This window comes from Anarhichas minor, unplaced genomic scaffold (genome assembly GCF_050575085.1).
Source record: "Anarhichas minor isolate MPS153535 unplaced genomic scaffold, ASM5057508v1 ptg000012l, whole genome shotgun sequence".
Lineage (NCBI taxonomy): Eukaryota > Metazoa > Chordata > Actinopteri > Perciformes > Anarhichadidae > Anarhichas > Anarhichas minor.
This window is the reverse complement of record NW_027466458.1, coordinates 2,064,433-2,208,611: the sequence shown is the minus strand read 5'-3', so window position 1 is coordinate 2,208,611 and position 144,179 is coordinate 2,064,433. Positions and strand designations below refer to the sequence as shown.

Genomic DNA, 144,179 nt, shown 5'->3' with positions numbered 1-144,179 from the left:
ACATGAGAGGTGTGATGAACCTGGGATGTATATGTAGCCGCCCGCACGGCATCGATAGAGAGAGAGAGAGGGGAACACCTTCGAAGAGCACAGCGGACGGAGCCGCTCCGGAGACGCAAGCTTGGTGCCCTGCATGTGGCGCATGTGGACGGGGCGAGCCGACACACCGCAGGAATGTGTGCAGTTTACAGGCAAACACACACATGCTCGGACATTACTAAGCGCAGCGCTCCTTGGCCGTTTAAAAAAAAAAGAAAAAAAAGTCCTCTGACAGGAGAATTGGAAATAGGGGGGCACTACATCGCCGCGCTCCTCCGACGGAAACCTATAATTGGAGACGAGCCAGTGACGCGCTGAAAATAACCAGGTTACCACTTAGAGCGGTCCATTTTGGGGAGGGCCCAACACGAGGGCGCAGCACCATATATCTGCTCCCTTCCAGCTGTTCGGGAATATCCTGCTCATGATATCGAGGCTGCAGCATGGCCAGCGGGCTCCGCTCTCTCTCCCCCCCCCCGGCTGTCTCTTTCCAGGATGGATATATAGGGTGACTGGCTGGGTGCTTGGTGCGCGCGGGGATCTCTCAGTGGGAAACGCAGAAGCGTTCTTTTTTTTTTTTTTAAAGGAGAGGGGGTGGGCGGAGGGGGTATACTGGCACAAGGCGCTACACTGTTGCGTCTGCATGTTTACCCCCGGACAGAGGGGCAAAGATATATGCCTGGGGGGGGGGACTGTCCGACTTCTTCCAACACACTCCTCCCTTCCAACCCACAAAAGGATAATCTTGCTCCATCTGGGATGCGTGCCACACGGAGCGATCAGATATTACTGGGGCGGCGGTGGTGCCGGAGCTGCCAGTGGATGGACGCTGAAGTTCAACTTCTCTTAGCGATCTCCCTCCGAGCAGCCAGACGGCCGACGCTTTTTTTTTTAATTTTTTTTACGCGAAGTCCCCATACGGCCGCAGGGATGCTGACACCTGCGCGGTACGCAGGTATACGGGCTACACAACAAACCGTGATCAGCATCACGCATTCAGCAGGTCAATGGGTATGTATCGGCCACATCGCAGGGTTTCGAACCCTTCCTTTCGCATTCCTTCACCACTTCGTCTGGAAGTAAAACCGTGTGGTATGAAAGACACTTCCAGGATCCACTGGTGAGCCTTTTGTTGCTTCCTCCACACCGAGTCCCCGGCGATGGGACTGATGATGGTGATCATGATGATGATGGTGTGTGTTAGAGACTGGGTCTTTGCGGGCAAGGTGAGTCCTAAATTCGTTCAACTGGCCTACAAAGTCCCAGTTTCTGGCTCATGTGACCACCAAGTTAGAGTCAATGTAGTCCACACTTCTGCTGCATATTAGGAAAAGGAATAGGGAACAGATGGGAAGTCTTACAGAGAATATAAATAGTTTTTTTTTATTGAAGCACAGGAGATGAAGTCTCACTATGAAGCTCGATAAGTTCAGTAAACACACCATTTAATACCGCCGATACGTAATAGGATCCAATATATTTTTTGGGGGGGATATTGTGGCGATACTATCGAGACAAAACGCAGAGTAAAGTAAGCTACAAGGTCACCACAGAGTCACTAATACATAGCACACAACCCAATGTAGATCGCAAGTAATATTACACAAATATTACACAAAATGATTTTAATGTATGAGATGCAGGACTGCTTTTGCAAACAGCTGCAGGTACCCAGCCAAAGGAAATATGTCAAGTTAATTACCTAATAGCTCAATCAGTCAATCAGTGAATGTCTTTGCTTAATAATAAGCTAAAATCTTTTTGATTTGTCAAACTTGAACTTTGCAGCCTTGTGAAAGAGAAGCATGCTTCTTAAGAGAGTCAGAAAAGCAGAGCAGAGGGTGTTTCTGTCTGAAGCTTACAATGATGAACAACTTTCACATGCCACTTCTCCAGAAGAAAAAAAAAGAAGAGGCCTGGCCTCATTCTGCAGTCTTTGATTAATAGTTTTTCTAATCAAATCCTATTATTTTAGCCCAGTCAAAAATAGATTAGGAAAAATGAGAAAAGCTAAATTCTGGGAAGTGGAAATCTACTTTATTGAATTAATCTCTCTTTAAAGAGCACAAAACTTAAATTGGTTGCGTTACACGCAAATTACTCCTACCCTCCATGAGCTGAGACAGGTCATTTAGTTTAACAATTTCCGTAGAAGCCGACAGCTCAAACTCTACATAAACGCACTGAAATGAATAAAAATCCTAAAGTGCCAAACTCTATTATGTTGAACAAGAGTGTCAATTGGGGAAGAAGTTGTTTTGGAGGCCCGTGTCTATATCTGTCCTGACCCCTAGCATGCCGTAGATGCCTCGCTAATGAATTTAGCATCCTGACACGAGATGCTCTATGTAATTAATAGAGCGGAGGGCCAGGGTGGCATCTCCATGCTGCAAGTGACACATAGGTGAGACATTCGCTGAAGCATGGGATTTTTATTTTTAAAAACACGAGACCTCTGTGATTATTAAAATGCACCTAAAAACAGCCCTGCGAGGTGAAACGGACCCCCCCGGCATGTGGCGGTGGGTGGGACATGGTCACGTAAATCATTTACATCAGTTTTCTTTATTCAAAACTTAACGCTTGATCATACGTTACTTGCGGCCTGTTTATAACAGATCAGTGCCAGCTCATTTGTTTATACAAGCCTGCTGTTACTTGTTACGTCTGTGAGAAGTTGCTAGGAACTTCGTCAAACTCCTTAAGTTCTAATTATATTATTTGCGATTGTAGGCGATATCCCACTGCTAACTAACAATACACGTATAGGAAATATTTCATCCTCGTTATCAGATCATAAATCCCCCCCAACAAAAACTCAAATATAGAGAATAGACGACGATGTAGTTTTCACCTCAGATGCGCTCGACTATATCGTCACTGATTTCCCTCCAACGTGGCCCAGTAAAGCGCGGCGACACCTCACAAAAAGCAGCTAAAAGCGCTCCGGCCAAAAGCTCTCCATATATGCTGCAGGGGAGTACGAGCCAGCGCAAGTATGAGAGCTGAGGGCCTAGTAAGGGAGGAGGAATGAGCCTGCTTTGAATAAGCAGCATGGCTACGGCTGAGCTCCGGGAGAGTCACCAAGTGCGCTGATTAAAGTTGTGATGTTAAACAGCGTTGGCTGCTCCTGCCTGCCAAAGCCTCTCTCAGTGGCATTTCATATTGTTTAAAAAGGCCCAATCGGGCCCATCTCGCCACTTGCTGCGCAGCGTTGCTTACATCTTTTTCTTTCTTTTTTTTTTCCACCACGGCTGTCTCGTATTCTCTCCTCGCACCATTTGTTTCAGGGTTGTAAGCCTACTTTAAATAGAACTTTTTTTCCCCCTACAGGTTGTTTCTTGCGCTCCGGTCACTGGGTTCGCTCTGCCATATGTTATTGTGAGCGTTATATAGAAAAGCTCTGCGAGGGTTAGAGCTTCACATTGTGTTTACCCTTTCCGTGAAAGCTGAACTTCTAACGAACACACGGAGCTCTCCTTCTCGGAAACTCTGCTCTGAACTCATTCAACCCCCCCCCTCTTTAAAAAACGCCACTGTAAATCCCAATAAAACTCAGCCATTATAAATATATTCATAAATACTGGAAAGCGCGCTCGCTTTTTGCGGTCACTCCAGGTTGTTGCGTTTCTTCAGCCACGACTGGGTGAACAGATACCAAAGTTATGCACCAAATCGCGCTCGAGGAGCCAGCAAATGTTGCAGTTTGATCTCAAAAGTTTGGAATGAGAGAGAGAGAGATTAAGCTAGGGAGGGAGGAAGGGAGAGAGAAAAAGGCAGCAAGAAAAGTGAGGGACTTTTAGGGGCAGCTGTGTTTTATTAACCCAGTCATAATGCCCCTAAAAATCCTTATTGCTCTTGCAATGGTCAACAAATCTCCTGTTCCGACATGTATCTGTATCTGTGAACAACCTGTCGCACTGCACCGCCGGGGGGGGGGGGGAAACGGGTCAATGTATGCTGTATGTACTGGCTGCATGTGTTACTTTTAGAAAGTTTAACCTCAGTTACAGTAGAAGTGCTTATTGAATTGCAGAACACGTGGATGGAGGGATGCAGGCAGCAGCTGCAATCGAAACGGTAACGACAGCAACCTTCGCAGTGAGTTCCACAACACGTTTGCTGATGCAGATTAGCACAAAGTTGGAGAAACTCTGTCTGAACTGCACAGGCTGAATGAGCAACGCACTAACAATACCAATGTTTCCCTTTGGCAGACTCGTGAACTGCGCCGTCATTGGGTTACCGCCCAAGTATTTCGTAGTTTAACATGCAGACGGGGGAGTCAACGCTACTTATCCTTCGGTATTTTGACTTTGCAATCAAATGTCAAGGGACAGACAGACAGACAAAGAGAGAGAGACAAAGAGAGAGAGACACAGACAGAGAGAGCGAGACAGACAGAGAGAGAGACACAGACAGAGAGAGCGAGACAGAGAGCGAGACAGACAGACAGACAGACAGACAGACAGACAGACAGACAGACAGACAGACAGACAGACAGACAGACAGGCCACAAAGGCAGACTTATAGCATCAAGATACACAATGCAGGCCGGTAGAGAGGCAGGCGAGCAGATGGGCGCATACAGACAGGTAAACAATGAGATATCTTGATAAGACGGCAGCAGCACAGAGAGATATGGAAAATGGCAGACAGTAAGAAGAGAAAAAAAAAAAAAAAAAAAGACATGCAGCGATACAGGCAAACACAGGAACAGAGACAGACACATCAAGGCAACCGGGCTGCCTTGAGGGGGGCGGCGAGGCCGGAGAGCAGGCGGTGCGGGGTGGAGCGCTCGATGCCGGCGAGTGACTGAGTCATCGGTGGGAGGTTATTCCGTCAAGTTTCCCAGCGGGGGAACGGCCGCCGCTGAAGGGAGGAAGGAGGAGTCCTCCTCCTCAGGTCGAGGGAAAGAGGGAGACAAGACAAGGGAGTAAGGGAAAGTGTGGACGATGACTCAGGGCCACGAACCACATGGTGATGGAGGGAGGGAGGGAGGGAGGAATTACTCATCAGAGCATGTGGAATCTCATACGGCTATCACAGGACTGGCGGTGTGCTTCCCCCCACGGCTGCTACTCATCCGCCACCCAGCAGTCATCCCTCCCTGAGGCACCGACACCAGTCGGCCTCGCTTATACCAACCGAGAACTGAGTGAAGATGGCCATCAGTGTGAGCCTGTGGGTCAAATTCACACAGGAAGGTATTTTTTTTTATTTCGTCAAAGCCGATCCTTTCCAGTTTGGGCACCTCAGGGCGCCATGAGGCACAAACTGATATTAGATGAGTTTTTAAAACCCTTTTTTCCATCAAGTCCCAGAACTGTTTCCCACAAATGTCTCCGTCACCTGGCTTTCGATTGACTGTTGAGTGCATGTTGAAAAATTGGCATTACTATCTGACGAAGCCATTTGAATTTCAGCATTGGCTACAAGAGCCCTCCTGATAATCAAGGGTCATTCTGGGTGTAAGACGGGCCAAGTGGGTTAGCTGCTATAATTTTCTAGAAACCTGGCTCAGGTCCTGTTTTTAATCAAGACGGATAAGTATTATCATGTGTAAATGTTGAAACAGTTTCGCCGCAGTCCCTGTCTGCTTACATTTGGGTTTTAAATTACAGCAAGTCGGTGCAGGCCTCTCTGCTCTGTCTCCGAATTAGGCAATCCTGTCAAACTGTGTAATCAAAGGAATTTTTCAAAAGTACTGAAAATGGCTTTATGAACATGTATCTACAGTTCCCTTAGAACAGAAGGCGACATTTTAAGTCCAGCGGCTTCTTTTCTTCTCCGAGGGCTGGGCTCCCAGAACGTCTCTTTCACGGCTGCGTACATCCATCTTTACAGTGATAAATGTGCCACTACAGCGAGCCTGTGGATGACAAAGTTGTCTTGAGCGATGACAAGACAGAGAATAGAAACGGGTGAAAGGGCTACAGGCACGACATGCACCATGGCTTTCTCTTTATCTGCTCGAGATTCAGCAGCTGAAGCTGCAGATGTCCTTGAATGTGAGCGGTGGTGAATCAAGCTTTAAACCCCGGCTCAGTGGTGGAGGGGGATGCAGTCAGCAGTATAAAAACACACGTCTACTTTACTTGTGTCCTATACACCTATCACTAAGATTTTCCCAACTTTTAAAAACTTGAAAATATCTGCATATGCAGCAAAAATAAGATGCCGATGAGTACACCACGGTGGCATGACTCAACAGGTGAAAGGGGCTCGCCCATGAGACTAGTTTAGCCCCCTACCAGTCCAAGCAGCGAGGTTGCCATTAGGGTGTGGGCTGACGGTGCTCTGACACCAGGAGAACCACTCAAGTCCAGAGCAAACACTGCAGACAAAAGCGAGAGGGCGAGAAAAACTGCAGCAGACCTTCCCTGTGTCGATCCCGCCAGCAGCTCGCTGTAAAAGTGAGAATGAACCCTCCTGACCTGCTTTTAGCCAATAAGCTTGTGCCTGCTTTGGTATGACTCAAGCAAATTATAGCGAGGAGGGTAGTAATAAACCATCATTGCACTAACTAGTTCCTGCGTAGTTGTTACTTAATATGTAAACCCAATAACTGCCAGGTGTAACTGTTGCGTAACTAACTGAATTGACAAAGCTAACGTTAGCTTGCTGATATATTACCCGTTTAGACTGGATATGGAATATGGTCGCGACACTTGATAAAAAGCCGTTCGAAAATGATGTCCACTGGGAAGATTTTAATTTAGTTTCTCAAAATTAACATACACTACATTAAATTACAAGATGTTATTATGCACAGCCTGCTTAGCAAAAGCAGCACGTTAGCACAGCAGCTGCTTCAGTGCTCCGTTTGTGTCTATCATCTGTGTTCAGGGACAGTATTGAGTGAAGGTCAACTGCGTTTGGCAGCGGGCTCGGTCTCGGCGATGCACTCAGCCGTGTTATCGCTAGCGGCCCCTTAAGAGGAGTGCGTGAGGAGTCAGCAGGCAGTCGATGGCAATATAATACAGGCAATAAAAGGTGTTTTGAGAAAGTGTGAGTCACCGCAACCATGAGAGCTCCTCGACTATGTAGCAATAACTGGCCGCCCAAAAATAATATGTAGTTTGCTGCAGCAGAATGCGAAACTAGCCGTGGACAGACGCTAAGATGCACGCACCACGACCGATCGCATGCTCCTCCTGGCGGGAGATCAGAATAACGAGGCTGCTCTGCAGTAAGTTTAGGCAGCAGATATAAACACCACACAAGACTATAGGTGTAGAAGGCGTGTCTCTGTCTCGCACACATATCGAAATGAGATCTTTTAACTCGGGGATCAGCACTGTGTGCACACGAATGTGTACTCAGTCACACACTCACAAGGCCAGACACTTTAACCCTCAAACTCTCCTTTACTCACTGTTTGCTCTTCATGTGGAATGCTCGCAGGTATTTCTCTTTTCTGCGTCGGCCTGCGTTCAGTTCAGTTGGTGGCCGGGCCTCTTCCCCCACTAATTGCCTTTGCGATTATGTTTGCATTGTGTGAGTTTTTGCTACAAGTGTTCCACTGCCTTAGTTTGAGTTGGGCCTACATACTCCTGAAAAGTCATTCCTCCTCTCTTCTCCTCTATCACCTGCCAACCACAAACTGGGGCACGTCGCTTTCCAGTTGTTTTCTGGCTATTTGGGGTCAACGATGTATGCAGACCTCATCGCCACTTTCTCTTTTCATTGCAGAATTTGTTGGGAGGACGAACTCAGCTCAGTGTTTTCTGTGCTCCCGTATTGAGTAACAATGAGCTCTGCAGGGCGATTGGCAGATGTCTGTTCGATGCTGCAGATACAGTCACGCCGGTGTGCGGAGTCTGCAAGTCAGACCTGTGTGGTGTATGTGTACAAGGGGTGAGGAAAAGCGAGTATTTGTTTTGAAAAAGGAAAAAGTTGCCAAAGAAGCAGTTCAACTGCCAAAACTCACCAAACAAACCTGCGGCGGTGATCGTCTTATCTGTTCGACCTCCAACAGTCATAATGGAAAGGGTCGCCATTTTACTTTCCCTGCATCCACCTCCTTCACAACTCTTTTTGTGAGCTAAGATGGCTAATGGTGAGGCCTGTTTCAGTGTGGTGTTTCTTTAAAATAAAAAAGCATTGGAGGTTAGCGGCCGTTTGCCCAAATTTCTTTGTGACATTTGTAGCAAACAAGGGGGTGAAGTAAACATTTTCAGTTAATCAGGGGCACGACAGAGCCTCATGGTTGCTCTGATCTTTTCTTCTCCTCGCTGTGGCTCTCTTTAAGTCCCATCGTCTGGCTCGAGCCAACATCCTCCCCGTCCAGTGGGCCTCGGTGCCAAGCTTGGCTCTGAGGATCTTTTTCAAAAAGGGAAAACCCAACTTCCCCAAAACCTTCCATTACAGAAAAGAGGTTTTCCGCTTCTATCGAAACCCGTCAATGGAACTTGTTCAAGCCACTTGGGAAACATCAATTGCTGCTTTTCTTTTGGGAGGGGGGGAGGGGGCTTCGTGTTGGCAAAATCATCGGTCATGGGACGTGATTCAGCCATAGTTGGTTTTTCAGAAGAAAGGGCGACTGTGCGGACGTGTGCATGTGTTTTTGTATCGGGTTGTATGCAAGTATTGTTGCTCTGCAGAGCACATGTGCAGCTGGGTCTGTGAAATATCAGCATCTGCATTGCTTTTCTAACTGTAACCTTTGCAACTGATGTGGCCATGAATAAGTTGCCTCTGTGTGTGTGTGTGTGTGTGTCTGGTTAAGTGTTGAAAAAAGAGCGGTTTTATGTTTGCATCAGAGTGATGGGAGCCATGATGAGACAGGCGGGCTCGCGTCGACCTTAAGCCCAGTAATGTGCCTTCTTGGAACTTGACTCTCATTCCTCGGGCAGAATGACTCCAAAACTAAACAGTTTTCGGAAAATATCTTTTACATCTGCATCCCAAATATTCACATACAGTTAATGACTCACTTACTTGGGCTGACAGTGTTTTCTTTTCCTTCCTTTACGCCTCGTGTTTCCTTGTTATACTTGGCTACCTTTGTCTTGACTCATCTCCTCGGCATACCGGGTGGGTTTTATTGGGCAGTGTGGATGTGGGAATGTAAACAATATGTACGACGTACAGTTTGACTATAGTCTCGAGTATACATATATGTACACATGTAAACAGTGTGTACATATATGTTTTATGTCAGATGTCATGTCACCATTTTCCTATAAATGTTTTATATGTGGACACCACATGTGTATGTGTCTGTACAGACAGCGTTGCTGCTGCCAGCCCTTCTTTCTACAAATAGCCTTTGGTGATGGCCAGAATGTTTCATTTCCTTTTAAATGTAATTCATTTTAGACAGAAAAAGGTTAAGAAGCGTTTGCTTATTTGTAAATAATAATAACAATCCACAATTAAAGGCCGGTACTAATAATTTATGGAGCCGTGCAAGTCACTGCATCTGCAAATATTTTAGAACAAAAGCCTATGACTGCAGAGGGCTTTTATTTTGAAACGGAAAGTGTGGAGTTAAAAATAAATATAAATTTTTTAAATGTCTGTGACATGTTCTACACAACGACACATGTAGTAATGTTGCTGGTATGATTAGATGAGAAGATCCATTCCTCTCAGGTAAATATGGGGTATATGAAACTACCGCAAGCAGCCTGTTAGCTTAGCTTAGCATAAAGACTGGAAACAGCTAGCCTGGCTCTGCCCAAAAGTGACAAAATCCACCGACCAGCACCTCTAAAGCTCAGTAATTACCACTGTTCCACTTAGTTTGAAGCATACTGAGGCCTTTAACTGCAACTATAACACTGCGAGTTGCACGAATGCTTGTCTGTTCAGATTCTGACCACCTTCATCGTCTCATTCTCTCCGTTTGCTCGCATGTGGTAACATTCGAAACTCCCTGTGCACTTCATTGTCAAACGGCCTCTGGCTTTATTAAGCACGGGGAGGATAAAAACGTCTCAAGGCAACATCAGATGAAGAGACGGAGGATAACATTAAAGCAATGAGCAGAGAGTCCTTATCTAGCCAGCAGAGCCTTAGCAACAGCTACAGTCATTTTATATATCAACTTGTTATACAGGAACATGTGCTAAATAGAATAAACACTCCCCCTTTCCCAAGGCTGTATGGGAGGATGGGGGTCAGAGGGTGATGGAGTTTGGAGGATAAACTCCGCTCAACTCTGCCAGTCCCCATCCCTCCATCGTTCCCCCTGCGCACCATCCTCATTAACCTGCTCGGATACAAAGTGTTGCAAAGCAGACAAAGTCTGCATCTAAAGAGCTATTAAAAGAACCTGAGTGACTTGATTTCATTATTTAAAAATGTTACAAGCTTGAATAAGCAGCCCTTGTACAATAAGCTGTCCCTCCAGAAATAATGAACACAAATTCAACCATTCCTCAAAGTCTTTGTGCGAGTCTGCAGGCTTGTAGATTTTACCAGTGACCGCATCTTCTCACGTAAAATAATACGATTTAGGTAAAAACCACTACAAGAATGGCTCGAATAAAATCAAACCGAAATCGAACTGAACAAACTTAAGTTTTCCTTCCCCTGAAGTAGGGCTTCTCAAGCCGTGCTCACTTTGAGACTGGGCATCAACCTCAACAGGCGCACTGAAACATTATACCTGAAACTAACCACTTGATTAATGCAGCTTGTTGGGAGTTGCACTTGGCGTGCAGCGATGTTATATCTGATTTACTTTTGGTATAATATTGGATTATATTATAGTATTATCCTGTAGTCTAATCCCATCATCCATTTATACTTTTACTGGAACTTCGTACATACAGTTTGTATTAACAGCGAGCTCTCTCCTGCTCTCTTATACATTTTTTTTTAAAGATTAACTCAATTTATTGCAAAGTAACTCAAAAAAACGGTCATAAAATGCACGGTTGTCCCGAAGGATATAGCAGCCTCGGATTTACTCACTTCTGGCTGCAAAGATCGCAAAATAGTCTCTGCAAGATCTCGGTGGGACCAAATGAAGCCAGAGCATGAGGAGAATGAGCCATTTGAAAAACCGGTGGGGCTTTTTCCACGCGTTGTCTTCAATTGCCTGCTGAGGTGTTGCCAGCAGCCTGGCAGCGTCTCCCTCGTCGGCAGTCAGCGATCAGAATACAGAAAGAATTGTGGTGAAGCTTTGTGCGCGTTCTTTGTTTGGGAAATAGGAGCCGTTTACATGAAGGGCAGCGGACACATTTCCAGTGTGCCGTTTCTCAAAGCTGGTGACAGGCCTGGGATTACACTGATATACTTCATTTAGACAGGTGGAGCATCGTGCACCCAAAACAGTCCTCAACCAAAACAGCAACGCAAGTAAAGTTTTGGCAACATGGGTCACTCTCAGTCCTAGCTCATGTTGCAGGCAGTTTGGTAGGCAAACATCACATTTGTATGTTGGCTGCAAATCTAGAAGCAAACAGTATTTCATTCTGACTATGTTAAATTGCGACGACTTATTTGGGTGGACTTTGGCACGGCGCTGTAACGCTGCTACAGATACGTCATTTTGGGATTTCAACATCAGCGTGACCCACTCTCGGTTGTCAAAGCAAGCAGGGGGGGGGGGGGGGGTAAACATTTTTTTTTAACCCTCTTCAGCTGGTAAGCACCACGTTAACTGCCTTGTTCTTTGTGGCATCTGCCTGGCTCGGGCACAGAGGGATGCGTTGTGTTGCAGGCATCAAGATAATCAAGCGGTCACAGTCCAGAGTTCCTGGAAGTTGACTGTATTAGCGAGATTCTCTTCTCTATCTCTCACCTCTTTCATTTTTTTTTTTTTTCTGACTGGCAGCTTTTACACGGAACGCATCGGAGTGGGTGTAGATAAGAAGACATGCATGTTTAATGAGTAAAAATCTCCCTCCTGATCCGAATGTCAAGGCGATGGGTTTGCTAGTCTGTTGTTAAGATATTTGTAGTTGGTGAGCCAGATCATATCCATTTCATTCATAACTTTCTATGAACAAAAAAAAATAAAGGTCCAAAAACATCTGGGACCAGACATCCAGATTTCACCTTCGGAACTTTCTCATCAAACCGACTAAACATCCAACTATGACTTGCGAAAAGATGAGTCTATATTAAACACTGACAGTCACGTCTTGCGAGTGATATGTGCAGTGCCGGGAAAGTGAAAGGGAGAAAATGTAAAAAAACAGTAAGGACTGGTCTTGTACTGTCAGATTTACAGCCATGGGGTCACCAGTGGAAGCGGAGCTGGAGCGGAGTGGTGCGGAGCTCTCCTCCTCCTCCCTCCCTTCACCTCCCACCCGATTCTTTTGCTCTCTTGTTTCAGCATATGGGTCACTCTGCCACTGTGTGTATATGCGGGTAAATAAGTTCTCTTTTCCAGTGAGCGTATGGAAAGAAGTACTCAAACCTGTGCCTGTAACCAACAGTAGCAACAATGCTGCATTTAAAGTGAAAGGTCATGCTTATAACTTACCGTAAGCGCACGCACGTGTGACACCAAAATGGAGCTGAGAGTCTTGATGCCTTGATTCATTAACCAGTGGGACGTTTTTTCTAATGTGTTGACGCAGTTTAACTCTTTAGCTTGTTGTATTAAATCTTCTTTTCTGCAACTTCAAACCACAGACTTCCCGGTGTCACTGACACGCTCGTACAACTGATTCATACAGTTATATGAACTTGTGCATGCTCTTTGTCGGGCTCTTGCTCTTTCACATCTGTTATCCGTGGGCATGCTCGTGTGTGTGTGTGTGTGTCTCTGCATGAATAGCCTCAGCCCTATGTAACCATTCGCAGTATAGAATCCATACAGTGCACTTTGTTTGAGGAATTTGTGTGGTTCCTGAAGTATATTTCAAAGTAAGCAGGGGGGTGGGAGGCTGCAGGGGGAAAAGGAGTAGTGGTTGCAATGTTATAATTAAGTAAGATTAAGATTGTTAGTATTGCAACTGAATCACAGTGCGAGGGGATATTTAGAATAGCCAGTATGTGATGTTCATTTACTAGAAAATAAAACGGCGAAAACAAGGCAACTTTTCCACCTTTTCTCAGAGAAGCTATACCAAAACGCGTGTGTGTGTGTGTGCGTTTGTTGCCACTAGTTTACCTGCGCGCCCCCATGAGAGGTCGACTCGAGCTCGGTCCGAGCAGGAAGGCAGGATGTTTTTGATGAAGCAGTGGGCTTAATTTAGGACCAAGCATTCTCAGCATCCGTCACCTAACTCCCAACGATGTCAACACACAGTGCAGGAGGCGTTTTGAGTGTGTGTGTGTTTATCCAAGCAGGCGGGTTAAATATTCAAGAAACATACACCGACACTGTGTATGCTGCTAAAAAGACTCCCGAATGTTAAGACATGCCCATCCTCCTTTTGAGTTGTTGAAAAAATTGCAGCTGCAGCTTTACAACTGACTATTGTGACTTGGTGTCTCATTGATATGATTTCATTATGATTTATTAATACTGGCAATTAAAGAAAAATAATCCAAGTCAAACAGCCAAAATCTTGATTTCTTCTTGTGAAAGAATTGGCGTAGCTGTAGCTCCTGCTTGGCTGTGAAATAACCAAGCGGGCGTCCTCATTGCCAGCAAACGAATGCCAACAACCTCTGCCAAAGCCTTCAGCTTGCACCCAGTGTTCTCTTACTGCTACATAAGAGAGTTCTGCCTACTTCTTTGAATCGCACAATTTCTTTTTTCTTTTTGCCTGTATGAAAAAATGGTTTTATTCATAACACGAGAAGAAGAGCAAACCCTTTTTGCGAAGCGCTGTGTAATATAATTAGATGGATCTATATTTTCAAGCTCTCTTTCTGAGCCTGAGGCGTAATCCATGTATGATGAGCACATGCACACATGCTGAGAAAGGAGCGATGTGTTTTTGTTATTTAAAAACCCCGTGGCGCTCTGACCCCCCCCCCCCCCCCCCCCCGAGCTTGCCATCGCGTTAACGTTGCATCGACTCGTCGGGTGTCTGCAGAGACTGCCGAGAGAAGAGGCGTGTGGTCGTCACGCATCCGTAACGGATGGAAAGAGAGGAGGACCACACAGTGGCGCGGGTCAGATCAGGTTGTCGGGCGGCCATATTTTTTAAAAGTGGGTCAGAGTCCAAAGCCCTAAGCTCTCTCACTCACCGTTGCTCTTTTCCTTCATTTCATCCCGCTAACCTCTCCCTGTCTTTTCTACCTCTCCACACAGCTTAATCTCCTCACCCACCTAACAGATCCTGGTCTTTATTCCATTCACTCCTCGTCTCTCCGTATGCTGTGCTTGGCATGTGCTCCCCGAGTCCTCCTCAGCATCTTCAGATTAAAGGGGGAAAAAGGTCACTGCGGGTGAACGGGATAAACTTTCTCATGAATAGATATCACCATGAAACTTCTCCGGTTTCTATAATAGCATTAGGACAATTACTTTTTGGGATAATAAGTTTTCAGAACAGAAATCTAAGCATTGGATGAAGCCCGGTTCAAAATGATTGTTTCATTTTGTTGACATATTAAGAGTCAAAAGGTTTTTACAGAGGGAGTTTTAGATAAATCAGAAAATACTGTCAACAGCGATAAAAATATCTATATTTTAGTTTTTAGGAATAAAATGTGATATCGGGCTATGAATGATATATGAACAGTAAAAACCTTCAGAATATAGATCGTAATAAAACTGGAAGGTTTGGTGTATGTAAGTGCTACTGAAGTAAAGATTTATGGCTCTGAAGAAAAACTCATTTTGAGAAAATGGCCTTTGAAAGATATGGATTGTGAAATGACATTTTGAAGGCACTACAGGTGAATAGGGTAAATAACTTAAACTATTGGATATCACCATGAAACATCAAGACAATTATTTTTTGTATTACAAGTTTTCTGAAATGTTATGCTTAAATATGAGAACGAGGGATTATCTCGTGCCAACTTTTGGTGAATTTATATAGAAAAATAGACTAAGTAGTAAAATAGACACCTAATGTATTTTTTGGGTATTTTCTTTCCACTAGTCTGAAAGAAGACATGTTATGGAAGCAAAATAGCTCAAAATCTCAGAATTGCCTTCAGATAGTATTAAATGGATAAATGAATGAGAAGAAGAACGCTGCATCTAGAAATGTAGCGATATAAAAAGACGAATTTAAACTTCTGCTGAAAATTCAAAAGTGGATTTTTAACTATTGCTCTTCTCCCATGAGGAATTAAGAAATTTCAGGCGGGCGCAAGGAACAGCCATATGATTCATATGCAGGTCCAGTGGCAGCCAGATGAGCCATGAGTTGTTACAATAAGCCTATTCAGTTCATAACATTTAAAAAAGAAAAAGGCGCAGCTGTTGCTGCAGTACTTACGCAGGACTTAAAAATGCAGGTCCCCTTGATTAGATGGTAAACAAGTCGAAACAAAAGAAATGTGGAAAGTGAAGTAACGGGCTGTGTTTTTAAGAAATGCTCAAATGTTTTGGGAATTCATCTCGATTGGCTAGGAAAATGATGCCAGTTTTTTAAATCTCAGAGCAGCTACACACTGTACAGTCACTGGTCCCTAGTGGTTAGTAAATAGCTCCAACGCACAAGTCAACGGCCAGTTAAACCACATTGCCCTGCTCCCCCCCCCCCCCCCCGACATGTGTAAAATGTGCAGCATAGAATTTGTGCAGATCGATGCTAGTTGCTAACCCTTGCTTTTAGACTAAAATACAGAAGGCTGGACATACCAATCTCCGTATTATGAATATATTTTTTCTTTTAAAAAATGACCATCGTAACCAAATTCACAGACGGCCTTGTATATAATTTGTGAGAGGAGCGGAATTGTGCTTAAATGAACGTTACGGACCATTTTCATATCCCCTTATGTTATGTTGAATAGGTAAACCAGCCCCTTTGATAAGATATACGTTTGATAAATCACAAGTTCTATGCATGCGTTATTGAAAACATATACACATGTTAAATACTTTATAAATGAGACAAAATAAATGCCCTCAGGCGGAGTAAACAGGCTCCCGCTGTTACATCTCATCAGTTAAACAGAGGCTCCCACATATGGCTCATAAGTGCAGCTTGGAGACTTAAGGAGCCAGTGATGGAGTTTGAGCTAAGATTTAAGAGGTGCCACACCGATGCTTATTCTCCGAGGCAGACCTGGCAGGCCGGCAGCGACTGCAACAGAGGTCTTGCTGCCATTCATCACGGGGAAAATGGCAAATGCTGTGCAAATCGGCCGGTACGAATGCTAGGAACCTGTTGTGGAGCTAACACGGCTGCCAACAATAAGACACGATGACATTGTCCCGTTTTCCACGCTGGAGGCCTCCCAGAGAGGCGTTCTCTTGACTACCTCTTAAGTGCGGCACGGAGCCGCAGCCACCGGCGGAGCCGAGCTGAGCTGCTTTTGAGCCCCGCTGAGACCTGCCAGACCCCCGGCTTGCTGTCAGAGTGAGTTACAACCCATGTTACTGAGACACACGCTGCTAATCCCGAAACGCACAAACGGATGGCTTAATCATGCACGTATGGCGCACAGGTAAATGTATGCACACACATGTAAGTACAACCACAAACTCATACGTAATGATACCGCCAACAACAGCGAGCACAGCCCCCATTGGACCAGTCAATGCATAAAGCAAGGCCACTGCATGCACATGTTACTTATATACTGTAGATACGGAACACGCAAGCAAAGCAAATGTGTGCCAGGTGAGCATGTCCTCGTACAGGCGCTCCCATCTGTCAGGGTTAGTTTACGGTCAAGGTGCGGCAGCTCCTGGATCAGCTGGATTGATCCGTCTGGGTAAACATGCAGGGTGAAAATGAGCATGTTTTGTGATTAAGGGCTTAGCAGGAGGTTTGCGCGTGTGTGCGTGAGTGAGACACAGCATGTACTGTATATGTGACTGTATGCTGTGTAGAAGTGAGCAATGTGCAGATGTGTCAGTATGCACTTCTAAATCTTTTTTCATCACGGCTCAGACAGGATGGCGTCACCCAATCTTGTGCCAACAAATGTCCCCAAAGGCACGGCCGTGGGGTTCATCAACATCACCAACAACGTGACTAAACCTTTTTTTTTTTCCTGCCGTGGCAGCATCTCAACTTTCAATTGGTCTTTTCAACCAATATACTTGTCCAACACATACAAGTAGTGCAATAGATGTATGGTTTAATGTTGTTTAAGATTGTAGCCATGGTAAATACACTACATGCTGAGGGCGTGGTTAAGTTTGGGCGACTTTGTTAATGGCAAACTCCATAGATTGTACATATCAAAGTCTATTTACATGTGTTGGGGAGAATATGTGGAGAAAGTAGTATAAAGCCTTTTGTGGCTCCAGAGGGAGCTGCGCGATATCTTGCGTATTGACTGAAGTGATGTCACTTCAGTCAGCGACATTTGGGATTTCAATAGAAAAAGAAAGAATCTGTAGTTGCGGCATTGGAAAGAAGCGATCTTGCTAGACCTCTGTAGCCCGCTCCTCATCTCGGCTTGAGGCTAGCACCTTTAAGCTACATTCGGCTGTCACATCGGTTGCATTGTGGGCAATGTAGGTGCCAGGTTTTAGGTCAAATTTGGAGGTTCCAACTGAAATTGAATATTGCAAGGATCCACAAAGGGTCCATGAAGATGTGGATTCATGTGTGGCGTTTATGACGGCTTTTAGACAAAACAAACTGGAAGAAGGAACTTGAAAATGTTAGTGACATCAGTTTCATCATCTTGCCTTCAATGATAGAATAATTGTAATTTATAACGGAGCTGCATCTGCAGCTGTTGGAATGTATCTCACAGCAGTGTTATATTGTGTGTGTGTGTGTGTGTGTGTGTGTATGGGTAGCTATAGAGCTTGTGTCTACATCAATCTCAGGAATGAAGATGTGGTCCAGAGTTTAACAGAACGAGTCATGGGTGTGGAGCAAGAGTCCCCCGGAGCAGCGTAGAGGTCTTGAAGTACTAAAAAGCTTTGACCCGGACCCTACGCACCCACTCACCCACTCACATGGACACAGCACATGCTTTCATACTTAAGCTACGCACCCATGACAAACACGGAGAGAGAAAAGAAAGACAAGAAGGATGTGAGCTGAAACAAACAAACGTGCTCCCCTCACATGAGGACGAGCACAAGATGTACCCGGCCACAGATGTGTGTCCGTGTGTCTCGGCTCAACACCAACGCGCGCACACACACACACACATTCACACGGCAGAACACATCCCTGTTGTCTTGTGTTGCCCGCCAAGCGATGAGGAGCACATGACTTAAATCAGGTGTGGTGCGTGACCTCTTATCGGACAAAAGCGTCCCACAGAGGGAGCCGATGAGGGGCGGGGGTGAGGCCACGCCTCCCCGTTTGTCCTCCCCGTCGGCAGTCATGAGGTCTCCATCCCGTTTCGTGACGCCGTGTCTCGTGGTTCAAAGACCATAAGATGTTGGTGGCGTGTTCTCAATAATCAGCTGCTTGGCCTGAGGGGAGCGCCGCTAACCTGGGGGGGGGGGGGAGCGCAACAGACCTCTTTTTAAGGCATGATTTGCAAGAATGGCCTGAGATGCGGCCTTTGATTTTTTTGTTGTTGTTGCATCCTATAAATGCCTCACCTACAGGGCCTGATGTCTCTCAATGAGATTCTCTCAATGGTTGGTAAGTATTGTTTTCCGCAGTCATGAACATAAATGTCCCAAGTTGTGTCTTGTTTTGTGTCACTGACCTCTTTTCCAGCGTCTCGTCATTCAGGGATCTCAACAACTTTCCACCCGCACTGATGCTTTCACTGAAACTTCTGCGAACGATTTGCAGCCCAACAGCGCTAATGACATATATATTTTTATGTTGCATGGTAGGTTTCACAGGCAGGTAGTTAAAATGCTTCTGAAGGTGTTAAAACGGCTAATAAAACAAATGGTCCCACAACCAGGGCAAGGAGTCTGTGAAACGGAGGCCAGCAACAAGGAAGGTAGCCGGGATGAGGGTTATTAAAGTTTACTACCGAACATCCTCTCACAATGTGCCCTCTCTGACTTGGTTTGATAGCTGAAACCGGCTGGCAAAGTGTAACCAAACGGGTGAAATCAAATTGAGCAAAAATGTCTGAGGATGTGTGTGTGTAAGCCGGATGTCGCATCACAAGGTAGCGTCATTGAGAGGCAGCGCCCCCCCCCCCCAGGCAGCTGGCCACAGGCCACTTTAACTCAGAGTAGTGTTCACCGACACAAGTTTACTGGGTTCATCCGCCGACGTCACATGAAAAGGAGCGATTGTCTGCTGCAGCGCTGACGGCTGCGTGAAAATCAAGCGAGAAAGGCCTTGGAATCGCGGGCCCATGTGTGACCGTGGCCGACTGTGGAGTGCATTGAAGGATGAATGGAGGGCATGTCGAGGCAGATGCAAAGATGGCTGTCCCGATGAGTGACGGCTTCCTTCGGGAGCTAATGACTTTGACGGTGCAAATTGAGTGAACTAAGGTTTGTAAAATGTTTTATTCTTGGATTGTGCTCACTTATTATGTGCAACATGTTGAATAAAGATGCTGTTCAAAACCATTAGCTGTGTCGTCATTTTTGTGCATATTATAACTTTTAATTCATAACTCGAGAAAAAGGTCAGAATTATTAATATTATGTTCTGCTTTTTAAACATGTACATGACTCAGCTGGGTACTTTTATTTTGTAGTAGCAAACATTACTAAAACATGAGTAAACAGTACATTTGTTGGGGACTACTTTAGTTGATGTGTTTTTAACAGTTTTAGGACGGAGCTCAATGGAAAAGAGGAATAAACAGACAATACTTGATAGAAGGATGTTTAAATTCATGGCTAGTGTTGCTCTATTCATAAGGTTTGTTGACAATAGGTCTAGAATATCTGCAAACCATCTTTAAAAATCTTCCCAGAAGAAAGCACACCACCCGACCGGTCATGTGAGCAGCTCATTCGTGTAAATCCCGTCTAGTTTGCCTTACTTGTTGCGCAGGATAACTTCTCGGAAATACTTGTCCCCTGCTCCTAATAAATAAAGCAAGACAACAAGTATGATTCATTCAATTGATTTGAGTGCGAGTCACATGCAGCGTTGCATTCTTTTTTGTGCGTGTGTGCAATGAACAGCCACACAAAATAGATTCTTTCTGCTACAGTCGGAACACTGAACAACTCCGGATTGGTTTACAGTATAACTCACGCACAGACATATTTGAGGTAGAACCCAGGTAGCTTATCCAGTTCTTTGTCAGAGGAAACACGTTATCAGGCTTCAACTGCTATTTAAAATATAATAAAAACTAGTTGGGCCTTTATTCTTTATGCAAAATGACAGCTAAAGAGACGTGTAAATGATCTAACTAACTGCTTATATGAGGATGTGATGTGACACACACACACACACACACACACACACACACACACACACACACACACACACACACACACACACACACACACACACACACACACACACACACACACACACACACACACACACACACACACACACACACACACACACACACACACACACACACACACGTCAGACATTCCATGCATATAAAATACACTTCTCTCTCACACAAACGTTTGATAAGCTGGGTCATTGTGTTGGGAGCTTCTGTGGTATGTTACATGCCGCTGTTTGCCAGCGAGACACTTTCCCCCTTTTTTTCTCAGACAAAGAGTAGCGACAGAAATACTGCAACTTTAAAAACGGACGTCTCTTTAAGCGCAGCAGTTCTCCGTTCGTTACCTGGTATGCGTTGATGTCGGTGTTATTCACATCTAAAGAGTCTGTGGTGAGCGTTTTTGCTCCTGAGGCACAGTTTGGCAAACCAAGAAATTCCTACAAAACCCTCAACCAAATGATGAACTGCTTTGAACAAAGCAAATTGTAAACTGCTTGGAAATGTCACATGAAGCCAAGTTTGGATAAAAATAGAGAGCTGATGTACATATTTTTCTCATATTAAACTTTACTCAATTGTTATCAAACCTTATGAAACCCAAAGCACTGTGGGAAAACACCGATCGAATGAATTCAAAGAAAAAATATGGAGAAAAGAAAGCCACCGGTGATTTGCCCCGCCCAAAGACCTGCATCGTGTGGCCCGTTCATAAAGCCTATGAGCCCAACCCTGGAGCTGCATCCCAAGGCATACCCCATGAGCTCGACCGCGGAGCTGCACCAGGAGGCCCGGTCGTACAGCCTTGCGCTCCACACCCTGGAGCTGCGTCGGAGGAACAGCTTACGCGGTCCCTCAGGACTAGTCAAGCATTTGCAAACACGCGGACACACCTCATCCGCGCTGCATTTCTGCCAGACGCCGAGCAGACACACGCGGATAAAAACAGCAAAAGGCGCAGAGCCAGAAGAACCCACGCCTCCCAACTTTGAATACAGCCCCTCACATCCTATACTCAAAAACACCTGCTGTTAACAATAACCAAACGTGGCTGCAAAAGATAGAACGTCCGCAGTTAACTCGTGTGCGTATCATCGTAAAAGCACACAGCTGTTAGCGTCTAGTGTAGCTCGTGAACAATGCTGGCAGCTCCGCACCTCCAGCACAAGGGACACATTAAGAGAAATAGTAGGAGGAACTGGCCCACTCACTCTACAGACCAGTCTCTAGTGCGTGTGTGTGTGTGTTAAATGTAAAATGTTCTCATCCTTAAGAGCAGGATGAAAATCTTACAGCAAGTCACAATGGTTACAACATGCCTGCGAAGTCTAAAAGTAACAGTGCAAGATGAACTAATGCAGGAGTGTAATAAGATCCATTCAAAGACAATGAATTGAATTCACATTTACTTTTCAAACACCGCACATGAATCAGGAGCTTGAGAGCTTCTCAGAAAACGTCACACTCTTCGGTTCATGTTCAGTTCTGTATTCGTCTCACATTTAGGACACTTTAGAGCTATCAGCATATGCGCCTAATGGTGGTTTTCAACTCGCCGAGTTAACCCTGAAAGAGTCAAGCATGATGACTCATGCCTTTGACCGGCCACACGTTTCCTTGCTTGCATTAGTCAAGTCCCACAGAGGGAGATGATGTTTCAGATGCAAATAGAGAAGAGATGCCACGCTCACTCGCTGGCATGTTCCGCTGCCCAACCTGTTGATCAGGCTCTTTCCTCAAAGGGCCCGAATGCATGTTTCACTATGGGCCGTTTGTTAAAGGTGGCAGGCGGTTCGTCTGCCAACTGCCCCGAGCTAATGCGATACACATTTATCTAAAAAAAAAAAATCCAATAAGCCGGTATCAAACGTGCAGACTGCATGTGCAAGTTTATGCACATTTACTACCACAACAACATTAAAAAGTGAGCCGAGTGTTGATCCGCAGTGAGCAAAAACACCCTATTTTTGATTTATAGAAGCAAGATGTCGATAACGATGCGGGGGAAAGGCTGAACTGACAACGAGTGGTTGCCAGAGACTTCACTTCAGCTTCTGTCTGGGTTTTGCAAGAGTATGCAATCTCCAATTTCAACAGCAATACCTAAAGCCTACAGAGACGCATGACCCCAGCACCGCACTTGGTCACTGCTATGGTTGGCTGTGAACACACACACACACACACACACACACACACACACACACACACACACACACACACACACACACACACACACACACACACACACACACACACACACACACACACACACACACACACACACACACACACACACACACACACACACACACACACACACACACACACACGGCGAGCGCTCCCTCTTAGCGACCCCTCTATATATTTTTTTTCTTCCTCTGACGGCCGTCGCGAGTAGCAGACGGTTTTGCCATCCCTCTCCCAGAATAGCCACCCGTTAGCACAGCCAGGTCAGATGGTTTTGAAACATCCATGGCAAACGGCACTGGAGTGGAGGGGTGGAGGGGACAACAAGTGCGTGACCGACCTCCAGGAGAGCTCCGGAGAGGCGCTCACCGGTGGGCCCTCAAGTGGAGGTTTCTTTCACACTTGGGTGACAATGAGTGCTGGGGAACAAAGGAGGGGTGCGGAAGACAAAACTGGTGATGTGTGCACGTGTGTGCATGTTTATGCAAGCAACAGGTGGTGAGCGTTTGATTCATAACTTTTTAACATACGGATAGAGAGTGCTGAAAGTCATGACGCCACGTCCGGGTGAGCCTCTATTTCACTAGCTTCTGTAACTCAGTGTGATCGGTCATTGAGCGTTTCTTAACTTAAAAATGAAGCGCGTTCCCGGGGTTTACTTTCCAGAAGGCAAATCCCCACTTCAAAATTTAAAGAATGATTACTTCGTGAGGCATACAAAAAAAAAAGTTCACCTCCCATGCAGCATCGCAAACATTTTCATGAAGACCCTCAAGTCATTTTCCATGCTGTCAAAAAAAAACTCTGTCCTGCTGTTATTACAGACATGTCTGAACAGATCACGCCAGACATCGACTCGCCACTTTTGACGACTCGTGACGTTTAGCTCGAGGTGGTCTAGGGCTCATGGGAAGTAGTCTTAAAGGCAGTTGAAATATCGAATAAACAATAATATTGCATTTAGTTTTTCAAATCTCCACCCTTATTTAAACAGATGAATTGACACATGACTCCAGGGCTTGATATTTAGTAATTAGCATGGTTACAAGTGTCAATAGAAGTTTGTAGGATGTTTACTTACTTAAGTTCCAGTTTTACTGGAACTCTGTGAGTTGCAAGTGATCGGCACTGTGCGATTCTTTTGCACCTGACAATAAGACTTCCTCAAGAATGTTGGCGTAATTGTAAGTTATGGTTATTACTAAAGAAAATGTGAAATTGCTTACAGTACCCTAAAGGCCTTTACACAGCCGGGGCGCAACGGATGAACCCAAACACAAAAATGCAAAATAATCACGTGTGATTATATGTCTAGGGCTTTTACTGTGAAAGGCAAGAATGGAAGGAGTGGTTCTGGTCTGCGTTGTCTTTGTCAAGGTTGGAAGTAGTAAGAAAGTTTGCCGTCCTGGTTGGAACTTCCGAGCCTCTGTGTCGTTGTTGTTGTTTCATAAATATATGCTCAACTCAAGTCACTCCGCACAACGTGATTGGTTGGTGCCTTTATTCACGGTGCGAAAGCTCAGGAAAATCAACCTTGTTCTGAAGAAAATGTTCTTGCTTTTTCACCGCGTTATATTCATGTTCCGTGTGGAAGTATACTTGAAAAATATATATTAAACATATGAATTAATCACACACAAAAAAGTTAGAAAAAAATTGTAATAACGTGCAAACAATCGCAAATAGGGGCCTTAAGAGTCAGAATCTTATAAACAAACACAAGCAAACAGTGGTTTCTAAGAAACATCCAAGACTCCATTTGTGTTTTCTGAGTAATCAGAACCATGACTAACAGGTTTATGAACATCAACTCCATAAAATGCTGCTGACAAAATTGACAAGCAGTAGTGAGCGATCACATGCAGCATCTGGTTTGACTGATGGCGTATCGAAGGTACTTTTAGCCGTGCTAACACGCACACACGCACGCACGCACGCCCACGCACACACACACAATCTGTGGAGGAGTTGACCAACAGTTCAAATGATGTGGAGCCAGGCAAACCAGAAGATAGGTCTCGGTCTCTGTGTGTCTCTCCCACAGGCAGCCATTTTGGGTTATTGATTCATCAGAAAAGTGGGCCGAAGCTTGACATAGCAACCGAAACATGCAGTCTCCTAATGACTTAACCACATCAACTCCTTTCCTTCAGTGCCATTCACCCTCCCTCCATCTCTCCCTTCAGGCAACAACCATGGCTTGAACACTGTGAGTCACGTTGGAACAAATAGCCCCATTCAAAAACACACAGGCATATACACACACACACACACACACATACAAAATCTCCTGATCAACTCTAGCCAGCCTGCCTCTTAATAAAAACTCCCTCTCTTCTTCAGTATCCTCCCCCCGGCCCTCCCAATCTCCAGGCAGAACCGGATCACCATGGCCAAAACCAAATCTATTTTTGAAGTACTATGACTTCCTTCCTCAAACAAGGCCTCGGTTGCCTTTTTTGTCCCTCATGACCCAAATGTCAATGATGGAAAAAGTTTACATTTACTTGAGTTATAGCAAGTCTTGTAATCAAAGTATGACTTAAGCAAACCCATAAACAATGTTAGAAATACTGGTGCAAAATATACTTAGTCAGAGGTAAAAGTATTTCTAATGAAAAATGGCACATTTCATAGTGTTATACTATCATTATTATTATTATTATTATATCAATAGTAAGCAGCAATTTAATGTTGTAGCTGGTTGAGGGAAAAATACGAAATTTATTTTGGTCCTTATCAAAAGGCACAAGAGCACTTCCATTGCTTCCTAACACGTCGACGGCAAGCCAGCGGCTCATAGCTAACGGTGCTAGCAGCGCTAACAGTGCAAACTTGGACGAGAGTGCTGCCAGAGCTAACAGTGTTTAGCTTAGGGGGGGGGGGGGGGAAAGCAGAGGGTGCTACGCTTCTGCGACGAGACCGGTGTGAGAGCGCCGTTTGAGCGGCGGCCGTGATCGATGCTCACATGCACCAACATGCAATGACAGCCCTTGCGGCTATGTCAACAAAGCAAGGAGAAGCTCTGTTTACAACACACACTCACGGAGGTAGAGCGACTTCCTTCTCTGCTCAGGTAGACATTACCCCACTATCTTTACATAGTTAATAAATGTTTGCTGCTATATTAGTGTTCAGAATGTTAAATACAGCACCGTTGACAATTTTCCAAAAGGAATGCTGATAAGGAGATTTTCAGGGTCTCCACCATGTTGCCTGAACTCGTTTGGCATGACAGCAGTATGAAACATGTTTTCTCTAGGCACTGTGCCAGTATTCACACCAGCAGTCTACATAGGAGGAATCGCTCCGCGGGTCACAGAGTTTGAATCACACACAAGTGTGTGTGCCATGTATAGACTGTGATAATAGGTTCATAAAGAGACAGTTCACCGTCAGCTTTATGGCCTTTTGATCACATGATCGTCTGTATTTCAATCCTCTCCGTGGTTCAAAGATTTCTGAACTGCCTTGATTTTCAGGTGGTGAAAGGAGCAACCCCTGGGGGAAACTGTCTACCTGAGAGATATTAGATAATTATTCTACCAACAACAAAATATACAAAAAATAAAGATCTACTACTCTTATACAAGTCAAATGTATGTGTAGCCATGTTTAATGTGAAGGATCATTTCAATTGAGTCCAGTATCAACATGTTAAGTCAAGCTTCTCCACAGCAGATTTGCATACAAAAAGGTTAAATATGATGCAGAGCAAATCCCCAATAGTGATATAGTTGTGACTCAGTTATTTCAGATATTTCACTCAGCTCAATGGACCGTGGTGGCACAGCCAAACGTATATTTACATTGGCTCAGGCCCAGTGTGAGCACAGCCGTACAATCATAATCTAGGTTATAAAGTTATGGGTCTGTACATTTTACATAATATAATGGCAGCACAGTACAGTTTGAGTGAAGCTGGCAATCAGTTAGAGAGACTGTGTACATATTTTTGACATATTTTTCCTGTTAACCCAGACCAATTGCTTATCTGCAGCATGAGTTGCATCATTTGGAGTACTGTACCGTACAAATGATGCAACTCTCTCCCCTGGCATGAAAAATGACACATCTACAGGTTACACTGTATTTCATTCTTACATAGCAGGGGTACAGGAAGGCTTTGTCTCGGTTAAAAAGAAGCGCTTAACACGCCAATTCTCTCAGAATATTTGAGGCACATTTTAATCATCCCTTAACACTCAATTGGGTCCTGACCCAGATTTAGAGGAAAAGCCTGTAGGGGACTGTGCAGACATACAGTACAGTGTGCGCAACACCGACAGGGTGTGGTGAGAACAGGAGCCATGATGCCAAGAAAGAGGAAAGCTTAAAAAGGCAAGGATGACTCAGTGTCATCACCCAGATTGTATCTCACTACAAAGGGCGGGGGTTAAAACCTGTCTCCCCACGCCCACTCTCCAGCCGTCCCATCCACCCAGACAGGATGAAGAAGAGACCAGAGGGTGGTGGACTTCACCAAACCCTACGCCAACCCAGATTCAGAACAAGCCAGCACCAACATAGTGTGAGTCACAAAGGAATTTCCCTGACATAGTTTTAACCACAGACTTCTATCTTTCAGTTTCCTATTGGAGATGTGAGGCATCAAGCGATCTGGGTCATGTGCGCCAAGGCCTACAAGTTTCGGCTTCACTAAAGACACACCGTAGCAATCAAAAAAAAAAAGTAAAAGTATAAATCTGTCATCACTGTTTTTTCTGATTATGCAGTGCTTGTCAAGCAATTATTAAAATAATGTCTGAAATTGTCACTTAATGGGAAATTCTTTGATCTTAATTCATGCTTTAGCTCATCTTCTCCCAGAACTGACCTCAGAGGAGTCCGTATGTCTTAAACCAAAGCACCGTCTGATTGACAACACCTGTGTTGTACCTGTATTTCTTCTTGTTTGTCTGGGAGATGATCAAGAGAGATAACTGAGAAGAGGAGATTGTAAAATACCAGCAGCTTCAGCGTATTATGAGAACAATATCACAATAGTGTGTGCGTCTGTGTGTGATTACAGGCTGAGGGACGATGAGTTGAGGTGGTGTTTAATGTTTGTCTCAGTGGCAGGCTTCAAACAAACTGTCGCTCTGCTTCTGTCTGAGGCATACACACACACACACACACACCTATATACACATACGCGCACACACAATGACACTTTGGAGCTCACTTGCTCTGCTTCTGTAGCTCACAGAGGGATTTCTACCAGCAACAGGGCTGACCGTATTAAACCCCTTCGAGCCCTCTGCACAGTTGCACTTGCATGCCTGTCAAAGCACACGCACAACAAAGAGGCCGAATCCAGTTCATCAAAAAAACACCAGTTTGCACAAAACTAAATTTTCTGTGGAACAATCCTTCAAAAGAGCTCTGTGAAGTACTGCCACGCACACACGCACGCACACGCACACTTACATTTTGCATATGGAACAACTGTGTGTAAACATACATGCACTCAAGAGTGCCAAGTAAACAGATAAAGAAGCAAGTATATTCGCTTTCTCACGTGCACACATTCAAACAGCTCCCACAGTAGCTGGGGGATGTTGAGCTTTCCTTTACAGCGCCGGGCTCCACAGTAACGGTTGCCATTGGCAAACATTTTTGTGAAATTGGCAGCCAATTCTTGCCCTTTGGTTTCCATCAGTGGAAACCACTTTTTAAAAATGTTAAAATAAGGAGAGCAAAATGTGCACCCCAGTTGTTTCAGCTGTATGTCAGAGGGGATTCAGCTAGTAGGGATAATGGACAAGCTGATGTTGAGGGACCCACAATCCAAGACTCCAATGCTGATGGGCCAATGGATCCGTGGTGAGAATCAGCACAAGGATCCAGAAAAACTCAATTTGAAAGTGAAAAAACGGCATGAGTAGATGGATGGGTGGAGAATGGATTCATTTGTGAGGGATCTGAGATGAACAAGCCAAAAAAAATGCTCTTCTGGTATTTTGTACACCAGGAATCGAACGTGGACACGTTAACTGATAACACTTATGATGTGCTAAGAATCATCAAAAAAATTCTGTTTGGTTACTGTAATAAAGCTTTTGTTAGTTTATGTCAAATTGTAGTTATTAAGTTGACTGCATAGTATTTTAATTACTCAAAATATAAAAAGGAGGCTAAAACTGGCAACCGTATTTTCATAGTTCCAGCAAGCTAAAGCTAAAGCTTCGTTGCAAGCCTGGCAACCAAGTTTAAAAGTTAGTGTTAAGGCCCCGCTGTGAGTCATTTCCTTGAACAGATTTATCACCAGTGCTGCACAGGCCATTCGATTATGACTGCGTGTGTGTATGTGTCCTTTGTGAGAGAGTGACCAACTGAGCTTATGTGTCTGTCAGTGTGTATCAGAGGGCCGTAGGCTGAAGCTATTAAGATCAGTATAGCGGTTAGATATGTGATCTGAGGGACGATACTTCGGAGCTGAGAACAAAGCAGATGCTATTCCAGAGAAGAAACTGTGCGGGGCCGACGTACAAGACCTGGGGGACCCCTCGACAATGCTAGCTTTAGAGCAGCTATTATAGCTGGCCAAATACATTACAGCCAACAGTTAAACACAATACACTATGAAGCACTGCCAAGAAAATCTGCTGTGCTATTTCTGCCACATTTAACCATCTGTGTGCAGTGCGTTCTAATATTATACTTTTGGAGTTTTGTCCAAATTTCTAATTCACAAAGTTGAACATTTTCCCGAGAGGAAGGGATGTGACAAGGAATTGATTGTTCTCACAGAAACTATCTGGGGCTTTTGGTTATGTTGTGTGTGTGTGTGTGTGTGTGTGTGTGTGTGGCATACAGAGGTCGGCGATGAATAACGAGAGAAAAGGAATGATAAAGCAGAGCAGAATTAAAAGACAAACAGAGACAAAGACGGTAAGATCATACAAGAGACAAAGATCGAGTGGTAATTTTTAGAAAAGCAACAGTTGAGAGAGATTGAGAAAGATAGATAAGAAACCAAAAGAAGAGGGAGAAGGAGAAACTCGGAGAGGGGCATGGTGGTCAGCAGATTAAGGGGAGTGAAGGCACCTCATTCACTGCTAAATAGTGACTACAAAAGCCCACGAGACAAACGAGAACAAAAACTATGTAGTGTCAGATGTACAGTGCATAACACACACCTTCACACCACTGACGGCACGCAGTCCGACTGCTGCCAGAGCTCCTTAAAAATACTCCACGAAGAAAAGCCAAAGTTTGGAAGGCCGACTGGACACAAATACCATTTTTATTTAGCTTGGAGCTTAACATTAGCCACAGTGACACATAAAACCTAAATGAAAAAGCCAAGTGTTCAGACAAGAAGAAACAAGAAGTCTATTTGTGAGTCACTTTGTAAATCATTTAAAACCCTGCTGGCATATACTCTGTGTAATATATTTAAATGTGTATCCACTTCACATTGGAATTGCTTTACACATATACTATTTACTACAGAATTAAGGACATTATATAATGCCCTCGTAAATGTTATTTGTTAGAACAATTTCAAATGGAAATCTAATTTACTTATGCCTCAACATGTTTATTAAACGTGCTATTAAAATGAATAATATACAGTGTTAGGCTTATTTAACAGTTAAAAGAATTGAACTACTGTTGGACCCATATTTGATTTAAATATTGTTAAGTGTTAATGTGATTCTATTTCTGCTATATATAATGTTTAATGAAACATTTTGTCAGACTGCAAATCATTTTCGTTTCAAAAGGGAAACTCATTTGTTGAATTGACAAAAAGGAAACTAAGGAAAATAACATTTAAAAATGGTGTAATCTATAAATTTCTAGCTTTTAAATGGTATCATTATTTGGCCATTGCTATTGTTGTGTCATATGAAATGTGAAAACAACATGTTCTGGGGCTAATTATGTTATTTATTGTTAATTATTCTAAATTAACTTCTTCTGTCCAGTCAAACATTTAGACAGACAATACTGGTACTGATATATATATATATATATATATATATATATATATATATATATATATGGTAAAGCAAAATTGATTCACATATATCCCTGTGTCAGAAAGGCATTCAATTTAAGTCCGTTACATCAAAAACAGATAGCATGAATCAGCACATTGCCCTGAGTTAAATCTTATCCACAATTCCTTTTTTTAAGAACTCACAGCCTTGAAACTCTGCTACGATGTTTGTAACTGTGCTTGGCAGCAACCGGCTGCCTTCAACCGACTCCAGCACGACAGCGCAAGCACATAAACATGTATGAAGTTCAAAGATATGAACCATTCGGCTTCCACAAATCTCTCTCTTTTATTGCACTTATTGAACCCGGTACATCTGAAATAGCTTAAAGCCTCAAACCGGCCAAATTCTTATAAAAGGAATCTTCTGCGAGTTGCACTCCATTTTCATCAGACCTCGGTTTGCAATTTGGCAGCAGGAGCCGAGCCAAGCACATTTCTCTGAGTCATCAGAGAAGGGGGGGGGGGGGGGGAGAGGAGGAGGAGGAGGAGAAGAAGGGGGAGGAGGAGAAGCAGGAGGTGGCAAATCTGGAGTTCCCCTCCCGCTCTTTGCAGGCGAAGGCCTACACTGAGCAGCAACAGGCTGAGAAAACCGTACTCTATTGTTTCAGGCCCGCTGGCAAAGTGAGCCTTCCTGAAACTCGGCAAACAACTATCACACACACACACACACACACACACACACACACACACGAGGGAGACCTGCCAAAAAACGGCTCACAGAGACCTGCCAAAATGGAAGAAAGCTGTTATGTGAGAAGTTTACTTTCGTAGAATCATTGTTTCCTTTGCCTGGCAGCCTGACCAAAAACAAAAAAAAACAACTTCCAATACAATCCTGAAAAAAAATAAATCGATGAGAAGGAGCGGTGTGCAATGTTCTCTGAAACATTTGAGCGGAAATAAGTTAGCACCTCATAAATGTGTCTCTAACGACAGGTCATCATTTTGTTACAGTGAGGGGAGATTCTTTTTAGCTCTAGGTAAACAAATGGCACCTGTAAAAAAGGACTTTGTGGTCATAATGTGACACATGTCCCATTAAACTGCATACTTTGTGGCCACAATATATATAATTTAAGTGCTGCCTGTAAACGCTGGATGCCTCCCAGCTTACTACTAGAGGCGGGACCCGGCAGCAGTAGGTGCTACTTGGAAGAGGAAACAGACAATGCTGTCGCATGACCGACAATGGTTTCTAGGAAGTGATTGAACATTGCTCACCTTCTAGGAATCCTCGCATCTTAATTCAGAACCGTTTTCAACACGATTGGTTATATCGAGCAGCATATCATTACGTAGACACCCCTGTGGGAAGAAACTTCCTACAGCCTGGCATCCTCGTACCAGCTGACAGCGTAAGAGGCTACTCGTGCGGCTCAGAGTGATGTATAACAGCAGGTTGTGACGTACGACGGAGACGTGGCGCCACACTTATTGTCCTGTGTGTCTGGCAATAGGTAGAAGGTGGAAGAAATGACAAACGAATGACACGGCAGGAAGTGGGTGAAACGCAGCCGCTTCGAAGCACAAGCCTTCATTTCTCTTCTTTGGCTTTGTTCAAACAGTCCGCAGGTTTTCCCACGTTCCCCTGGACCCGTCGGGCAGCTCCACCGTTTGTTTTCCACTCCAAGCACGGGGACAGATTTGGACAAGGGGCGACAGCAGAGTCTATTTTCTCCACCTGGAAGCTTGGAATGGAGGGGAGGGAAACTCAAGACTGGTTTTAACCGCTTCCTGGAAACTGTAAAGCAAGCAGGAGGCCCCACTGTCAGGGAGAGGGGCAGCGAGAGAGAGCGACTGTGAGACAAAGAGTGCGCAGGGAGAGATTGAAACCTCTGGTCAACAGATAAGCATAATGTGTGAATACAGGAGTGGGAGCGTTCATGTGCCTGTGTGTGTGTGTGTGTCAGAGAAAATGCTAGATTGGTACAGAGCATGTGGTCCAGCCAGAGGATCTGCTGATGCCCACGAAGATCCGTTTTCAGTGAGTGCCCCTGACGACCCCCCAGAGGATGCAGGAGTCACTGCCAACGCGCAGTCAAACACACACATCCAGGCCACATTTCTCAGCGGACATAGATACAGGGGTGTCTCAGGGCACCTGTTAGAAACATCCGGAAAGGCTAGATTCCAGACAAAGCACGCATCCCTGTCGTGAACCCAAAGACCAAGCCGGGAGGTAGGCGTTCGTGGACGTGTGACAGGGGAGAGGGAGCGAGAAACGCTCCTCAAATCCAGCAGGCGATGGATTCCTGTGCACAACAATTTACAACTGATTTTACATTGCAAGGTTGTGCACAAGGAAAGATTAAAACAAGCTAAGCTAAGTCTTGGATGCCAACTAGGAGTGTCGAGTGTGGGAGTTTAAATGCTTGTTCAGAGGCCCGAGGGTAGGGAGACCGGAGGGAGATTTGTGGGAGGAGGTGACTGTATATGGGCGAAAGACCACCGACAAGAGCCTTTGGTGTCGATGAAGTTGTTCATTTTCAATTATTTAGCGTCTGGCTAGTTGGCTAGCTAGCTTACTAATGAGCAGAACAAAGTTGTCACTCTTCTAGTGTCATCTCGTGTGCCTTCCTACGCTGTGACAGGAGTGTGTGGATGAAGCATTAAGCGGTTTAATTTGACTCACTTAGCTAGTTAGCTAGCTAGCTTGTTAATTCCACTGTCATGCCACACTGCTTACAGAACTTGAGCGCGCATGGGAGACGTTTGCATCTGCCAAAAAATCTCCGTAGGTTTAGGCAAATAGCCTACTTGGTTAGTTTTAAGAAAAGATTATGGTTCTGGCAGAAAGCCCTGAAGGCAAACTTCTCCCATGAGCACACAGTCGAGGCGACGAGTGCTAGCCAATCTCACCACTGTGGAACTAGCCAATTTCCAGTCTTTGTGCTAAGCTAAGCTAACTGGCTGCTATAGCTTGATATTTAGCGTACAGACAGTGGCAGCGGTGTCAATCATCTTCTTTTGGAAAGAAAATTAAACATGCTTATGTCCCCAAAATGCGAAACTGTTCCTTTAAATCCTCACCTCCCTGCCCCCTTTTTTACTCTCTGCCCTCCACAGACCAGTCCCTGCTGTGCTTTCCACATTTGCACATGACGGCCAGGTTTTGAGCCTGCCTGATACATTTCAGTGGTCGACACACATGGACGTGCACGTCCGCTGACTCACCAACCTGCCAGTCTGTCACAGTGATTAAGTGTGATCAGCGCCGCGCGGCAACCATGGCAGCAGCGTTAATGCACAATATAATACGACCTGGCCAAAAGGAGCTGGCTGAGATGAATAAGGGGGGCTGAGGCAAAGAGAAAGTCGCAGATAAACTTAACATAGGCTCGAAATTATAGGGCGTTGCTTTGATGCTATATAATGAGCCCGGTCAAGGTCCGAGGCATTCGCAAGTTGGTGTGTAGGCACACCAAAGTACACTCCACATGTACACTGGGTGAGGAAATGTAGAAAATAGAAGCAGAGGGAGTTTAACCGCCCCGATTAGTGTGTTTGGAAGCGTACCGTACTGTACGGTGTAAATATGTGAGCGTGTGGGAATGGAGAACGTGTCTGCGAGTGTGACCACAGGGACGGAGATGGAGAAGGAAGGAAAGAGAAAGACGAGAGAGGGAGAAAAGTGGGACAGACGGCAGCGACACAAGCTCTTTACTCCATCCTCCCCTTCGCTCTCCTCTCTCTGTCGCCGCTGAGGGGAAGCAAAGGAGGTCACCCACGCCTACGAGCACTCAATCAACCTGCGCCGGTGACCTTGCTCGTCCTGGATACGGTGTGCCCCCCCCCGTTTGTCTGCCTGCTAAGCTGCCATCCTGCTGCCATCTCTCTCTCTCTGCTGCCGGTGCCAGGTTACAGCGCCAGGAGCATGGAGGTGCCGCTCCACCAGATGCACACTTTTCTCAGTCTGAAGGGGAGGGGTGGTTTTGCCAAAGTGAAATAGAGTGAGAGAGATGTACAGTATGTGACGCATCATGTGAGGACGCCATTCGGGGAAATCCTGTAAATTACAACCAACAATTATTCCGAATTGGATTAATATGTCAATTATGTTCCTGAGTAATCGATTAGTACATCAGAAACAGGTCTGTAACCAACAATTATTTTCAATATCGTTCAATTATAGTTATTTTTTAAATAATCAATTGGTCTATAAAATCTTTGCAAATAGTTAAATATGTCCATAAAAATGTCAGACAAATCCAAAGATACACTAGATAGTACGACATAAAACAGAAACTCATAAGTTACTATATGGTTTTACAGAGATTCATTTTCTGTTCGATTAATTGTTTTAGCTCTCATCAGAAAATAGTGAAAATGCCCATTCCAACTTTGATATGTTCAAATTGCTTGTTTTGTGTAAAACAACTGTCAAACTCCACCAAAGTATTCAGCTAATTATCATAAAACGGTAACGAAAACCGACAATTTGTCAATTGAAAAGCTGAAACAAGGAAATATTTTCTTTTTCTTTTAACTAAAATTGTTGCAAACTAATTGATCAATCAACTACTTGCTTCAGCCCTAAAACAAAACAAAAAAGAAAAGAAAAAAATCACACGATTATATTCCTCCATTTGTCGTCCTGAAAGAACCGACACCTAAAAAGACACGTTGTGTGCCAACAGAATGACAGAACAGCTGTACTTTTGGAGAAAGTGTCACCACTGAAACCTGGCAGCATTCCAACACGGCAGATGGCCAAAAAACATATCGCAATGTGGGAATCTGCATGTCGCTGCCCAATGAAAAGGTGCCGCTTCTCATCTCCAAATAATCAACTTATATGAGCATCACCGAGAGCCGTTACACCTGTAATAGTCCAAAATCAGACTTGTACCACAGAACAATTACTGTAATAATGGAAGAAACAGCTGAACTGCAGCTACTGCTAAAGGCTGCAAATGAACACGCAGTGCAAGGCGCAGATATCTCCATCAGCTGTGACAGTCGAGTCACATTCCTTTGTTGTGTGCTGTCCGACGGGCCTTCCCCTACGGAAAGTTAGTTAGATACAGCTGCAAAGACCGCTCCGCTGACCACAGCTAAAAAAAAAAAAAAAAAAAAAAAAAAGGAAAGACAACAAGTGGGCCGAGACAGACGAGGGATTAGGGAGGGGCGGAAAAAAAGGGTTGCCTTTTTTTTCTGAATGGATGGCAGGAGAGCTGAGGACCCTTGGTCTTGTCATGTATTCGTAGATTGTGTGTGTGTGTGTGTGTGTGTGAGAGAGAGAGAGAGATAAAGGGAGAGGCAGGCAGACAGGAAAGTGACAGATTCCTGGGTGAAGTATGGCGTGCACGGTGCGAGCGCGTGTGTACTGTAGAGACCGGCGTGGGAGGTGTAAGCTAGCGAGCATCAACTCCTCTTATCGCTCCACAGAGCAATGTGGAGAATGAGGATTCTGGGTTCAGCCCTGCTGATCAAAGACACACAGAGGCTGATACACACACCCCCCCCCCCATCCCTTTCCAGCTCTTTCGTACGCACACACATAAAATGACAAGCTCAGCAGATAGCTATTATGCTATGAGCAATCAGTCCACTGTGGCTAAAAGGCAGAGGGAGTTTAGCTAAATATGTGAGTTGGACATTTTTAATGACGACTACCACCTGTTTTTGCTTCTTCTGAGTCCGTTCTACTGTGTAGTGAAGAGTCAGTTGGCCCTATCACGCATAGATGAGTCGGCACGAGGTTCCAACGTCGTGTTCTACGATGTAACACACGTCAGAAGACAAAAAGCTTTTACGCGTCTTAAAAAAAGGCGGCTGCTAACAAGTAAAAAAGCTTTTAGGGATGCACAGAATGGGATACCAGTAGGTTTTCATAGTTACTGTTCGAACTGCAATGGTAATCATCATCAAAACGGTTTGCAAGTAATTGTGTGTTGCATGACTAACTGACTCATTTGACAATTATTTCAGCCCTGCATAACTCAATACTTAACTCCAACGCATATAGCTGCATGTCATGCCCATCGAGGTTCCAAATATTCATTTTGAATAGTGTGCAGAAAGAGACACGACAGGCTCAGGTTGCCTGATGAGCTACGTTTCATACAAACGAGTTGTGAATCTGTAACTCAGACTGCAGCACTTCACACTAGACGGGTCTCGTCTGTCATTCACATGCAGGTCTCATCACAACGCCTGTGTGCAGAGAGACCCCAGCATTCTGACACTACATGCTGCCCGTGTGTGTGTGTGTGTGTGTGTGTGTGTGTGTGTATGAGAGAGATCGAGTGTGTTTTTATGCATATTAAGTCCCCGTAGAGTCACGGTGCGTCTGCATGTTATTTCGATGAAAAAGGGAACAGCAGCGGAGTGTAACTACGTCTTCCTCTCACTCCGCTCTCCCAGCCTATCCATCTGCTTCATCCTCCCTTCCGACGTCTCCCTCTCCACATCCATTCACTTGTGTTCATTCCTTCCCTGCCTCTCACCCTTTTCTCTCTCACTGTACGCACTCCCTTCCTCCTTTCTTTTTTTTCTCCTCCATTTATCTCTCCTTTCATCCGTCACAGCCGCCGCCGCCTCCTCCCTCCTTTCTCTCACCCCTCCCTCCCACCCTCCCACCCACTCCCTCTCTCGCCTCTGTTCTTGTATTTGCGTGGTGGGTCTGCGGGGTCCTTGTTATCCAGCACCTATCCAGACATCCCTTCCAGCTGGGAAGCCAGACAGCCAGACACGATGACAAAAGAGGACCGGAGGAGGGGGAGAGACCGACAGCTCGGCAGCTACTGCAGCAAGACCGACACGAAAAAAAATAAAATAAATATATATATATATATATATATATATATATATATATATATATATATATAAAAAGCTACCGGGCGGGAGACGTCCAGAGAGGCAGCACTGAGACACCCAAGCGAGTAGTTTGACAAGACAGACAGGTTGTCAGTAAGAGACAAGCAAACAGGTAGGGAGGCGGATATACAGGTAGGCAGACGAGCAGGTCGTCACAGGCCGGTGCGTGGCAGCCAGCCCAGAGCTACGAGCCCAGCATCCCAACAGGCCAGAGGGTCAGAGAGCCGCACGGCTGACGAACACCGCCTCCGTCTGGGCCTGGCCTGGTACTGCAAGCGCCGAATGATGCCCCCGCATGGAGACGGATAACCCTTTAATTACCAACGATCAAAAAGACGCCACCGCCTCCTCCTGAAACCTGAAGTAAGGCTTCGGGTGAGGACGTTAGAGGAACGGTGTAAGCGTTAAGGTCACGTTGGGGATTGGGGTTCGACTCCACATATGTTAGTGGGAAATTTAAGTTCAACACTGTTTCAACACAGAGCATAAACCAGAAAAAAGTTCTGAAATATGAATATTTGCTGGTTTTCTCGGAGCAAAATGAACATCTTTGGGTTTTGGACTGTTGGTGTCAATGTCAATTTGGGTATAGGGGAACTGAAATGGTAACTTCTCAGTATTTATAGACATATTATAGGCCATAACAAGTGGATTATAGAAGAAAATCCCTGTGAGATTAATTTAGAATAAGAATAATGACTTAGTTTCAGCCCTACTGGATAGGTTTGGTGTAAAGTGACTGACTATTAAAGCAACAAATCCAGAATAATCTTTCAATCTCAAATAAAAATACATTTCTTAATTCTTTAAGAAATACAAAGTGTAGACTTAATGGACTATGAACTGACACAGTGGCCTCCTATACTAAGACCTCTAGGAGTAAGTGCAGTCCATTTAAAAGGAAAATATTACTCCTATGTTACAAGGAAGGCCATGACGAGAACATGAACAAGTCCAAATAAGAGCAAAACGAATCTCAGGCATTTTCCTCTTCCACTTTAAATCCCCTGTGGAAATGTCTGTGTTAATGGGTCGTAAAACATTTAAGGATGGCACAATCTTCTCCATCCGACCTCATAATATTTCACACAGTCGTAAGGGTCCACAAACTGGACTGTCATTCCCCCAAAGCTTGAAATATGCCGCAGTAATTCAAGTCAGGAGGAAATACGTTCAAACATATGCATTTCCTGAACTGTGCCCTAATAGAAACTGCCGTGTCACAACAAGAATGTCACATAGAGCCGTATTACAGCGACGCTGAGGAAGTGAACTGACTAGATCCAGGCGTTCAGCGCTGGTGCAGCGCTCCAGTTTCACCATATGGTGAAGATTTCACTCCAGGCCCAACGCCCTCCGATTCTAATCACTCTGACTCAGCAAAAAAAATCCGTTGCCCTTCCTCTGCTCGACAGATGTGGCAACGGCTTCTTTCGCATCAATCCACCCAGAAACAGTAAATACGCTAAGACTTAATTACAGTGCACCTAGATCTGAATTACAAATACCAATAAACTGGATCAACCTTAAACGGCTGCAGATGACACGGTGAGTAAGATAACCTACTTGGAAGAAAAGTCAGAAGCGTTGCAGCACTTTATTTGGGGGGGGGGGGGGGGGGGGGGGGGAGGGTTGTTTCATCACAAAGTTAAGAAACAGCGTGCTTGTGTCACCAGGCAGCTGGAACCTTCACAGGCATGGCTGCCAACCATTTCCACAGGCGATGTGCATTTCTTTTTGGATGATCTGTCCCCCAGATCCCTAGAACCTGGCCGTCTTCCTACTGGGTCAAAGTCACAATGACAGGAAACCGCGAACCCTCTTCTTCTTCTGGTGCGATACAATTGGCTTTATGGAAATCAACGTGTTCACATCCTCACACAGCTGACAAACAAGCCATGAAATACTATCCACCATTTCCAGAAAGCTTTCAAGTGCCAGGGAGTCATTAAATTTAACGCCGCCAAATTAAATAGGCGCTGGCACGGATCGAGCCCGTCTGAGGCGAATTTTCCAAAAGGCCCTCGTAGTTTCCATCTTTTACCAATTTCCACTAGTGGACTGCAGATAATTGTTCCAGTTTACCAGAATCCCAGAGCCCCCAAAACAGCCAATTTATTGATGTTCTCGTACTGGTTAGCTCTGGCCTTGGTTAGCTAACCACAGGCGTCTTCCTACTTGCCAACGTACTGTTACAAGATCAATCGCGAGAAAGCACGGGATTAAAAAAAGAAAGAAAAAAAAAAACGTGACTGGAGGTGAGTCACAGAGGAGAAACGGAGCTAAACGCCCGACTGAACTCGTCTGAACTGGATGTGCAGTCAAGCTCTGCAGGGGGTCATTAAAAGGAGGCGGGACAGGATCCAACGGACACAACACATTACTGGTTGTTTGTTTTTGGAAGAATGTGAGGGAACAGAGGATTTGGTGACCTAATTGCATCCGGCATCTATAAAGGCCGTTGGATTAGGAGGACATAATAGTATTAAATACCATGAGTAGAGTATTTGGTTACATTTTGGTTCCGTTTCTTCGTACGTACCCATACACAAGTTTGGGATTCCCCAAGCTCAAACCTGATAACGTGTTTGAATTGCAGTCACAGAATATCTGTCAATATTCAACAATGTCTATTATTGATTCTCTATGTGGGTTTATTTTTGTCAGCAAATCCCAGGAAAAGACCAAAACCAGCAATGTGTTCGTATGTCTCGCAATACCTTCTGGTCCCCCCCCCCCCCCGACTGTGGCACTCTGCCCAAATGACCATTGCTTCCAAATGAATATATATTATTTAAATATATCATAAAACAGGGCTTAAAGATTCATTTCTTCAATTTGAATTACCACCTCAGTCAAGTTGCAGTTTCATGTCATAAATGTCATCACTTCGTCATTTTACCCCATTAGACATGTGAAATTGTCATAATTAGCGTATCAATTCTTACGCTGTGGACAAAAATGTGTTTTTGTGAGGTCACGGTGACCACCAAATTCTAATCAGTTCCACTTTGAGTCAACGTGGACGTTTGTTCCAAATTTGTAGAAATTTCCTCCAGGCATTTCTGAGACATCGCGCTCACACAAATGGACCGGACGGACGGACGGACGGACAAAAAACGAAAAACACAATACCTCCGGCCACGGCTGTCGCTGGAGGCATGAAAAGAATCAGAACACAGCTGGGCACTGTAGTTTTTAGCAAAGGCTACTCAAACAGGAGATTTGTTGGGGACTATTTTAAGCGGCGGATACACATTCATCTGGTTCTCTGGTGACTGATAATGGTGGCAGGACGGCGCTTTAGTCAAGACTGCACGGGCGTGTGGCTCGCTGATGTGTTTCTAATACTATTTGGACGTCAGACAATACTACACTGTTGGTTCTGTTCCACGAGAGTTGACCTGCAGTCACCACGTGTACAACGAGGCCGGGCGTTCGGCTGCAGCCTCCACACGGAAGCGCAGGAAGGATTAGCGGTTTAGGACTGCGGGTTTAGAAAAACCGCTGACAAACGTTCATCCGCTGCGCCGCAGCGCGTTTGCCTCGGTCAGCTGATAATCCTCCTTCTCTCATCGTCCTGGGTGTCTTCCTGAGCCAGGCTAACAAACCATTATGTTGGCAGATCAATGAAGACGCTGAATGCTAGATGACTGGCCACGCTGGAACCGGAGGAAATAACTGGTGCTGCTGGTGGTGAGTCACATCTGACAAATGTGGCACTAAAATAAAATTAAAAAAAAGGGCCTGGTGCTGATTTCCCAAAGTCATCTCAGCAGTCTATCTGGCAATCAATACAATAATACACTGTGGGTGGTCAGTGTATTACCAATACTCCAATAATAATGATGTACTGATGTACAAGCAGAGAGCTGAACTTGACCCACACAGTAACAGCAGTGTGGACGTGGGAGGGAAAGCAGGATGTGGAGAAATGGGTCCATTGAGACGTATCGGGGCATTAATCACTCATCAGGATTACAACACGCTAGCTCTTAACAATGCAAATCTGATACCCCCCCCCCCCCACACACACACCACATCATAATGCAAGAGCAGCACTGCTACTGCAGCAATTTGAGGGGAAATCCACCCTAAAGACAAATTACTTTTTATTTGCTTTTGTTTGTTTTAATGATGCCAGTTGAGTCTCTCACAAAAAAGCTAAATGTGAGCTGCTGCAATGACAATGAATAACAGATGGGTTTTGTGAACAGAATCCTCGTATTGAGGGGATTTTTAAATTAGAAAACAAGCATTTTATTTTCTTTGTGATTGAAAAGCATTTAGGTCACATGCTTGTGGAGACAGCATCGGTGTAACACTTGCCGTCAAAGAGGCTTTGGGTTTGAGAGAGAGTTCTTCGTGCTCACTAATGTTTATTAAACCGTGTTGAGGTCAAACAAATAGCACATGTGAATTCTGCTTCGGAGCGAATCTTTTTCTCTTTAGGCCGAGCCCCATGAATGATCATCGGCGGGGTAAATTAAAGGAGACGGTCAGCGTCCTGGAAACTAATGCTTCACAACAGACGAAGACATTCACAGTCCGACAGTCCTTCCTCCATCCATTTAGTAAACGACCCATCCTGCTCTGGGGGTGGATGGGCTAACGAGGTTTAAGTGCTCAGTGACCATTCAATCCCCATCGGAAGTGTCGGCGAACACCAGAAAAGTACGACATCATCACCACCACCACTCCTCCTCCTCATTGGCCCCTCACATCAAAAGCTGCTTCATCTCTTTGATAGTGAACGATCTGATGCTGTATACTTTTGAAGGGAAAAAAAATAAATTAAAATAAACCCCAGCGCTCTGCTTTTTTAGAATCCAACTACAAAGTCTCATCAGAGCTCACGACTGGAGATTATGACCTCAATCTATTATTGACATGGCGTCTGTGGACATGAATGATTTAGCACCATTAGATAACATTAATCAGTCTAGCAACAGTTTCTCTGCATCGCCATCTTCAGCTGCATTCTGAACGAAACACCGGGGGGGGGGGGGGAGAAACGGGGTTTGAACAGCCGTGCAAGTGGGTGCTTGTGTCTCCCAAGTCCTTGGGAATGAACCCGATGAAGGTGTGTGGAATAACTGAGAGGAAGCTTCATCTCACAGCGGCTCTCCCATCTAGTGGCCAAGAGCCGTCATCGCTTCTAAAATGTGTCACCAAATGAAAAGCAGTGGGATGTAAACTATAAACATGCACGCTTTGACCACAAAAAAAAAAAAAAAAAAGTAGAAGGGAAATTTGATTTATTGCGGTTGTGAGAAATGAAAGTCTGGAAGGTCAGATATCAATAATCAGTCCGCTTGGCTGTCCCCAAATTAAAATTGTTGCTTCGTGTACTTGTTGTGAACGTGCAAATTCGATAAACAATAGAAATTGATAACCAACTATGGAAACAGTGCTCCTACTTCAGGCATTTTAAAACGCAGGAAAAACATGTACATAAAAAAACTATTACTTCAGTTCTTGGAATTCTAGCGAAAATGATGAAGACGTGTAAAGAACAGTAAATGCAGGACCCTCTTCAGTAACAACACTGAAGCGGTACAACAGCAAAGTATGGCAGTTTATCTAAAAGCATTCCTTGAGATCACAACAGCCTAACAAATGAATACGTTGCAGTATGAAATCTGAATATAAAACATAAAATAAAAGCTACATTTAAAAAAAAATAACCTGAACGCAACCTAAGTGCCACCCTGCAAAACCTACGACAGCATTAATATTTGATTTTGAAGCTTTGCATAGATACTAATCTAAAGAGAACATTTAATATTCGTCCACTAATGTTTCAAATGAGGTAAAATAAGATAGATCCTGACCAAACTAATATTCTAAGCAGGATCCCCAAATCTGCACAATGCCGACGCGGGCGAACTAGATTCGCAGCGGAACTCCTCGGCTTCTTTTTTTTTTGGGGCACGCGAACACAGATTTCTACCAAACCTATCACACGGCAATACGTCTGGCTTACTCGTCGGCGTCCGCGAACTGGTCTCGCTCGGTGGGGGTGCCGTAGCAGTGCCACTGGACGGGGTGCTGGTGGTGCGCGGCCGGGCTGTAAGTGGCCGTCACCGGCAGGTCGACGGTGTCCGTTTGCTGAAGCGTCGAATCCCGGAAAGCAAAGTGGATCACATCTTGTGGACCTGGAGGAGGGAACAGAAAACCAGTCAATCATCTGTAGGAAGAGCGAGACAAACGGAAAGGTGAAATTGGTTATATCAATGTCTTAGTTTCCCTTTAGTTCCTGAATTATGTTTTTGTCTCATAGTCATTATTGAAGGAAAGAAGAAAGACTTCAACTGTGTGTATATAATAACTAGTATATGTATTACAGGCATTTTGTGACATCAGCATATGGTGTACATACAGTGCTGTGGAGGCAGAAATTGTAATATTTAGATGTTTTTTCTTTACCGTAGGGTTCGACGCCGTAACAGTTCTTTTCCCAGTCAATCAGAGTGACCTCCGCGATCTCCTTTTCCCAGTCCTCCTCCTCTCGCGGTGGCATCAGTGGGAGTGGAGGCTTCTCTAGACAGAAGACTGCCGTGTTTCTAGAAAAGTCACCGAGGGAAATTAGATATCGGTCGTAGGTATGTCTGCCTTCTCTCAAATAAAGTGCAACTATATGGCGCTTAAAGCGGCAAAACAATACATTTGAAAGGCTCAACTCAAGATAATCCACAGACCTTGTTGTGAGCCGTCTCATTATATTGGAGAGAAAGCAGACATCTCTACGGACGACATCTCCAAAACTAAGCAACTCACACACCGAAAAACAATCTAGATCGATAAAAAGGTAAAAGGAAAAATGTGTATTTCTGATTTTGGGGTGAACTGTCACTTTAAGTGAGTAGAAATCAACCCCAAAAAAACGGTGAGGTTGCATTTTTCGCATCCCTGTTTGCGGTCACATTTTTACGTCACCCGTCTGACGGAACAGATACATCCATTGTAACCGATCCAATTGTCTACACCAGCCTTCCTTCATCTAACAACTAACAGCCGTCGTTCAAGTCATATGGGGGAGATTCGACTGACAGGCGTGAGCCTCCATGCCTGAACGATTTATTCAAAAAAGGTAGGTGGCGTACCTCTTCCTAGGTTTGAATCTCTCCCTTCTCCTCTGGTTCTTGGCCGTTGCCGACAGGATGATTTGTGGTGCGATTCGTTCAGAACTACAGGGCGAGGCGGCAGCGTCCCCCTTCACCGAGATTTCACCGGGACTGGCCGCACTGCGGACCCCGCCAGCTGCTGAGGCCTCAGTGACGGCTGAAGCGGTGCCTTGCTCTTTCCCGAGTGTCCTTGGGGGCGCTGCCTTTTTGCTCTTGCCCTTGTACCAATGATTAACGTCAGCATTAACCACGCACGGTGGTTCGGCACCATTCACCGTGCTCTCAGTGGCAGCGGCCGGCCACCCATTGTGAGCACCGGCTCCATTAACCACACCCGTGCCCGGGACCTGACTGTTGACTCTGCAGGTGCTGTGACGCGTTCCTCCTCTTCTACCGTCATAGTTCATACCGTTTTGAGGCATCACGACACCTGTGATGCATACACGAAGCGTTTGATGTCAGTGCAAAGGATGAAAAAAATACAACTTGACAATAATCAAAAATCCACCCCCAAATTAATTAATATTGAAAATGAATATATAATCAACTATTTAAGATATTCGTGGAAATATTACATTTGGTAACTATTGGATGCATTGGCATGGAATTTGGTACATTCAGGGTCCCCAGAGGATGAATCCTAATGACTTTGGTGATCCCTTGACCCCGAAAAATGACAAAATAATAAAACCAGTAAATAGAACTTTAACTTACACCCTGCTACATTTCAAAATATGTTGCAAAAAGCACTAATGTGCAATTTGAATTTCTTTGCAAATGCTGACAGAAATTACTCAGATTTGCACAATTAAGCCAAATATGTTTTGGATGGTCTTGAAAAGCTACAGAGAAGAGAAGTGGGAGGATTAATGTTGGACGTCACGGGGTTATGGAAGCAAAAGTCATGTTCTGCTTCAATGTTTGATGGCTTGGATTTCTTTTTAAATTTGGGCCTTTTTCTTCTTTTTCTTTTACAGCTTTTGCAAATTAGCGACCTTTTTATAAAATCAAGTCTGATACACATATCTTTATTTGTTTTGGTGTGAATTAGGATAGTTATGTTGATAAATTGACATAATTGTGAAGCCTTGTATGACTACAGTATTAATCCCCCTAAATTAACCTGTAAAAGTTATTGATTTAATCTTAAATTGAGTTTACATTGTCTTTTGCGGCTGGATTTGCTTCAGTGATTCCTTGAAAACATCACTGTTTGATACATCAAAAAACGTGAGTAAGCCATGCTCCCTTTAAAATCAATCTAGCTCATACACAAGGTAATTTAACGCTACTACCAAGATGTTCATTTAATTTTTCACATCATCGTTTTAAATGTTTCGTCAAAGACAGCAGCTCCTTTCAGAAACATTATCACACATTATCTGAACAGCCGTGCAAGTGGGTGCTTGTGTCTCCCAAGTCCTTGGGAATGAACCCGATGAAGGTGTGTGGAATAACTGAGAGGAAGCTTCATCTCACAGCGGCTCTCCCATCTAGTGGCCAAGAGCCGTCATCGCTTCTAAAATGTGTCACCAAATGAAAAGCAGTGGGATGTAAACTATAAACATGCACGCTTTGACCACAAAAAAAAAAAAAAAAAAGTAGAAGGGAAATTTGATTTATTGCGGTTGTGAGAAATGAAAGTCTGGAAGGTCAGATATCAATAATCAGTCCGCTTGGCTGTCCCCAAATTAAAATTGTTGCTTCATGTACTTGTGAACGTGCAAATTCGATAAACAATAGAAATTGATAACCAACTATGGAAACAGTGCTCCTACTTCAGGCATTTTAAAACGCAGGAAAAACATGTACATAAAAAAACTATTACTTCAGTTCTTGGAATTCTAGCGAAAATGATGAAGACGTGTAAAGAACAGTAAATGCAGGACCCTCTTCAGTAACAACACTGAAGCGGTACAACAGCAAAGTATGGCAGTTTATCTAAAAGCATTCCTTGAGATCACAACAGCCTAACAAATGAATACGTTGCAGTATGAAATCTGAATATAAAACATAAAATAAAAGCTACATTTAAAAAAAAATAACCTGAACGCAACCTAAGTGCCACCCTGCAAAACCTACGACAGCATTAATATTTGATTTTGAAGCTTTGCATAGATACTAATCTAAAGAGAACATTTAATATTCGTGAATACCAATACCGTACTACCAAGATGTTCATTTAATTTTTCACATCATCGTTTTAAACGTTTCGTCAAAGACAGCAGCTCCTTTCAGAAACATTATCGGTTAAGTTAGCTAGCTAACGTTTGGCTCTGTAGCTTCCTGTTGACTCAAAGCTAGCTACCTGCAGCAAGCTAACTCATTAGCTAACTTAGCCTTGTGATTGACCGCTATTGTCGTGTCGGCTGTTGACAGTTACCGTCATCAGCATGGGGGGGAACACAACGATCCAGCTAACACAATACAGCTTCGGGAACCTCACAGTTAAGCTTTTAATGTGAAGCCAATCCCTTTAACGTAAGTGTAGCGTTAAAACCTAACTGTACCTCTTACCTGTGCTGTAGCCTGAGGCAAACCTCCCCGGTGGCGCACGGTGCGGGAATGGGACGAGGGAAGCGATACGCCCATAGGTGTCTCCAGAAAACAATGTAATATTTGCAGAGTTGGGTTTGTAGAGTCATTTTAAAATGTTTAAAAGAGAACCTAAAATCTGGTTCGAGTATCAAATCCCAACCCCTGTAGGCTTAAATGGCTATTCAGTTCGTTTGTTAGCAGAGGACGATGGCAGTGACTAGTTCTGTGGTTCTCTTATTCCGGGACGTTATTGGTCAAACAGCGACCCCTTGCGGCGGAAAAAAGGAGCGTCTCAAACAAAGCACTTCTCTGCTGCCCATCAGCGCTTACTAACACTCAAATTTGCGCCACATCAAAGATATACATATCTATGAAATGTATAGCATTTGTTTTCCTTTACAGCATCATCTGTAAAGCAGCAACAAGCTGAAATGTTTTTTTCTTCTATTTTCCTAATTAGACAAAGGAATAAACAGCTTTTGATATCAAATAACAATTTTAGACTGGGTTTAAACTAGGCCCCAATCACACGTGGGTGTAATATTGGGGTTCATACTTTGTTCTGCTGTTCATATATTTTTTTTTTAGATATCTATAGATACCAAGTTAAATCCATGTCTTTCAACTCCAGCCGTGTTGTCCCACTGCTTCTTCTTCGGATCTTTAAATCTCTGATGGAACCAGCTCTCAATAAACAAGTGATTGTAAATTCTGAGATCAGTGATGTATACCTGGATACGTTTTTATTTACAGCTCAGGATGCACAACACAATCAGCAGCATACACTGTCTGCATAGAACAAGGGATTTTTTGTTTTAGAAATGATACAAATGGAAACATGGAGACATGAACGTAATATAAAACAAGAAATTTCATGAGACAGCCTCACTGCCAAAGCCATTTTTATTGCCGTTTATAGTGACTACATTGCATTAGATAGCCCTAATAATTCAAAATTTAAGAGCTACAAAAATGGGTTTGTGACAAATTGTACAGCTTAAATTACTGCTTTTTTTTTTTTTTAATCTAGATATGGAACGAGCAGCTATAGAGTAAAAAGATTTGTGAAGCAAAACAAGACGCAAATCAACAGGTATTGGTAAATAAGTTAATATTGCTCATAATGCTCACCATTTGTTTAAGTTAGGAAGACAGTTTACAACCATATAAAAGCCATTTTAAAGCAGATTGAAAAGCAATTAACTTACCAGGGACTAACAAAGAACTGAGACCTGAAACATGACATTCCCGACCGCATTATAAAATCATCACATTGACAAAATATTCCCAAGACGCTAACCTGGCCTGCGCGCCTTACAAAGCGTTGCGCCATACCGCTTCTCTAATAGGAAACCGAAAAGCGACACGCCGGCTTCCTTCTTGATAAAACTGTAGAAAATAGTTTATATAGTATCAATCTGAAAAAAGAGTGGTGAGTGGCACATGAATACAAAGTATCACTATATGTAATTACAACATTTACAAGTCAAGGAAATATGTTGGACGTAAACATAGAACGTACCTTGGAAAAGCTGTGAATCTATAGCGACGTCGTCTTGAAAAATGTCCTCAAAAAGGCACAGACAGAAGAGAGAGGTGAACCATGCAAAAAGGAAACTTCTTTTTTCTTTTTTTGTGCAAGGAAGCAAAACTTAAGTTTGGAATAATTACATAATACAGCAGATTGTAATTGTTTCCCTTCTCGTGAACGATGCCCTCTTCATTACAGTACCTGTGTGTTACGACGTATCCTAGAACCAGTACAGCGACTCAAAGTCACAGAAAGTGAAATATCCAGTTGTACATTCGTGATATTTACAGTACCAAGAGAGTTTCAGAGGGCTTTTAAAAAACAATCTGCAACCTTCAATGAGATTGCCAATTCCAGTTTGTTTGTTTTGTTGTACCAAAAAGTGAGTCTCCTGTGCTGCTCACGTACAATATCTGAGTTGATTTCACTGAGCATGGAGAGTTGATTCGGTCGAACCGTGTGACACCGGTCACCACACACCCTGTACATTCATATCCTTACATTTCTGTGCAACGTCATCGGGTCTACTGCTAGCAACAATGTACTTTATATTTCAAGCCGATGCATTGCTAGCAAATAGCAGCCATGGAAGTTACAGTTCAAAGACACTCCTCGGTCGCAGCTACCTGCTCCTTAAAGTGACGCTCTAAGGGCCACTTACCGGACTGATTGACTCACTGGAAGACATGTTCTCAAGAATTAACAAAGACAAATTCACCTTCGATTAACCATCACCGACTTCACTTAAAACCCTCCTTCGCTTGCCGTCTGATGCCCCACATCTTCCGCTTCCCTTGTAGTCGTAGGGGCTCTTATTGTTTTCTCCCTCTGACCACTTCTGACACTTTTCTCTATCCTTTCTTAAAAAAACGCGCCGGTCCAAATTAAATGTCAACATGCGTTCTTCAGAGAACGCCTACGTGACAGGGGAGAAGAGACGGGCAGTTTACAGATCAGGCGACGCTGGTCTGGTCTGCCTTCATGCCTCTAAAAGGGTCTGGTTTCACTGTATTTTCCTAAAACATCCCATCTGTGGACAATACAGCCGGTATTACACCAGGATACAGGTCTGTCACATTGTTCCAGTTGTCATGCCAAGGTACATGAGTCCAGTGTACTACATCGGGCGACTCTGTCGATCCTCAGTTAGCGCAGGATGTTCCAGTGGAGAAGTCACCTGTTTTGTCACGTGAGATCAGAAGTTGTTGACAGTAGCTACAGTTCACAGAATAGACAGCGGATGAAAACAGAGCAGGGTAGAAGAGTCACAGTAGCATTGACCTGCAGCCAGGGAGCGATCCCTGCTCGAGAAATAAAACTCCCTTTTAGTTCAGCGCAGGATCCCATTCGAGAGGTTCTTTTCCCGCCACCAACAGCAGGTGGCGACGCGTGTTTATTTATATGTTCCAGTTTCTCGAGCCTGGCTCTGGTTCCCTCTGCTCTCCTGTACAGGTTCCTGACCCGGGTTTCAGGTTCTGTCCAATCAACTGGAATGATCCCCCGATTCTCATTCCAGTTGAGTCACTGCTATTCGCCCTTGATCTCCAGGATGGAGGGGTTGTGGTCCAGGATGGACAGGATGATTTTATCCATGTACTGTCGCAGACGTATGTTGATTTCCTCCTGCTCCTTCAGGGCCTCCATTAACTGTAGAGAGAGACGATTGTGAAACGCATTGTCATTTCAGTTCACCAACACGTATTGCGTACACAAGAGTCTCTTAGTTTTACTCTTGTGTCTATTATGACATTTTAAAAAAATCAGTTTTCTAGCACAAAAAACAAAGAAAAGCAGCTAAATCTCACATTACAAGAGGTGGAGCCAGAGAATGTTTGGCATTTTTGGTTGAAACTAGAATTACCGGCCTACGGTTGTGTGCCTCCGCCAAACAGTCATATCACTTTATCATTGTATCCTCCAACACATTTTCTCTTACCATGTAAAGTGCCTTTGAGTACCTTTTAAAGCACTATACAAATTAAATGTATTATTATTAATATTTGTGTGACATTGTCATAATTAGCATATGAATTCAAAAGCTTGTTTTGGGAGGTCACAGTGATCTTTGACCCCCATGCTGTGATGTGTCCAAACAACACAGTTGAGCGTTAACTACTGATCGTACCACCCAGAACATTGTTCAGATTAAATCCATCCAAGTCAGTCAACAATAGTAACTCAGTCAGAAGCTGCTGAAGAATGAAGTACGCCCGTATGTGCACGTCTCCCGCCCTGATCTTCACCTGGTCTCTGGAGGCGTTCTCTATCTCAGCGGCGAGGGACTGGGCCTTGGTCTGCGTGGCGAACAGCGTCTTGGCTTCGTACAGACTGAGGCTGAGGATCTGACCATTGAGCTCATCGTTCTGCTCCCTCAGCTTCTGGTTCTCCTAAAAAGAATACAGACAGAGAATGAGATAAGCACCTGGACCACGCGAGCTTTGTCAGCGGCGATGATGCTTTTTGATAAAGAAAATAATAAAAATGGCCGCTACTCAAGCCTCACTCAACCCACGCGACAAAACACTGCACTTCAGGTGCCTCATCCAGCAGCAAACACAGCAATCTATTTCGGCAACACCTACAGGACATAACATGGGTTACGCGTGTTACAGAACAAACTGCTCCCCTGCCTTTTTTTTTTTTTTTTTGCTTTTCTGCCGTGTTATGAGAGCTCCGTGATTAAGTTGCCTTTGAGCGCCGACAAGAAGTCAGTGTGCCTTTCCCTCGTTCCTCCCCTGAGCCATTGAAAAAGGGAATTGCAGCACTGACCCCGGTTCAGCTCGGGCACGTTCACTCTACTCCGTCGTGATTAGTGGTTAATGGGGAGGTCACAGAAGCAATTTTACCATCAGACCAGGACGGAGCCGAGCCCCAGACAACACCAGGTGCTGGAGTTCAAGGGGGAGAAAGTCCTGGGACACAAATCGCTGGACACACACACACACACATACAGACATTTACAGAGGTGCACAGGCAAGGATAAGATAGTGAGCTAATCCTCATGGATGTCACAGGGCAGTGCCTCTCACATTACATCTGGACGAGACTCTGATATATTGAGAGAGGAAGAAGTATCTGCAGATTGAAGCAGAAATAAAGACAGTATTATCATTCCCCTTCTGGTCTGAGGCCACGGGGGCATGGAGTTTATTATCTTAGTCCCCGATAAGACACACACTGTACAAACCAGCACTTCTAAATGACCACTTATAGACATGCTTCAAGGTTTGGTGGTTTTAGTAACTTCCGTGTTTTTGCCTTTTTTTTTTTGTCATGAAAATGAACCGGAAAAAAGGCTTCTGTGCAACTTCCAGAAGCATTAACACCTACTTTTACTCTCTGATCTGAGAAACACTCTAGTCTCTGAAGTTTACTTTGCACCAGGTCTGTGCACTTTGCAGGAATGGAAACAGTAACATGACATTTAAGTCTGGCAGGCAGATAACTCGAGGGAAATGTCAGCGGATCTGGGATTACGGAGAGAAAAGAGCAGAGAAAATGCACTAAACACGTGTTACTCTGCAGTACAACACGTTGGGGTGCTTTTAAGGGAATGTGAGGAGCCAATGTGATTGACTGTGAGCATTAGCAGCCCCTCACCACACTGGTAATGTGTGATAATATGTATAATATATCACCCTGCTTCAATTTGATGCACTTAGCAGCCAGGAGAATAACAATAATTCATCGTGTTAAACGGAAACTATTATAACTTCAGAGTTCTGCAGGGATACATTTAACTCTCAATCACTGTGTAGGAGCATTGGACACAGTTAAAAGGCTCTAAATTGGCCACTGTGTGTGTGTGAAATAATTGTTCTTAGAAATAATGCGAGGATTAGATGAAGTTGTGTTCATCATGGCGATTACGAAGCTGCAAATGCCTGAAGGGACTGACAGAGAGTCAGAGACTAAGAGTAAGTAGCATCGAGCTCGGTCATGTTGAATGGTGAGAAATATGTTTAAAAAGCTAAAGTGAACCTGTACCTCATTAAAAATGTGTCACAATTAAAATAAATCAAGTATTCACACATGAAAGACAGCGTTCAATCTGTGAGGGTATACTTATGTAGGATGCTTCGAGACGTTGCATCTCATCTAAAGCTGTGCAGCAGCACAGTCTCTCAAATCAATGTGAAATGATTACCTCTGCATCTTAAAGCACGACGCCACATCACCGCGACTGTGCTCTAACAAAGACAGCCTTTCGTCAGTACCTGCTTGAGCCTCTTGACCTCGTGCTCGAGCTCCACCTCCCTGGTCCTGCTGTTGAAGTCCGCCAGCCCAGAGGAAGAGCTGCGACTGCGGCCGGTCCTCTCCGCCTCCAGCTTGAAGAGCTGCAAATGCTCCAGCTCGCGGCGCAGGTCCTCAATGAGCTGCGCACAGAGACAGGATGTTACACAACGTCAACGCAGTGTTCTGCAGGTGCACGAGGCGGCAGAACCGACGACCCACTCTGTGTCTGATTGCATAGAACAGTCCCTCCCACCTCCTGCATGGCTTCCTTTTCTTTCTGGAACTGCTGTCTGTTCTGTCTCAGTTTGTCCATCATTTTCTTGTAGAGGTCCATCTCGTCCCTCAGGCGCAGACTGGTGTCCTCCAGCTTGTCTGTCATCCTTTGCTTCTCCTGAGGAACGACAGTTTGTTTTTGTGCGCGTCAAAACGGACACGCAAACATACTCTCACTTATGAGACAGGCGTTCCTATTTACAGCATGCGATCATTCAAAATGTGCAAACCCACTAAGACGCACATATCTACAATGGTAAGACACGTGTATACATACTGTTAAACGACACAGGTCTTTGATATGGTATTTAAATATAGAGTTAAAGGCAGAATGAGTGAGATCTGTCAGTTGCCGTTTGAAAACAACATTCAAAGTTGGCCCCTCCTCCTCAACAACACCAGATGCCACGCAACAGCAGATTATTTGCACATGACTCCTACGACAGGTCGTAATCAAAATACGAGAAAATTGGTGAATGCGGCAAGTTTTTCTGCATCACTCGTACAAGCCACTTAAGAACAAATCTGTTCATACGAGTGCCTCTTGCATGAGGCCCCTTGTCCTTGTTATTCCAAACATTCTTCTTCCAAGTCGAGAGCCCGGTGCCTGCGTTACCCACATTACAACGCTGCTGCCGATTTTCGGGTGGAGATTTGCGCGTGTCATGCAAGGAGTGGCTCGTGTAGCCTCGAGCCACTAGCCTCACTGAGGAGCAGCTACAGAGGTCTGGTAAGCTCACTTCTTTCTAACTCCACCCCCCCCTCCGGAGCCACAAGAGGCTACATGCCTCTTTCAGTTTTTGACCACGATGTGTAAAAGGACAGAATGAAGTAACAGACTGACAGGATAAAAGTAAACATGGCTTACCTCATCCAGTTTCTCCGTCTGTGATTTGAACCGGCACAAGCTCAGACTCATGTCACTGTTCTCCTCCTCCACCTGCTTCACTCTAAAAACACAAAATCCCTTTACGTCAGTTTATATTCCGCTTTCTCTCACAAGCGTCCAGCTCTTTACACTGAACACCCTCTGCATCAGACTATACACTCTCACGGGTTCATACATTTGCGTAACAACATGCGTGTATGTGTGCTCGGCCATCGGTGAGTTCCTCACCGGTTGGTCAGCAGCTCTATCTGCGTGTTCTTGTCTCTCTCCATCTTGCTGTAGGACTCCCGGTGTCGTCTCAGGCCCTCCTCCACGCTCTGCTCTGCTCGCGTCTCCTGGTCTTTCAGCTGCTCTTCGAGCTCATGAACCCTGAGACGGTTGAACACGCAAAATTCATTCAAAACGGTATCACCACTCGAGCTGAGGGTGGCTTTTTTTGGCGAGACCCAGTTGTCTGACTCTACCTGTGTACTATTTGCGTGTTCTCCTGCTTCAGCCTGGACTTGAGCTCTCCGCTCATCAGGATCTCGCTCTCCAGTTCTGCCACCTTCTTCTCCAGAGAACTCACCTGAGAGGAACAGAGACAGTTTACTAAATCCTGAATTCCGTGGTCGTAATAATGTGATTAATAATGTGATTATATTAAGGCATTCAAGATGATTTTTGATGGTGATGAAAGTTATCCCTCAACAAAACAAAATCACATTGGCGTTAAACAACAACACTTCCCTGACTTCCTAAAAGCCATTGTGCAACTCCAGAGGTTTTAAAGGATAAATAATGATAACCCTGTCCCTTTTATTGGCAGACGTAAGAGGAATCCTGACGGGGCTCATCCTATGAATAAGCATTCTGAACTTAAGCCGCGCATCCACCGGGAGCGACTCTTTACTCTGTGATTTTAGTGCTAAGAGCTCTAAGAATGCTGAAGGTGAGATAACTTTAATGAGTTTTTAGTATCCACACAGAAACAGGAGAGCAGTCCGCTGACACAGATCAACACATGGACAGACAAAACTACACACACACACACAAATAAGGACACAAACGCAATCGTACCTTCTCGTTGATGTCGATGTCACAGGAGTCGATGCTGTCTCGGAAAAGGTCTTCCGTGCTGCCGTTACTGCTGCTCAAGTTGCTATTGTGAAGCAGCTGCCTGCTCAAACACACAGAGACACATATACACTTAAAGAACCTTCCCCGAATAGATCCAGGTGAGCACTAGATATATATATATATATGTGTGTGCGTGTGTTTGAGGAAGAGTGCGTATGCTCTAGTCTGCAGTGACCCTACTGCGAGTTTGCATCGAAGGTATAGGACTATAAGGATGGTGCCAGGAAGGGATGCTGGTGCAAACAGAATTTACACACACACACACACACACACACACACACACACACACACACACACACACACACACACACACACACACACACACACACACACACACACACACACACACACACACACACACACACACACACCTTGTTGTAGATGCCTGAAAGCGTGATATTCGTGCCATGATGCGACTACAGCTGCCCTCTCTGAGAGCAGCAAGCTTCTGCTCCATTACTGAGATTAGCAACATGGGGAGGAATCACCGCCTCATGGTTGTACGTCTCTGCCAAACTAGTGAAGCCGCGGTTTACATCCATGTCTGTCCAACATGTCATCACTTCATCCTTTTATCCTATCAGACATTTGAGTGAAAATGTCATAATTAGCATATAAATTCTTGATTTTTGTGAAGTCATAGTGACCTTTGACTGTCGGATCAACCGTGAATCCTGGTCGTCTGCCAAATTGGCAGACAATTCCCTCCAGGCGTTTCTTAGATATCGCATTTATGAGAATTGACCAGACGTACGTACGAAAACGCAAATGCCACGGCTGGCATGAAAAGGAGGAAACAGGAAGGAGCTGGAGTAGAAGAACAGATAAAGAGAGCAATAAAGTGGAAGAAGTAATCAAACCAGACACAGAGTACAGTCGCGGGACGAGGGGAGAGAGCCAAACCTTATATTGAATACATATATCAGGTCTGACAGGCCGTTTTCACTCTGTCGCTACAACTCAGTTACTGCGGGTGGAAATAAGACAAAAGCCTGGACACAAAACATTTCACTTAGTACAGACCAACGGGCCTTGAAGGGGGGGGGGATACATGGCTGACACGTAAAAAAGCTGATGTCCAAAGTCTTGTAGTTTTTATCAACTCCGGAAACAAAATATTTTACAGCTTCAGATCAGATTAATTCCATCCAGATGTCGTGCGGGGTTGATGTTGTTTCCTGAATAACCAGTTACTAATTAACCTGCTGTTCCACCACAATGGTCTGCCAGCCGAGTGATAACTAATCTTGCTGTGTGTTTGTGTGACTATGTCAATAAATAGAGCGAATATGTGGTTGTATAATGCACAAGCACACAGAGTACAAGTGAGTGACCTTCCCTGTAGACACACACGCACACACACACACGCACACGCACGCACGCACGCACGCGCGCACGCACGCACGCACGCACGCACGCACGCACGCACAGGTGAGTGGCTTACCTTCCAAAAGCAGTGCTGGTGATTTTCCTGTTGGGGCTGCAAAAAGGGAAAAACAAAATGACAGACATTTTTTATTACAGTGAAATGGCAGCGATACGTCTAGACTCACTCGGCTCAACAATAAAGTGGAACTAACTGCCGATGGCAATTAAGATTTTGGCTATTCAGTGTGACAGACACGCTGGAAAGAGAGAAAGAAATACTGAAGGACATGTCAATGATAACACGATGTCGCTCCCGGTTCAGTGAGCGGAGGTTTCTGCCAGCTCAGCAACTGTCTCAGGGGAACAAACGCCCAAAGAGTCATTCAGTGTGACGCGTCTGTCTGTGTCGGGGCTTCACATCGGATTAACAAAAATGAGCAAACATACTGTAGGGGCCAACACAAATGGGCCGCTCATGTCGTATACTTTAAAAAAGTCCAAGATCAAACAATCATTCTGCTTCAACAGTATCGTTGTCTAAGTCACACAAACAAAATGTCTTTTTGGCAACGGTGCGGTGCAATATCATACTGATAAATATCTGACAAGGGTGGAGATCGAAAAGGCTGATGTTACAGGAGCATCCACTCAGCAGAGTTTTACAGAGAGAGTACAATCCTGAGTGACAAAACGATTCCCCTGCAGCTAATGTTTCACTTAACCTAATGTCCTCTTTAACGTTTCAGAACCTAAATGGAAGAGGAGAATTACTGCTTGCAGCGTTTATCTTTAATCTCTGAACTGCACAAAATGCACTCATTTATTATTGAACATTTTTGTGTGAAAGTGCCGGTGATCTACGTATGCAAGTTCAACATTTTAAGTTCCGTCACTTTGCATGTGTTTCGATTAAATTTTTTACTTGAATCTCTTGTAGCTCACTTCAAAAAGTCCACATTAAAAACATTTAAGCATACAATCACTAACTGACGGCGTTGTCATGGAGGCGTCGCACCCAGCCTACGGTTCCCCCTTCCGGTAAACACCGTTAGCTCTGTCAGCACTGCTGCCTTAGTTTGCTCTTTTAGCGCTGTTAGCCGCAAGCCGTCGCCAAGTTGAGAGCCATGGAGAGGCAACCAAAATGCTCCCGTATAAAGAACCTTTATATACCATGGATTCCATTTCTTCCTCGTTTTTGTTGTACATACACTTCTATTTTTTTTTTTTATTTATATTTAATTCTTTTTTTTTTTTAATAATTTGATAAATATTCATGACACTGAGTTTGTGGATCTGCTACAGGATGCTTGTATCCTGCACAAACATACGTACATTTGAATTGGATAACACTTCATGTGATCATTTGTGTGGTGTGCAACAGGTAATCATATGTGGGGAAGAAAAGGAGCGATCAACATAAGATTGCTTTCCACTAATTGATAGCATGCCTACTGAAGCTATAATGAATTTAATGTGTATCCTCCTCATCTGTGCACCATTTTCAAACCCCACCCACTAATTTCATGGGTTCATTACCCATGCTTCCCTGTGGCCAATTTAATGTGATTAATCGTGTGTGAAGGAGCTTGACACGCACAAGGGATCCTTTAAATACCGTACGCTGCTTCGTGGCAAAAGCTCCTTCCTCTGTCCATTCTGAATCCATCGAGCCTTGCCTAAAATCCACCGTTCTTTGGACTGAGCTATACGATGCCTTTTTTTTTTAAATTTGAGACAGTTTCATACTCATCAAGATCCATTCCCACCACTAGTCCGTATCCACTTCCTACGAGCTCACTCAATTCTCCAATCAATTTCATTTTCACTCTCCCTTACCTCTTGCTCTTCCCACTCCCTAACTCTTCCGCTCTGCCCATCTCTACTTCATTATTTATAAGGGGGAGGCGTATGTCTAATTAGGAGAGACGCGTTGGATTATAGAGACATTTCTCTCTGGGGAGAAACCCTGCAGAGTCAGCAGTGTGTCCAAGTAGCAAAGCAACAAAAGTAACTTCTCGCTTCACACTATATCCAAAAACATTATTCTACAACATCGTGTCGTCTCTGTGTCTGCACTCTTGTGTTCGCAGGTCGCCAGCGGTCTGTATTAATGGATTATGTTTCCAATAATAGATTCCCTATTACAATGGTTGGGGAGGTCAGCACAGGAGCGACCGCAATACGTAACGATCGATTAGCGTTCGTGTGTGTGTGTGTGTGATTGCATAGGAACAGCAGGAGGAACACTTCAGACATACTCTATATCGCACTATGGTGTATAGTTCCTGTGGCACATAATTCAATTATTGTGTTCTAATGTACAATGGTTGTGTTCAAAACCGCCGGGATAATTGAGGCTAATTACTCACAGAAGTAAGTCACTCTACCCATTTCTGTTTGTGTCATCTGGTATTGCATTTCTGCTACAGTACATTTCACTGTGGAGTTATCGAATACAAAGACATGATGGCGATTTGATTTGGCAGGTTTGCAGTCAGGATAAGAGCGCGGTGGTCAGCGGGAACAAGTTGAGGACAGGAAAGAGCTGAAAACTGTGTAGAAATAGCTCACAGAGCCACTTCTTATTGAAGCTGTACTAACACCTGGGTTTTGGTAGGTGCAGATCTTGTGTGATACTGTGTTGTTTGCCGGTGTGTGTGTGTCCTACCTGTTAGCCTTGAGGTTTTTGAGGCGAACCTCCAGGTCGTTCAGCAGGTTGACCTTTTTGCTGCACTGAGAGCAGTAGACATCCATCATTTCACCGGTGTAATGCTGACGCACCTTACGAGGAGTCTGGCCCGCACTGTGAACACACACACACACACACACACACACACACACACAGACGTGCGTACAGTTTTTATCTGCTCAACACGCTGAGGGGATCGCCATTTTGGTTACATGTGCATGCGTGAGCATACGACACTTCGAGTGCGTAGAAGAGTGAGGCTGATATAAAACCTGCGAGCTGGTGCCAAGAAAACTCCTTTGCTACAAAGGTACTCGACAATAGCACTTTGTTTGGAATGAATATTTGAATCCAGAAGTTTTTCTTGCAGCCTCTTAGTTATTGTGTTACAGTATGTTGTGAAACGCTTAAAGCAAGATAGCGAAACTATGACCTCATTACCAAATCTGTTGCCAAAATGAGGATTGTATTGCAGCCATGAAGATACACTCCCTGTTTTTGTTATAGTTTCCAATAACTTCCCGAAAGTCAACACAGAGTTCTCAAAATCACAACCTCCAAAAACTCTAAGAAATTGGTTTAGGAGGCCAAAATACCAAAATTAGCGTGTGAGCCTTTAAACCCACTTTGTGCTGTAGTCACTCAAACTTCTTTCACTTCTTGTAAATCCGGGGCCTCATTTTGAATTTAAATCTCCATGCCAGCTCCATTTGGTGAGTTTTGTCTGCTTGGTATGCGAGAAAGGAGCAGCATTCCCAACTCTATCAGCCGGGAGACTTAATCCCATTAAACACAGGCCTTTGTTGAATATTAATGTGGCCTTCAGGGCAAGAACTCCGAAGCTACACTTCTACAGTCAAGACTCTAATAATAATAATAATAATAATAAGAGTCAGGAAATGATTCTGCGGAGTGGAGCCTCAAGTCCATAATATTTAATTGGAGCTACAGGAAATGGTCAATATCTTAATCAGAACCTAACCTCCGAGAACCTTTTATCTGCACTGCTGGGCCACCAGAAATGTGCTGCTGGCCCTGGAAGAAATGCCGGATAATATTTACGTAAATAACAGGCAAATTAAGGCTATTTGTGCAGTAACTACGCTGACCCTGCACTTTCACCACATTACTCCCTGTCACGCCCAAAACAGCAGGATAATGATTTTGTACTCACGAGGTGATCATGTGTGATTGTCCACTTAGCAACACAATCATTTCAATGAAGGAGTTTAATTAGCCAAATTCCTTTTACTGTTGCAACAAGCCAACGCCGAGAGTTTGAGAGAGAATTTGACAAAACTTGAGTTTCTTCAGAGGATGCTGGGGAGGGACTTAACATAAGTATTTTAATATTCAAATGTTTGACTGTTATTGTGACGCCAAAAATAGCCACCGTCACCATGTTGACCACTTTACAACGATATAGCTTTTACTGTGTTAAATAGCACTTTGTTAACGTTTTATTCTTTAAGTTGTAAACGGAGGAGGTCGTCATCTTAGGTGAGGTAGCATAGACCTATTGTGGATTTGGTTATTTTAGTGGCTCAGGTATACAGTTTTGAGGTGCCGATAACCTACTAGTGTCCCCCTCAGCACTCAAACACGAGGAACGATGTCTCACAATGTTTCCCTCTCTAACCCTCTCTTACCTAGAGGGAACGGATGAGCCGAGGTCGGAGCACCCGTTGGTTCGAGTCTCGTCGTCCGGGCAGGGGCTGCTGGGAGCGTAGTCCGGTTCCTCCCCTTCTCCGTAGTCCTCGAACTGCTCCTCGTTCAGGGATAGGTCGGAGGTCACTGAGACGCTGGTCTGACCACACCTGAGGAAAAAGAAGGGGGGTGTTATACTTACTTAATTGAGTTTATTTTCCCCAAAATGTCCCTTGCGGATTGATACGCTAAACAGGAAAAGTAGCAGAGAGAGGCTCCTGTGGCTGTATGACTTTTGCATTTATTTGAAAAATAATGTTTTTATATTTTTAGTCTGACAGAGAATTTTAGAGAGTCTGATTGAGGAAACAGCAGCGAGGAGAATCAATATAAATAGAAATAGATATTTGTCCCCATGAATGAAGGTCAAGGAGCATCACCGAATGTGGACTGATTTAGAGACAGTGAGACAGACAGTAAAGCAGTAGTAGTAAAAAAAGCTTACTTCTCCCCAGGGAAAAAGAGATGCCCCAGTGCGTCTTCCTTGTCTTCAGGTCGGATGGGCCCGTCGGAGGTGTCTGACCCTTGGGTGCTTTCCACTGCACTGTCTCGGTCCGATTCCCTCTCCCTGCCCTCGTCTGCCACCTCCTCCTCAGGCTCCTCCACCTCTCCCGGGAACAGCTGGCACTCAGGGACGAGGTCAGGAAAGGCCCGCGTGCACATGATGACCGGACAAAGCCGCTCCTCCTCACCGCCCTGGAGAATGACGGGAAGAGTGCGTTTACAGACTAATTCACAGGCACCGAAATTGCAGAAACAAGAAGCAGAGTTTGAGTGCGGCTGTTATTGTGATGACAGTTAACGCTGCCAAAATCCTGCTTAGCGACTCTTTACACTGATGGCATCATTTCCATCATCACTTTCGATTGCAAGCGAACATAAATCCCCTTCATTATAAAAGATGCTACTTAAAATGTGAAGATGTTTTGCTAAAATAATCTTAAGTAATAGAGCGGTCGTTGTCTTTATGTGTAGACAGAGAGCAGGGTCATAACCTTAAAGGAACATCGTATTTATAAAAACACTGCCTTGGCACCATTATGAAGAGCATGTGGGTTTTAATTTATAAGGGGAATGTGTGGAATGGTTTAGATTAAGAAATTAAGAAAAGCACAATTATAAAACAATAAAAAAAAATTCATACAGTTCATACAATGGAAGTCCTTTGTTATTCATTCGAATAGCACGACTTGTTTTTAGTTTTAGGAGGGCTGCTCACAAATCACGGCTGTTGGAAGCATTAACACTTAGGTTGGTCCTCCCACTTAGTGAATTCCTTCACTGTGGGAATGGTCTTAAGCTCACATTGGGGGCCTGGAGGGCTAGAAAAGGTGAAAGGGCAACGGGTCACAGGTCACAGGTCCCGCTCCGTCTAGTTACAATCTTCGACGGCTCAAATCTCTTCTAATGCAACAGAGAACAAGGACTTATCTCAGCATGACTAAGCACTGCAGAGGGCAGGTGAAGAGGTAATCAGATCCCATACGAAGGGTTTAAAGCAAAGCTACTATCTGAAGTTCACAAAAATATATGTAGTCGGATTTATAGCAGAGGTGAGTGAGGCCTTAAGCAAAAAGTTGTTCGAAAACGTCCAGATTGTATGTACAAGTATGAATGTATAACAAAATATACAAAATGCTAATAATTTAACCATGTACCTGAATGATCAAATAACAAAACATGATTTGAATTTGATTCTTGCCGACAAAAAAAATGCAAAGCTATTCTCCCAAAAGAGGAGAAATTTAAAAATTTAAAATTGATTAAACAAACAAACGGGCCATGATAGCTTTTTGGGTCATATTGCTTAATAAAAAAAAAAACAGAGGTTGTGCATGCAGATCCAGATGAAAATAAAGTTGGTTTGTAGTGTCTATGAAAAAATAAAAAATAAATGTATTTGCCATTTACCTCTGAGATCTGTCTGTAAATTACAAATATTACTGCGAAAAAATCTAAATGCTGTTTGTGTTCGTTTAGAGATGATTATTTGTTTACATCCCTATCCCATACCCCCCCCCCCCCCCAAAAAAAAACACACACAATAATGCATGCCTGTACAAGTAAATTAAAAGTTGAACTCATCAACTGAGGCTCTGTACTGTAACAAAGAGCCACCATGGAGTCACCCAGAATACAACCAAGGATAAAGGCCTCTTTAGCATTCCTTAGACAGGAAAAAAGAAACAGTGAGAGGCCCCTTCTGTACTCCAACACAACCTTTAAAAAAAAAAATACTGAACAAGCTACCACAGCAGGGAAGTTGGACACCTGTTGTGTTTGTTTTGAGGAAGAAAGAAGAGGAAGTTTTTTTTCTAGCTACAGAACTAAGCTTCCCAATGTGGGATGAAAAGGTGAGAAAAGCTGCCTCTGCAATACAATAGACTACACTAATGCAATATACATAGTAGAGGTTGAATTTAATTGTCATTTCAAAATATTTAAAGAGCTTTATTTTCCTGTTCAAGTGTTCAGTCAGTCAAGTACCATTTTTGGGAGAACGAGAGCATCGTTTAGGCCGCCAATCAAAGCTTTTTCTGAAAGCTGCTGCCATCCTACTTTGCACTATGATGAGAATAGTGAACAAGTGATGATGGAGGGAGGAGCTGTGTGCGTGTTTACAGTATGACTCTCTCTGTACTTGGGGGCTGTAACTGCCACAACATGTGCCTACAGAGTGTTTTGAGTTGCTCCATTCCCCCCCGGAGCGAACACATGGCTGTCCTGAACCGAGGACGCCGAGATGTGCCGTGCTTTTTAACTGCAGCGGCTCTGCCTGAAAGCCTGACGCGCCTTCACATCACCCTTTGGTCTAAGGAGGAAGTTTAGTTCATGAAATGTTTGCTCGGGTTTTTAAATCAGCTCCGTTATTGATGATTTATCGGCAGGTTTTTATGAGCGTCTGAAGACTTTTAGTGTTTGGTAGTACACCTCGTATATTACACCAACATCTATTTACACTGGACTGTATTTGTTCTGCAGGATGCTATGTTCATATATGAACAGCATTCTAAAAAATATAATAAAATCAGTCATTAAAATGCCTTAAATCTATACCACATATCAAGAGGATGACCTCTACTGGGTCCGAATGCAAAACAGAACAGTGTGAAGTGAAAGAGAATTTACACTGTGTTGTGCTTTGATCCACGTCCATGTCTACAGATTATAAACATAGGAATTAAATAGCTTTAAATAAAATAGGCAAAAAGATTTGTGATCTCTCTGTGGGTCCGTTGCTGCAGGGTCTGACCTAGTTAACATACAGACATCCGATCTTTTCCCTGCTTCTCTTCCTCTCCCAGGTGAGGCTAACACCAGAGAAGAACCAGGAAAATTCAGCTCCCATTTTCTGAGATGAGAAGGTGATAAAGAGACGTATGCCAACAACAACTATAGCCATACGTCTTGTGTGTGGATTCTCTGTCCAACTTAGCAGAGCCCTGTCCAGGTGCTCGGCTGAATAAGCGTGTGAAAACTTTCTCTGAGAAGATGCAGGTCAGACACCTGGAGTATAACGGGCAAAGATCGGTGGCCCAGATTTATATGACATGAGGACAGAAGAGGCTCTAACACGGCCAGGCTCTCGGGGGGGGAAAGATGTATTATTTACATCCATTGCATCTGCAATAGAGATGAAAGCAGTAAGAGCTAGAGGGACAGGAAGTAAAGAGCAGGGATGCTTCTCTACGGGAATCTGAATGGAGAAAGAGAGAGAGAGAGATCACCACACGTCAAGTGGAGAGAAATAAAATGAAGGTAGAGCAGAGAAAAGACCAGAGACAACTGAAACTACCAGCAAGCACCGCCCCAGTGTGTATCTGTCCAACACACACGCCTCAACTTGAGGAACTAGGGAATCAATTGGCAGCGACGCTGGTTTTTATTTTCAGATGAGTTTATGCAACGTGAATGATGACTACAAATCACACCATGTTGACAGAGTCCTGAAGCTCCAAACCGTTGCGAAAATGCATTTGTCATGCTGCAGTGGTTGAGCAACACTGTGGAGGATGACGGAGCCGAACATTGTGAGGTGCAAATTAAGTCACTGTATCGCGATTGCTAGCGAGGCCGGCACACGATATTTTTCATGTGTGCGTCTGTGCAAGAGAAAGTTTGAGCGGGAGGCGAACGCATATCTCATATTCACTTGCAATCTTGTTTCCTCTGACGTGACCGGCAGTCAAATCATGGAAAACATCCAAATAAATACACGATGCAAATTCCTCATGGACATGCGTATCACAGAGGCACAAACTGTAACGGCTAGTCTCAGGAAGTCGAGTGAAATCGAGTCGTTATTTGGAGGAGACTGAATGCCAGATGTGCTGTGTCGTTCTAATGGGCGAGGGCACATTCTGTCGTTGTGCTGCAGAAATGATTGCGTTCATTCTATTTCTTTCTCTCCGTTGTCTTCACTCTCTTCTTCACAATCGGAACCGGAAACAATCTCGCTGGCCAAGTGTTTTGACACATACTCGACATAAACGCAGTGCCAGTACTCTCGTATACAATCAAAGCTTGCATGCACTCACACAAAACACACTCGTGGAGAGTGATATGAACTAATTACTCACTGAAAGGCCAATTAGTGGGGGGGGTTGGACGATGGCAATGCCGTTGCAGCCGTCAATAAAAAGATAGACTCTCCATCCGCCTCTCCTCACACCCCTTTAGTCGATGCCGAGTGCTGAGGGTCAATACCGGTTTAGTGCTGAACAAATCACTAATCAGGCCTCCTGGCAGAGTGGAGAATTACATGGATGACGATGCGTTTCACGGTCCGATTGATCTAAATGTAAAACACACAAGAGCGGTGCAACCTGAATGTCTTATTTCCTCAGCTGTCAGGAGAGGGAAATTCCCACAACTGTCTCATTAAGTTTCACTCGTTTATCATAATCGTTTGGGGGGGGGGGGGGGGAGGTTTTTTCGAACTCGTTTCCGACTTTTACAGAATTTTTCCATTAAAAAACAAAACGAAACAACATTAAAATCAATAAAAGACAAGAATCAAGGGAACTTGTGATGCGGGTTGATCCTCATTAAATCACTTCAAATGTTTTGCATTTGAAACGTTTAAAGGGACAGTTTACCACAAAATCAAAGATACACATGTTTCCTCTTACCTGTAGTGCTGTTTATCAGTATAGATTGTTTTGGTGTGAGTTGCCTAGTTATGGCGATATCAGCTGTACAGATATCTGCCATCTACAATATAATGGGACTATATGGCACTTGGCTCGTGTTGCTCAAAGTGCCATGATTTTTTTTTTTTTTAACTCACAATTCTCTCTTGACCCGGTTACTCAAGATAACCCACAGACCTCGTGAGCTATTTCACGTAGGAACTATTTTCTTTCAACTATAGTTTCATTCAGTTTTCAGTTTTCAGTTTGCACAATCACGAGTAAACACGGAGGAGGACAAAAACACCAGTGCGGGGAGGGATCACACCGACTGGATCGATCCACACTGATGAAGCTTTGATTTAGTGGGAGTAAGCAGAAGGTTGAGCTGAAGAGTGACGGTCGAATTGAAAGAGGGAGAGAACATAGAGGATGGACTGAGGGAGAGCGAGAGCGAGAGAGGCAGCAGAGAAAGAACAGCGGTCTCTGTGCTTGTGTTTGTCAGACTTGAGCTCCAGAGAGAACAGGCGTTTCTCTGCAGAGGCTTTACATCTCCGTCTCTCTCTTTGTTCATTTCATCCTCTCTTACTCTCTTTCTCCCATTCTTCTGAAGCCTGAGCTGCTCGACTGCTGCCACCACAGAAGTATTCCCCCAAAAAGTAGATTGCTCTGCTTTGATAGTCAGCGTTTTGACTGTGTGACTGGTGGGTGCTTCTGCCGTCCTGAGCCTCAGATCCCACCGGCTGGTAACAAGAGGCTCTGGGACAAGAGGGCATAAGAGGCTTTATAGAACCATAGAAGGATATTCTGACTCACAAATGTGTACAAAAACAGCAGAAATGATTACTTGATTAGTCAGTTATGTGAGTAATTCAAGTATAAATTCCAACCGTTTTCTAGTTCCATCTTCTCAAATGTGGGGATTGTCATATCTAACATCTAATTTAATATTTTGTCGTTTAAACTTGCCAGGTGAGACTCTTCTGACATGTTGTAAACAAATCATAGACTGTATAGAAGAAGTGGACGTAGCTATGCGACTTCAACATGGTATTTTTGTTTGGCTTTTTGGGCGCCGCCATCTTGGTTTTTGGCCGTCGCTGTCTTGTTGTTTTCAATTAATCGAGAAAATAATAACAGATTAATCTATAATAAAATCAAGAGCAAGTTGTTAACCCTAACGTTCACATGTCGCCTCTTCAGTTGTTGAGTGATGATCATATTCACGCCTGTATCGATTGCTTCAATACCAGTTTTCCCGAAACACCACGTCAATGTGTGTGTATGTGCATGTGTCTGTCTGCGTGTCTGTATTATTCAGCTCCTATGGTGAGCAATACTCTTCCTACGAATGCACACACAAAGCAGACATTACACAAAGGGGAAGTAATGACTCATATTTCTCTCGACCATTTCGTTAAGTCAACACTGTGTGAAACTTTGAGCAAATGAGACACACACACACACACAAAGCACCTGAGACTCCCCATTGTCAATTAAACCCTCTCTTCCTCCCTGCTCATTCATATTTAAGTCAAAACTGTAAGTCAAACATGAGCACTGGAGCTTTTTAGTACAGCTTGACAAGCACAACTACACGTGTATAAAAGCATTACACACACACACACGCGCGCACACGCACGCACCACACACACACACACCTTTGTTTCCCCCAACAGGTGGATGCTGTGGACTACCAGGAATGTTGCAGTGGACAAAGAACAATAAAGGGAGGGACCGGAGCCGCACACTGGAGACTGTGTGAAGGAGTCCTCAATGAAACACCCAAGCAACCCCAACAGGTGAAACAGTGTGACTGCATGTGTTTCCTCATTTCTGAATCTGCAGAATAAAAATAAAATGGCCGTGAAAAGATGAGGAAAGTAGTGAGTTTATTTTTGGCTAATTCTGACTTCATCAAGTACTATTGTGTATTTTTTTTAAAAGGAGGTCGATGTGACAGTTGATGTTAGCGGGGACAGGTTTTTGAATCCTAACGTTTGCATGTGTGTGTGGGTGTGTACCTGTATATAGAGTAGGCCCGGTAAACAAGGATAACTTGAAATACATCCCTTGATTATGAGCGATTAAACTGAATCAATGTGCGTACTGCATCTGTAATTACAAAAAAATAAAAAACACCAGAGCACATGACGAAGCACTTTAGCTCTATTTCTTGTGGATGACAGAGCTGCAGTGCAAAGCAGTCTTTGTATCCTGCTGACAATGTTCTACATGTTCCAAGTCTGTTTGTCAGAAAAAAGGCAGAATCTGGTCGAAAAGTTAAACCAAGGAGCTGCTCAATCGCTAGTTTGAAGTCTTCTGATGTTCATTTAGTCTTTCACAGTGTTTTCAGTTCATTGTAATATTTTGGTCGCCTAAAATGTCTTCTTCAGCGTTCGGTTGTACGTAGCACCACCCTCTCGTGACATGCCTGGTTGCAAAAAAAAAAAACAAGATGGCGACGGCAAAACTTGCCAAACTTGAGGCTTCAAAACGACAGTCCACAAACCAATGGCTGACGCCGAGGTGACGGTGAAATAAAAACATTTAGCATCTACTACATAAGATACTAAGTATTATTCTAGTAATGCATGTATATAAAATGCAGCTTTCTCTAAATATTCTATTCTAAACTTAAACAACTTTCTCCGGTGCAACGGCAAAAATTTAAAATATTTTAACTTTTGGGCGGCAAAGCCCTCCAGCGGTATTCTCTGCGGTCTCGACTAATTTTCACCGACCTGTTTGTCGGTGCACGCGTTCCAAAAAACCCAAATGTCAGCCTCACAGTATCACTGACATATTGAAATGCAATTTAGAGAAGCTGTCAACACCAGGCAGGCAGGTGCGTGTTGGGTTATAAGTGCACTTGCATTTCTGTGTGCCAACCACCTGTTTTGAACTCTTTGTTCAGTTTGGCAACTACATGCAGTTTGTTTCAACAAAAAGTGCTACTTCTTCACATCAAAACAAGGGAGTCGGCATTAACCCGTAGAAGGGAAACTAAGGTCATGACTGTGCTTCGTTTATAGCAGACTCCAGCAGGCAGCGTACGACAGCTCAATGCAGCTGCTGCTAATGATTACTGTCAGAGAAAGATTAGTCAAATTAGCTTTATCTTCGCACAACGCCCCGACTCATATTTAGCTGCACGTCGTTCAAATGTTGTCCTCTATCATCGTGTTGTGTCTAGCGCGCCGATTGTCCTCTCTGCGTCATCAAACTCATGTCCAGTGAAAAGAAAAGAAAGTCTTTCACAAAGTGCTTTGTCTTTCTCTTAAGAGCCCGTTTGTCAGCTCTCCTGCTGCCGGCCGTTGAATGGGGGCATTTTCAGTGTCGGTTAGTGGCAGACCCCTCAGCAGGTGGTCGGGACCCGGCCCCTTTTCAGCCATTGCCTGTGAATTTTTGTGATTTGGAATTCTGCACCAACAACAACTTTAAATATTTTCTTTTAAAAAAAAGAGGAGAAACAACAAGTATAAAGAAGTTCGGAGACAATAAATGACTTGAGAAAAATGTGAGCGTGTTAAAGATAATCGCCTGTTTCGTCTGGGGATTAGTCTTTCTTCTCTCTCAGTAGCAATGTGTTGTATGACGGACATCATAGAAAGGAGTGACTGTTCTAAACTCATGCAGATTAGCCTCCCTTCACCCTGTACAGCTCAGCACTGCATGTTAATCTAGTTATTCTAGTCCTGGTGTACACACTGCTGCACTGTCAAAGACGCTTGGCTGAATGTCGATCTTGTTAAAGGAAACATAATCAAACAACTGGGGGGAAAAAAGCTATAACTACATCACCGTAAGCAAAGTGACTTTATTGGACGAATAGAAGTTTTATGTATTTGTTATTGTTCGAGACAATCGACAGAGAATTTCCTGCTCGGATGAAGAAGAGTTAATCTGGTCATGTAATGTGCAGTCGCAGACCAGGAGCATTCAAAACGACTAGACGTCACGTGTTGCCATCGACATCCTCACAATAGAAATAAAACTCACCTTGCCTTTCTATTTTTGGACCAATGAAAGGATATCACAAGGTACAATAAGTATCCGTTACATTGTACATTTTTAATAGTTTACTGTAATATTATTTGCAACAGCAAAAAACGTTCTGGTAGCAAATGAAGTTTCTTTAAAAACAATGAAACCATTCCTCAGCCCTGTTGTGTGTGTTGCGTCTACAGAACACATTTGCAGTGGAGTCAACGGGATTGTTTAGGTATAAACTTCCCCTTTTTTCTCTGAACTACGGCCTGAATTAGCAGACTGGAATAACTTGATTTACACCTAACGAGCGGGAGTATTTACAGTGAAGATGTTTAAAAACACATGATGAATCACAGCCTACGCTCTCTTATATCTAAGTGCCAAACATCATTCTCCCATCAGACAGCAGACCGACGCTATTCCTCTGTCCTTCCCGTCCTGTCCGTGCTACGCGCCCGGTTCCCTGCACACGTCTTTTGATCTCACTCGCCCTCTGTCATTGCCTTCTCCTTGTGGACACCGATGCTTTCCAATTAATTCGATTACCATCAGAGAGATGTTGAGCCGCAACCGATGAGCCACCGGGCGACTGAGGCCGGGAGAGGAAACGGTGATGAGGGGGCGCAGTGGAGAGCAGACGGGGATGAGAAGGGACGGGACAGAGCAGCGCGAGGACAGCTGAGCAAGACAGGGAGGCTGTGAGGCTCAACAACACACACACACACACACACACACACACACACACACACACACATTCAACTGGGGGGGGGGGACAATGGACTCTGCACAGCCGTCGAATTGCCCCCCTTTTTTAACTCACCCCTTCACATACAAACTATCCCTGCTTCCTTAATGTTTACGCCTCTCTTTCACCAAAACCCTCATGTCCCCCTATTGAGTCTCTGTTTTGTTCTCATTCTGTCAAGTGGTCTCTCATCAGCCCCATTTTTCCAGCTGGTTGCGTGCAGTCTGGTTTGCTTACCCCGTTTACTAGTGAGGGGAGTCCATGGTCGGCAGTCCCCCTCTTCCCACCAGCGAAACCCTCTTCCACTGAAGTCATCCACTGTTCACCGGGGCTAAGTCCGTTGTCTCGGCTCTCACACACACACACACACACGCACACACACCCACACACACACACACACACACGCACACACGCACACACACACAGGTGTTCCCTTTAAAGGCAAGTGGAGTCGGGATAGTCCAAAGGGTGAGTCCTTGTTAGTGGTTTAGTCCAAAGTAGAGAGGCAGAGGAGCGGATGTATCGTTCACTTTAAAAACACTGCGCCGGCTGCTGGGCGTCTCACACACACTCGCTTGCACACACACACACACACACACACACGCACACACACACACACACACAAGCACAGACTCTGCACCTCACGCTCTTTCCCTCCCTCGCTGACTGCGCTCGCCGGCCGACTCGCATTCACAGTGAGAGCTCAGATTCAGGCAACAGTTGTTGAATTCACGGCCCCTCCTCCTCCCGCCCCCCCCTTGCGGGCGGGGTTGCTTAGCAACTGGCTTCTGTGGGCGGGGCTTGTGAGAGTCCTCACATTGCTGCACACTCTGCTCGCAGGCTGCCGCCTACTCAGGCTATATTTGCATGTCAAGCCCTGCCCGCATCAGTGTGTGAGAGTCTCTGCTGTGGAAGAGGCCAGTGCCTGTGTGGGCTGCGAGGAGGGGGAGGGAGGGAGGGAGGGAGGAAGCGGACTGTTGTCACTTTAGACTGAAACAGTTTGTCTTCAGTGATGCAGCAGAGTCCACAAGATGGGTCAAAAAGAAAAGACGAGTACTGGTTGGTCACAATGGTAAGAGAAAAGAGGGGGGAGGAAGCATTAGAGAGGAGAGAGAGGTGATGGCAGAGCAGCTGGAGGCATTCGTTCACCTCACTTCACTATAACTACAACTGTTCTTCATTTCAAATCAGAGAAGGACATCAAGCTGTATCCTTATAGTTAAGAGCTTAAACAATTAGTAAATTAATCGATTAGAAAATTAATCTGTACCTGTACAATAATCCATCAATTGTTTAACTATTTTTCCAGCAAAAATTCCAAAAATAATCAAGCTCCTCCCATGTGACTATTTGTTGGATTTCTTAGTCTTCTATATTATTTATTTTAATGTCTTTGTTCTGGAGTTTTGGACTGTTGGTCAGGAAATAAAACAAGCATTGAATTTAGCATTTCAGCATGCGAACATGGAAACTTGGGCTTTAAGAAATTATGAATATTTTCTGACATTTTCTGAACAATCAACTGATAAATTGAGAACATAACAGACAGATCAATCAATAATGGAAGTATTTTTTAGCTGCAGCCCTACACGGCATTAGAATAACCAAAATCCAATCTCATATCATTGTAAGAACTGCATTCCTCCGCTCCAACATAAACTCAGTATCCAGCGACATATTAGTTGGAGACTGAGAGTCTGGCTAATCCAATGAAAGAGACTTATATTTTTTTGTAGGATCATATGATTCAAAGTGGAGAAAATCCTCAAATATCTTATGAAATCCTTTCAAAAATGTGTGGCGGTCAGTATACACATGAAGCAGTTTTTCATAATTCCTGAGAAGTTACATACAATGTGTTGTATTGATGTAATAATTAAGAAATGATGTGCCAAAACTCAAATCCTTCATATTTATAAGAGTGGATCACTGCTGGGTGAAGGGAAACTTATTCCCTTTGAACCAGCCTCTCTTAAAAGCAAAACTATTTTTGCTTTGCTAATCTTACAAAAACAACTTGTTTTTTATGCCGCGCCATTTCTTCTACATTTCTAAATAATTTCACAGAACTTAAGGTCTTACTGATGTGCCCTTGAGCATTTAATCTATTCCTCAAAGAGGAAGTTTTGAATAAATGTGGGGGAAATGTTCTTCGAGTGGGCTCTCCGTAGTGTTTACTGCCATTTCTTTCTCAACTCTTATCTCAGCTCCGCAGGGCATTTCAATCATCGTCTCGGCTGCCCCTCTATGCTCTGCTCCTCACTTGTATCTTTTAAATGGGCCCTATTCTAGTCGGAGGCTGACCAGACACTCTTATCGGAGTCAGGGATACAGAGAACAACTTGGAGAGCCCCGGCTTCCTCTTATTAAATGCGAGCATCACGTGTGCCGCTATTGTTCTGGTGGCGTCTGTCCCCAGTAGAGCTAACAGTGAGAAGGTGAACGTGGCTCCGACACTCAAATTCCAGCCGACTTCACAGCGTCATAGGCCACAACTGAAAATGAGGAGCACATGGAGGTTACAGCGATACGACGGTATCGATTGCGTATTGAGCATTGGTTAGATAACGCCATCAGCGTGCTTTAACAACCGGTGTATCTGCGTCTGCGTGCAGCTATACATTTACCACAAAGAAAACAAGATGACCTGGTTTCAGCTGTGCTGCACAAAGCAACACAGGCGGAGGGAGAAGTCTCGCGCCACTTATTATTGTTAATAAGTTATTAATTATTGTTACTTTGGTCTAAGAATGGCTAATTCATTTGGATTATCGTTCAAATGCACCTGTGAATCTGAATCTATTATATTTGTGTTCTGTGTGTTTGTCTGTACACACTATAAAGAACTGATGACAAACAAGCTGATGTTTCACTGGGAATCATTTCTCAGCCATATTTCTGCATCATTGTGCCTGGCTGAACACGCCGCTGTCGTGATCCGCTCTCTCTTAACATTGTCATCGGAGAACCTCCCTGCCTGCCATATTTCTGCTGTCCTACTTTCATTTGAAGGACCTGTTCCCCGCACTGTGGAGACATAAATCACACACACTCCACTGCCATCGCAATAAATCCCCTCTTGTCTCTGTGCCACTTGAAATAAATAACAGACGGATTTTGTTGTGCTTTTGTTTTTTCGGTTGTGTGTGTGATATATATATATATATATATATAAATTATATTAACCTGTATTGTCATAAAATCACATGTTTTCTGGGTGTGCATTTCAACGCTTTTGTTTGTACGGTGTCAGCTCAGGTTTCATCGCTTCACGTGTTGTTCCAGTAAGTCTGACGGCGGCTGAGCCGAAAGTCATAATCATAATTTGACTAAAGTTACAAAGAAATGTCTGTGAACTTGTTGCCCTTTCTCTTCCGCCTGTTGACATATTTTTAGTGCTTCGGCGTCGATTTCATGACTCACGCAATCTCTGTTTCTCGTCCACTGTGTCAGAGAGATGACGATGCCCGAGTCCTGGCGCTTGCTGTGAGAAGTCTCATGCTGATGGAGAGGAAGAGATGGTGAGAAAGAGGAAGAAAGAGATATGATACAAGCTGAGGGAGCCAAATAAAACCTGATTATGTGGAAAGGAATGCACCCTTCATACAGACTCCTTTCTCTTTCTCTCTCTCTCTCCCTCCTGCTCTCTTTCTCCTTCATTTTTAAAAGATGTTGGCAGCGGCTCAACCAATGGCCTGCTTCTATTTGTTTATGTGCAATTTGTTAGAGGGCTGGCCCCTTTCCCCCCTCTTTTCAAAGAAGCCATTTACAATTCTATTCATGTCTACCTGCCTCATTCAGACGGCGACACACAGTCATGGACCGAGGGCCTGCTTTTCACTACGAGCTTTCACAAAGTGTTATCACAGTTATGTCAACCCTATTCAGAGAGGAGGAGACATCATTGCATTAAGGTAGGTGGCACAAAGAGAGATAGTGGTAGTTGAGAAATCTGCATCAAACTTCTCACAGGCGAATGGACGCAGTGCTAAAGCAGACACAAACACACATACAGTAGTAATAATTACAAAAACAACTAAATGTGCGTGTTGCAGCTGAAACAGCTCTGTGGGGATTCTCAATCAGCTGCTGGGGTTCGCAATGCAGCAAGACGAATGATAGAGAGGGAGAGAGGGTGGGGGAAGAGATGGATGGAGGGAGGGAGGGAGAGGCCTCATAGAGTCAGAGAGGGAGGGGAGAATAAACGAGGACAGATACTACCAACCAATTGCTTTTTTGGGCCGAGTGCTGTGAATGCCGAAAAACTTGGCATGTGAAAAAGTCAAAATTCATGCCCAGATTTACATCAGCCGTAAACATGCATTTGTGCACTGCCACACATGAGTACTTCAACATTTACCTGTGAGAAGTACATTAGGTCTCTTTCGAATGATCGGGCATTATTGATAACGGCGCATAATTTGAAGTGTTAGTTACACTTCAGACGCCATAGTTATCATTATACAGGTTTGGAGTGGATGCAAAGCTGGCATCTGTTGCAGAGCCCGAGATCTGACAACATGCAAGCACCAACTGCACAACTTTGTGAGATTCGCAACAATGACAATGTAGGCGAGGTGAGAGGAGGGGTTCAGTTCAGAGAGCGAGCGAGCGATTGAAAAGGCTGAAATATGTGGCATCACTTCTGCTGCTCTCTTGAGTTTGCCGGGCTTGACCGTGAATAACTGAGTGTCAGCACACGTGATTGAAAATGTCGAAGATGACGTTTGAAAAATGTAGACGATGAATACATCTGTTCAATAAGAAATTTCTATTTAACAGACACATTCGCACAAATGTACCTATACAGAAGGATCGAAAAAAATCTCCTCAGACTTATTCTTGCACTTAATCCATGCAAAATTGTCAGATCTTTATTGTTACCACCGTGTTCATATCATCCCTCCAGCTGTTTATTTTGCATATCTACTGTTCATAGTGTATTTATATCTTCCCCTTTCATGTCATTCTCTATATGCAGTGCCCACTGAAAATACCGCTCAGAACGGTGTGAATAATCGGCCTTCGCACTCGACACTGCGCTCCCTTCGGAGCAACACACCTGCCACGACAAAAGTTGCATAACTCACAAAAGTCACAGCTACTCAAGGTCAGAACGGACAATTTGCACCAAATTCCGACAGAGCACTCCATGAGGTCCCCAGTAACACACCCGACAAGTGTGAAGTAGATTGTAGGAACCGTTCTGGAGATATGTGAAGAACACACAGATTCCTTGCTTTGTAGTTAGATATTACTGTTCATTCTGTATACTCTGCACTTAACTGCTTTTTACCCTTCTGTTTGGATGCTAAAGTCCATTTTGTTGTCTCATGACATGTACTCTGTGTAATGATAAGAAAGTTGAATCTAATCTGAACGTACAGAAATTGCAGTAGCGCAGTATTTCATGGACCTCTATGCAATATTATCTCCTGCTACTGCAGATCTAGTAAGAACAACATATACTGTCTCGAAAAATATGAGCCATAGTCATAACAACAAGGGTTGATCAGCTTTCACAGGATTGTAGTTCAAATGAAACATAAGTAGCAACATATCCAGTAATATGTTGAAGAAATCCTGCAGGTGAAATATGTAAAGCATGAGCCTGACTTCCTCCAGCAGGACACGTCTATCCACTGGTGACTATATGGCTGTAACATGAGTGAAGCCAGGCTACTGGGTTAATGTTGCCTGCAGGGAAATTTCACACCCCGGTTGTGGAGGGGGATTCATTACGGTTCGCATGGTGAGAAAACATCTGTTTATGGAAGGACACAATGTACTCTGACACGGTTATGAGTGTGGGACAGGTATACAACACACTCCGATTAGAGAGGATGGTATACGCACCTGAAGGGTGGTATGCAAACACACACCCACATAAGAACTGTGACAGTGGACTGTATGCAGTGACGATGCAAATGTAATGGAGCGCCCCGCTGCAGTGTGATCACATGTCTTCCAAGTCATCACGAGTACAAAACCCTGTAAACAGACACCTTAAAGTCTATGACAAAGAACTTGTTTTTTCAAAAATGTTCCCTTTCTTTTCTTTCTATTTAAATTTTAGGTGGAGTTTTGACTTCTAATTATGTTTATACGCTGTTGGGCAACATAGAGGACTTTAAGATAAGCCTCTTGGCTGCAAATCACAACAACGTTTTGTGTTATTTCCAATTGGCATGCGGGTATCGATGACAAATAGGATGGATGGATGCGGTCCAAGCCTCCATTATGCGCAAACTAATTATGAGTCAGCATGCCTCACAGCTGTTTCATCCATGTAGGCCTATGTGAGCCAATGCAATGCTGTGGTATGCTGATGTCTGCTACGTTAAAGAGAGCAACAAATAGATCGTTGGTGAAAAGAGACGAAACCAACACACAAGAGTCTTCTCAGTCGGCGTGCTGAGCGGGCCCGGCTAACATGTGACTGACGTCAGATCAAAGCCTGATGATCGATGCACCGCCTGGCACGTCCATCTATCAAATCACCACTAGACCAGTGGGACAGCAAGTGACAGAGGGATCAATGAGGAAGTCAAAGTCTGATTAAGAACAGACAGGAAGGGGGGAGAGCGAGGGGGAGAGCGAGAGAGAGAGAGAGACAAACAGAAAGAGAAAAAAAATTCTGAAGATTTGCATTTGTAAGTTACAACACCACCTAAAAGTTATTTGCAGATGAAGATGAAGGGGAAGCGTTACAGAGCTTCTGCAGGATGTTCGGTGGTTTAGTGGAGGTTTTCACTTCCTTTATTAAAAGGTTACCGTGGGTAGAAAAGGTGCTCGGTGTGAGCTGAACTGAAACAATGAAACTAGACAATGGCTGCTAATTAGGACTGACGGAAGGGAAACACTGAACCATAAAGAAGGACTTATTGACCAAGCTCATGGCATATAAACACACTTTGCAGAGAGATGAATGATGACGGGTCTTTTCTCCTAACTGGACGCTTTAAATTCATTTGTAATCATGAATGAAGACTGCTGCCATTTTCACATCTTTGTGGTACTTTGCAGCCGGCGTCATTTTCGTTTTAACCGCGGTGTTTTATTTTGTGGTGTCGTTCCAGTTGCCCAGCGAGCATTGCAGCAGTGTTGTGTCTGTTCCAGTCTCGGTAAACGTTTACACCAGAACGACTCCTTTCCTGTCACAAAAAGGATTTGAGCCAGCTGTGAGGTTGCTGTGCGTTTTTGTGCGTCGCCCTGTTACGACACTGTGGAGGATGCAGTTTTTTGGTGAAACACCTGTTGAAACAGTTGGTGCAAGCGTTAAACTTCCTTTTATGGCTGCAATGCAACCACCTAGGTGGAGGCAACATCTGTGTGTGAAATTGCCTTGTAAACTTGCGACATGCGCTGTTCACCAGTTTACCTTCTAACAGCTGAAAGAAGTCGGTGCTGAAACAATTTTAAGTCACTCATCATTGATAGTGGTGTAACAAAATATCAAAAAATCAGTAGGTGATTTGTTCACTATCTTTGCCAGGAGGATCATGCGATCTGTCGCGTTTATAAGTGAGTGTGCACCTCCGTCCATTGCTAAATTCGCATTCTGCTGCAGCAAATTGCATAATATTTCGGGTGGCCAGTTATTGCGTGCGTGTTCTAGGACCTCTCGTGGTTGCAGCGACTCACACTTTCTCAAAACACCTTTTATTGCCTGATTTAAAGTGCCATTAACTGCCTGCTGACTCCGAACTCACTACTTTTAACAAGCCCCCAGCCGGTAGAGGCCGCTAGTGATAACACAGCTGAGTGCTCAGTGGGGGAAAACAGTTTGCTCACTTTTATTGTTTTGGAATGTGTTTGGTTAACAGCTAACTAAACTACCAGCACAAACGCTGCTGAGTACATCGGTGGAACTCAGCCGCTGCTACGTGGGCACACAGCTGGGTGAGTTTAATTTAGTTTTTGGTAAGATCCTACGTGGTGTCTGTTACAACTACTTCGAGTCGATTGCCTGCATACATCGCCGCTTGTTTGTGAGTTTGAATGAAGTGTGTTTTACGACGCCTTACAGCCCATTGTTGTTTAGAAGGGGGGGGGGGGGGGGGGGGGGGGGTGGTTGGCCAGTTATGGGTTGTATTCATTCAGTCAAACATTACAGCTGTGGTCATTCCAGACACACCTGGCAGAGATCTTCCCTCTACTGAGTGCACCTTTCTAGTTTTTAATGGCTCACTTCTCTTAATTCAAAACAATTTAGTCCCTTAAAAGGTTTGTGACCCTTGAGGTAATTTCCAGCCAGTTTGGTGAATCAACCCCCAAGTGTGATGCGATGCAATAAACTCCCACTCTGAGTATGAGTGTGTGTGTGTGTGTGTCTATCTGTGTTGTTTATGGAGGAGGCAGTGATCCAGAACTGACCTCTTGTGACAACTTCTCTATTCAGTCCACACATCACAGGACAATCAGCGACCTAATTAAACAAACATGAAAGACAGAAAACGAGGGAGTAAAAGAGAAAAAAAGAGAGAGAAACAGCGAGGAAAGATGACAGGGAAGAATAGAGAAAGTGATGCTGGAGAAAGAAAAAAAAAGGGTGCGTGGACTGATTGAAAGCTAGTGACTAAAACAAAGGAGAAAATGTGGATCAAAGAAACAAAATAACTGCAAAGAGAGGGAAAGAATGAGAGGATCTAAACAGCTTGTGGAGAAAATCAATGATTTAATCGGGCAAGGCCCAAATAAAACATGAGCAGCAAAGTAGAAAGAAAGGGAAGTGAGAAAATGGAAAGATGGTAACAGGGGTAGCGTGGAGGGGTTTACACACTGGACTTGAGCAACATGAGAAATGCTGGCTCAGATTTGGGGGGGGCAATAGTGCTGTTGCAAGCAATTCAGTTTATCTGCTTTGAAAAGAGGAAGACAGGGTCTAGACACTAACTATGGAGAACAGGACGGACGGACAGCAGAGCTTTACCCAGACCTCCAGCACTGGTCAAGGGAGATAACGGTGGAGAGAGATGAGAGGAGAGTGACAGCAAATTAAGGAGGGAAGAGAGTGGGATGTAACGTTTTTTCCAATGACCTTAAAGAACCATTAGCAGTCCGATTTCCTGTCCGACCTTGCGGTAGAGCATAAACATACATACAGTACACTCTCATATCAGCTTTGATGATGTATTTGAGTGTCCATCCACTGGTGAGTATTGACCATATGTTTTGGTGTTTTATATAGACAACTGTATGAAGAAATATGACTGCAGATCCGTGTTCTACGTTTGCAACAATGTAGATGATCCACATGCACAACGTTCTGCTGAGCACTGCGACGCCGTCCCGTCTGTTCTGTCGTGCGCGCAACGACAAGAACGGGGACATAAGGAGAAGTTGTTTGGTAATAAACAGCTAAAAGTGATGGCAAAGCAAAGCGTTAAGACAGAGAGGCGTCATCAAAAAAAGGAATAGGCCAGAATAGATCACCTATGAACACACGGAGATAGACGGAAAGGACAAAGCAGCTGCTTAAGCACATACATATAGTTCGTCTTTATTCCAACATTGTCTTTCGTCCTGCAGATTAAATGGCAAAATACGTCTCCCTCTAGAACGACATCTTCTGATCTGACGCCCCCTATCGGCAGGACATCATCATTTGTCTGTGCCTTCCATAAAGGTTAAAAATAAAATGTATTCATGGTTACAGAAACATTGTGGTTTCGGTTAGAGGACCTCCATCATCATGGAGGTGAGGGAATGATTGGGGTCATGTCAGTTTGAAGTCCAATGTTTTGTTGACCCATCCAATTTACCCGGTAAAAACGTCACCTGGCTTCCTTCTGTGTTCCCGTCATAATTCCTACGGCTTTGTCACTTAAACATACGTCATTTTTAGACACTTGCTGAAACAACTGATGCTGTCGTTCTTCCTGGGAGGACAGTCTTGTTCATCGCTTTCAAACACACGGACACTTGCTAATCATTTTAATTTCCATTAAAAATAAGGCTGGAAAATTTCAGATTGAGTGGAGTTAATCTGTGATATTTTAACATTTTTCATTCAAAGATAGATTGGAGAGGTAATGCGGTGATTGATGCAATCACGTGATGCAGGTATGCTCGTGAGTAAAAGCTCATGCTTCATGCTCTCCATCCAGATGCTCCTGGCAGGAGGTGACCTGGGTTCACCAACAGACGGTCTGGACATTTGGCAACACACACACACACACACTCACTCACTCACACGGGGACAGGAAGAGAGACTCGAAGCTCAAAGTCAGAGTAAAAGTCATGTAAAGTTACACTAGAACTATTTAAAGGTGCTCAATTCCAGATCTAGAGCATCTCTACGATTGTGGGATTGTCTTTAAGATGCCGTCAACATGGCGACGACTGAGCAAAAGCGCTGACAGAGCTAACAGCTTTATCTTTACTCTTGCAATTAGTTGTTGGCTGCAATATCAACGCTCTGAATTTCAAATGCAGCCCCTTTAAAGAGGAACGGTAGAAATAATTAGCATTAAACCTACTTCCTCGGCTTCCTCTCAGACTCCGGCCTCGTTCATCACATTCATTTCAGCTCTCTCCCATATTCTCATTCATCTCACAACACTGCCTCAAGCTTGAAATGTAACGTAATATAATGTTCTCAAGTCAGCGATATGAATGTTGCTATAAAAAGACTTTAAACACCTTCAGTGGAGAGTTGGTAAGTGGATAAATACTGCAACTCATATAAACAAAACCCTGGGACACACACGCGCTACATCAACACAGTGATCAAATACCAATGAAAAGCATCATTTATCAGAAAGTTGAAGGGCTACTTGTTCCTGTGTGTGACGGTGCTCCGAAATCTGGCTTCCAGGGATTAAGATGGTGAAGTGAGAGAAAGGGGGAAGTGGAAAGACTGGGTGGCCGACAACACAGGAAGTACGAGAGCATTAATGCAAACAATGCTGCAACAAGGTTGAGAAGGGGTATGTCAATGTACAGTTATATGTACAGCACATACTGAAATGAGCGAGAGCCAGTTGAGTACAAGACTTATAGCCATCGCTGAGCTCGGCGGAGAATTGGCAATTCGTATGCGTGATGGAGAGAGAGAGAGAGAGAGAGAGAGAGAGAGAGAGAGAGAGAGAGAGAGAGAGAGAGAGAGAGAGAGAGAGAGAGAGAGAGAGAGAGAGAGAGAGAGAGAGAGAGAGAGAGAGAGAGAGAGGTCTCAGTGATGTTCCTGTTCATTAGCAGTCCTCCCCTATAGTTACAGGATCATCATGTCTGCTCGGTGGCGGCGTGTCCTTGACTGTCATTGGCGGGACTCTGCTGGGCCATGTCTCCGTTCCAGACTGTGTGCACGTTTGTGTGTGTTTGCATGTGTATGAAAGCCTTTCAAAAACTCTCATTAAACAACTAAGCCACACACGCTTGTGCCAAAAAACTGTGCTTGTGCTCTTCCGAAAATAACGGAATGTAATTCCCTTCCTTCCCAATCAGCCCATTGTTGTACGCATTTCCAATCCTCTGGGAGTTTGATGTATAACCGAGACAACGGAAACAGCAACGAGTGCCACATTCTGCATGAAATATTTGGGAGTAACTGACAGCGTGAAGCCCCAAGAAGAAATGAGGGGGAAACACAACAAAGGTTGCAGCTACACGCAATCTGTCCCATTTCTTACCAGGACGCCAGGATGATTTTGCAAACTCCACAGCATTGGGTTGACGGGCAGCTTTTCTCAAGGGGGGCTTTGGGGATTTCTGCAGCACTGGGATCGATGGGTGGACAATTGAGCACATTTTCCACACAGCTGCATTACAGTTGTGTTTTTTTTCCCCCGTGGGATCAGGAGTTTTCACAAATTCTAGAAATGCAGATGGGCCCTCTCCTTCAGAGGTCATTTTAGTGTAGAGAGACGCAGACGTACTCTATATCAGATAACTTTAAATAATGCACAACTGGAAGGCTGAATTAAAGAATAGACTGTAGTTCTTACTATACAGGAGCTATTAGGCTCAGAATGAGTTTTCAGTCATTTAGATCAATCACTCCAAAAGAGATTTTATTTGGGGCACCTAATAATAAAAAAACAATAAAAACTTCAGACCTTTTTAGTGTCGGAAAGAATACAATAAAAGCAAGTTTTGAAACAGTGAATAAACCATACACTCAACCAAAGGGGAAAACAACCTCAGACAATATAGTGCATGTACCGTTTCTCTCACTCTGATCTTCACAAGAAGCCCAAAGATGGTCAGAAATATCGATGAATAACAATTAAAATGCAGTGTTTAACCGTATCGTAGATCTTCCGTGAACATGAATTAATCCTTTTTCAGGGTCTGCCAGCACCGTGTTAATCTGTTGAAGAACGCTTGACCATACCGTCCTGACCACGACGTTCCTTTCTGTTTCCATCTGCACAGAGAACTGATTGGGAAGTGGGGCCTGACGCGTGTCACCTGCACTAATGAGCCCTGTCACTCACAATCAGAGGCCAAACGGCTCGCCCATTAACAAATCAGATAAAGCTGCTGCTGCTTAGTTTATCTGCCTCTGCTGTTTGCCTGTTCTGTCTCTCTCTCTCTCTCTCTCTCTCTCGGTCTACCTCTTATCTTTCCTTTGTTTTCTTTCCTTTCGTCTCTCTTCAGACCTCTTATATCTGCATTCCTTCTGCTGCTCTTATCTCGCTCCAAACTCTCGTTCCTTCGCATCTATCAATCATCCTTGCTTTTGTTTTTTTGTCTTTCCCATTCTTCTTCTTTCTACTGTCATCACACATGCTCAGAACAATGGCGTCCCGTGACCTCCTTTATATGTACTCAAAGTCAATATACTGTCAACATAATTGATTTAATCCTCATGCTGTGCTCGTCCTACAGGCTGTGCTACAAATGCTACAGCACTCTAATCTTTATTATACTATGGACACTATACTATATGTTGCTATACCAAGATACCTGTGATACGTCAACTCTGTTATATATATGTCATACTGGTCTCAGTGGGTCTTGTTCTGTGATGCCACGTGTTGTGCCAAGAGCACAAACGAGAGCTAAAGAGAGTGCAAACCCAGCTCGGTTTCTACATTACATTACATTAGTCATTTAGCAGACGCTTTTATCCAAAGCGACTTACAATAAGTGTATTCAACATAGGTATTCAAGAGAACTACTAGTCACCAGAAGTCATAAGTGCATCTCCTTGTTTACACAAGCATCTAAGAGCATCAACCAGAGTGAAAACCAGAGTGAAAACCAGAGCAGAAACAAACTAATACGGATACAATAAATGCTAATAAGTGCTAATACAATACAATACAATACAATAAGTGCTAAGTGGAAGGCTCTGGGTAGTACTTCTTGAAGAGGTGAGTTCTCAGCCTGCGCCAAAAGATGGACAGCGACTCTGCTGTCCTGACATCAATGGGGAGTTCATTCCACCACTGTGGGGCCAGGACAGAAAAAAGGCGTGACCGGGTCCATCGGCCCTAGGGACCTCTGAGCGACGGGGCAACCAGTCGCCCCGAGGCAGCAGAGCGACGTGGTCGGGCGGGGGTGTAGGGCTTCTAACCTCCACACTAGAGGTCAATTAATCAGCGTTACTGGTGGAACTGGGGTCCGATAGTGGCCGATGGCTGCATCAGCCGCCGTTCTGCACGGAGGCTCCATACACACCACGAGGTCCACTTTTTTTACTACCATCCGACAAGCAGTTACGAATAGTGGAGGTAGTAGAAATAAAACTTCCAGTATTTAAGACTCAACAACACATAACATTACTCTGACTGTGTCACATGTCTTGTTTAGGATCTGCATGAGGACCAAAGATTTCCCACCAAGAAGAACATGCGGAACAAGCCTGTCTTGTGAAATTGCTATCGAAGAGGCGAGATTGAACCATCACACTGTGTTTCATCTCTGTGACGTTCACGTGCTCATTTCAAAACCCAAACATTTGTACTTCTGTGAGCACCAATATTTCCCAAAAACTATTTTGAAGCTGGACTTGTACGTGGAATATTTTATTGAAGTGTAATTATTTCTGTAGGAAAGTCCACAAAGGATGTGTCACCAACTTGAAATGAGATTTCGAAAAAAAGGCGTTAACCGCAGCAGCTAAGAAAAGGTCTGGGTCGTTAGCGGACCTCACAGTAAAAAGCCCACACTGCCAGCGCTGTCCTCTGATCACAGGAAAAACGGTGAATCTAGCAGACAGCTTGTCATCATGTGCCATCACATCGCATCGTACCAGATGGTTGACGATCTGGCATCACACATCGGAAGGTTTCCACGGCTGTCAGCGAGGCCCGTCAGTCAACTGAGCTGGCTTTCAATGTGGCCAGAAAGTTTAGCGCGTTGGTTTCTGGATTGTCCAAACATCACATGCCTGCAGGCATTCGCACATGCCGCTCCACATGTGCGCCAAAAACATAAAACACACAGAAAGACACTGAAGCTGAAATGATTTGTCAACCTCTACAAATCACACCGGCAGCCCCCGTCTTCAACGGAGACCTGACAAAAGTGAATTTCGTTATGGTGCGTTTCTCAGATTCTTACATTTTTTTAAAATTCTTATCAAATAGATGCAACCAGATCAACAGTCCTCCTCTTTGTCATCACCTTCCAAGCAGACAAATGCTGTAGCATTTTGTAGATCTGGTGCTAATCAATAATTCAATCATTTGTCAGTGCTTTCCAAAACGCATATTTAGGAAGGTTACTCAAAATTATTCATGACTATAATCAAGGTTCAGTCAGGTTTAGGCAGCAGAATGTCTTGGTTAAGGTTACGGCAAGATTGTGCTCCTGGTCAAAAGAAACCAACTCTGACTGTTGGTAGGAAACAGGATGCGAAAAGTGGTCTGACTACCAACCATGACTTCCTCCCTAAGAGGTTTCGAGGTGTCATAACAACATCATTGGCCGTGGTTACGCTTGTCTTTTCAATGCCACTGTTGTCATCTGATCTCGCCAGGACTCATTAACTGTCAAGCCTGAGATTGGGTCTTGCTGGAACTGGGATCCTATCAGCCCATCCACATGTCATGGTGGCCTGGCTCGCCTTGAGTCAAGATCTCAGTGAGGTGTGGACAGCATGTGGGCACAATCCGGACGATGTATCTAAACGTAGGTCTCCATCACCCACCCCCAATCTACGGGAGTTCCTCTCCAGAGGAGAGAAAGGGGAAGAGAGGAGGAAAACCGAGGCTGGAGCCAAGCTGAAAGAGGGGACTTACTGGGACGAATTTATAGCAAATTAATTGTGGTTGTCCGCCAATTTGCAGACGTTCCCTTTGACCACAAACTATATACGATCACTATACAACCAGGCAGGTCGCATTGAAGTGTCAAGTGTGGACACACACATATCGGGACAGGGCGTATTCTGATCTGGCGCATCCGATCACAGACGTCACATTGAAAAGACAAGTGTAACCACGACCAAACTTGCTTCTGAGAGACAGCAGTCACAATGCCCACCGCGGGTCATTTTAGCCGTTTGTGCTCAGTAAAGGCACATTTAAAGTAGAGAACACAAGCAGTTCTAATGTGGCATCAGCGTATCAACATTTAGCCCTAGAGGGATGCAGCTGTCAGCTCTTCAGTGGGGTTTACAGCATACTCGGATTAATTCTGCCTGAATTGACACTGTGATATGAACCGTGAGCCATTTGCATCATCGCATTGCTGAGAGGCAAACCGACTGATGTTGACCTTTCGACAAACTTCCGCTAACTCAGAGGGAGTTGAAGTGTAAAAAGAGCAAAATACCAACACCCAGCTCTGAGGAAGGCTTGTTGATAGTCATCATGAGGAAGTGTTCATGCTGCAGTCAGAGGGATGTTGCCTCCTCTTCATAGTCCGCAGTGCGGCTCGACTCGCTGATTTTCACATCGCTCTCTTGCACAAACAATGGTAAACAGCAAACATGCCCTTTGCACTCACTCTCTCTTTGTTCCTCGCTGGTTCCCTTTTTCACCCCCTTTCTGTTTTTCCTTTGTTCTTTGTTTCAACTTTTGTTGTTGCTCTCTCCTGTCTCAACTCCCCCCTCCCTCCCCCTCTCTCTGCCTCACTTGCCTCCCATCACATCACAGTTCTTTAATCAGACCATGAAATGACTGCAGAGACCAGAGTAGCAATCTCCTCCTCACTGCTCATCTGAAGCACTACTGTGGAAGGAGAGAGAAGAGGGGGGGGGGGGGGGGGAGTGGGAAGAGATGGAGAAATCAAAAAGAAGGGAGAGCAACATGTAGACAAGCAAGGGGAGGAAAGAGAGAGGACATGAAGCAATGAGCAAAAGAGAATTCTAGAAAAAGGATGAGAGAAGAACAAAGTACGAGCAGCAGAGCGCTGGGGAGGGATGGGTAATAAATAAGAGCAAGAGATGTGCTCTGAACAAGAGCGTATGAAACAGACGAGAGGGGAAGAAAAAGAAAAAGTGAGGGTGACATCATGACAACTATTTCTTGTGCTTACGTCTGACCTGCAAACCTCACTTCTGCAGCCATCACACACACACACACAAACAGTATCGTATGCATGTTCACTGAGAGCACAGAGATCAAACGAAACAAGCAGGAGATGAAGAAAACACGCAGAAAGAGCACATGAGGTTTGACAGGAGAGCAGATTAGAGGCAGAGAGCTCAAGATGATTCCTCTGACCTGCTAGAAACCACGAGGAGAAAAAAAAAAACATCAACATCTCTCCATGTGAGGACAAATGAGGCGTAAATTATTGATTATTTTTCTGCAGCGGCTCAGCAAATCTGGGCCGCCGTTTGGTTTTCACATATTTTCAGGATCTCTGAGGTTCCCTGCTGGTTAAGGAATTGTGTGCGTTTGGGTTCACTCATAATTATCTCCTGCTGAATGTAAAGGGGTTGAAGATATTGTTCCAAAATGTTGTGCTTTGTTTTGCATTGATCAACATCGAACTATAAAGCACACACACTGTGTGTCCATCGCATATCTCCAGAACCGTTCATCCGATCAACTTCAGACGTTCTGGGTGTATTGCTGGGGTCCCGGGGGGGGGGGGTCGAATTTGGTGCAATGTTGTCACGAGCACCACAAATACAGGCATCAAGCAATCAATTTCAGTTGCGCCTATATTTACGGAACAACACACAGGCTCCGTAGTGCGAACCAAGATGGCAAACTTCATTACTCCTTTCGACCTTGACAAAGGCAGCACAGACTAGATCCACTCCTTCCGTTTTCACTTTGCACAATAAAAGCCTTAGACATGTAATATTCACAGGCGAGTATTTCACATTTTCGGGTTGTTTTTTCGTCACACCACCCTGGCATTTTGCTTGTCGACTGTGTCCAAAGACATAAATGGAGTTTAATTGACCATAGTATGTAAATGAAATGAACATTGTCAGGTTATGTACATAATAATAATAAACTTGTATTATCGTGACAGATCAAATGTGTAATTCCTTCTCAGTGTTGACAACTCACTGGCAAGTGAAACGCACTAATCAATCATTTGAAAAGAACAATGGGTCAAATGACAGCGTCTAATGAAAATAAGACTCGTGGTGACACACCCACAGATAATTATCCCCCAATTGTGCAGAAAAGTTAATTGATGCGGCTTTTCATGAAACATGGTTGATCATAAAATGAGTTCACCGTCACTCGTGTGTGAGTCCCACAATGTTTCACATGGAGGAGCATTTGTCTGTGCACATTGCAGGGAGGAGAATATATACACGGATCAGCTGATTCGAATATTATTATGGATGTTTGAATGATTTAAACTCAGTTTATTTAGAGATTATTCACTTTTTGTCTTTTGCTCCAGTCCATAAGATGTATCATTTAGAGTCGCCTCCCACTCTGTCTCCTATTGATCCTGCTCTCCCCGTCTCTGTTTACCCTGCAGCCGAGCATCTAGGCCAAGACATCCCTCCCTCCCCCCCACACACACACACACAATGTCCTCCCAGGTGCTTAGTGTACCAGTTCAATCTGTCTTTGCTACGAGCCAAAATTTATTTCAGCACCTGCAGAATCTTTCCCCTGTAGTTACTGATATTTCTGGATGTGTGTGCTGCATGTGTGTATATATATGTGTGTGTGTGTGTGTGTGAGTGTGTATGTGTTCAGGTGTGTTAACCCAAGCGGCAAGAAAGAAGCTAATAAATCTCTCCTACAACATCTTTTGCAATAATGAGACACTTCTCACCTTTCCTCCCTCTCTTCTTTCACTCCCTCTCACACACTCTCACACACACACACACACACACACACACTCTCACACACGCAGACACACTCTCACACACACATACCATTGCAGCGCTCTACCCTGGGGAGCTCTGGGATTCCTCCCTCTTCTTGCTATGGCAACACAACTTTACGCCTGAATGTTTTTTTTCTCCCACAACCGGACACCCCGGCTCTCAAATAACTGAGCTTCTATGCATCGTAAATCGAATTATAAAAAAAAATATGCCACATATCTTCACCCAACAAAAGAGAGAGAAGTCCTCTCTAATGTGGGAATGAGATAAGGAGACGTTTACACAATACCTCCAGTAGACTGAGGAGATGTTAATAAAGTGAGGAGGTTTAATAGCTGGTATTAGTTTCACGTTATCTCTGTCCACTAAAACTCCTTAGATAACTGTTTCTATGTAAAAAAAACATTGCCGTAGCTTCGACTGGCTGCAGTTTCCCCGTGGCTGCTTTCTCATGCAGCAGTTTAGAGTTCAGAGAGTACTTCACTCGAGGGAAACGTTCAATAACACACAAACACAAGGTGAAAAGAAGTCCTTCACACAAAGTGTTTCAACAGCAGAGCGCTGCACACACTCCCTGTAAATGACCATCTTTGCTGCCGAGCACGACAGACTCGATGTTACAACATCAATTATGTATACACACCGGCCAAGTAGCTCTCATATTCACAGCTGTAAGAGCTATGATCACTTCAAACAGCACTAAAACGAGGTGATGTATAAATGTGCTGTATATAAGAGAGATTTACCAAGCCATCTACTCGTTTTTTTCTTTTTTGTTTGAGCCATCTAAAAATGATATTCCTTATTTTAACGTATTTGAAATTTGATGTTAGATTCTCATTTTGCTCGCTTGCTTTTCCTTTTTTATTATCTCTGCCAGGTGGATCATGCGATCAATCATGCAAACTGTATAATATTTTGGTTATTAATATTTGCTCAGTTATGGCTGCATGCTCAAGGAGCTCTTTGCGGTGACTCACACTTTCTGAAAACACATTTTACTGCCTGTTCTATACTGCCATTGAATGCCTACTGACTCCCCACTCACTGCTCTTAACCGGCCCCCGGCCGGTAGGGGCCACTAGTGATAACACAGCTGAGTGCATCTCCGACCCTCAGCAGTGGGGGACGACAGTCTGCTCACTTTAATTGTTTTGGATGCCGTGTTCGGCTCACAGCTACACACACAGTTGAGTGCACTGCCTCTCGTGGACTTGAAGCCTAAACAAGCGCTTCAAGTCGTTGTTACACTCGTGAGGCCGAGCTGAGCCGCGAACCCATGCAGAGCCCACGCAAACATCTGCAAGGATTACAATGAGAGCGTATTTGTTGTGTGAGACAAGCGAGTGAAAAACACGTCTGGTACACTCGCAGTCTCGACGGAGGCTTAGTAAATGTGCGTGTTGTGTTCATTCAAACACACAATACAGCGGTGGTCGGTGAAGACACACCTGGCGGAGATCTGCACTCTACTTTTTCGAAAAAAAATTGAATTAGCATTGTTGGTGGGCGCGTGAGACTTAAGATTGTCATTGACTGCTTCCCCGTGCATAAAGAAAGAACTTCAACTTGGTGTGGGTAACAATATGAAATGTCATCCTTAATCCTCGGTCTGTCTACACTGCAGAAGTACAGTACCGTGCATATTTCCATCCTGGAGAAAGGCTAATTTCTTGTTCCCCAGTCATCACAGACATTTCCTGGGTTAAAAGCTTAAAACACAATGCATACATATTCAAACAGACAACTAAAAACCCATAACTGCAACACCTACCTGTCACTGTGTGGAGAAAATGATAAAACAGTGAAAAGTAATCCTGAATTATAAAATGGTATGTCTGCCACCAGAATTTCTTTTATAAGCCGGGTCTCAAAGGGAAGTGCGCAAATGAGACAGCATTTCCAAAAAAGAGAAGTGCTTTGTAGTGCCGATGAAAGACACAGTAGGTAGCGACCGTATTGCATTTCACCCAGTGTGAATATTTTAAGAGCACTTCTCTGTTGGTATGATGAAATGGTATACTGTACCAATGGCAGCAGAAAAGACTTCTCTAAACCTGTGGATTCATGTCAAAAGACAGTCTAAGGCTGGAATATTGATGCAAACCTGCTGCACAGAATACCCTGCAGTTATTGCTCCACTATGAAGTGGAGCTGATGTTTAATTGACTTTGCAAAGTATCAATGTTCTTAGAGGAAGTGGTTTTGCATGTAAAGTACCAAATTTCCAAAGAGATAGTCTCTGGAGTTTGTGAAATAAGTGTCACATGTAACAGCGAGAGGAGTTAGACGATGATGTAAAGAAGCGATTATCTCAGCGGACACGGACGTCAGTAGGAGTCAAACAAAAGGCCGCGTGGCAATAAAACCAAATTAGTACATCTGTACAAACTTTCCATCTGAGGGATAAATTGAAAAATCGGTTTAATTCTTTGTGAAATGTTCACAGTTGATGTTAAAGGAAAAACCTTTATGTTTTTGTACCACTTTTTGTATCAATTAACTAAATGTCTTCAAAGCTAAAATAATACATGTAGAAGAACAAATCAAACAGTTTTTAGACACGTGTCTCATCCACTCATCTGGGGTTTTGTACAGATAACATACAAGCAAGACCGTGTGTAAGTTATTTGGACATACTGCCTGTCTTCTACTGTACAGCAGCAGTCGAACACTACCACCAAGTGGACAGAATAGTAACGTACAAGCTGCACCCACTCTGACTTTACTGCAACATTGTAGCTGATGTCGTTTTAACTTTCAACCCTCTAACTCTCTCAGCAGGGGGCGGATCCTCTGGTTGCAAAAAATGAGTCGGACTGGATAGAAGTCTGTGAGAAAATGGGTGTGTCTACCTTGTGATTGACAGGTTGCTACACAGTGTTGTCCGGTCTAGGAGTTGTCTCAAAAAAACCACTAAAAACTTTAAAATGAATTCATAAATGAAAAGCATTTTTGTCATTATTGGATTTAGTGTCAGACCACTATGTATTTTACATGTATATCCATATATAAATTATAACCCACAGACAGCATGCTGGGACTCCTCTCCAACAGGAAGTCACAAGGAAGCTGCCGAGGACATTCTATAGTTTCTGACTGTACCACAATTAACCTGCTGCTCACTTTACGTGCTGCGGTGCCGATATTCACCCAGATGTATATGCAGCATTGACATGTAAAATGAACACAGATTATTGTCTTCTTTTCGGATAGTTCTAAATCATGTGACATTTGATCCATTTGGAGGCGATACATTTCAGTTAAATTGGACTCTTAATAAAGTACACATGCACACACTTTAAAAACTTACCCGATAGCAACTCTTCGCTGCCTCATATGACCCTGTGATGAACCGTGCACCGCTTTTCTTTGTTACGACTCCAACATAACCTGCAAAGAAAAGAAATACAAAGCACGCATGACTCATCTCAGTCTGTTTGAGATTCTGCAGCGTAATCGTTTCCTATCCAAGCTGCTGAACCTGAAGGTGATGCTAAACACACAATATATCTTCTGTTGGAACTACAGCTCAGGTTGCTGCATCGCCTCAAACAAGGACGCCGGCGGTTATACTCACACTATTTGGTGCTGTGTTCAGAATTTCTTGGTGAAAGTAGTTTCCAAACATTTGGTTTTCATGAAAGAATTCGATTTGGATAAACTGTGTAGGAAGGACACACCGATAAATGTGATAACATATGGTGCCTATGCTACAATGGTCTAACATACTGGTCTAGGGGTAAAACTGGTATCATTTATCATATATGGACTCTGTTTCTGGATTATTTGGGAGCTAGAATATACAATATATTCCGGAGGGTCATTTTCTAGGCCGAGGAATGATGGCTGAATGCTGGGGGGAGGCTGTTTTTGTCTGTATTATTCTTTTTGTTATTTTTCTACTCTGTGTTTTGTTATTTTTCCCTGTACTTTTGATACTCCACCGTGCTTGTAAACTAAGACTGGCTGTCCTACGAGTACCATTTTGGTGTGTGTGTTCCTGGGGGGCAGGGTAGAGGATAATTACATACAAATCTGGATGTGAAAAAGACACATTGGATGCATAATTCATAATAAAGATGTGTTCCACAAAAAACCCCACAGCAGGTCAATTTTAGGACAAAAAGCAAAACACTCCCTGTGATAAAACTAGGAGGAGAGAGCAGATAAGTGGTGTAATTTATGAAACCGATCTATTATTTAGGAACCAGAGTACGAAGAAAGAAACAGGAAAACAGCTGTGAGGGGGCGCCAATGGGAGACCTCACAGAGTTGATAGGAGGTAAAAGACGCAGCACTTCATCCAGAAAAATGCACAATGAATAAAACCTTTAGTAACACTTTCTACAATCCATTATAAACATACTTACAATGGGTTAAAATCTGCTTATAGCACTGCAGAAATATAGTTAGAAGCACTCATTAATGCTTCATAACAATAATCAGAACATATCACAAAGCATGTTATGTTGTGATTTTTAAGGTCAAGGATCATAATTGCTGGTCATTTACTAAAGGATGTGATATAATTCCGATAGTTGTAATACATTATAATCTTATTATTATGCATTATAATCACTGTTATAATGCATTATAAGTTACTATATGTGGTCATTTTGTGCTTTAATTAAACTAAAAATGTCCAACACTCTCATATCAGGTGATAACTCTCAAGAGGTTCATCACCGTCACATTTTCATTTGATACATTGTTGCTATAAAAACAAGTGATAGCCGCTTTAAATGTACTCATTATGCGACCAGGCGTTAGTAGACATGAGGGGCAGAAGATCTTTGGTGTAAAGGAAGTCTAATGGACTGTCATTAACGGACACTCCAGTGTTTAATGAGCATTGTATTATTGAGGCCAGGTCAACTCAATAGCACTCAGCCATGCAGAACCAGAAACCCAATTTGTTGCCCCTCTTACTGGGCGGCCGTACCCCGGCTCTGTCCCCTCCTGTGTCCTGGTTGGCCTGGTGTACTGTTGAGGGTAAGCTGACCTGGTTTTACACAAGACTCCCAGTCTGGGCAGAAAACAAAGAGAACAGACCCCCGGAAAGAGGGAATATGATGAGTTGGCACAAACGATACTTCATTCCACTTGGTTAAGCAGGGGTAGCGTTATCAGGGCTTCACTGGATTCATTCATCGCACTCTAAGCTAACCAGCTGAATGTTCTGTAGAGGCGTCTCCTGGTTGTTGCTGTGAAATACTTCAAAACAGTGGAACACCAACTTGTGTGAGTTTGCTGTCAGTCGGTCTGCTCCAGGGATGCCTGCAGGTAGCTGAATGGATTTATTAAAAGACCGACACCGATGCTGGAAATGTTCTGCTATAGTGCAGCAAAAGTACATTTGGATTATTGTAGGAATTGAAGTCAATAGAAACAGCCTATGCTACATTATTACCAAAAGCCACTGTTGAAGGCAGCAAGACACAGTAACAAGCGACACAACATTGTGCAGCCCTTAAAACTCTTCCTCCTCACACGGACACACATTCTCACCTTTCATGGTGAGCACGCCGCGGCAGAAGTCTTTGAAGTCGATCCTCCCGTGAGAGTCGGGGTCCAGACATCTGGCCAACTTCTTCACCTGAGGAGAAGGCACGGAGAAAACATGACCGAGCTCATTTCTGTCGATGCAAAGTAAAATTGTTACGGATGAGGTTATTCTGCTCCCTGTATCGGTCTACGCTGGTACGTAGACTGCTGCTACGATGCTTCTGGTTAATTCTTACATTTGAGAGATTATTTTGTTGCATGAAAAACACAGGTTTGATTAACTTCAACACGCATTTACATGCGTTAGTGTTTATATGTGTGCGTTAATGCAGGTCTGTGCCTCCCCACTGCCACATTAAACCAGCCGTTACCGAGATAGACAGGCGGCTGAGGTGCGTGACTCACCCTCACTTTCATCATTGCACTGAAAAGGCTCTGTACAGAGATGAAGAGTGCTGCAGAAGGTTACTTATCACCAACCTTATTAAGTACATCAGTGAGTCATTCTCTCATGCTGCACCTATCCTCTGTTTTTATTATCAATGCAAACAACAGTCCAACACTACATGACACCCATTTCCTATGAAATGTGGAACATGCAAACCGTAGGCACTTCTCAAATTGATTTGAAAGAGCAACATTTCCAAAGCAATACCCACAGAAAAAAGGGAAATTCCTCCTCATTCACCTCTTTTTCTTTTGCCATATTTACTGTACATTTGTGTGAACAAATGTACCATGAGAAATGTCTTGATAAAATGATCAAAAGGCATCGCAGGGGAGGATTTTATATGCGAGGATATTCCTTTGTTTCTAAAAGCAATCGTGATGTAAACAAATACATTTAGACAATGCACAGCGAGTTTGTGGATATCCCTGCAGTTGTGGTTTTGAACTAAAATCCTGAGACAAGGCCGAGTGAAAACGCGCTCCATTCAGAGACCTCGAGACTGCTCAAGTACTAAAACACCACTGTGGCATTTTAAAAATGCAGAGCTACACTACGCACTCCATGCTGAATGATAACTTATGCAACCCGAACAACTGAGCGCCAGACGTTTCCTCTTCTTCAAAAACGTACGTTTGAATTTTCCTGCAAAGGAACTACTATGCAAAGTCATGCAAAAAAGATGGGATTTGAAATGATAATAACCCTGTAGGATAATGACCAACAATAAATGTCCAACATCAGTTTACTGCCTTTATCATCTTGAAAAAAATGGCACGCACAGCACAATGCTGGGTGTTAGTTTGGCCCAACAACATGTTTCTATCATTGCATAGCCTGAGGAGCACTGAGTGTAACCTTAAAGATAATAGTATGAATAAAATCAACATGGTCTATCATCTGGGCACATTTATGGCAATCTCCTCTGGGCACCTGTTAATCTTAAAATATGTTCTTGTTCCTAATGTGATGGCCACGCCTGCTGCCACACCGCTGATATAAATGTCAGTAATCCTCCAGCTCACGCTCTGCTTTTAACACAAAGGTCCATTTCTCCTCAGTTGAGTTTTGTTGACCACCAGCTAACAGATAAAAGATGGCACATAGCTTAATGTTTAGTACATCATGTTTAAAATGCATTTAGTATTGGGAGTACATTAGTTTCTATTTGTAGCGTGCACATTTAGTCAACTTCTGTCAACTTCCTGTGATCTTCTTGCCTGTCAGCATGGTCCCCCACACATAACATGAATGAATGTACAAGATGTCACCACAATTATGAGAAGATATTTTCCAGGGAACCACAATAATAATAATAATAATTATGTGGACATTTGGCCGGTAGCTGTACTCTTCATGTTGATCGATGGATAAACAAACAATAAGACATCACCATCCTTAGGCCTTCACTCACTGCCTCCAGGAACAATAATTCTATGTGAATAACTTTTGATCTGAACCCAGACTGAAGGCATTGGGACGGTTTCCTAAAACAATCCAACACACCTCATGTGCAATATCACACATCTGTATAATTAAAGCATGCCCAAGCGCATGCACACCCTGACTCATGATCCGCCCACATCCACATCGCTGCTGCCTTTCAGCGCTCTGCACCACGGCTGAATAATGCATTATTCTGTCTGCAAGCTACCCACAGCCATTTCAAATTCAACAGCACTAATTTTAGCAACGGGTTGTGACTGAAACGGAAAAACAACTTCAGGGTTTTCTCAGGTTAAAAAAACTAGAATCACAGCCTCACGTTGTATTCCTCCGCCGACCAGTGATGTGGCAGTTTACATCCACGTCCGTCCAAAATGTCACCACTTCATCCTTTTAGATGTTTGTGTGAAATTGGCACAATTGGCATATGAACTATGCGTGGTCACAGTGAACTTTGACCTCAGACTTTTAAAAAGGTGTGTCACTATGCATTCAAGCATTCATTAGAGGACGAGCAAGGAAATCCATCTATTTGGAATGAAACAGCCTAGATGTATTGCCCCTCTCTTGTCCTCAGGACAAAGTGAAGGGGAAAGGAAAGCGGTCAGGGGAGAAAACTGTAGGACTACGTGAGCGTGTGCACATTTGCATGTGACTGTGCAACGGGGAGAGCGTCACCCACTGTGTACAATAGTGACAATAGAGGTCACGGTGGGATTCACCCATAAAGGACAATGACATGAGAGGCCAACACATGCAGGAGGCTGCTTAATACGGTGCATCTATCAGAAAGTGGAAACCAAACAGACTACACGTAATGTGCATGCGTTTCTTTTTCTGTACATACTCTGTACTATGAATACACTTTGGGTCACATGATCATAGAATAGATGTTTTGTGTGCGACTTCTGAATCATTCTCACCAAAAGAGTGAGGGAATATTTATATCACGATAAACAATAAATAAAAGCTGACACAATGCACAATGTGACGTGTAACATGTTGCGCAGTGTATCGTGTGGGATCTACGACCGTGGAGTTAAGAATTGCATCTACTTGATCCTGTGAATCCGTTTCCCAGGTCAGTGGAAGGCTTCCCCCTCAGGAGCTAATCAGTGTCTCCTCGATGTTCCCGCCGATGAGCAACACAACACCGGGGAGCCAATCAACCGCAGTGTTCAATTACCCCGGCACGCAGTGAGACACGAGGGACGTCCACTGTGACACCCGCACTGATGAAAACATCTAAAATATGAACCAGTAATATTCCTCATTTGTTCGCAAACTAGAAGACGTAAGACTTTTGTTTTTTAGGTTTCGTTTTTTGCATGTCACGAAAGTCTCATTTTGTCATACAATGGTTGAAGTAAAAGTCTGTGAAAATGCGTAATTAGAGAGACTACACAGCCAAAAAGTCGCTAAGTGGCGTCTCTCTCTGTTTGTTTTGTACCGGGATGTACTCCCATCAACAATGTGTAAGTCTAAGTTACCTAGCTAGCAAGCCAAAGTAACGGCCATGTTGGCAGTGGTGACGTAGATTGTGCAAGACGAGAGATGTAGTTCACTGAGCGGTTTCACACACAACTCCATATTGCATACTTTTTCTTTTAGTACATACTGCAGCTTCCTTTACAGAGTGCATACTGTTGCATGCAGTATGCATTTAATTGGGACATATTAGCTGCTCCTAACATGGCACCTTGAACTCTGACCCTCTTGCTCATATATATCTGCTGCGTAGAGGATTCAGGGTCACAGAAGCCATAAAAGCACATTGGTGCATAAATGCGACATCCAGGGATCTTTTTTTGGCATACTGCATTTGACCTTCTATGCACTGGGTCAAACAAATTATTTTTCTAGCAAACAGTAGTATGGGTATAAGACCGGACAGTAAATGTTACTCCGACAAATGTGCAAGTAACTATCTTTTAAATTGACAGACTTCATAATCTTTGGGGCAGACCGGACGCTACAGTGACTCACTTTAGCGTCTTGAGGTACAAGTGGTATGACAGGACAGGGCAGGCCGAGGCTAGCTGGTTAGCATGCTCCATACAGCAGATATCTCTGCAACACAATACATAGACGTCTTTGACATAACGTCAACACTGCAACCTCTTCACATTCTGAAAATAAAGTTCATGAATTTTTTAAAAACTAGAATTCAGGAAATATCTTGCACGAGGCACCATTAAAAGTGAATTGCATATTTCCGCCAGACAATGTTGCTAACATTACAGTTACTTTCCTGCTTCAGAACTTAACAACCACCTTATTCAACACACACGTTTCAGGTCACAGAGGTAAACTGAAGGAGCACCAGACTGTTTTGCTGGAAAGATACATAAGCCCACTGTTCCAAGTGCATTAAGGAACAAAAACATATTCCTGCTTTGGCTCCAACCTGTAGAACTTTCAACAGGAACCTCCTCTGCATCTGTTTGTCCCTGCAGGTCGAGCTGACCTCATGTCAAAAAACAAAGGTGGGACTTCGTGTAAGCTTTTTATCACATAGCAATGTGAAAGACGAGATACAGTGACCTACGTTCTTCTTTTTTTATTACAAAGTTCAAAAAAATATATTTATTTAGTTATTCGTTTGCTTATGTAACCTGAATGGCGGGCGGTAGCCTATAGTTTAAGAAGAAGACAAAAAGACGCATGCTCTCACCTGTTCTGCTCGTCCAAACTGAGAACCCAGCTGCACGAAGTGTTCAGGGCGGATAAACCCGTCAGAGTCCTCGTCACACGCGTCAAACACCTCTCTGAGTTTCCTCACGAATGTCCGCAGACGCTCCGGCTCAGGAGCGAAGTCTTCATCCATCTCTTTAATGCTTTTTTTCTTCTTCTTCTCTCTGGGGTGGTTTTTACCCCGACGTGACCCACAAAGACATCACATTGTTGGGAAACCGCTCGGGCAAGTGCGCGCTCGTGGATGCTGCTGCTGCTGCTGCGCGCGCGAGAGAGAGAGGGGGGGAGTGTGATGCTGATGGACGAGAGAGGACAAGACCCGTCCCAACCCGGAAGCAAAACGAAGCACGACAGTGTTTTTCATTACCTGGAAAGTAAAGTAGTCCACTTGTGTCTCACCTCCTCCCACTCAGTTTGTAATCACTTTTTCAGCTTCACTGCAGTGTTTTTAACAGCTAATTCCCAGAGCAGCCAATGTTGAAACTAAGTAATATAGATGCAGAGTCTACAATAAACTATATTCTGTCACGCGGGTTCAACAAACCTTAGCACGATGAACAAATCACAAGAAAAGGTCAACTAACATAGCTTAATTAGCAATAAACACAAAGTACTGATTCTGATTTTTTTAAGTTGGCATGAAGCAACTTTTTTGACTGTTTGGTGGCGCTAGAGGAAAAGTCAGGGGATCAATTTAATTAATCCAGGACATCAATGTGTGCGCCAAATTTTATGGCAAGAGAACGCTGCAGGGATGACGTATTTTTGTAGGCCAACCGGGAAGTTAGCATCATACTGGTTACCTTGACAAAAAAGCCAATGGGATTTTTCCACTGGATTTTGGATTATTGCAGAAATTACTTACATGTTTTGTTCAGCAAGATAATTTTCACAAATAAACACCACTTGTAGGATTTTTGCACCCTGAATGCAATCGGCAGAAGTAAAAAAGCTAACTAACTTCACCACGGTCGCATTAGCACAAGTATACACAACAAGGCTGTGCAGGCTGTCAGCATGATGACGTTTTGCAGTTGTATTTAGCCTCTTGTTAAGAACCGCCTTTTTATAAGAAAATGTATGAAAGGGGTATCTACTGACGTGTTTTATGTGGAAGAACAATATCGTGAAAAAGCTCTTCAGCTTGTCTTAACCACAGACCTTATTTTAGGCATCTAACCAAAAACCCATTTCAAATAAACATTGATTTCGAGACGAGGGAACCAGAAGTGCTCAAATGCTGACAGTTTTAGGACTCATTCCTGCAGCGCTCTCTACATATGATATGTTGTGTCTTATGGAGTAAAGGTTCTTTAAAAGTTGCCACAGGTGCAAATGTTTGTGCATTCGTGGCTGTATTTCTCAATACACTTTAATTTTAGCATCTTATCAGAGACAGTTTTACACCCAGGAGGAAAGATAAATGCTGTTAATGTAAATGCTGTTAATGTAAATGCTGTTAATGTAAATATTGTAATAATGTCTACCCCGCCTTGCAATAGCCTACGTGAATAATAATGAACTCATCTCTTGGTTGAAATAGGGAGATTTTTTGTTTTACTCAGGAAAATGATGCAGCAGTCGAAAGAACAAAGAACAATGCTTAACATGACAACATTACTCATTAACTTCCTCAAAAATTTACCACCTGTAGCCACTGAATTTGACATGCATCTCTAGAGTATGTAGTAACTTCCCTGTACATATGTGCTCGTATTGTAAAACATGATTCCTTGGAAGAGATTAATAATAATAATACATGTGTTATCCTGTTAATCCCAGATTCATTACTGAGCATGAACTATAAAATGCAGATGACGTGTTTTTAAAGGTTTTAAAATGCTGCTGCACCTGATCACTCTTTATAAGAGGAGGCTCTTAAAGAAAAAGTGCACCCTCAAGGATCTGCACTTGTGATAAGATTTACTACTCCTCTATAACTGGCCTCACTCTCAATAAAATGCTAGTAGAAGCAATCCTTCTTTTGATGAAGTGAATATAAAATATGACTTAATTTAGCTGGTTGCTAGTGAAACGTTCCCAGAGTAATGTGATTTAAATCTGTACCATCATCTTCTTTAGGAATATTTACCACCTTGAGATGAATTTGATTTGTAATGTGCACTTTAATTCTCCTCTAAGCCAAACTCAAGGTTGGAGTTGTTGATACAGTTTATAAACATCTTGTTCCGTCTATCAGTGAGCTAATTCTTGGTCTCTGTCATCCAATTCCTCTTATTTTTTTTTTTCATTATCTTGCAGATGTGGCTGCCTCAGACATTTCCCACGCTAAGTCTACTTCTCTTTGTGTGACAAAGAGGCCGAACGTGTCAGGCTTTATTTCCACAAGCAAAAAAACAACAATGAAAAACTTGATTTGAACAACAAAGAAACAAAAAGCAATGATGTACTCAATAATCACGATTCATACTTTCATAATCTTCTAGAAGCTATATTGAACATACTCTATCTGTCTGCTTGACTAGCAATAGCTCGAAATAAAATGTTCACATATATTTTCAAATCGACCATCGTAGTTCTCCTACACGTCTGGCACACAGAAGAAGTTCAAGCGCTCAATTAAATGTACTTAGTTACATTCCACCGCTCTATTATTATCGTGCACACCTATCACATCCCATGTGGGGGAATTCTGAATCTGCTGTGTCTGACACATAAATATTTTTACATGTGGGTTACTGAGAAACAAGACCTGCTATTTATTCTCATCACGGATCCGACCAGTGGACTCCAAAAAAGGAAGTGTGTTTACTGGTTCAACTTCCCCCAATCGCTCTAACTTCAAGAGGATGTGATGCATATTAAGAAAACAGAGAGAGAGAGAGAGAGAGAGAGAGAGAGAGAGAGAGAGAGAGAGAGAGAGAGAGAGAAGTCCATGCTTGTATGTGCTTTCTCACACTACAGTCTTCTTCTTGTGTCAAAGATGCAGGTTGTTAGTGGTGGACAATCCCTTTGGATATATCTGTTATTCACTTCTCTACAACTTTGGGGTAAGTGTTGTACCATAGTTGTTTCTAAATTATTATTATATTCATGGCTGAGTTGTATTGTTTTGTCTAACAGCAATATATTTCCACTAGACACATCTATTTGCTGATTTTTGGCGGGTTAAAGGAGAAGCAAACAACGGCGAAACTGCCATTAAATGCATAATCATCGACACAAACATTTCCAACAACTGTGCTTGTTGTAAATTTACTAAATATTGAAGTTACAGGCAATATGTCTATTTTTGAATTTCACATTCCACTGTTACGTTGTCATCACCTGCAATCACCAGTTCGGTACAAAGTGAGGGTCACGACATTTAGCAATCACAGTTGGTGCTTCACTGTTGCACCAACCTCAAAATGTGTGAAACTCAACCGATTCTTTCTGCATGTGAAACCTCTCTCTCTCTCTCTCTCTCTCTCTCTCTCTCTCTCTCTCTCTCTCTCTCTCTCTCTCTCTCTCTCTCTCTCTCTCTCTCTCTCTCCTGTCTAGGAAGGCTTTCTGCTTCCACATCCTCACCTCTGCCGCTGCCGGCGCCTACACTTTACATCCATGCGAGGTCAAAGAGCTTCGTGGTTCTGGCTTGCCGGACACCAGAGGGCCACCGAGGGGATAAGTTCATGTTGTTCCGGCACAGAGACCAGGTATACGTTTTTTTTGAGGATGTGTGTTGTGTCTTCTAACACTGGGCTCCTGTGGTTTTACTCTTCTCTGTGTGTCCATTCGTTTATTGAGGTGGACTCTAAGGTGCTGCAGTCCGGTGCTGAGGAGGTTCAGTTCAGTGTGAGGGTAAATGAGGGGGATCCAGTCCAACTCTTCTGCTGTCTGTACCAGTACCAGGACCGTCCTTTCAGTGCGTTCAGTCCCTATTTGCAGCTAGAGCCCCCAAAAGGTGCGTCCATGTTTTGTTTTTTTGTTGTTTTCAAATGCATATCTTGATGGAAATCAGGCCTGTGACAGATTAAACATCTGATTTGATGGAGGCATACTCTGGTCTATCTGTAGTGGATGTGGTCTAGGCTGTAGCTGCTCCACTTCTCATTTAACGTGGAACAACAGAGTTTGTGCAGTTACTCCGTTCAGTCTGCACCCACAAGTGATTCGACATGTGGTATAACATAATAAACACTCCCTTCCGCTGCGCTCCAACCCCCCCCCAAAACACACTGCTGCATGCAGGTGCTCTCTGTGGTCTCTTATTGTCTTCCACTCTGTGGGTGTGTGCAGTGGTAGTTACATCCTGCACTTCATATAGAAACCACACACCTACACGCACACACACACACAAACATCAAACACAATGTGTGCTGGCTTCCAGGGTTGACGGTTACAGAGGGAAGTTTGGCTGACTGTGGCAAACCGAGGTTGTTCGCATTATTTTTTCATGGTTTACACAACTGCCAAAAAAACGATGTCAAAGTAACGGGGCCACACAAATGTAGAGATAATTGTTTCATTTTCCTCTCCCTTTCTGTACTTTTCCCAGATGCTGCCCCTACTCGCTCTATCCCCTTGTTCCCTGCCCCAGTCTTGTCTGTGAATCCCTCTACCGGCGTGGTCAAACGTGGGGACATGCTGTCCTTCAGATGCTCGGTCCCTCTTCCGTCCCAGCCTCAGTCCCAGCCGAGCCATCAAAACAAACCGTTGACCTTCCTGTTGCTGAGGGCCGCTGAGCGAACGGGGGCGGCATCTGTCATCCTCCAGCCTCGGGCCAGTCGGGTATCAAACCCTGAACCCCAGCCAGGAGTCTTCAGTGTGGGGCCGGTGAGGGGAGGAGAGGAGGGAGAGTACACGTGCATTTACCAGATCACCAAAAGAAAGGCGTTGGTTAATTCAACTGTCAGCAACGTGGTTCAAATCGCTATTACAGGTGAATATGTTTGCTCTCAGGGCCCCCAAACTCAGCATGCCTGTTGTTTATCTTGTTACGACATTGACTTCCTTTAAATCTTTACTAAAAACTAACATTCATAAACCTGCTTTACATTAAGTGGGTTTTTCTTTTGATTCATTTGCTACACGTCAATCAATTAAACTGGTTCTTCTTCGTATTTTTCGTACGTTTGTTTGTTTTTCCACTTCTGACACACCTTTTAATGTAGTTTTACATTTAGGAATAATATTGTAACTACCATTGTGATGCATTCTGAAAATAATATTTGAATGAATTGCTGTATGAATGGGATAACATCTGCAATGTTGAATTTAATGGCAAGTATTTCAGTGCTCACCCAATTTAGAAAATGTTGTAAGTAGCGCTCGAGCTAATCCTTATTTTCCTTATGTATTTTTTTTATCAATGAATCCATAAATTGTTATGTTTTTAAAATGTTATTGGGTTTAATGGCTTCTTTCAGCCCAATTCCCCTAAAACATTCAGTTTACTATCATATAAGGCAAAGAAAAACAGCAAATATTCACATTTGAGAAGCTGGAAATAGTGTCTCTTTTGCTTTAAGAGCATACATATATATATATATATATATATATATATATATATATATATACTGTATATATATATATATATTCTGGCTAATGTTTCATATGATTTTGATTTCAGACGCGTTGCCAGTTCCCACCCTTGTCCTCCAGCAGCAGACGGACGTGTGGCATTTGCTCTGCACAGGGTCGCCCGCTTACCCCCGCGCTGTGTTCTCCCTCTACCTGGCTGATAATGCTGATAATGAACTTCTTGTTGCCACTCACCATGCCACCATGATCAACCATCAGGTCACCTTCCCAGTGCCTGTCCAGGACACCCCTGTGGCTTTGTACCAGTGCCAGTACGATGTCCTCCTGGGAGACAAATGGAGCAAATCTGAGCACAGCCTCCCATTGGCTGTAACCAGAGGTGTATATTCACGGTTATACTGCATGTGTGTGTGGCTTTAGTAGAGCATCATCTGACATAAAATGTGACTGGTTCTTTTCTAATTTTTGCAGGAATTCATCCTCCATCATCACCAGGTAGAACTACTTTAACATGTCATTATTTCATATGTAGATTAATCTATTATAAATTGTGAGTGGCAGGAAGTAAAATAAAATAAAATGACTCAGACTTACGCCAGTGTGATGTCTGCAGATTTGTCCGGTGTGGACTGGCCTCTCGTACTGGGCTCTTTCTCCGCTGTGGTATTGCTTCTCTGTTCAGTGGCACTCGTGGTTGTGTTGGCACACAGGAAAGGTATATCTGGCACATGAATCTCAGCTTTCTCACATGATACATTTACACTGTCGTGATTGTCTTCAATTGTGAAACTTATTATTTCCTCTTTTTCTTCTCTTTTCGCTCTTCTTTAAAGTAAAAGCAGCAGCCGAGGAAAAGAAGAGAAGGTATTTTCTTTTCAGTCCCCATTCGTCTTAAAGGCCAGTAAATGATCACTGTCTTTGTCTGTCCACAGTCATTTTGTCTCCCTGAAGTTATAATAAACAAGTGTGAATTACCATCAGCACCGTGACAGCAATGACACATTAGCAACATTTAGAGGCGGCGTTAACTGCAAATATTTTTCTCAATTTGGCAACATAACAAACAGTTTAAAGCAAAAATATCACTAAGCCGTACAGTTTGAAATTGCTCATAATTTGTCCAAATATGAAACACTACAAATAAGGGTTCCAAACAGGTTTATCCTGAAGGGCTGAGGTTCTACGGTTCTGAAGAGTGTTTTTCAAGGGTTCTCTGTGAGACTAAGGGTTCCATTAATAACACTTTTTATACAAACAACCCTTTTTGGAAGAAAGAGTTCTTTAACAATTGTTGAAATCAATATAGAGGAATATAGAGTAAAGGGGTTCACGGTAAAACTCACCCCCAAAGACTATGATGGTGAACCATGATTGATGTGGGTTGTGGTGCTCTAAATGAAACCTGTGGAAAATAAAAGTTGTACAGAAAAAGTTTCACAGTACATCTCACTGAGAGGGTTTAGCTCTCGGAAAACCCCCCTGGGTGGGTTCTTGTTAACACCCTCAGAATGTGGAAAGGTTCTGGATAGAACCTCCAGAGAGGGGTCTGGGTAGAACCACTACACCATAGAAGAACTTTCTGTAGAACCTCAGGGGGTTCTGGGTGGAACCTTTCACAGATTGTTCTAGGTAAACCCTTTACGCTGGGTTCTAGGTAGAACCCACTGAATGGGTGCCAGGTGTGTTTTCCTATAACTTGTTACAACAAAATGCATTATTGCATTGCAGAGTTGGTATTGTGTTATAAAATGTTGCTGTGTTGAATTGTTTCAGACAGGAAGCACAGTTTTGGACTAAAGTTCACGCTAAGGACCATGTCGTTGGTGAGTTTTACGATCATATTTATAACTTGTTAATATATCCATTCACTTCCCTTCAATTTCTTTGAGACGATTTGTTAGTTCTGCTGTAAATTGCATGAAAGTAAAGAGATATACTGATACAAACAGTGCTTGTTGTTTTTATTCTTTGTTTTGCAGACCTGACACTCAGGCGTACGAGCTTTACCTCTCGGGTAATTATTAATCAATGCCTGAATCTCCAAGCAACAGCTTACTTTTTACCCTTTTGGCCCTTTCTTATACAACACTTTGGATAAGGCTGGCTGGCTTTTTGTCATTGTCAGCAAATCCCATGAAAGAACCAAAACCAACAATGTGTGAGGCCCCCTCTCAATACTTTCTGACTTTCTTAGTCTGTGGCTCTCAGCCTCGAGCCCAATGGTTCCTACTGAAGATGTGGATCTAAAACAGCTGGACGCGGCAGTTCTTGGCAAACAGTACTCAAATAGGAGTAAATAGTACATTTTTTGGAGACAATTATCAGCAGTAGATTAATACGCATTTGGTGTTTTGAGTATCAGCAGCAGGACAGTGTTTGGATGCACATTACTTGTTAGTAGGAAGAATTCATTGATGGTTTTGGACTTTTCATGGGATTTGTTGACAATACGAAAAACAGAATATGACCAGACTTATCCTATGATGCATGTTCAACTTTGCAATATCAATTTTAACACAAAAACTACGCAGATCATGTGCAGTTTACTCATTTCTGTTCTTTTGGTATTTCTGGTATTTCTGTGGCTTCTACAGAATGTTTCTCCGAGATTCACTTTGACAAACAACTGTGAACTTCCCCGATCCCTTTGCTGTAAACAAAAAACACACACACACACACACACACACACACACACACACACATGCATACATACACATGCACACACTGCCAATCACCAAACATACTATCAACCCACAGATATTGCTCGTTAGTGCTATAGCGCAGTGTTCGCCCCTCATTAGTTGTAATCACGTTCATTAATTAGCTTGATGAAGGGCTCTCATTACAGTGAAGACTCTCACCAGGCTCTGGCTTCCTCTCTGTGCTCTGTTACTGAACAGCCACCTTAGAGGACAGAACGCTGTCATCGCCAGCTGATGGAAAGACTAACCTGCTCTCGTGAAATGGGGTGGGGGGGGGGGTTATATTTTTGTCAATTATATCTTGTTTTCCTACATGCTGTCACTGCACAGAAAAGAGAAACGTAGTTTTGCAAGTTATACAATTACAATTGATATCAGTTTACTGCTCTTTTACATAAGGTCATCTATAATAAATGTACATTTGAAGATTCTTTTTGGGGCATGTTATGCCTTTATTTGATAGTGGAGAAGGAACGTGAAATGTGGGGAAAGAGAGTAAGGTAATGACATGCAGCACATGGTTTCACCAGCCGGGATTCAAACCAGCTACTCAATGCTCAGGACGTTCATACCCATGTGGTATATGCTAAGCACTCAGCTATTTGGTCACCATGATGTGACCCTTCCAGTAGAGAAAACATGACAAAGTGCCTTCTTGGATACCCTTATGGTAGAGAAAACATGATGAGGTGTCCTCTCGGGTGACTTTCCAGTGGAGAAAACCAGATGCAGTGCTCTATTGGGTGCCCTTAAAAGGAGAAAAAATGGCACAGTACCATATAGGCTGCCCTGTATGCTATGAAACATACTACGCCGTGGTGGCCAAATGCATGCAGCTGATGCTCTTTTTATTTATTTAGACAGCCCGAGTCTGTCACTGCTGGAGACGAAGAATGTAGACCACGTCATGTTGTAGGAGTGTCAGAAAATAGAACATTTTTGCGATGATGTGACGACAGCGATGAAAGTGATACTATATGAAATACACAAGATAATGTGGTGTGCCGCTTTAAGGTACCCAGACACAGAGAAACTTGTTAGAAAGTAAAAGCAGTGGTATGAACTATGCCACAGGATATGACATTAGGATGAGATTTTTAACCAGCTTGTGTGTTTGTGTGTGTTTCTTTATGTTCTATGTGTAGGAATGGGCTAGCCTGGACACACCTACGGAGAACGCCTCCAGATCTCCTCTATGGAACTCGCACTCCACATTCACAACCCTGATCCATCCGATCCATTAGAAATGTTTGTTTTCTTTATCTCCCTCCGTGTGTGTTTATACTTTATTTGAGTTTATCAATGTAGCATCAGTCGGAGTTACGCAGCAGGACAGGAAGGGCTATTTCCTCAGTTCCTATTTCATGTGTAGCGGTAACATTGTACAATTTGACAGGATATGATGCTTGTTTGATCTTTCATGTTACTGAGCCAGTGAATATAAATACAGATCTTTCTTGTTATTATTATTATTATTAAGTTTGTATCTGTTTTGTGAATAATTTTACCTTAAGTTTGCCCGCAATGTTCATTCTTGACCTTAGAAAAAGCTGATGACAAAACAATTTCACCGCAAGCTTCTTTTAGTAGCTGCTCTGGAGCTTTCCATTGTATTACAGAATATTTATATGCAGTTAGACCAGACCAGAATTTAGTAACAGCTACCAAGTGGATTGTATCAATCTGTATAATCTTCCTGGTTTGACTAAGAATAAACAAATTCACTTTCTGGTAATATGGAGCATTGAACTTTTTTGTTTTTTTGTTTTTGCAGTTACATAGTAATGGTGATAGTAATACAGTTTATCTATATTGTACTTACTGAATAACAAGCAGAGATCTCAAAGTGCTTTCCATGGAAAAAAGAAAATATTCACGTCATATACACATACGTGAGAATATCTATGCATACATGTTATATGTACTGTGTTACATACATTCAGTACATTTATAGACCTACACACACACACACACACACACACACACACACACACATAAATACACATATGAAAACAAATTACCTTAATTAAACAAGATGATAAAAACACATTGCATTTTCAGAGGTGATTTAAAAGGCCATAGGCTACTTATTTTGCAAATCAGGCAGGAGTTGTGATTCCCCAAACAGCAAAAGCTGTAAACAGCAGACAGTTTCCTGCCTCGGATTGCGTACACGTTGAGAAATTCACAAGTACAATGTCAAACTAGGCCAGGCCATGATGGTGCATCTCACAAATGTAAAGTGTTGTGTGCAGTGAGGAAAAGACTGCTAACAACACTGCTGTAGTTTTGCAAAATATTCTGCAGAGGGCACCGTTTGGACATAATTTGAATGTCAAAAACACACCCACAGTGCAACGCAATATAAAGAGTGTCATTTATCAAGTTGATTTCCATTACAATGAAAAAAACAGGCCCTTTGTTCAGTGGAACAGCGTGACTCAGAGGTCCATGAAGCCGAGCGATACCGGTGTATCTGCTGCACTGCAACAGCTGCTGAAATGTGCTGCAGCTTACTGTTTTTAACATGGGACAAGCACGAACTCTGAGGACATTGAGTCCTCATATCTACAGTATATTCGTTTTTTTTTCTTTCTACATTGTAAGAGAATGTGCTGAGTGTTCAATACTGTGCGAAAGTAAAAGGACTCAGGAGGGAGAGACGCCTCCCACCTGTTTGTGCGGCCTTTATGGTGGACATTAACTCAGCAGAGAAGGGCTGTCATAGGAGCAGAAAGTCAACTCTGTAAAAGTACTGAGTTTTATTACATTTCACTGGCCTCTATAGTGGCACAGGGCTTTCTATCAGTAGCAGAAATGCATAGAGGGGAATGTATTTATGCATTTCTCTTTCATACATGCAGAAAATGTATATTAGGATCGCAAAGTCTGCTTGACTCATCATACTTGAGTCACAGTTTACTCTTTTCTCTGCCACACTGCAAAGATGATATTCAGCTCCAGATAATGGCCTTTTGGCGGATTTCTTTGAATAAGGGGCATAATAACGATAAGTGGCTTCGGCGATGTGATGAATTTAAGCGGCCCCTTAGTTTGCACCCATGGCACACTGGCTGGGTCGATAGTAATTGACATGGGCCATCTCGAAACTCATGATAATTGCCCTTTTAATTCCGCCCCATGCTGTGTCTCCATGTAATAGCTGAAGGAGTGCGTGCAGAAGCTGAACATGAAGGTGCGTGCTGAAATGTAAAGACTGTGGGAGTTTTGGCAGTTGGTTTGGGTCCATGATTTTATTCAATTTATGAAGTCATGACTAGAGCGAGGATTCAGCTTGGGTAGCAATTGTCTCATGTGATTATCTCAAAAATGCTGTCATCAGTCCATTTTTTTCTGACTACTTCAGACACATCAGCTCAAATCTCTGTCTCTCTGTCAGTGTTTCTTTTTTTTGTAAAAATAATTCATATTTCAAGGGCAAAGGCAAATGTGAGCTATAGAGTTTAATATTATTTTTTACAAAGCATGACAATCGAGCACAACTTTTTTAACCTTGCACTTTTCACGATCTGACTGCCAAGCATACTGTATGCCAAAAAAAAAAGTCTGTGATGAATATTGCAATTAACGTACGTATTTGTTATGGAGTTAATTTCTCTTATTATCAGAGTTCAAGAAATTACGTACACATTTTCTTGTTCTAACTTTTCTTAATTTATGGTTTTGTTGAAAGGGGACATAGCATGAAAAACTCACTTTTTTTCAGAGCTCTTGAACATACAGTTGAGCCTACCAACCCACAAACTGAAATAAGACAACCCGGTCTGTTTTTTTGTGGGCTGCCTAGCTCACTAGAATATACTGCCCCCCTCAATCTGAGTAGAGAGGCAGAGCGCAACGCGTCAGAGGGGTAAACAATGGGAGCCTCAATACGCAACCAAGTGCTAAAAAACCATGGACTGTATATAAGTGGTGGATGTGGTCGCCGAGACGTCACCCATTGGTCTGGGACTGCGGTTTGGAAGCCTTCGAGTTCGGTGTTTTTGCCGTCGCCATCTTGACTTTTTGCAACCAGTGAACAGAAGTGACCATATTAGGACTGCAGAGGGGTGAAGTAGAAACCTGTCAATCACAAGGTAGCCACGCCCTAAAGCATACCCTGCTTTATGGTCTAGTTTCCTCTAAATTTAACAATAATTTACTAAATGAACATCATGCTGTATTGAAGAAGACTTGAAACTATGTGATTGAGACCATAAACCCATATTTACAATGTTTACTGTGGTAATAAGAGAGAAGTACAGTAGGATCATTATCTCATAGACTTCTATACAATCTTATCTCTGTGCATAATTGTGCACAGCTTTCTGATTTCTGATTTCTGTAAACATGTTCTAGTAGAAACCCCAAAAAGTTTGAACCTGAAAATGAGCATGATATATCCCCTTTAAAGATACTGGCATTTCCTGAAAAAGTCTCGTTTGGAACGGATACTCTCCTGAACCACCCTTGTTTATATATAAATAGGTCCTGTCCTCCTCTCCAGACAGATTGCAGGAATGTTCTGTTATGGTGATTCTCTGTGACTCAGCTGTGCCATTTTATTCCCTCTTCTCTTGAACATCAAAGTAACACAACACACACCCACGTAAAGCATTATGATATGTAAAAGGGCCATACGTGAAGAAAAAGAATAATCTCTGTATCCCTTTTATTGTCTGTTGACGCAACGCACACACATATGACAGACGAGAGGCCTGTGTGTATTGCATCAAACTCATTTCCCAGTTTGTACATCCTCGATTCCTTTCCTCACCTCCTCCTCTAGTACCGACCATAGGAGATGCGAGCGGAGGAGGCGAGGAAGAGATGCGAGGAGGGAGCAGTTGAGGCAACAGGTGTTTAAAGAATAAGACATTGTTGCCCCGCAGCCATCATTTTAAAGCAACTGCAGTTGTGTGGCTCAGATGCATCAACTGTCTATTGCTTTGTTATACCGCTGTATTTTATGATCTCTGTCTGATGAGCATAACAGTGTTCACTTACATAATTACTATTCATTCAATTCACATTGTGGCATAATGTGACAAGAATGTACGGATGTCATATATTTTTATTTGACAGACACTGCCATATATATATATATATATATATATATATATATTTATATATATTTATATTATATACTAATGTTTGTAAGAAAAGTACAGTACAAATAAAGTGTGACATTTGATTGAGTGATATGTGTATACACACACAAACACAGTCCTGTCTCTCTATATAACTGCGCATATTCTGCACAAAAAGTGTAATGCAGAAAGAAATCTAGTGGCTATACAAGGCAATGATTTAATGGATATGGCTTCAATGTTTTGAGTCCGAAAGGCAGGGAGAAAACAGCGGGGAAACTCTAAACAGAAACTAAGACAAACTAACAAAGAACAAAGGCACTAGGCCGGTATCTGTGGTGACTGACTAATGGGGAAGTGGGGGCAGGTGAGCAGGGAGTCAGGTGACTGCAGGGCTAAGAACAACAGGTGAAACTAATCAGGGCGGGGCAGACACTCAAAAGTGGCGGGAAAACACACAAAGGCAGGAAGTGAAGTGTTCTGGAACCGCAGGAGAGTTGAGTAACAAAATAAAACAAGAAATACTAGACATGAAAGAGCGACTTGAAACAAACCAAACATAACCCAAGGGCAGGGCACATGATGACAATACTTTTACTTTGTACTACACTGAAACTTCTTGTACAAAACGTTTCCTGGAAAGATGTCATTTGGAACTTATGATATGGGAAATAGAGGAAGGTTTAAACTTTAAGTGGTTACACTTCCAATCAATCAATTTAAATGAATTCCTTGTATAAATTAATTAATCAGTGCCAAGCAGGTCAACTTTAAGTGCAATTTAACACATACAAAAGGGTACGTTTTCAATGATAAACGAGTGATGAATGAATATTTACGTGGGTGTAATTTGAGCTATAATTTGAAGGAATGCAGTAAAGCGTCTCAAACAGTTCTCCCGGAAATGTAGTGAATTACAAGTAGCAGCAAATGGCGGCACTCAAGCACGTAAATACCTTAAGTCACACCAACAGTGTTTGAGTGAAAACACTTAAGTTACATTCCACCACTGCGAAGGAGCGTTTATCTCTACGCACACGACAAACACACATTCATTTGAGGCACAAAATAAAATCATACACACGCGACAATTAATCTAAAAACCCATACAAACACACACACACACACACACACACACACACACACACACACACACATCCCCTTCCTTTTGTCCCCTCCACAAAGAGGCATTACAAGAGCGCCGGCTGATCCTCTAAACGCCTGACTGTCTCGCACAATGCTGCTTCGATGACTTTGTGCCAGCCGGACTTTGGAAGCCGGTGATAATGAAATATCATGGAAATGAGTCTGGAGCTGAACGGGTGACGGACAGGTGTACAGGTTTATTTTTGGGTCACCACTTCTGGAAAGCAGCCAGATTAGATATCAGAGATAGAGAGAGAGAGAGAGAGAGAGAGAGAGAGAGAGAGAGAGAGAGAACTTGGAAGGAGCAGTTTAACCAGCCTGTATGGGTTGCCATGTTTGATTGTCTGAGCATTAACAAAATTAATCTTTGACTCTGACAGTATTCATAGTGAATAAAACAGAAACTATACTGTGTTACAGCTCTTCTCCTCAGCGCCAAGCTTTTAGTCTTGTAGGGAGCGTAGTTTGTTTGCTATAACTTGTTTTCAAATATGTTCACAAACTGCACATCACATGCTGTGATGCCCAGACATTTGGTAATGTGCCATCAGACCTGGCAGCGGGGCAATATGAGGAAAGTTGCCTTGTGAGGAACGACGCTTATTAATAATTTTGAGCACTTAAGTGGCTGCAGCATAATAATAATGTACTGGCAGTGTCGGCGGGCTGCGTCCAGTCAGAATGAGGTCATGAATTATTCACAGGAGATTGGGAGGTCACTAAAGCGTGGTCTGCTGATCTCAGCTACACACACACACACCCACACACACGCACACACACAGGTCCTCTGTGGCATTTATGCTGCTTAATTCTAGCAAAGCATCTCATCTTCTTCCAAAGCTGTATCCATGGTGACACATTTTCTCTTCGACCCCCCGACACAAATAAAGACAGAACGTAGAGAAGAGACTTGTTCAGAGGAGCAGTTACATGTATGCTGTGGCCAAAACATAGCGTCGGTGCCATCGGGTCAAACTCTGAAAGAGAAACGTCACTAACGTGGCTCCATTATGGACTTCAGCAAACCTTAAAACAACAGTGTGCTGCATTTGGTGCCTTCCAGTGGTGGGGTTGCAGATTGTAACCAACTGAATACCCCTCCGCTTACTATTCCCCTTCCAAGACTGCGGTAATGTGAGCGTAGTTTCAGGTGATTATACACACATGAAAACATGGTTATGAATATTATATTCCATAATAGAGCCCTCTAAATACCACCAGCTGTGCCTTTCAATTAATTTATTTTAGGCTGCTGTGCAGCATTAGTTTGTAGAATAATACTCCATGAATTACCATTATATCAATTCTGCCAGTCAGATACAAAAATAAGATAAAGGAGACAACCCTAATTATGTGTATCAACACTGTAATGAATTGCTGTAAATTTACATTGGATTTAAAATGGTATCTTACTGTATTTCATAATAACTGTAACATACAGTTAAATGTTCATCCCTCGCATGTAAATTAACAGTCAATGCCGTCAATTAACAGTTAATGCCGTCAATTAACAATAGCAGCAGACTACTGTAATTTATCAGCATGATAGTATTTTCTGTGAAGTGGTGGAAATACGCTTCTCTATACAAGTTCAGTGAATCACAATCCATCTACATCGTACTGTCTATTGTAGGTTAATGTGTCTGTAAAGACGATAGAATATTTTTTATTATTCAAACTGCTCATTGCCTAAAAGTCATTTTTGAGTGACAAGAGTGACAGACTGCTCCTGAATGTGACTTTGGACACAACAGCTTCAGTTCATCCTTCTGAGTATATTCAACCGAGGAGCCAAGGTAGCGTTAAGCTTATCACCCGAAATTCAAAGTCTCCATTATTGTTTTGTCTTCATGATTATTGACGATTACCAAAAGGGAGAGCGGACCAGAAATCACCGACGTGTGTTCAAGACGATGAACAGTTGAGGTAACGGTAACGGTAACGTGTGTTATCACAGGAGCAACATTAACACCAGATCAAACTCACTTTAGTGTTGAACGTTAGTCCATTGTGGTCCATTGTCTTAGCTTCATTTCTTCACCTAACGTGATCAGCTCATCACATAGTCTGTTGATTTAAACTGTATGGTATTGTTGTATTAGCTTTTTGTAAAGACTTGCATGTTAATATGTGTGAGGCACATAAGATTGCACAGTTGCACACCCAAAGCTTCTTTTAAGTTTGTTCATCCTGGATGTCATAGAACTTTCCAGAAGTTCAGAACATTGTGTTTTTATTTAGTTTGTTTTACAGTCACTCAGACGCTGCAGTCAAGTCCTCTTTTAATGTTTTCATTCATGTGTGAGTTCATGCAGTTCAGCGTTTCACTCTTAATGCTATTTTGATTCAGTGTCTGAGGCAGTGACGTTCCGATCGAAAAGTGGCCGATGGTATGCTACTGTTGTTCAGAGGTATGTACCTATCCCAAGAGTGGTGTGCTACTGTTGTTCAGGGTTATGTACCTATCCCAAGAGTGGTGTGCTACTGTTGTTCAGGGTTAGGTACCGATACCTGGAGTGGTATGGTACTGTTGTTCAGGGTTAGGTACCGATACCTGGAGTGGTATGCTACTGTTGTTCAGCGGGAGGTATCGATACCTGGAGTGGTACGTATGTGTTGAAGAAATCATTCAAGTCCAGTTCAGAAGTTGCTGTGATGTTGTGAGTTTATTAAAGCATGCAGGCACACTGGTGACCTCACAGACACAGAACAGATCTGAGCCGGTGAGCTGGCGCTACTAGTCTGAGGTTATCCTCATGAGTTCAGTTAAGCTGGTCATTAAAGATTTTATGGTTTTTCTTCGAAACATGCAGTTCATTGTGAATTTTGTGATGTAATACAGATGTCCCTTTATTATTTGTCTTGAGAACATGTATTAAACTGCAACAATTATGTATTGAATGTCTATTGTGATTATTTTATTTGTTGGAAATTAAATGCAAAAGTATTGGGTTGTATTACCCTTTGTAAATAAACGGTAACATTCCAGCATATAATGTAAAATCACCGTAAAACCCAATCATCATACTATCACATAGCATAATCCAGTATACGGTAAGATACCGTAAAAGTAAATTACGGTAGCTTCATCGTAAAAAATCAGTAACTGACTGGCGTCCCTGCTGCCAGTAAGTTACCGTTATTCTACGGTGAAATTGTTTAGAGTGAAGTTTCACTCCAAAATACTTATACTGCATAATTTGAAAAATGTCACAAGTCTAAACAACAGAGCAGCTATTATTTGAGTATTATGTGTGTATTATGTGGCATCATCCAGCTCTGAAATCCTTCCTCAAGAAGGTGCTTTAATGCACTGTAATCCAGCTTTCAGTGGGGATGCGAGACAAATAACAAAAGAAGGACCCATTAAAGGATTACGACTGGTGCAATAATTCAGAAGAGTTACCAAATTATAAGGAAGACAATAGCGCCGAGGTTAATTATCTTTGTGAAGCCGGTCCTTTTTTTAGTGAGTGTTGGCACTGGACTCCATTATGCTAAAAAGGTGTTTCTAAGTTTCCGTCTCTTCATATATGTAAATGGGCCATTATAATGCCGTCAAATACAACCCCACCACTGACTATACAGTTGAATCCAAAGCTCTCTGACACAATGTCAATAACAGACTGAGATACACAAAGGATGTGATTTATTGCACGGTCAACTATCATATGGGACCGCATTAGATTGTACAGGTGTAATAAACAAGAATCTCGGTGTAAGACATCGCTGAAGACATAAAATCGGTGATGACGCATTGTTTTTCGAGATGGAAAATGTTTCACTCAAGCTATTTTCATCAAACAAATAACTCATTATTATTCCAAAAATTCAAATGGTAAAGAACTTCATTAGAGTTTGAAAATCCCATTCTCCCTAAATTTACATTTTTCTTTTCTCCAGTGCAGTTATTATTATTTCTTTGCTTTTTTAGATTCATTAGTCTCAGAGTTTTCCAGCACCAGAAACAAACCAAGGGTTTATCCACTAATAGGTGGCCCTCCTCCTCCTCCTCCTCCTCCTCCTCCTCCTCGATAAAGGACTCTTCAGGGTTTTCAGTCCACCACCAATCCTTTTCCTCGCTCCCAATCCTCCTGACCCCCTTTGTATCCTCAATCCCTGACCTCTTTCTCGCTTCACATTCTCTCTTTCCTCCTAGTATGCTCTCACTTTCCTTACACTGCTCTCCTTTTTTTATTTCACAGTCTTTCAGCCCTTCACTTAAAAATAAACTACGGGTCTCGGGTAACCTTCCTCCCTACTCCAGTTTTTCGCTCCATCACCATCTCCTCAGTTGTCTTCCATGTTGTGTCCGTTGACTAGACCTGACTCCCACTGTTGTACCAGAGGGGTCTTCTGTCTCGGGGTCCGGGGACTCTGGGGGACCTGGGTGAAAAGACGGGAGTAAATGACAGAGGGAGTGAGTGGTGATTCCGATGTAAAAGATAACGGAGACAGGATGAAAGCTGGAGTAGAAAAAGAAAAGAGAATTAAAGAGCAGAAACAACAGATGTGTGGGAGCAGGAGGCGACACCAATAAGCCAAAACAGGGGGGGGGAAACGGAGCAAGAAAAGATAAAAAAAAGAAACAGATGGATTTATTTCCTCTAGGACATCTCGTTGGATGAGCATCATTAGCTCTGCGAGTCAGAGGGAGGTTAATGTGACTGTGATCCAACACCGTGTTCAGTGTGACTCAGTCAACAACTGAGGCCAATTTCTCCTGCGATCCTGCGTCTATTCTTGAACTGTAATCAGGAAACAGGTTGTGCAGAAAGCAGATAACCAACCAGCAGAGAGAGAGAGAGCGAGAGAGAGAGAGAGAGAGAGAGAGACGCATGAGGAAGGCAGAGGAAAGAGAGCAAAACGTTGCTAATGCCAGCATCAAACTGAAGCGAGCAGCTAAAGCGCAGCGTGTCAATGCCAAACTGAATTAAAGAGCTAAAGCAGCACTCAACTCTAATCAGAGATACCACAGTTTCAAAGAGATGCAAGACCCACAAGGCAGGTAACGGAAATCAGTGGGATTGTCGATTAACTTTTCTCTTTCTCCACTATTGACTACACACACATACGTACACACATTCCCGCCCACACGCTCACACACTCACACACTCTACAGTCTCTCCCTCCCTCTCTGTCTCAGAGCTGTTCTCCTTCTTCCCTTATCTATAAAGATAAGCTTCTTACTGTGTGTTCAGTATGTTATCAGATGTTTGTGGCCCATATTTGATGCAAAAGAGATGCTGACATCCTCCCAAGAGCCTTTCGTCATTGGACCCGTTTCAATTCGGGGCAGTTTTAAACACACGCGCTCGTATTCATGCCCGCTGAGAGTCTGAACTAAACCCCCCCCCCCCCAAAGCGACATTGCGATTCCTATATGAACTCTCCGTTGAAGAAGCTTGATGATTGTGGAACCTGATATCCTTTTGCCTGCATTTGAGGAAGAGTCAGGAAGGTGATTTGCCTACATTTTCATATCCTATACCAAGTGTACAAGGGTTGGTGTTTAATGCAGCAAAAAAAAAAAGAAGAAATCTCTGGTAGATGTCACCGTGAGGCCTGGTGTTTTTCCACATGGTCAAATGTTCAGAAGGTTATAGCAAGCAACAGTGTAAAGGGCGTTGCAATGTAATGTAATTGCATTAGGTAGATTGCCAGTGCTGACTTACCTCTGGCCGGTCAATCCTCTCCTCTTCAGCCTGGGCCGGGGGCCACATGCCGAACTTGCCAACTGACTGGCGTGCTGCGAGAGAGACAGAGAGAGAATAAATGAAAAAGGGTGAGCAAGAGTTGGCATCCGGGTAGCAATGAGGCAAAGGTTGTCCCTGTGATCTCTGTCTGTGCTCTCTATACACTGTGAGCAATGAAGCCTCCTTGAAGCAAATTAAAGAGTCAACATGAAGAAGCGGAGAGGAATGAAGAGGGAATTATGCTGCTTTTACCTGCAATCAGGCGGACGGACGACACTTTCTGGTTGGCACGGGAAAAACAACGGAAACAAACAGCCCAACGGAATGGCAGGATGGCAAAATGAAACATATGTTTATGGTGATGGAATGAAATATATGAAATAAAATCAGTTTGTGTCTACTATTTTATGTAATGCATGTGGATGTAAAACGTTATATTGCAAATTTAAACAATGTTCTCCTTGCGTGAAGGAGTATCATCAATGTATCATCCAGTTGTAAATTCTGTGCAGAGTTGGACAGCAATGCCGTCTGCTGTTACCTAATTTTACCATCCTGCTCTCGTCCACTAATATGATATCCGGTTTGCTGTCTACCGTCCGCCTGATTCCACGTGAATGCAGCATTAAGGGAAAGAAATGTGAATGTTACATTGGTGAAAGACAAACAAAAAGTAGGCAATGAGGGAATCTTAAAAAAGGTTGCATAACTCATTGTCTGTGAAATACGTGATTGTTCATTTACCATCAATGAGTCATAGTCATTAACTGTAGTAGGACACCACACCCTGTTCGGTTTGTCACACAGTTATGAAACCTACGATGGCCGGTGACACTTTCATTTACATACAGTCACAAAAAGCACATTGGCAACCCTTCCTGCCAACAAAACACAAACATACAGCACTGCAGTCTGTTGTCTGATGTACATAACCACACACACCTGCAGATGAAGTGAAGCACCTCCTCCTCAACAATGTGGTAATTTGTTGAAGCTAACGATTTGTTTGATGAAGTTTGAATTCATACATATATATATATACTGTATATATATATAGATGTGTACGTATATCAGCCTAGTTTCCTAAAAATTGCGTTCCAATACAAACAAAAATGGCATTGTCAATTACGTTTCAAGGGAAACAGATTTTCTCCTGGATTATGTTTGTTTTTAACGGATCACAAATACATTTGTAATCATAGGAGGTCGGGGGCGACGGATGGGTTAAACAAACACAGGACTTTCACCAAGTCAAGCGCTGTTCGTTTTAAAAGTCAACGTTGACTTATTTTTATGTACGTCTGTAACTTAAATAACGTAACAAACGTAACTTATTTTAAACCAAACCATGATGTTTTACCAAACGCAACCAAGTCATTTCGTTGCTTTTCCGCTTTGTTTCAATTTACAACGTTAACCAAGTGTTTAAGACTGCGACACTAATGTGAGAGAAAATACATTTTTCTTTCGAAACGTAATTGAGAATGCAGTTCAGTTGTATGGGGGCGTAATTTTGGCGGAGACAGGGTTGATGTATATGTATCACTTAAGCTTCACTAACCCCCTGACAGCTGCAGAAGTACCCCTGGTTGGGAATCACTGCTAAACAGTGCAGCACACACAATCGCAGAGATGGATGTTAATAACTTGTCCTCTCAGCAGGCTGTATTGGCAGCACTGTATTTCACATTTGCTCTTGTTGTCATAAGTCTCTATATCACCATTAGAACTAAAAAAAACAAAGTTGTATGCACTTTTCGAATGCTTCATCCCAAAATTGGACTCTTCCAACGCGTTCCTTTCCTGCTGACACAATAAAGTGTCGAGATATAACTCAGGGCTTTTGCTCATCTCAGCTTTTGCAATTAATATGACTGACTAAGCGCTATATTTATTGTGAAGTTACAGAATTTAGTTTTCTTGTCAGCCAGCTTATGGTCCCCGGTGCAAAATTATTGCTCATAGCAGCCAACGCTGATTTTGAAAGCTGTTTAGAGGTTTTCCAATGACCATGAGAAAAAATGATATAATGTGCTGTTTTGGGGGGGTTACATCATCTCACCACATGTAAAAAATTACACACATAATTCCATATGCAAGCATCCATACACACAAACACATTGCCTGTGTGGGTTCAGTCGTACCCACATACACACACTTCAAACACTCGCCGCTATACCAACCTGCTGCGGGTCTAGTTCCCCCTCTGGATGACGAGCCAGGTAAGTCAGGAACAGCCAGTCCATTCAGTGATGGCGAAGAGAACAACGTGGTGACTGGCTTCCCTCCTCCTACCCGCTCTCCTGTGCCCCCATACAGACTGACCCTCTGCTTGTGAAGCTCCTTTTCCCTCTCTTGAGCCTCCCGGATGTCCTGCTCCACTTTAATTAAATTTGTTGAGGAGCGCAGCTTAAAAAAGGGGTTCTCCTTAGGTGCCTCCTCGTCCTCTTCCTGTTCTCTCACTTTAATCCCACCATGTCCACTTCTCCTGGATGATGAAATGTCAGCACCTCCAGAATCGACTACAGTGACGGGCTCTGCCTCTGGTTTGGCGTGGCAGAGCTTCTGCGCTGGAACACTCAGATTGCTCTCTAGGATGATGACCTGACAGGCTGTCCCCTCAGAGAACCCTGGTCCTCTGGGAGTCCAAGCAGAGGCGCCCCCTTCTTTGGCTAAGCTTGGGCTCGGTGTGGGAATCCTCTCCACATATGAGCCTCCTATGGTGGATGCCTGGGAGGAGATGTCCTCCTGGGTCTCCAGGGTTGAAATGTCACTGGTGGAGGACCAGGACGTGGCCTTACTCCGAGTTGACACATTCAAAGTTAAGTCACTGGGTTTCTGAAATGCCTCAAAAAGCTGTTTTCTCTCCTTGAGTTGGCGCACAGTGCCTTTGTCATAGAAGCCTGGAACTTTCCCAAGCTTCACTAGATCCTGTTCCCTCTGGGCCTCCTCGTGGATCTCGTGCTGCATCTTTTTGCCTGTAAACTGCCTGTCTTTGCCTTGACTCCTCTCAGACTTAGCATTTACGGACTGGCAGAGAACAGTTTTCCTTAAAGGGATCTCTACGTACTCTGGCGAAGTGGGTGGATTCGGAAGCCCTCTGGATCTTCTGAGGCTGTGTTCACGCTCTATAGCCCGTCGGATCTCCCTCTCAATGGGAGTCTCTTTGGGTACAGCAGCTGGAGAGACCGTAGAGATGGTGGAGGTGCCCTCCAAAGTGCTGCATGGGGAGAAGTCCGCTGAAACTCCACTGTCGCTCTGGCTATCATCACACGAGTCACTCTCCATCCTGGCGTGTTTAGCAGACACAAAGCTGAGTTTTTCTGTCTTAACCTTTTCCATTTGGACTGTTTCTGAATATTTCAACAGTCCTCTGCCACGTTGCTGCCCAACAGCCTTGTTCCTTTCAAGCCCACTCTTTTTATGCGCTCCCTCTACACCTGTTTGCTTGCTTCCTCCCTCTGTCCTGTCCCCCGCCCTGCTGCGCCTTTCTCTCACAGCTACAGCACAACCAGAGCCTGCCCCGCCCTGATTGGACGGCTCCATGGCAACGGTCGACAAAGGTGAAGAGCTCTGGCCAAGCACCTGTTGTGCAGCTTCCTGGTTTGCTCCCCTGGGGGCAAACTCCCTTTGGCTCTGGAGGAACAGCTCCCCCTGCTGTTTGGCTGAGAAAAATGCAGGCAGGGTTGACGTTGGGTCTTGTTTATTGGAGACTGAGATATTAGCAAGATGTGAGGGGTGGAAAGGCTTGCCTCTGATATCTAGCGTAGTCCATTGATGCTGACGGGACATAATATCCATGCTCACTTCCTCTTCTTCCCCGCTCTCATCAGCAAAAGGAGGAGAGCAAACAGTGTGCACCTCATCTGAGTTGTTTCTGTCAAAGGGAGAATGATGAGCTGTTGAATTCGATCCAGCAGCTGCAGCCACTGACATCTTATTTTCAGGTTCACTGTAGTCAAAACCATCAGATAAGAAGATCAGCTGTGTGCCATTCTTCTGTGTTGTCATCTCCTCCAATGATGCATCTACCTCTTTATTTACTGGCTCAGATAGAAGAGGTGGCCATTCATGACTATTCTGGCCATCAGGAGACATAAGGTCATCCGTTGGGTCAAACATGATCTCAGCCACCTCCCCCTCAAGGCTGGAAAGGCTCTCTTTCTCAAAGCATTCCTCTGTTGATGAAGCACTGAGGGGAGGAGGTGGGAAAGCATCCTCACGTGGTGACTTCTCCTCTTCGGCCTGTGATTCTTCGAATTGCAGGGTAACTAATTTTGTCACCATCTCTTGTGTCTTCCTGGGGATGCACGGGTTAATTCTTGCAGATTCCTGATTTTCCGATTTGGTTGCATCGGATGCTTCGGTTCTTGAGAGCGTTTGGTTCTCGCGCAGTGTTTGGTCTCGAGCTCCTGGCTCCAGGAAGTCTATGTCCTCCTCGGGTTCTGCCGTGGGAGCCTTTCTGTCTTGCCGAGGGGAGTTGTGGCTTATGGATGCACTCTCTTCACCTTGCTCCCAGGACTCCTTGACCCACTCATCTAGCGAGTTGACTGGGCCCTGTTCCTGCCAGGCCAATGGTTTTGTTGCCATGGTGACAAGTCTGCTGATGTAAAACTTTTAAACAGTCAGGATGTTTGGCCTCCAGTCAGTCGTTCTGAGTGAAAGCGGAGGAACGCAGAGGGGAAAGGGGAAACAACAGTGTGATTAATGAAGTTTAACACATGGCCACACGTTGTATTTCCCATTATTTCAACGCAGTTTAAATGATTTGCTGTGGTATTAATACGTGAGGGACTCATCGTACTCTATTTACTGTGACATTTACTGTGGAATAGTTTTGAAATGCTTTTCAAACCTCATTCAACGTGTGTTGCAATGCTGCAACTAGCACTGAAGAAAGACACTCGAATGTTTGAAAGAAAAAAACACAAAATAAATAAAGAACACAAACAATTGCTTTTCGTCTTGTCTAGTGCCTGTGGTAGACCAATACCTTACTCTTACACGTTGTTGTTGTTTTTCTGCTAACTTGTCATCCATTAGTGTATTTGTGCAAAGAAATGTATGGCAGGCAAGCTGTTTATAACTCTGTGCTTGGCTTGGGGTGTAAGGTGTAAGCTACTCTGCTCCACTGTGCAACATATAAAGTTTTCTGCTGAACACACCTTTCTTTAATCTGTTTACGTGCTGGGCAAAGGCTCAGTACCCCCCACACAAACAATCTGAAATAACAATAGGATTGTCCGCAGGGTATAATGATAAAGGGGGGGGGGGGGGGGGGGGGGGGTCCAGCTCCTCTCTTTTTCTTTAATACACACACTGTCTCTCTGTTATTTCAATCTTGCCTTGTATCAATATTATTGCCCTCCTCACACCTCTCTTACACACACACACACACACACACACACACACACACACACACACACACACACACACACACACACACCTCTGTCGTCTTCTTTTCAGCCTACATCCTGACAAACTCCCATTCCCATCCATGTTGATTCTCGCCAAGCAACTCTGGCTGGACTCCAACACTGTGACTGATCATTAAGGGGAATGTGGATCACAGCGCTGGGGATCACTAGTCTGTGATGATCAACTGGAACGGATGGACAGATACAATAGATAGATGGTTAGATGGATGATGGATGTAGAGATAATAAGGACTGGCAGCATGACATGGCAGGACTAATGGGGAACTCTGTAGTAACAATGATGGCAGAGCATGTAGGCCCCACGGCAGAACAAAGTGGCCTAATGTGGGTAAATTAGGATGAGAGCGGTGAGTCATGACAGCTATGACAGACACTGTCTACAGCCAACAATGGTTTGTTTTGGGAACCATTCACCAGCTGCATACCATCACTGGCTTTGGGCTGTCCTTTAGAAACATTGTGTTGCTATTATTCCACCAATATTTTCTAATGTAAAAATATCAATATAGTGTCCTACACTTTACACAATAAAGGTGCTAACTAGACTTATATAGGGTCCTTTTTTGGTTCATGGTAGAACCATTTTAAAGGTTCCACCTGGAACCATTTCAGAGGGTTCTACCTGAAACCCAACATAAAGGGTTATGCCCAGAACCATATTTGAAAGGTTCCAACCAGAAACCTGGGAGAGGTTCTACAGACAACCCTTCTACTGTGTAATTGTTCCACCAAGAACCCTCTCTGAAGGTTTTATCAAGAAGCTTTCCAACTTGGTTCTGAGTAGAAATTCAGCCCTTCAGGGACAAACCTTTGGGTCCTTTTTTTAAGAGTTTATGTCTACATTATGAACAAACAGCTTATTAGAGTAGGCTCAGAATGTGCCATTGACTTCATACAGTCCCCATAGTGAAATGTATGGCTGCTGTCAGACTGGCTGTTTTCTCATGTGATGTGAGTGGGAGGGGGAATGGGATAGTTGGCATTCCCACAGAGTAATCACTGTGTCCAAATGAGACTCAATCATTGCCTCTGTTTTGTGCATACTGCACCTGCACTGATTCCAGACACAGAAAATAACTGGGCTATAAACATTCAGGTATTATTTCGGGTAAAACTACTTCCGGCCCTGCTGTACAATAGACCACATGTTGACAGACTCACTCTCAATTCATAAAGATAGCATAATGTCACTCATTGACAGAGTTCTCAATGAGAAGTTTCATTGTGAAACGGAGCGTGAAAGCGAGCGTTTTGTCACAGTGAGAAGGTGATCGTTGTGATCGTTTAAACTCTGAAATCTATTGCGAATCTCTGCTCAAACTGTTTTATTCACCCAAACCCGCTGATTCTGTTGAAAATCCTGCTGAAAACAAACAAGCTTAAATCAATTAATATAATGATCCTGCAACGCTACAGCAGATAAGCAATCCCCTCATTTATACCGTGGCACGGTAATGTAATCTGACTACTCTCTGGCATGCCCTAATGAGATATTTTCCATATGTACATTTCCTTCAACATCTAATACGTCACGCTGTTCGGTTTCATTTTCTAAGATGCTCAGAGAAAGCTGGCAGAATTTAACCAAAGGTTCTCCAACTCTCTCATTGGGTAAGTGAGGTTGCAAGAGATTGCGGATTAAAACTCCCTTTACATAACAGACATATGTTTTGCTCATTATCTACAAAGGGGTTCACTTTATCAAAAGAACAGCAAAAATCATGATCATCATTAAAAATACATCTGCGACGGGCCTTACAAATACACTTGCCCTCCTTTCTGGGGTCAGTAGCGTCCTGAGGTAGTTTAAGATCTGAGGGCATTTGACAAAAAATGCAAATTAATTGAAATAAATGCAGCCAACTTCATCCCTAATTAGAATTAGTTCTGCTGCTGTCTAATGGTTGCTGACATAGTTCTTTGCACATTTTACAGTCACTTACTTTGATATGCTTTAGTCACTGTGGCAAAAAGTAACACAAGGAAAAGCTGGTCTCTACAGGCTTGGCTGTTAAGAATCTTTTCTGTTACGCGGTTGTTTTCTATTGTCGCAATCATTCACCTGATGGAATATAATGTGTGTACAAGAATTTCAAGTTCAACAAAAGCAGAGTGAAGCACAGAAAACTAGAACTTACAGTTGCACATACCTGCTAACAAAATGTTTTGAAGAAGCCCTCCATATGACAGACACTGAGAATGCACACTTTGTCTTGTTTCAGGTCACTCTCACAGCTCTGCAGCCTCACTGCCTGTGTCTCCTCCCTTGTGCACACTAACACCCTCAGCGCACCAATTTCGCACGCCCACATTTGCATAACATGCTCACACTAGCAAACATTCACTCACACAATAAGTACACAAGAATGAGCACGTGCTCAAACGCATGTGCTTGAGGCTTACCCCATTGTTGCGGATCTGAATATATATATAGCACTAATCCAATTAGTGAACAACACACATTCATTATTACACCACGCGACGTCAGTGAGGAATGTACCAGAGGGATAAATCGGTGATTATGTCGCAACACACTTCAATTACTCTTATATCTGGAGAAAAAACAAACTGTGTGATTCTATAAAATGTTCTATGAAGCTATAAGATTTACTGTAAATTCAAATTTACTGTCAGACCCCTGCTGCAGTTAAATGAGAGGTTTTATTCAGGGACTCTGGTCCTCGGAAACACTACCACCTTCGTCCACATGGACCCCCAAAAATTGACACAAAATGAATTTCCTTGTAGTACTTTTTAAGTGGTAAGTAGTCATTTTATTCATATGGCCAAAAATCACAATTCACAAATTTGCCTAAAAGAGCATCAAACATCCTTCGACCATTGAATGACTCTGACATTTTTTAAAAGGTTGCCAAAAATTACGATTTAATTTCCATTGAGAGTTAATGGAAATTAATGCAGGTGCCCACATATTGATTAAAAAAAAAATCACTTATTTTTCAAACTGTCTGCTCCATTACATCAGGGATATGGCTGCTAAATGACAACATGGGGGAAAAAACAGAAATAGACATTCAAACAAAATAAATCCCATCATGCCATGCTGTACCGGCAGCGTTTAAAAGGTTGATTTAGGGGGACATCTCTCCATGAGAGATATGCATTGTGTGGATTACCCTATTGAATCAAGATATTAAGATGAATATAAGGAATGTCCCAAATACTGTCCTACTTGTTCCATACTGTGCGACTGAATATCGTGTACAAATGTGCCAAAGTCCCTCACGCCTTTTGTTCCTCCGTTTTCTCCTCAATCTGAGCTGCTGCTGTCGGTCGGCTGGCTCTCGGGTTGTTCTGGACAGATCTCCTTGGTAGGATCCATCACGACAGGTGTGGGCAGCGCATAGCACTTCAGCTGAGCCTTGAACTCCTCCAACTCCTTCTGGTCCACCTCCCTCCTCCTGCTCAGCAGGTACAAGTCTAGAGACCGCCTCCTACTCGACTTCACAATCCACCGCATCACGACACAGTCTGGACAGGACGTGTAGAGGAAAGACCCGGTGAGGTCGAAGCGACCGCCCACGTCAAAGGTGAAGGTGCTGCCGTCCACTGAGATGTTGTAGCGCAGGTCTTGGCATTGATCACCAAAGCGGTTGATTTGGGTGTAGGACAAATTGGAGGCGTCACTGGAGTTGGAGAAGTACATAGTGATGCTGTCTCTAAGCCTCAGGGCCTCCATGGATGGCTGGTGGTTGAGACTGCCTGCAACTAAAGCCCATCCACCCTCGAAGTGATGGGGATCCAGCTGAGACAACGGGTGGACCAATCTTTCACAGACCGGATGAGCCGAACGACTCACAGACATCAAGCAGAGGACAAAGATGGCAAACACGGCAAACATGATGAGATTATACAGATTCTGTGCTGATAGTATACACCTCTGAATCTGGCGTCTCAGTTCTAACCAAGAATGGAGCTGGATTAGGATGTTTGTCCAATTTTATAGTACTTGCATTTAGAAAGTCCAGTCTTGCAACACAGTACATGTTTACGATCCCTTATCCAACTGTAGATTCCATTATTGTGCAATAAAAGAAAGTTTGATTACTAGTTGTAATGTTTTGTGGTTCTCTCCCACTTCGGATGTTGTTGTTGTTTTATTTATTTCGATATTTTCTGCGAATAAAACAGTGTTTTGCATTGGAATGAGGTCACCAGTCTCCAAACTGGCAATCAACCTCGTCTTTGCTTACAGTAATTATACAGAAACAGCATACAACAATGCACACAGCAGTGATGTATAATCAAGTTCATAATAAAGACAAGAGTCATTTTTCTATTTTGTGGAATCTAGAGATAAAAAAAGACCACATGCTTGTCACTTCAGGCAGTGAACTCTGTGATTCTGTTAATAACTATTTAAGGATGTCCTGTTGTTCTCTGTGTAGAAGAAAATATGGGATGAGCTGGGGTAACGGCTTTGTAAAGGGGTTTGTTAAAGATATGTGTATATTATTATTAAAAGACTCTGTGAAAGAGTGGAGCATTACATAACTGTATTGATTAGTGTGGATGTGTAGACACAAAGGTATGTGGGGAAAACATCTGAATGAGAAAGATAAAGAGAAAAACTCCTCCATTTCCTCAGAATTACGTGAAACTGAACATAAAAACATGTAAATGCACCTATCTATTTTCTATATTGAAGTTACTACAAGAAAATTAAATTTTGTGTCGATTTTGGAAGTGTTTCTGAGCACCAGATTCCCTTTAGAGAACCTCTTGTTTTACTGCAGCAGGGATCTGGCAGTGTGTTCCTCTCAGCTCTGGTTCTGATTCTCCCGTTCCTCCTCTTCCTCCAGTGGGCTCAGCAATACGACCTGGGCCTCCAACAGGGGGGTGTCGGTGTTGGCTCCCAGCGGGGACCGGCGGAGCAGCTATTGGCTGGAAAAGGAGACACTGCTGCCGGGCGATGAGCTCGCGCCACCTCCCACCGGAGCTCCGACTGCTGGTCAAAGGCCAAAGGTGAAGCCGGATTCGGGTTTCTCCGCGATGGGGTGGTCGCTGTCGGAGGCTCCGCTGGAGTCTGAGCTGAAGGAGTTTCTGGTGAACCTGCATGATTTTATGTGATTTTATGCGGAAATTGATGGAATCTAAAAAGAGATGTTTCATAACCAGTTAAAAGTTCCTCACAGTAACTGTAATTCCCAGACATGTGTCGAGGGACTGATTCCAGTAACTTAAAATGAAGGAGAACCGGTTTTTGGTGCTGTAGGCTAGTCCTTGTCCCCTAAAACAGAAGTAAGGGTGCTTTTAACCCGTTTGGTTTATTTAAAACAAACTCTGGTCCGTTTACGGTTCGTTTGTACTGGTGTAAACTGCCTATCGAACCCCGGTGCGGACCAAACATCCAAACCGAGACCGCCTCAAAAGGTGGGTCTCGGTTCCCTTCCAAGTGGATGGTGCGGTTCGTTGGTGGTGTGAAAGGAAACAAATCAAACACAGGACTTTATGATAGAAGATATGTGATTTTAGTGAGATTTCAAAAAGCTAAACTACTGACAATCCATCTGCTCATTGTGAAATCTGTTCAGGAAGCAATCTTGTATTTGGCCTGTATTTAGGGACATCCATTGAAAGAACACGGCTATTGTCCCTGTTCTCCATTAACAAAAAAGATCACAGTAATACTCCTCGTGCATGTGTCTGCGCGCCTCTATTCCATCTCTAATACGTTTCTCCACTTATCTGCATGGTGCAGTAGCCTAATTTACGTACAGAGCATCAAGTTAGTTGAAAGTAAAAGTTGAACATTTTGACAAATATGCTTATTCACTTTATTGCTGTGAGTTACATGTAGATGAGAAGATCCATACCACTCCCGCTATGAATGAAGAATTATCCCTTAACGTTAGTAAACGATTGGCCTGGGTGTAAGAATAGACTGAGGTTTGACTGGTGTTGCTGGAGAAGTACACGGTCATGCTGCCTCTGATATTTGTGGATATATATTTGGGCCTCAGACTGTCTGCAACTAAACCCCATCTGCCCTGCAAATGATGAGGAACCAGTCGATCCAGAGGCCGGACCAAGTCCTCACAGGCCAGAGGAGCTGAACGGCTCACAGACTTCAGGCAGAAGAGATGGGATGAGCTGAGATAAAGACTTCGGAGGGAAGTGGATTTTCTATGTGAAGGTTTTTATTTGAAACAGTTCATTAATAATTGATATTTAGTTTAGTTTATTTCTCCGGTCATTTATTCACAGTACAACAATGACCATGGCGTATTATAAGTGGCTGAATACTTACGTATTGCTCTTTGGGTGTATTGTGTAAGATTGATCATTCCCAAAATAATCAAACTTTCTTTCATTGCAAAATAATGGGATGTCCAGCTGGATAATTCATAATGAAGTTTTTCTGCAAAACTGTAGCAAGTTGTACTATAAACCAGATCCTCTCTTGATGAGACATAAAAACTGAGACCACAAATAAAGGAGTGAAGAGGAGATATCTATACAGAATCATTATGACTTATGAAAGCGGTTAAATATAGTACTAAATCATGATATTAAAAATAAAAATCAAATCAAAAAAGTAGTAGGCATAAGCCTGAACTTACCTGTTGGAGCTATTTACTTGATATTGTATTTTGTTATTTATTTTATAAGTAGTATTGTTTAATTATTGTAGATGTTTGATATATTAAGATTGTTTTTTCTCTTTAATAGTAATTTGTTTAGTTATATTGTTTTTTGGGTAATTACTGTGGGCACCTGTTGCTATATATAGGAGTAGACAGATAGGACCAGCATGCACCGGGGTGGGCATATAGTTTTTACCAGCATACCACATCACATGACAGGAGAGACAGCACGACAGGAGTTTTCTTTGTTCTTTAAGTTAGTTAGTTTGCTTTATTTAATAAATACGAAAATCGGACATTCCACTCTCTTCTGGCTGCGTAAAAATACCGACCACGGTGCATCAGTGGCGTTTGATTATTGTTTGTTTAAGTTTGATTTAGTCGACAAATGGCCACTACATTACCCTTAATTCTTAACTAAGCACTAACTACCGAAAATTGCAGAGACTGAATACAGTATATATGCAATATATACATATAAACTTTGTCAAGTTTGAGAAAATGACTCATGACATTGCTTGAACAATCTTGGCTGGATTTGGAGACTAAAAGTAGTAATATGAGAGTCTTTGTTACAAACTGGGCATGTTGAGTTTGGAAGACACCATCGAGTTGTATAATGGAAAGTGCTGGTGGTTTAAATTTGAACCATAACAGGAAGTAATAGTCAGGATATTGCGGCCACTATTGACTCGGAACCTATATTTTGCGAGCAAACTGTGTCGATATGGTATAAAAGATTGCTGAAGGGCCCTTTTAGTGACCCGCACGTTGAAGGTGAGAGCGCTGCCTTCAAGTGAGACGTTGTAGGGCCGAGACTTGCACTTTCCACCGGCATGGGTGTAAGTAATGCTGGAGGTCGCAGCATCGGAGAAGTCAATGCTGGAGCTGTTTCCACGTATAAAGTACTCCAGATGGGCTGGATTCGCAAAACCGCCTGCAACCACAGCCCATCTGCCCTCCAAATGACGAGGGTCCAGTTGATCCAGAGGCCGGACCAAGACCTCACAGGCCAGAGGAGCTGAATGGCTCACAGACATCAGGCAGAGGACAGCGACTGCACACACAGCAAACACGTCTCTGTGTGTTGAAATCATATTACCGTACATCTCGAATCAATTGCACTGCAGTGTGTGTAACTGAGAAGGATGCTCCTAAAAAAGCATCTCTGGTTTTATAGTTGATCTCCAGTTTTACAACATTGGAAAAACCAGAGGGTGGAGTCCCTTATTGATTCTGTGATTGTGAAAGTTTTATGTACTGTGATTCCATATTTGTACTGGAGCGCTGCTTGTTTTTACGTGTCATTGTGTTTTAAGTTCACCAATAGTCACATAGTTCAAAGAAAATGCAGAACATTGCTGTGATTTAGAAGTAAAGTCCCAACTAAAAATTAAGAGTTTGTACTGGAATAAGTAAATAACTAGGTTAATGTGACTTTAAACCTCTTGAGAATATAACAGATGGTTTAGAATGAGCAACTCATACAGGAGTTGAACCCTAGCTAGACAACATATGACCAAATGCAATAAAAACCATATCATATATCAACACATAAGGGAGAAATAAAATTATGAAGACAGCTAATGAAAACAAAGTGCAAGAAGGACCTGACATTAAGCTCAACGATGCTAACCATTTAGCATTTTAGGTCATTTAGGTCAGGTTTAAAGTACGTGGTAACACTTATGCTTTCAGGCGGGCATTGTTGCTTCGTCACTCTGTCAACCTGAAGTCGTAGCTAATCAAAGCTTGTCACTCATCTTCCATGACACTGAACACTCTCACCTCGGATGCCCCACAACACCACGTGCCTCTCTCTCTCTCTCTCACTCTGCACACTCTATGAGTTTCATTAAACAAGAAAACTAACCTAAACAGCAAGTGTAAACCCTAGAGGCCTGCCAAAGGCGTTCACTTATATTTTGATAATGCATGAAAAAACAAGTATTACATGGTGAAAAGGTTTAATAGCTAAACATAAGATGCTTGTGAGCCACATCAAATACATCTAAATGTAGTTCTATCTTAATGTAATTATCGGTATATGTTTGATATGGGCACACATTATACTGCAACAAAAAGTGAATGAAAGAAATATGTTTTTGCACATCAAACTGAATGTGTTATTGATTTATTATTGATTTACCGACACAACTTGTAAGCAATTGCATTTTCATTTCAAGCAGAAATGTATAAAATACACTTTTGGATTCATTTATAGAATTTGAAGCATGCCAAGTTTTAAACCTGTGGCTTCAAATGCTGTAATAATCATTTTAACACGTATAATTGAGTATTAGTACATTCTGTTTCCACATTGTGTCTAACAACAATATTTAACATGAGCACAAAGCCCCCAAGGATAATTAATTCACTCCATGTGACCATATATCAGGAGCCAGAGTCTCTTAGGCCATGGGTGTCTCCTCACTTTGAGCGGCTGGCTTGGTGAGGAGCAGATCTGGACAAAATTCTTTAGTAGGATCCATCAGAACAGGGGCAGGCATGTTCAGACACTCCACCTGAGCCCTGAACTCCTCCATCTCCTTCTGCTCCACCTCCCTCCTCCTGCTGAACAGGTAAAAACGCTTGAGGTCGCCCGACTCGTCGTCGATGCGCATCACCATACAGTCCGGGCAGGACGTTTGGAGGGCAGTCATGGTGATGTTCAAAGCCTCGAGGTGGAAGCTGGGGCCTTTCAGTGTGATGTCGGAGCGCAGATATTCACAGCTGTTGCCAAAACGGAAGATGCCCGTGAAGGACATCGTGGAGGCTTCGCTGCCATTGACGAAGTTGGAGCCGGCGCTGTCTCTAAGTTTGAAGTTCTCCAGATCTGCTGGGTCCCTCAGACTGCCTGCGACTAAAGCCCATCTTCCCTCCAAATCAGGACGACTCAGAGGACGGAGCAGGTGCTGACAGATCACACGCTTAGGAGCTTGAACGTTGGAAACAATCTCCGGTTGTTCCATTGACTCGACCGTGGAGCTGGCCAGAGGAGCTTGATGGCTCACAGCCATCAAGCAGAGAGTGATGACACACACAGCGAACATGTCTTTGTGTTAAGAGATGCTGTCTGTTGTCTGTTGTTTTGTCTGCAGGCAACACTGTCGAACAGAAATTAGGCTGGTAAAAAGATACGGATGGCTTTTATAGTTGTGTTAGAGACCTCCAGACCGCAATGCCAAAGAGCAGAGTCCCCCTTTTCTATGTGGGGATCATGAGGTTGTGAAATGAGGGAAAAGTACTGTGACTATTAAACATTAACACCGGTTGGCTCTCTCTTCACTCTGTAAAGAGACTATCAAATCCCATCTCCTCTTTGCATACAGAGTATCTGGCTGTCAACTTGCACAAACAATGGTGTGAAAGTATGGAGCCAAATTTGTGCCAGCATACGAATAGATATGAAGGAAACCTTTGCATATATAAACTGGAAATCATGTTTGTTCGGATCCTTTCGATTATCAAACAGATCAAAGCTCCAAAGCTTCAGTTCTAAAGCTGCACACTAAATGTCATCAGAGGTAAATTTCTTCTTTACAAGTTTTCTTTCTCCTGTTGAATTCAATTTGTGAAGATATCAGAGTGAGCTCTCCGGGTCTGTCTGTAGAGGACTTTGAATCCCATCAGAAACCACAGCACATTATCAACATTTGCCAACAGTGATCGTCATTAAGACAACAAGAGACGTGGTACCCTCTCCTCCCGACATTTACTGACTCAGCGAACAGGTAGCCCTAAGCCTGGTGACAATCCACTAACAAGGCAGCATGGTCATCATTAGTCAAAATCACATTTATTTACAACTTGTTTATAAAGTCAGGATAATGAGGTTGGGATTACAGTGACTGTGGAGCCACCATGTGCAGCCTTTTCACTGATTTCTCTTACATAAAACACTTGAATGAATTGAATTGTCCTGTATGAATACATCTTATATATATAAATCCCTTTTTGTCTGGTGATGGTGGTCTTAAAAATTTATTTAAAATCATGTTTTACAGTCCCTGAAAGCTGACCTCGAAACCTGGGAATAAAGTTGATGTAATTTATCAGTATGAGCATGCCATGTTCTAATATGTGCTTTACCAATACAAAGTTTCCACTTACATGTACACTTAATTGCATATACTTATACATTATATATATACATAAATATTATTGAATTATTATTTATTCATATACACTTACACATATATGTATTTATTTATTAATCAATTTTTTCAGTGAAAGTTTCTCAAATTGTAATTCACTAATTTGCAGCACTATCTCTTTGTGTCACAATATTTGCTAATTTGTTTCAAACAAGTGTAAATACACACTCTCCTGAAAAGGCTGTGTCTCCAAAAAAACGTTTTATTCAAGTTACATATTAGTTGAAATGTAAGAAATAGAGTTATGATCGTTTCCAGCACATAACCGCCATCCACTGATTTTGAAATGCAACTAATCATCTTGTCTAAATGTCTTTCATTCCTTCTGTCTCTGTGTTTTTTCTCCGGCTGTCTCCTCTGGACAAAGCTCCTTGGTAGGATCCATCACAACGGGTGGATGCATGTTCAGACACTCCACCTGAGCCCTGAACTCCTCCAACTCTTCCTGCTCCACCTCCCTCCTCCTGCTGAACAGGTAAAAGTGCTGCCGCTTCCCAGACTCCACATCATAGCTCATCAGTAGGCCTATGCAGTCGTTGCAGGATGTACGGATGAAGGTCGTGGTGACGTTGCCATGGTCAAAGGTGAAGCTGCTGCCCTCCAGGGAGATGTTGTAGGACGCATAGTGGCACTTGTTATCCAAACGCATGGTGCGACTCCAGGAGGTGCTGGTTTCGCTGGTGTTGCTGGAGAAGTTAATGGTGGCACTTTCTCTACTTCTTAACCGCTCCATGAATGGTAGAAAGCTCAGACTGCCTGTAACTAGAGCCCGTCTGCCCTCCAAATGATGAGGATCCAGTTGATCCAGAGGCCGGACCAAGTCCTCACAAGCCAGAGGAGCTGAATGGCTCACAGACTTCAGGCAGAGGAGAAAGACGGCACACGCGGCAAACATTATCAGCTGTCTATTGTTATGTGGACACTCTGTTGTTGGGATGATTATATCAGGTCTCGGTTGCACTGTAGTATCTAAATAATATGGCTGGTTTTTATAGTTGTTTCAGAAACCCCCAGTTTCACAATACAGAAAAAAAAACTGAGCAGAAAGTCCCCCTTGCACCTGTGGATTCTGTGATTGTGAAATGCAGTAGAGTTTTGAGTCCTGTGACTTTTGAGCTTTGGATGTTTACTTGTTGGCAATCTCTTTACCTGCGGCAATATTGTTGCTCACTGTGTTATACCTGTTATTAAAGAAATAAAACCTTTGATGTATTTTCTTTTCTTGGATTGAAATTCCAAAAATATTTAGTGTTTGCATTGGAGTACTGGTAGAAATGGATTTCAATGACCAGGGTTTTACATATACCGTAGGCAATATAATAGAGACAGAGCGCAACACGACACACTCTGAAAACAACACCCACCGGAGAGGAAAACTATCGGCGCCACATTATGCTACTATGGCTGAAACGCAACCAAAATGCCTGTTGCTAGCTAAAAAACATCAGATCCTAGCATGTCAAAGGATTATTTTAGCACCGTATGTCTACCAGGGATGCATTTGACAACTCAAATGATGCAAGCTCATGCTAGTTAGCTATGTGTTAGCAAGCTACTGTAGTTAGCTAAGGCCCTTCCAAACATAATACTGCAGAGCTTTCTGGTGTATCCACATTCCACTGTAACACAAGTTGCATAATGTAAAAATGCTTTTGTATAACTTAATTAAATATAGTTAGCCTGACATTAAAATGACATTTGTACAAAATGCTTGCTGCATTATGACCCCGGTTCCCAGTTGTTTTGTGTCGGTCTACCCCGGAAGTTAGCATCGCACTCGAGTTGCGCATGCTGTCTCACTGTCGCTCTCGCTTGAATAGAACAGAGCCGTCGTTACTGTTATTTGTAACACCTGTGCTTCTACTAGTCAAAATGTCTCTTCCGTCTTTAGATTCATGAAACAGAGAACAGTGCTTTCTGTGAATTAAAGTTGCACATAGACCACCCATGGTTGTTGGCTAGAAGGGAGAAACCTGCTTTTGTTTACTGCAGTGTGAAATTGAAGACATGCTGTTTCAAATTACAAAAGAATTTTGATTGTGAACTCAGCCCCCGTTATCACTGGAAACTGCTTCTGTTCTGTGTAAGGATGGAAAAGGTTGACAGCGGGTAGTAACAGTAACCAAGGGGAGAATGTGATGCCTTCTGGGTTCACGCTCAGTTAACAAAGATCCCTCTTTGACACGTGCCAGAACTGAGAGAAATGAATTGGAGTGATTAAAACTGAATTCCAAGATACGTTTTAAAGGAGCCATTTCAGTTTATTTTGCATGTTTTCTGCCATTCCTCATGCGTATCCCTCTCCGTCTAGCAGTGGTCCCCACCTTTTTGCAACTATTACCCAATCATGAGTGGCCTTCATTCATCTAATGAACAAGTGGAGTATCTTTTTCTGTGCCTTTTCTCAATCAAGACCAAGTAAGTAAGCCTTCTTTACCTTAGCCAAATTTCAGTTATGCATCCTGTAAATGATCTCTGTTTCTCTAAAAGGAAGAATGCAATCTCTGCAGCACCATCCTCTTGTGACACTCAAGTCATGTCATGCAGACTATACAGTCTGTCGGGTGAATAAGCTCAGTGGATATCATAATGCATTGGGTGAAAGTCAAGATTAGGATTCGAAAAATGAATTTATTTGAAGTTTAAAAGTAAGAAATACAGATGTGGTGGTTTCCATGAAAATTTAGAAACATACAACAGAGAAAGGCAATTTAAGATCTTCACAAAACCGACACTGATAGTGACATACACGGTCTCTCAATTGTTTTGTCCCTATGTTTTCTCTTCAGTTTGGTGTCTCATCTGGACAAAGCTCCTTGGTAGGATCCATCACGACAGGCGGAGGCATGTTCAGACACTCCACCTGAGCCCTGAACTCCTCCATCTCCTCCTGATCCACCTCCCTCCTCCTGCTGAACAGGTACAAGTGCTGCCTCTTCCCGGACTCCACGTTCATGCGCATCAGCGTGCAGTCTCGGCAGGATGTGCGGACGAAGTTCATAGTGAGGTTGCTTTCGTGTGTCCCATCGTAGGTGAATCGGCCGCCTTTCAGGGAGATGTTGTAGGAGTGATGCAGGCACGTGCCGTCCAAACGGATGCTGCTAGAGTAGGAAACGGCAGTGTCACTGGTGCTGTTGGAGAAGTTCACGGAGGCGCTGTCTCTCTGCTTGAACCGCTCCAGTAATGGGAGATGGTTCAGACTGCCTGCGACCATAGCCCATCTTCCCGCCAGCTGGCGAGGATCCAGTCGATCCGGAGGCCGGACCGAGTCCTCGCAGGCCAGAGGAGCCGCACGGCTCACAGACATCAGGCAGAGGAGAGTGATGGCGCACACAGCAAAATACATTTTTGTTTGAGGGCAGTCAGTGTTTCAGTAGACGGAGAATGTGGCCGGTGAAGACGTCCGGCTGGTTTTATAGTTGTTTCAGAAACCTCCAGTTTCACAATACAGAAAACACCAGAGAGCAGAGTCCTCTTTTTTAAACCTGTGGATTCTGTGATTGTGAAATTAAATAATATCGTATTACTCGCTGACTATCTTTCGTCTACGGTGGGGGTTTACGGTTGGATCTCTTTCACCTGTGGTAACGTAGTATTGCGATCAGTATGAATCTGAGTGGAGGATCTCTGAAGGACTTAAAAATAGTTTGACATATTGCAACCAACTGGTCGTTAAAGTATGGACCATTAGGTTTACAACTGCTTCAAATGGAATGGAGTTGCAATAGATCTCCACTCACAGCTTGGCAGGTCAAATGTTCTTGTCTGATTTGAAATAAATTTGTCTTCATTCACATTTAGCTGTCTGAGACACTGCTCTGGAAGTGAAGGAATGGGAGCTTTGGCACACCCAAGCAAACACATATCTGCATACTGAAGTCATACAAACTGTTATATTGTGTACATGCATAGTGGTGAAGATGTTTACTCTCTGTTTTACTGTGTGTCCAAATACTTAGTTGGATCAGAAACCTCCAGTTTTGCAACTCCGTCCATGCCAGAGGGCAAAGTCGATTCGGCGATTGTGAAATGATGGAATATTTCGAGACACTTTAACAAAGTAAAATTGAATTTCAGATTAAAGTCGTGCTCATGATCTGAAACATTCGCACACATTGAGGGGAAATAAGATCATGAATTGGTCATGGATAAAAGCTGTATTTTAACATTTTGTTGCAGGATATCTTTGTTAATTTAGGGTGATCACAATATCTGATTTAACATACTTGTACTGTAGAAATGAAAAATATTCACCAACAAGCAAATCAAAACATAAACACATCAAATACATTTTGTCCTTTGGGTATGAGGAGGTGTTGTCAAATACACATCAAGATAGATGGAAGACAAGATCCCTTCCTCTTCCTATTGATACATAAATATACTGATAAAAGGTATACGATTAATAATCAAAATACTAACTTTATTATTACTACTACTATTATTATTGATCCTATCAGACCAGTAAGCAGTGGTACTTAGATCCTCTACGGCAGTACAAGTACCAGTACAACAACTTACACAAATATGTAGAAATACATATCCACATCTTTAATAAAAATATATTATTTACAAATTAAACTGCTAACTGATAATACTAATAACAATAATACTTAGTTATTATTATTATTATTATTATTATTATTAATAATAATAATTTTGCTTCTATCAGATCAGTAAGCAGTGGTGGAAATGATCCTTTACTGCAGTAAAAGTATCATTACAACAATGTACGCACACATTTCCACACCTTTGATAAAAGGTATATAACTATCGGCAACTTAAAATGAGTCACCGAGAAGCTGAGTAGGGGATACTAACCTGCGGATGCGCTGGCATTATATGATTCACGGATTCCAGGGGCTGAGTTTGTAGTTTTATTTGTAGACAACAATCTAACTTTGTGCTGAATAACACACATTGATAAAGTTCAAACATGCATTCTCCTTGGTGTACAAAGGTAAGACTCCCTCTCTCACCTCCTCTCGATATCCCCATTGCTATCCCCAACAACACGCTACTCAATTACCGGAAGTGACAAAAAAGGGTGTACGAAATGGGTCATACCCGACTCCTACAGTATATTATTAACAAATACACTTGTTTTTTTATTTGTATTATGTATTATTATTAATATGTAATGTAGGCCAGAGGAGCTGCATGGCTCACCGACATCAAGCATAGAACGGTTGCTAATACGGCAAACATGTCTCAAATCTGTTATCTGTCAAATCATATATTCTGATTGAAAATATCCCAATATCCACCTGTGGATTTAGTGACTGTGGAATAAAGGACCATTTTCGTACCACTCATTGTTCACACTGGTGTCTCTATCAGTCGGACTGGCACATACTGGTAATTTAAATAAAGTGGGGAAAAAACACCAGTTGTTTTGTTATGGTATTTTAGAAAATTGCGCATTGCGATAAATACACATGGAGGGGATGAACTGAGCGCACAAAACATAAAACTGTGTGTACATATTTTGCAGGCTTTTCTGATTATTCACGAAATATCACATTCACTTTTAACCATCTGCCTAAAAGCAATCACAGACACTGTATATAGATCCACATCCACTTTATTGACAAGCGAGTAGATATCATGCACCAAAGTCTTTTTCTCCTCAGTCTGATTGGCTGTGGCGGGACTGGTCCGGACAAAGCTCCTTGGTCGGATCCAGCTCAACATGTTGAGGCATGTTCAAACACTCCACCTGAGCCCGGAACTCCTCCAGCTCCTTCCGGTCCAACTGCCTCCTCCTGCTGAACAGGCACAATTCCGTTGTGTTTCGAGTTGGTGAATCCATGGTGAATGTCAGCACATTCACACAGTCCGAACAGGATGTATGTAAGAAGGTCCCCCTGAGGTTAATTGACTCCCCAACCTTGATGTCAAAGTTCGGGCCCTCTATGAAGATATTCTGGGACCGGTAGTGGCACTGGTCACCATCACGATTGGCTTGGGTGTAAGTCGAGTTGTGGAAATCAACACTTACGCTGTCGAAGGTTCGAAAAACTTGCCCAGCGTCGATGAATTTCAGACTGTCTGCAACTAGAGCCCATCTGCCCTCCAAGTGACCGGGATCCATTTGACCCAAAGGCTGAACCAGGCGTTTACAGTCCAGAGGAGCTGCATGGCCCACAGGCATCAAGCACAGGACAGCGATGGCGCACACAGCAAACATGGCTCTGCTTGTTGAAATCAAGGGCCTCTTTACTCAGCGACACTGCAGCGTCTGTCTGGAAGTGGTGATCGTTTAGTGTTATAGTGACATCCAAAAAAAAAAAAAAAAAAAAAAGTTTCACAATACTGAGCGCAAAGTCCACCTGTGTTCTCTGTGACAGTAAAAATAAATTCTATAATACTATTTGAAGACTGTGATCCCTGATTATTCACACTTTTGTTAATCGTATTACATGGAACATTGTAGTGAGTTCACTGTAACTCACATATTGAAGACAGCATGCGCTAAAACCGTTTGAATCTTATTGGCTCAAAAGCTACAACTTCAATATGCGTACCGTTTCTTTAAATCACTATGAAACCTAATGCACACTGTTAAATTCATACGTCTCCCTCGCACTGCGGTTTTCATGGCGGAATTTGTATTATAAAGCTCCATGGACTTGGACATGGATTTGAGAGACTTGTTGCAGGAAACACCAGGTGCATCATCTCATTAGTTCAGTCCCAGTGATCCCTCTCCTTTTTGCGGAACATCCCGTTAGTTCTCTTTTTCCATTCAGGGGAACATTTAAAACAACTAAAACTGCATGGGTAGACAAATACCCAGCTGTCCCTGGGTTAGGACTAATACATAAATAACATTGCGAATCAAATGGTTAAACATTATCCAGGGTGTTTGTTTTTGCATGGTGCAATGTTGTTGTTTTGGGAGCATCGAGTACATCAAGCAACTTATCACAAATGTCAGTTTAATCATTAAATCATTCATCAATCATTTCAAAGCTCAATGCCAAGTGTTTCTGTATGCGGTTTATACATCCATGCACAGAGCTATGTCAGGAGCTCTGGAGCCCTGCTTTCAAAGGCACATCTGGTAAAAATACAAAATTCATACTTTCAGGCATCTCAAAATAATCTCTTTTAAAACTGGCAACGTCCCACAAAATATTCAGTGGTGCTCGCTGTTTATAAATTACACCATTTCATACTATTAGTCTGTGTATTGTCAAAAACTGTGAACAAAAAATGTTCAGGCCCTATACTTGGATTAAAAGCATCTCTAATAAAAGATCAAAATCCATAAAATAATTCAGCTTTAAAATCATGAAATAAGAAGAATTTCCTCTCTGAAACTCTCCAGATCTTGTGACGTAAAATCTCATATTTAGATTATGAAAATGACCTCATGAATTACACATGTGGATACAACAGTATAAAATAATACAGTCTGTTATTTTCGCTCAATTGCAGCTACTAGAAGAAGAGAATTTAAAAAGAGTAGTTCCGGGTAGAGAGCTCCTCAAGGCACTTAAACACAGTCCGGTCCACACCTCCCACCTGTCTTCACATTGGAGAGAGCTCACTTCCTCTCAGAGTATCAAAACTCAAGAGTGGGATTAAGGAAGTTTCAAGATGAATACACGGAGTGAGGGCAGAGAGTAGGTGGAGAGGGAAGTAGATTGTGGGCCAATTAGAATACAGGGTGTGAAACAAAGAGACGAGGGGAGGAGTGTGTGTGGAGTTGAAGAGCAGAGAGACTGAGGAGGAGGAGGGAGAGAGGAGGTGAATGTACAGTGAGGGGCATCTACATGACAGAGCAGCAATGGCAGGCTTTGTGTTTGGGTGCCTCGGCCTCCTCTCCATGGCCGGCCCTGGCCGAGCTGTAAGTCTCTGTGCTGGCGGAGGCTGCTGCTGCTGGCTCTGCTTGGGCGTTGTTGGCCTTTGCCTGGGACAGGAGGGGTTCCCGCTCCCCCGGCCTGGCCACGGTCCTCTGGCTCTCCTGGGGATCAGCCAGGGGCACCTCCTGGAACTGTCCAGGCGGCGCGGCAGGGACTTGGGCTTTCAGTGCCGCCTCGGCTCCCTCTGGTGACGTCGCAGCTTCACCCTCTGCCTCCAGCTCGGGGGCGAGAGCGGCGGGTTGCGCCTCGGAGTAGACCGGCACCGAAGCCACTGCAGTGCCCTCTAGGGCACCGGCTGGGGACTGCACCTGCGCAGAGGTCGGGCCTTCCGAATCCTTGTCCCCTCCTTCGGATTTTCTCTCTCCGTCTCTGTTCTTCTCCACGCCGCCCTGCGAGTCTCCATCTCCGGTTGCCCATTGTTCCTCTGCAGCGGGTTCAGTCGCCTCACTCTTCTCTTGTTGTGTGAAGGTTTCTGGAGCTGCCTCTGTTTTTACTTCCCCCTCCTCAGCCTCCCCTCCCTCTTGGCCTGCTGCCTCTGTCTGCATGGTCTCCTGCTGGTGTGTAAGATCCTCAGGTACATCATCTCCGTCCTCTGTGATGATCACACGCTCTGCTCTCATCACCAGAATCCCCCCCTCCTCCTCCTCATTAAAGTTGACATTTGGAACCTGACTAGGCTCCGCCTCAGAAACGCCCAAGCTCAACCCAGGCTCCGATTTCATGCCGCCCCCGGAGGCTTCTACTGGTCCGTTAGTGGAGGCCCGAGTGTCGTGATCGGTGTCTGCTTCGCCATTGGTCAGGACAGCCGCAGTTTCACCCAGCGGGGTGCTTTTTGTCTTCGCTTCATCTGAAGACAAAACACCAAGTAAACGTCACTGTGAGTTAAGGAGGAGATTTATGCACAATGGCATTAATTAGAAAC

At 43.4% G+C, this 144,179-nt stretch overlaps 3 protein-coding genes across 29 annotated transcripts in view; 1 reads left to right on the top strand and 2 right to left on the bottom strand.

Moving 5' to 3' along the window:
- Positions 1 to 47,805: 47,805 nt before the first annotated feature.
- On the bottom strand, positions 47,806 to 99,316 carry rab11fip4b (RAB11 family interacting protein 4 (class II) b). Of its 19 annotated transcripts, XM_076090196.1 has the most exons (18): positions 99,046 to 99,186; positions 98,358 to 98,441; positions 94,481 to 94,568; positions 93,915 to 93,998; positions 92,283 to 92,362; positions 61,337 to 61,587; positions 60,834 to 61,001; positions 59,164 to 59,298; positions 56,572 to 56,607; positions 55,068 to 55,167; positions 54,473 to 54,576; positions 54,237 to 54,377; positions 53,988 to 54,069; positions 53,100 to 53,237; positions 52,828 to 52,986; positions 51,457 to 51,537; positions 50,854 to 50,997; positions 47,806 to 50,257 (listed from the first exon to the last, which is right to left on the bottom strand). In XM_076090196.1, exons 3-18 carry the CDS (start codon positions 94,485 to 94,487, stop codon positions 50,138 to 50,140), a joined length of 1,830 nt encoding a protein of 609 aa, XP_075946311.1. In that variant the 5' UTR covers positions 94,488 to 94,568; positions 98,358 to 98,441; positions 99,046 to 99,186; the 3' UTR covers positions 47,806 to 50,137. The 19 variants fall into 19 exon arrangements, 16 of the variants coding, with proteins under 16 accessions (XP_075946311.1, XP_075946306.1, XP_075946317.1 ...); XM_076090191.1 differs by lacking the exon at positions 98,358 to 98,441 and having other exon boundaries at positions 99,046 to 99,314; XM_076090202.1 differs by having other exon boundaries at positions 93,902 to 94,568.
- LOC142948282 (uncharacterized) lies at positions 71,689 to 108,986 on the top strand. Of its 9 annotated transcripts, XM_076090209.1 has the most exons (15): positions 71,690 to 71,833; positions 74,215 to 74,282; positions 74,563 to 74,675; positions 75,743 to 75,871; positions 102,010 to 102,076; positions 102,570 to 102,721; positions 102,813 to 102,969; positions 103,564 to 103,947; positions 104,638 to 104,928; positions 105,021 to 105,044; positions 105,163 to 105,264; positions 105,383 to 105,413; positions 106,323 to 106,372; positions 106,529 to 106,563; positions 108,397 to 108,986. In XM_076090209.1, the coding sequence occupies exons 5-15, from the start codon at positions 102,010 to 102,012 to the stop codon at positions 108,493 to 108,495; spliced, it is 1,392 nt and encodes a 463-aa protein (XP_075946324.1). In that variant the 5' UTR covers positions 71,690 to 71,833; positions 74,215 to 74,282; positions 74,563 to 74,675; positions 75,743 to 75,871; the 3' UTR covers positions 108,496 to 108,986. The 9 variants fall into 9 exon arrangements, with proteins under 9 accessions (XP_075946322.1, XP_075946328.1, XP_075946324.1 ...); XM_076090210.1 differs by lacking the exon at positions 74,563 to 74,675; XM_076090207.1 differs by lacking the exons at positions 75,743 to 75,871; positions 102,010 to 102,076 and having other exon boundaries at positions 71,689 to 71,833; positions 102,574 to 102,721.
- A 34,106-nt stretch (positions 108,987 to 143,092) lies between these two features.
- Positions 143,093 to 144,179, bottom strand: part of palm3 (paralemmin 3) — a 29,496-nt gene continuing 28,409 nt past the window's right edge. The window contains exon 8 of the mRNA XM_076090734.1: positions 143,093 to 144,104. Within this exon, the coding sequence (XP_075946849.1) occupies positions 143,164 to 144,104 (941 nt within the window). The 3' untranslated portion in view covers positions 143,093 to 143,163. The remainder of the gene's footprint in view (positions 144,105 to 144,179) is intronic.

What these genes read in the sequence shown, in the direction of transcription:
- rab11fip4b (XM_076090191.1), bottom strand. Translation starts at nt 99,198, where the DNA reads ATGGATGAAGACTTCGCTCCTGAGCCGGAGCGTCTGCGGACATTCGTG. An exon ending in ACCAGCACTGCTTTTGGAAG is followed by an intron (nt 55,168 to 56,571) that starts GTAAGCCACTCA and finishes GTGTTTGAGCAG; the next exon opens with GCAGCTGCTTCACAATAGCA. An exon ending in ACATCGACATCAACGAGAAG is followed by an intron (nt 54,577 to 55,067) that starts GTACGATTGCGT and finishes TGTTCCTCTCAG; the next exon opens with GTGAGTTCTCTGGAGAAGAA.
- LOC142948282 (XM_076090207.1), top strand. An exon ending in GGAGACATCATTGCATTAAG is followed by an intron (nt 74,676 to 102,573) that starts GTAGGTGGCACA and finishes CTGTCTAGGAAG; the next exon opens with GCTTTCTGCTTCCACATCCT. An exon ending in CCCATTGGCTGTAACCAGAG is followed by an intron (nt 104,929 to 105,020) that starts GTGTATATTCAC and finishes TAATTTTTGCAG; the next exon opens with GAATTCATCCTCCATCATCA.